This window comes from Leptodactylus fuscus, chromosome 2 (assembly GCF_031893055.1).
Source record: "Leptodactylus fuscus isolate aLepFus1 chromosome 2, aLepFus1.hap2, whole genome shotgun sequence".
Classification (NCBI taxonomy): domain Eukaryota; kingdom Metazoa; phylum Chordata; class Amphibia; order Anura; family Leptodactylidae; genus Leptodactylus; species Leptodactylus fuscus.
This window is the reverse complement of record NC_134266.1, coordinates 70,318,882-70,463,060: the sequence shown is the minus strand read 5'-3', so window position 1 is coordinate 70,463,060 and position 144,179 is coordinate 70,318,882. Positions and strand designations below refer to the sequence as shown.

The following is a 144,179-nucleotide window of genomic DNA, read 5'->3' as shown; positions in this document are numbered from 1 at the left end:
CCAGAGCATTGATTTTGTCTAATATGTTCCTCCATATGTCCTTTCAACGTGTTCTGCTGTATCTCCTGCAGATTGCCCAAATAGCTCAACTTCATGAGCTGTAACCTCATCCACGCAGATCAGCATTTTCCCTCCAGAGAATATGTCTCTTTTTCCTTTTCTCTGTTCTATTGAGCAATGTTACAACGTAGTGAAATATTGCAGCAAGAGAAAACTTGCATTTCAGAGGAAACACATTCACACAAAGGAATTAAAGGGGTCCCTGGGTCATATTCAATTATAATCGAAATACTGGTATGTTCCGAATATAAACATCTAACATCTGTAAGATCTTATTAAAATAGTAAAGGGAGTTTATTTTGCATCATTAGGCCGAGGCCCACGTGGCGTAAATCCCACGGAAAAAATCGCAGCGTTTTACAGTAACAACAGTGAGGATGGGATTGGATGGGATGGAGGGATGGGTGCAGCATGTATGCTGTGATTTCCAAAACCGTTGCCATTTTGAAGATTACAGTATGTCAATTTTACATACAGAAACAATGGCGGTTTCCATATAGGTACTACTGAAGCGGAAAGTCCACAGAGGAAACCTAAGGGAAACATTAGGAGAAAAATGCGTGGGACCTTAGTCGTATACTGCTAACATATTCCGCAGCGCTTCACAGACCTTGTCGGACACCGTGCCATATAGGGTTTACAATCTAAGTTCCCTATCAATATGCCTTTGGAGTTTCAGAGGAACCCCACCTAAATATATGGAGAACACACAAACTCCCTGCGGATGTTGCCCTTGACATCCATCAACTTCATTACCTAGGATAATATGAGAAATTGAAGTATGGTTACAGTGTTGCATTGCACAAATTTTTTCATATCAAGTCACCCGACCCTTGCAAAGTAATATTTTTAATACAGACTGCAATTGGTTGTGATAGTGGCAAGTGAAGCAGTTGTACGTGGAGCTTGACTAGAGTAGCCTGCCAGAATCAATACATACTTAAAGGGGTTGCACCACAAAGGCACCTATCCCCTGTCCAAAGGATAGTCAATAAGTGTCAGAGTGTAGGAGTCTGACCCCTGGACCCCTAGTCTAAAAGAGAACAGGGAATGAAACATCATCTTTATGCTACATGTGTTGGAAGCTCTGGTGTGTTTGCATGGCCAGTACTTCACTTACCTCTATATGCCATGATGGGATGGTAAACTCATGCATCTCTATAGAACTGAATGTAAAACTAGTCATGTGAGCGAACCAGTGCTTCCCATGGAGCATACAGGGAAACATTCATCCCCCTATTATCCTGATCAATGCAGAATGGGTCCACTTTAACCAGGGGCACTGAGCCAATGGATCTGCTTGGATAGGGAACTAATCCACTAGATCCCATTTACTAACCTAAAAGGGATCACAATAAATCTTTCCAGTGAAAACAGTCCTTAATTTCTGTTAAAATAAATTGTTTCATTATAAATATTACATACCACAGACAAAAGATAATAATTTAAATCACTGTAAAAGACTTTGCCTGTGCATAGATATTGATTTTACATACTTGTTATGGTGCCCCCTTGTGTTAGCTAATTGTCTCTCAGAATGTCCACCTGATATGTCTGTTGCCAGTGGACACACATGCTCAGAAGCTCAGATTCTCAATATTGTGAAGGACAGGCAATAAGAATTTGTGAACTAGAAGTGATTTCCTCTCACTACCAGAGAGCACATAAAATAGCAACCATAGTCAAGACTGGCATATTGCATTAGACCAAATGCAGGCATAAATTAATTATCTTATCATCAAGTACAAAGATGAATTTCTAAAATGTACTCCTTTTACTGTACAGTATGCTGAAATATTACCACTTTTAACCATGGATGTACAAGGGTTTTCCCACAAAAGCAAGTCATCCACTATCTGGTCATAGATACTGTAGTGTTAGATAGTGCTCCTACGTAAAGAGCTGCATGACTATAAAAGACTCTGCCACACAAATAATAATATAATAAGCTATGAGAACTAGATTAAAGGACACAGAATGTTCAAACAGGGATTTTGTTAGGGAAGTGCGGACAGCAGTTCCCCAGTGCGTAGATGAACCCTGGGGAGAAGGGGGCACAAGAGACAGTGAGCCCTAAGCTGAAGCCCCCCACTTTCCCTTCCTCTTGCCTGGCCCTATCCTACGCAATAGGCTTCAACTTGGAGACGGTCCCTACCTATATACGTGGCACGCAAAATGCAGACAAGACAATAACAACAAAGGGAGGTCAGCTAGCCAGGGGTCAGTAACAGTCGAGCAATAAAGTGTCAAAATCGGAATCCAAAAGAATAGTCAATAGGGAAAGCCAGAGGTCAAGAATCAGAATATAAGTAATAACAACGAGAGAAAAAGCAAGTACGCACAAGGCAATAGCAAGTACCAGTGTGAATGTGAGCCAAGACTAAATAGGGAGGAAGAACCTGCCCTGGACCTGACAGGAAGGCAGCTTGTCAATCACAGACCAAGAATAAGTTTAACTAATAGAGGAGCAGAGAAAAATGAAAGTGAAGGAGACGGGTGTGGTGGGAAATCAATTAACAAGGTGAAGGAATAGGACAGTGTTCAGACAATACAAAACAAACCCAAAAGAAGAAATCACAGCCGAATGCATCTCCTGCGCCGCAGCACCGGATGATGACGCCAAAGTCTGGACAGGCAAAGATGTTACAGATTTATTCCATTTGGAGTCTTTATCCCACTAATATTGAGCATCTCTCATCTAGATAATGGGGTTTTTTTTATGCCTTCCTCTGGATCCACACAGAAGAAATATAGGTTGGACTTCATAGACTTGTGTCTTTTTTCAACCTTATTAACTACATTGATAGGATGTGTTTTGCACTAATATCTGTAGACCTAGTGTGTTAGTTTTGTTGGAGTAAGGGCTGGTTCACACTAACGTTCAGGGACTCCACAAGCACAACTTTTCTCTCCAATGGTTTAAGGCGGAAAACATCCGGAAACCCAGTGGACATCATTATAGTCTATAGGGTCCATGGGTAACCACTTTTTAACTGGATAGGATTTCCGTTATTCATGTCCCCAAATGGAACAGAAGAACGGAAACCCAAATGTTAGTATGAACCTAGTATAAGTCAATGGATGCTACACACTGCTTTAATTCTGAATAAAGTCATTAAGCCGCTAAATAAAGTGCAGTGGAACCGATTAAATAAAGAATCTTAAAAAACAGAATAAGTAACATTTAAGTAGCACAACATAAACAGAGCAAAAAAAGATTTAAAAATCGGATCCATTTTAAGACATATGAATTAGCACGTACCTAATATCCATTTTATTTGCTTAGTAAGAATTAATATTTTGGTACAGCTCTGCGCAGTGACCGTCTCATGATAGAAAAAAGACTAAATATACGGTAACATTTTTATGAGGGGATCCGGGCTCTAACAGCTCTTCATTACTCCACACACTCACTTAAAATTCAGTCCTTTTGCAAATGAGTCTATGAAAACTAATAAATATTTTATATACATGATGCAGAATTTTTAAGCCACGTATGTAGAATTGGTCCACTCCTGTCTACTTACATAATATTAACTATGACAACATAAAAGATACAATATAATCACAGTATCAGCACAAACCGCAGATTCTAAACCTTTTAAAAATGAAATTCTAGGACTAAACATCAATTTACATAACAGGAGCACGCGTAATGTTGTTATCTGAGCTTTAAAGGGAGCCTGTCAGCATATTTTAACCTACCTGCTCACAATGCTAGATAGTTACAGAGTTCGGCCGGGGCCCCATGTGGAGTAAATGTCGTGGTTTGGCGTTCTTTCTGTAGGAAAAAATGTGATGCACTTCCATTGCCCGTTTTTCCCACAGTGTTTTTTTGCGGCGGCCCGCTACGTGGGACCTTAGCTTTAAAGGGGTTTTCCAAGCAAATTGGGTAAAAATGAGGGTGGGCAAAAAGAAAAAAGAAGCAATACTAACCACTAGAGATGAGCGAGTAGTATTCGATCGAGTAGGTATTCGATCGAATACTACGGTATTCTAAACACTCGTACTCGATCGAATACCACTCACTATTCGAATGGAAAAATTTGATGCAGAGTCAGCGTTGATTGGCCGAATGCTATACAGTCGGCCAATCAACGCTGGTTCTTCTCCTACCTTTAGAAGTCTTCTCCGTGCTGCGTCCCTGCGGCGTCTTCCGGCTCTGAATTCACTCTGCCAGGCATCGGGCCTGGGCAGAGCCAACTGCGCATGCCCGCGCTACAAGAAAATGGCCGCTTTGACTGTAAGCGGCCATTTCCTTGTAGTTTGGGCATGCGCAGTCGTCTATGCCCAGGCCCGATGCCTAGCAGAGTGAATTCATTGCCAGATGACGACGCGGGGACGCTGCACGGATAAGACTTCTCGGAGTAAGGGGGGCGGAGCCTGACCGCTGAACGAGACGGCCGCTTGAGAGAGGAGCTCCCGTCACACCGCCTGAATATAGGTACTCACAGCCTTCACTGAAGCCGCAATGGTCAAGCCGCAGAGGGACAAAGCTGGGGAGCGTCCGGAGACCCCAAAAAGTAAGAAACACTTAGGGGATTTGGAGAGATTTATCCGAAAAAAGACTCTGGCATCTCCCGTGCGCCTCCTCAATATGGCGCCGACGACTTCCGCCCCTGCTCAAGCAGATTCAGATGGGCCCGATGGCTCTGACGGAGAAACCGCCTATGGAGGTATGGATTTATCCGACTCTTCTGATACAGCACCTATATCTCGCACCTATTTTAAAAAGATTTTGGCCCAAACTTTATCTCAGGCCCTTACCCCTGTGATGAAGGAGCTAGGGGAAATCAAAGCGGAGATGGGACACATGGGGGGGCGCCTTGAAACAGTGGAATCTACACAAGCCGCCATTTTGACTTTTTGCAATGCAACCGAAACCTGCTGCAGGCAACAGTTAAATGCACTTAATATTGCTCTGGAGCGCATTGAGGATCAAGAAAATAGGGGGAGGCATAAGAACATTAGATTTAAAGGCATTCCTGAATCTGTGCTACACCAAGACCTACCCGCTGCAGCTATGAAAGTTTTTACTACTTTATTAGGAGAAGAACAGGCATCCTCCATTTCAATAGAAAGGATTCATAGGGCCCTGCGTTCTGCCCCCTCTTCTGCTGACCCCCCCAGAGATGTTATATGTGCCTTACTTTGTTATACTGATACCGCTGCGATACTTAGAGTGGCAAGATCACATAAGGACTTAACCCTTGATGGTGAATCCATCTCACTCTTCCAGGACTTGGCCCCCTCCACCTTATACAAAAGGCGCCTTCTCAAACCTCTAACCACCTATTTGCGGGACAAAAAGATCTTATTCCGCTGACTTTTCCCATTTGGATTACAATTTCAACATGCTGGCAAACGCTGCACAATAAGGGTACCAGATGATCTACCAGCTGCATGGGCAGTACTTGAAATAGATCCTATACAGATCTCATCCTGGCTCTCGGTCACAGACCAGCACCTGGACTTTCCGAAACTTCCTGCACCGGATAGCTGGACAAAGATATCCAGAGGAAAACCAGCTAAGACCAAGAAACTCCCTCCGTGAATTTTCTTTCGTTCCACGACATAACATGTTTGGTTTGATTAGTCATTTTCCACTCTATGTGGTTCTCAATTTATCTATTTTGGTTGCTATCTAGACGTGGCTTGACATGTTACTATGCTTAAGTTCTATGTTAGATATCTTATCTTCAGTGATTTTTATGCATCTTTCATCTGAATGTTAAATTTGTACCTTCAGGCGGTACCGACGATCAGGTTGATCATGCAAAAGACGTGGTCTACGTGTTTCTCCGTTTCCCATTTCCCCCTCCTGAGCTCTATACTGAGCTTGTTTGTTCGCCAAGTTTTCTTGTGGTATAAAGTTACAGATTGTTTACCCTTGTGTTTTAGGTCCTATAGTCCTGGGTCTCACTCTTCGACACTAGCTGGTGCTCTCACGAATAATTTGCCTCCTATTATATTTTACAAATATGGCTTTGGTTAAAATTACTTCGTGGAATGTTTGTGGCCTGAACACTCCACAGAAACGGTCTCAGCTATTAGCTTTACTGAAAAAATATAAAACAGATATCTGTTTTATTCAGGAAACCCACTTCAAATCTAGTTCTGTGCCTAAATTACCCATCAAGCATTTTAAGCACTGGTTCCATAGCTAAGGCGTCTAGGGGAGTCTCTATTGTCATCTCTCACGCAATCCCTTTTGAACCTATAGTTGTTTGTGCAGACCCAGAAGGGCGTTTTTTGTTTGTAAAAGGCAAAGTGGGCAACCAGCTAGTATCGCTTGGAAACCTCTATGCCCCGAATGTTAAACAATCCTACTGGATGGTCCAGACGCTTTCTAAATTTAAAGATTTTGCGGAGGGCATTAGCATTATTGGAGGCGACTTCAATGTTGCACTGTCTCCCACACTTGACTCCTCCACTCTCTCTTCAGTGCATTCACAGAAATCCTTAGCAAGAATACATAGGGCTCTAGGTGACATCGAGGTTGTAGACTCTTGGAGAATTTTCCACCCATCCTCTAGAGATTATACTTATGTTTCATCAGTTCACTCTTCCTCACACCGCTTAGATTATTTATTTGTCTCCAAGTCATGTTTATCTATTTTAACTGCTGTGGACATAGGCTCTTTCACCATTTCAGACCATACCCCCGTTTCTTTATCCATGACCTTGAAGGACCTACCAGTCAAAGCATGGGCTTGGAGACTTAATGAGACGCTCCTGGATGATCCTCGCCATGTAGAAGCCTTGTCCCTCAAATTGCAGCGATTTTTTAACGAAAATCCTGCATCTGATACTTCCCATGCTATTACATGGGAAACGCATAAAGCTTACATTCGTGGGGAGCTGATCGCTCTGGGGGCGAGGGTCAAGAGAGTGAAAATGGCTCGTCTAAATGAGCTATTAGCAAAAATTTACACGCTAGAATGCTTACAAAAGCGCTCCAGAGTCTTGTCCACACAGCCTGAGTTGGTTGACTTACGGAACCAGCTACGTGACCACCTCAACGTCCGGCATGCCAGACATTACCAGTACTCCAAATTTAGATACTATGCCCACGGAGATAGAGGTAATAAAATTATGTCACAACTTGTTAAAAAACGAAAGGATTCAGCTTTCATTAATAAAATAACTACAGACCGAGGTCAGACTGTCTCTTCCACGGAAGATATAACTTCACAATTTCAGGAGTTCTATCAATCCCTGTACAACCTATCCCCTGCACTAGACCCAGAAAACCCGGAGACAGTTCATAAGATAGATAGTTTCCTGAAGAAACTGCATCTGCCTTCACTATCTGAGGATCAGAAGTCTGCGCTGTCGCAACCCATCTCCCAACAAGAAGTCCAAAAAACCTTAGCTTCCTTACCGCTAGGTAAATCCCCAGGCCCAGACGGACTCCCAGTAGGGTACTATAAAAAATTTGACTGTATTTTGTTACCCTATCTGTCTCTTTGGTGTGAAGAGATTAGACAGGGGGGTAGGTTACCACCCCAAGCACTAATGGCAACCATTACGATTTTACCCAAGGAAGGTAGAGACTCTACGAAGTGCGGAAACTATCGCCCTATCTCTTTGTTAAATGTAGATGTGAAACTTTGGGCAAAAATTTTGTCCTCCCGTTTGCAGTCTCTTCTTCCAAAACTTATAAATCCCGAACAGTGTGGGTTCATACCTGGCAGAGAGGGTAACCATAACTCTTGTAGGGTAATACAAATTGTCCAATGTGCTCAACGTGACAAACTGCCATTAGTCCTTCTCGGCACGGATGCCGAGAAGGCATTTGATAGAATTAACTGGCTCTTCCTGCGCCAAGTATTAGCTAGATTTGACATACCCCAGGATTTTATTACAGCTGTGTTTTCTTTATATTCTACCCCTAGCGCTAGGATTAGAATCAATGGCACTCTGTCGGACCCGTTCACTATCAAAAACGGCACAAGGCAGGGTTGCCCTTTATCTCCTACCCTTTTTATATTAATTATGGAAACCTTGTTACAAGCCATTAGAGACCATCCAGATATCAGAGGCTACACAGTTGGTGCCGAAACCCACTATAGTGCGGCGTTTGCTGACGATCTCTTGCTTTTTGTATCAGATCCTGTTCGCTCTTTCCCGCACATAATAGAATTGTTAGATACTTTTGGACAATTATCCAACTTTAAGATTAACTACTCAAAATCCGAAGCAATGAATATTTCATTATCTATTTCAGAACTTAGAGTAATTCAACGACAGTCGCCATTTACCTGGCAACCATCTAAACTAAAATATCTAGGTGTCTATATCACTAAGGATCCCAACTCTTTGTATCAGGCTAACTATGTTATGTTATTGAAATCTGTACAAAATTACCTTTCAGCCCTTTCAACCCCGTACATATCTTGGATGGGGCGGAAGAATCTGCTTCGCACCTATGTCCTCCCTAAATTCATTTACCTTATGAATATGATACCCATTCACGTCCCACGCTCATACTTCAGGAAAATTAGATCCTTGTTTTCCTCCTTCCTCTGGGGTTCTAAACCGGTTAGGCTATCTTACAATCGACTCATTCGTCCGAAAAAATTTGGTGGGTTTGGCATGCCGGACGTATTGACCTACTATAGGGCGATTCTGCTAAAAAGATGGATCCGCTTACACTCCATCGGTGTTAACGCGCTAGATGTCTCCCTAGAACTCAGCTCTCTTGGCCCTCGCCTCAGGGCTAGTTTATGGGGTCTTACCCCTTGTAATGAAATTCCTTTTAAAATATCTGCTGCTGTGGCAAAGATTTTTAAGGAAACCCATGCAGACGTCCCCCTTATTGGCCACCCACCTCTCTCTGTACCGGGTGATTTAACTCCCTTCCTACTTCGCCCGAAAGCAACAGACATTTCAGAGGCTTGGAAACTCCTGAGTGTATACAAACTCAAAGACCTGTTAGAATGGGATGTATTGCCTAGTCCACTTCTGGAGAGAGCTCACACTTTCCTCCAATTATCCGACCTCCAGAATACACATGCTCTCCTTAAAAAATCCTTTCCCCCCACACGCCGTGGTTTGAATCCTTACTTTCTCGTTCTGACACTTCTAAGGGTATGATCTCTTTGCTCTATACCTACCTGTTAACGCATCCCCACTCTCCGAAACCAGCCTATATTAGTAAGTGGGAAAAAGATCTTGGTCGCACATTTTCAGAGCCAGAAATTTCTCATATTCACAGTAAATCCCATGGGTTTTCCCCATGTATTAGGATCCAAGAGAATTCCTTTAAGATCCTTACAAGATGGTATAAGGCACCCGCTGACCTACAACTTATGAAGTTGAGACAGGATGACACCTGTTGGAGATGTGGGGAGCGAGGTGGATCGTTAGCCCATATGTTTTGGTTTTGTAATAAAATCCAGCCTTTCTGGTTACAAGTCGAATCTATTATACATCAAATAACAAAATGTAGGATCAAGCTCTCACCAGTTTCGGTTTTACTTTGGTTACCGGCCAACTCTTGGTCACCTTCCAAGAATGATTTAGCCACAATCTTAGTTCAGTCGGCCAAAATACTAATTCCATTACATTGGTTGGAAAAAGAGTCACCTCAAGTGTCTGAATGGTTGAGTAGAATAGATGAAGTAGCTAGGCTAGAAGAACTGTATAGCTGGGAGTTGAGGAAACACCAGTCCTTTGTCAACCTTTGGAAACCATGGTTCAAGTACCGAAACTGTACCAGGCCACATACTTCTGTTAGCATCAGCTGATATTTGATATTTGATATTACCCAACCGTTTCTATCCAGTAGCTACATGTGCATCCAGCCTTGTCTCTCATGCTCTTTTTTGTTTTTAGCACTGACTTAGTCGCTATGGACATATCCCTCCCTTACCACCTCTATCCTTCCGCTCCGACCCCCTTCCCCCCCCCTTCCCTTCCCTCCCCCCCCCCCTCCAACCCAACTCACTATATGGTTAACTTATTTTATTGTTTTTGTTCTATGCTCATATTTATGTGCAATGTGCTGATTCATGATTCTGCTTGTATTTTTGTGCATTTGTTCACCTGTACAAACCTTCAATAAAATAAGAATTTGAAAGAAAGACTTCTCGGAGTATCCAGCCTGACCCTCACTCGTGGACTTGGTAAGTTCAGTTTGATCGAATGTTGCCTACCCCTGAAACGAGCATTTTCCCCCCATACACTATAATAGGATTCGATATTCGATTCGAGTAGTCGAATATTGAGGGGCTACTCGAAACAAATATCGAATATCGAGTATTTAACTCGCCCATCTCTACTAACCACCTCAGTCCTCCTGTTCTGGCATCCAGTCCCCAGTTCCATCTCATGTTGTTACTGACTGAACTAGAAGTGAAGCAACTCAGGTAACTGCTGCAGCAAATCACTGGCCTCGGAGCTTTAAAGGGAGCCTGTCAGCATATTTTGGGTACATGTTGGGTACTAGTAACATATTAGGAGTGACATATTAGGAACAGCAGATCGGACATTAGAACGAAGGACTGGGTAGGGTGAGTTATGCTTATTTATTTTTTGTTTATTCCACTGCGTCTTTTATGCACCGTTTTTCACTGCGGCTTGCTATGAGGGCCTTAGCCTTACTCTGATTTTTTTTTTTGAGGGTTTGGTGGTGCATGTGCAGAAAGCAGGGCCATTTACATGCATTAGGGAGCCCTGTGCAATCTTTGAAAGTGGGGTCCCCCACAAAAAACAAACCTAAAAAAAAAAAACAATATTAGAATATTCACCAAACCTCACTCCTACAAACCCACAGGCTCTTTCTGTAATGTCTGCGGCTTTGGTGCTTATTGTGTTTCTTTTCCGCAGACATCACGAGCTGTAGGACAGCACTTGGACAGCGTGTGGGACACCACTCGAAATGCGGGACTGTCTCGCTTGATCTGGGGCGGCTGAGGGAGCCCCTGCAGCTATAAGCCCATTGGCCCTATGGTTTAAGTGTCCCTGGCAGTATGTCACTGAAGCCATACACAAAAGATAAGCCATTGTGCAAGCTCTGGCTCCCAACTTGGAAAACAGAAAAGCAGGAAGAACTTATTGTCTAAAATGTGCTATTGCTCAGTAGACACTTTCCAAGACGGAATAAGACGTAATTTTCTCAATTATTCTACTGCTATAAATAGCAACATAGATAAGTTGTTAGGTGTATTTGAGATACTAAACCACTACGGATCAGTGATTTAGTGTCCCAAAGATGTCCATAAGTATGGCTATACATGCCCAGGGTACTTTAAGAAAGCCTATACTTAGAAAGTGATGACTGCTTTCAGGTAGACGTCAGGCACATGGACAGTAAAGACGAGCTGTACTGTTCCTGGAGCAGAAGACATGAGTCTGAAGAGAACATGAGACTCTTCTCTGGTGAGTATTAGGGAATGGACAGGCTTCTTATAGGGATTTGTGAGACACTAAAGTACATCCATATGAACATATCCAGTGGTAGGAGCGGGATGGTAAATAGTAAATTATACTAAAAGAAAGGTAAGGATGTTTTTATTGCTATAAAGGACCTAACTCTTTTATGAGTCATTAAAGGGGTATTCATGTCTCAGACATTTATGGCAAATCTACAGGATATTCGATAAATGTCATATAGATGCAGGTAGCATCTCAGGGACTTGCACCTGTCTCCAGAATGGAGGTCCCTTATTCCCGTCCCATCTGGTAATGCAGCTGCTATGAATAGAGACATCCCCCATACAAGTGCGGCTCTCTCCATTTATTTCTAGGGGCGTTCTAAAGAAGCAGAGCATATACTCAGCTGTTTTCAGAAATCCCTTACAGGTGAATGGAGGAAGCTATGCATGCATGGCCGCCTCTCCATTCACAACAGCCGTGCCACCATATGGGACAGGACTTAGGAAACCCTGTTTTAGACATTGGTGCTGATTCCAAAGGTAGGAAGGGCAGATGTCAGACATTTATAGCATATTGTGCGAATATGCCATAGATGTCTAAGATGGGAATACCGTTTCTTTATATACAGTATTATTACTGTCCAGTGACTGACGTAAAAATTAACAAAGCACTGGTGACTGTAAACTGGAACACGGCTGATTTTACCAGTAGAAGCCACGGCAAGTCCTGGCATTTGCCCGGCAGCAGTCTCTGCACAGATAATATAGTATTACACGGTGGTCATTTTCATGATAACACATACAGTAATGATAATAGTGATGGCCTGGATCTGCCAGCATGAGGCTAATAGCGGCACTCTGCTCTGCCTCGTAGACCCTCCTCTATAATGTTCATATACTCTAATAAGGCTTGGTCCTCATAATAAGACAATCCTTTCAATATATTCTGGACAAGAATCACAGCCACATATACTGTAAACATAAAGGACTATAAAATATATATTGTATACTCCTTTAGTGTTGGTGTGCAGTTTTCTGCATGTGTATATTAGCAATAAACTCCTACCTACAAATATGTGTTTTCTAATTTATCTTGGGCAAAGATAATAAGAGCCGATGCACTAATGACGGCTTTGTTTCACCAGCGATAGACATATAAGATGGACGTTCTGATGAAGGATAAAAAGAACAGCAGGGGGCCCTATAACAAGCATGTAACAGAGATATTTACACGTAGGAGAATTTCATTTAAAGGGGATGTCCGATTATTTTATTTTTAAGAATTAATAGTGTTTTTGATGTGGCCAATAAACTAAAAAATCATTACTCACATCTCCCCTGTCCTCCATTTCTACCAGCAGCAGGTTGGCTTCTGTTTACAGACTCAAAATAAATCTTACAACTCTAGCATTGATGCACAAAATGATAAAACATGTTTATTTGGAATAATCTTAAAATGTCCTGAATAGGTCTTCCAGGATACCTAAAAAGTTACACACACCACCACATATAAAAATATAAACACCTATTCAAAAGCACCATATATAGGTATATCTGGAGCTCTATATCTCAGGTCCACACGCTGGTTTATGCTTGCAATCACAGTATATCTCAATGCAAGCCACATAACATGTTACAATAATAGTTAGATCTTACCCACAGTTTGGAGTCACACATGTTTAGGCAATATTCCGGAGCCAGGACACACAGCCATCCCTATCAGACCCTGGGACCCTGTCCCCCAAATTTGTCCCCGCCTTAACAAGGGCAGTCCCAAGCTGACTTTAGCAAAATGTCCCTACCAGACCCTATGCGTTTCAGGGTGAATGGACACCCCTCTACAGGGGACCTCACTACTTCAATTACTATTGCGTAATACTCAGAAGGGTGCAGCTTAACGCATGCATCCACTAATCCAGAACAGTGGTGCAAATGGATCACACAACAGCATATACCCAATTCCTATGCTAGGCTACATACATGTTTGGCAGTGGCAACCGTGTTCACCAAAGGCGAATCCTTAAATAGCCCAAGATTCATTTCATAAGAGGGAACATTACGCTCACCTGATCCTCCAAGCGCATCCACGCATGTAACCAACGCAGAGCCATGTTTGGTGTCCGCTGATGATGTCATCTGTGCACACATACTCCCTTCCCCACCTATTGATCCTCGCGAGACCCAGTCTCTGGTCCTGTGCATGCGCAGGCACTTAGGCCTCCAGATCTCTGGCTACAATCGCTGTTTCGCATCATGCATGCATAGAGGCACATCCCTCTGCTCCATCTTCTCTCAGCAGTGCGACACCTGCAGTCATTAAGGTAGACCAGGTAGGGACAGGATGACCATACCTCCCTCTGTGTGCCGCCCAACCACTCCCACAGCTGACTAAATAGCAAAGCCCAGGAGATCCTCAATATAAACAGAGAATAATATGGAGCATATAACGTTTTAACTCCATCCATCTCTGGCTCCAAGATATTAAGCTGGACCACATATAGGACAATATCAGACATAGACAAGAACACAATCCATAATACAGTACTCCACTAGAGTTAAATAAAAGCAGCAAAAATTCAGCTGTTCATTCAAACCGTTTGGGGATGGAGTCACCAAATGGAAGATCCACTCAGTCTCTCTTTGGAGGGTCAACCGTTCCTAGTTACCCCCCCAAGTGGTCGTTTCACGATGTCAATCCCCGTGAATGTTATGCAGTTAATATCTCCTCCATGACAGGCATTAATATGCCTGGCTATGGGGGTGTCACATTCATTGCAGATGTCTCCCAAATGCTCTCCAATTCTCCTTCTCAACTCTCTATTTGTCTTCCCAACATATTCCATCTTACATGAACATGTCCCTTTGTGAATCACCCCTTGTGACCTAGAGGATATAAAGTCTTTAATTTGGTAGGAGGTGCCCATCTTTCGGACACAAATGTCCATCCGGTCTTGACAAGTGGGCACCCTACACTGCCACTGCATTGGAAACATCCATTTGGAGGTTTAAGCCACATGGATGAGTTTCTTGGAGGGCCGAAGTGACTTCTAACCAGGCGGTCCTTTAGGGACCTACCCTTCCTGAAAGTGATTTGTGTTTTCTCCCCTATAACCTCCCTCAGGTCAGGGTCCATACATAGGTTCCCCCAATGCTGCTGAAGGACCCCCCTGGCTTCTGAAGCCTCATTATGAAATGTTGCAATGAGTCTGATTTTTCTATCTGACACTTCCTCCCTCTTCCGATGCATAAGTAGTTGGGTTCTATCCAATGTATAAGATTTCTGGTACACGTGCCTAAGAATATGGTCAGGAAACCCCCGAGTATGAAACCGCCCTTGTAGATCTTTAGCCTGGTCCACAAAGACCTGCCCCCTCGAGCAGTTCCTCTTCAGTTGTAAATACTGTCCCCTACAGATGTCCCTTTTAAGGTGACCGCTTTCCCACTGAAGGAGCGAATATGTTGCAGTGGGTTTTCTATACACCCTTAGTAGACCATCTTCCCCTCTACTAATGTACATGTCTAGGAAGGGCAACTCCTATTGGGCAACTCAAGTGGTCTAAATAGGGATCCCACCTAATTGTAATGGAGAATCAATAATCTCCTATAGCATATAAATATGTACACTACCTAGATTGGCAGTCTTACATCCTTTTTCTTATACACCCCCAGTGGAGAATGAACACCATTGTAGAAGTGCAAGACAATGCCAAAACATAAGTGTGCATCCCTTTAATTGTGTAGCTCAACGTATTTCACCTAGATAGGATTATCAAGAGCGATGTGTATCCACATTGAATAGAGTTTTATGTATCCACATAAAAAACACCTCAGCTGCTGCAGAACTGCTTTGTGACAGATAATCTGTAGCTGTGTACACTATATTTGATGAATTAATAAGAGACTGCAGCAGTAGCAAAATTGCATGCTATGATGTTCTGTGACTCAGTACTATATACCATGTTTCTCCAAAAATAAGACAGGGTCTTAATTTTAATTTTTTAATTTTTTTTTTTTGCTTATTTTCAGGAGATGTCTTATTTTTTTCCCAATCCACTCACCAGACCCTTTTAGACCCAAAACAATTAGAGTTTGCAAGTGTAAATGGTGGCTGGGCTCTCACACAGATCTACGTCACTACTGTCAAAGGCATGTTACTGTCAGGTCCCTTGCCATTGCAGAAGCAGGTGACCAGAAGCAGGCACAACGCTAGGGTTCAGGAGTGGAGTAATGTCAGCAGGACTACTCGATCTGTGTGTGAGAATTTGGCACTACCGGTAGTCAAACCTACTATCTTACTAGTGCCATCTTGTACAGATAGCTCCCTTAAAGTCAATGTCTGAATCTTTTGGGGATTTCTACTTTCTTTTGGTGCTCTGATTCTTTTGGGGGTGTATACTATCTGTGAGAGAGTGAAGGGTGTGGTCTGGGAAGACCGGTATGTCCAAGCCAGGCAGCTAAAGGGTGTTTGGTAAAGATTCACACCAGGGAGGTCAGCTGACTAATCAGGCCCTAATAACAGTCTGTGTGTGAAGACTAGCAGGGTGGCACCACACAGACAGAGTTGAACTGTCCAGACCGGACCTCCAAAGCATGTACTGTGCCACCCGTTGTTGTTGCCAAGGTGGGAGACTGGTAGCCAGTCTCCTGTATAGTCAGAGAAAAGTTTCCTTACGTTAAAGTTAGTTTCTCAGCTGAGAAGGGTTTCTTTTTGTGATATTTTGTGCCTCTGCAAAGACAGTGAATGCACTACAAGTGAATAAAGCCTGAACCTTTGTGCAATCCAGTGTCTGTGTCCCCATTTCCTGCACTGCTACAAGCATCTACCTGAGCGATTCCCCACATATCTTTGGGGGGTGTTTTTTGGGAGTGCCTGATTTCCTTGATGAAGGGTCTACTGTATATTTTCTACTGTATTCTATTTACTACTTTACATGTATTGCTGTCTGGACACTTTTTTTATGAACTGTAACTAGGGCTTCTTTTCGGCGTAGGATTTATATTTCAAGCATACTCCAACAACCCTGAAAAATCATGCTACGGTTTATTTTCGGGGCGGTTCTTTTTTCCGGGGAAACATGGTAAGTCACGCTGCAGCTGCTGCAGAATCATCTCTGAAGAACCCTACATGTCAGTCAATGGTTGTCATTAGGAAAAATCTACGTACTATAAGTAATCTGTGATGGATTGCTTCTGCAGGAAGAGATAAGTAGTATCTATATAACAATACTGATCATATTATAAGGTTCAGGGGAATGTATACGTGGAATTATAACCCATCGTGATTCAACAGAATACACAGTAGGACGATTGCTGAAATTGCTGATTGTAAAATGGAAATCTATAGGTAACACAATGGCAATTCTAGTCTGCTGATTTTCTAAATGTTTCAGGATGACATATCAGCAAGCCTTTGTGATCTCAAATTTAATGCAACTGCCACGTATATTAAACCTACGGAACCTGCCAGTTGTTGATCTTCAAACCACAGCCAAGAAACCAACCAGCCGCCAGCCTTGGCTAATTAAATATCCGTGACTGACTGCCCACTGAACAGTCTGGCTCTGTTTAATTATATGTTCCCCTGCTGTGCCTGAACTTTGCAGTCTGCGCTGGGAAAAGCAGGCTTTCAGCACACCAGCACGACACGCTGCCACATGCACGTGCTGCCTAGCATTGGCTGTGCTGAGGACAATAGGGAATAGGCTAATGGCATACTGTACTAGTCAGGGGCTGAAAGGAGGCCTGAAAACAGAATTGAATCTAAGAATCTTTAAAAAAAGACCTTGATGCTGAGGGTCTTGGAATTGAACCAAAAGGAGTGATTGAATCCCTAGACAGGTATACAAAAGAGAATGCAAGCCATCTGACATAGGGTGCAAAAGATAGAGGATCTTCTATACAGGGGAGAAAATCTTAAAAAATACATTACATATTACAGGGCACGTATATAGATACCGTAGCACATTTAGGGTTTTATTGTCTTGCATTCCTATATACCATCACTAACGCTTTGCCTTCTATGATTATTTTGGGCTAAGTCAGGAATAGAAGAATTACATTTAGAAGACGTAGAGCTTCTCCTGTCATTGCTTTCTTTGACATTGATTAGGAAAATAATAGAAATAATACCAAAATACCAGGAAGCGCCTGCTGGGCCTAATTGTACAACCTGCTTGAGCTGATTCATTTTCTAATGGATAATTGCACAAAGAAGAATGAAATGCATTGTAATTATATCATTGTCCATGGAACAGCTAACAGGGTCTGTGGACAACACAACGTCATAATAGTAGAAATACTATCATAATACCTTAACATAGTCAAGCTCACAAACCAGTCTCGCCTCTCCCTCAAATAAAATCGGATTATGTAGTTAAGTATCGGTCATCAAAATCCAGAAAAATGCAAACATTAATAAGTTATGAACCACCATCAGGGAACAGCTAAAAGGGGTTGTCCAGTTTCTACTATTGATGTCCTATCCTTATGACAAGCCTCAATATTCAATCTGCAGGGCTCCATTTAATGTTTACATGCCCTCTTGCTCACTCACTGTAAAAACTGTAGCAGCAGCTTTTGCTACTGTCTCAGTGAAGTCAATGGGGCAGCGCTGCAGTATCTACACCTGCCGCTACAGTTCACAGTAAACATTACTAAGAACCACGCTATCTCAGTACAGCTGATCTGCGGGGGAAAAACCAGTTTTTCCCAAACTTTTCAGACTCAAGGCAGCCCTGCAGAAAAGAAATTCCTTGGGGCACTTCTACCAAATTATTTTTACCAAAAGACAAAAAAATTCCTATGGACGCAGATATTATTACGTGAAGGCATGAGTCATCTATTCAACCAAAGTGTTGCAGCCCCCAGGCAGGTTTCCAAGACATCACTGGGAGCATGGTCCTGATATTGCAGGTATGACTGGCTTACAAGGACATTTTAGCAATACACAACTTTTAAAGATGGAAAAACCATCTCAATCAAGATACAAATGTACAAATAGTACAGTAGAAACCTGAACAAAAGAGAAATACACACAAGACGCCATACAGTACATAGGCAAAGTGCAGGGACAAAGCCCAAACACTCAGAAAAACAGGAGAAAAGAGTGTTCAGTGAGATCTTGAGGATTTCACGAATAAAGCAGTCCATAAGACCAGGACAGATCGATGTGAAGGAATTCCAAAGTTGTCTAGAATGGTTGCTCTCTGCAGTCCATATATGTAAGGTAGTTGATAAGGTTGGGTAAAGACATCAAGTCCAACCTATAATCTTACCCCTCGTTCACATCTGCATTGGTATTCCATCCAGGGGAGTCTGCATGGGAACCCCCTGAACGGAAAACTTAATTGCAAGCACTGTGCAGTAAAAGCACATGGACGCCATAGACTATAATGGGGTCCATGTGCTTGCCGCGTGTTGCCCGCACAAATCATGCAGACAGGAAAGTAGATTGTGTAGATCCTGTCTGTAGATCATGTTCTATGCGGAGATCTGGCGGCAAGCACATGGACCCCATTATAGTCTATGGGGTCCGTCTGCTTTCACTGGTACACTGCTTGCAGTTGCATTCAATATTCCGTTCGGGGGTGTCATCATGCAGACTCCCCCGGATGGAATACCAACGCAGATGTGAACGAGCCTTACCTTGTTCATCCAGAGGAAGACAAAGAAAATGCCATGAGGAGGATACCAGTTACCCTATATTAGGGGAGAGATTCCTTCCCAACTCCTGATATGGCCATCAGACTAAATCCATAACACAACATCCATAACTTTTCATATTAATCTGTGATATTTTTCATTTCAATAAAGGCATTCAGACCCCTCTTAAATTTTTAGGTGAGTGCAGTAATACTCTGAGCACTACTTAGAACAAAGTATAGACACAAGTAGGAAGAAAAAGCAAAAGGAGTAGAGCAGATTGATATACAGTTTTATGAGAAAAGATTCAATATAATGCATATACTATAATGAATATCATTAACTCATTTAATGCTCTGCTCTGTCTATTCCAAGAAGTCACGGAGAGAGCCCTATCAGTGATTGACAGCTATCTCTGAATATTGTCAATCACTGATAGGACCACCCCCTTGACTTCTTTGGCAGAGATTGAAATGCATAAATTTCAAGTTATACTGATTCTTTCCGATTAAAATAATATATTTGCTCCCACTCTATAACATGCATCCTGCAAACTAGACCATATTTTCCATGTGACATATTTTCTTTAAATAATAATACTTTCTTTACCCATAGGCACCACTAGGTGGCAGCTTACTGCATATAGAATTAGACAAACCTCGGTTTGTTGTATACAAACTGTAAGTTCTTCTTAGTGGCTGATGCAGGCAGAGACTATATCTGCCTGTAAATGTGGCTGTTTACGTGAAAAGGCCCAGATCGTCGATACTAATTATAGAGAAAATAGTCCAAAACATATTTGGGTAAAAAAATCACAATTTTGTTTTATGCAAAAATTTTATTTAAAAATATGTCAATTGTGCTTTCAATAAAAAAATTTTTGCTGTTTCGGACAATGTTACACCATAACCGTTACAATGATACCAAGAACTCCATATCGACAATGTGGGCCCTTTTCACATAAACAGCCACAAATAGTCAGTTGGTAGACAGGTATTGTATCTATATGGACAGATTTTGGCTAGCTTTACAAGGTGCTTTATAAATGCTATGTGCTTGGTAGTTAGGTCTTACTGTAACCCTTTAACGGCTGCCATCACCTGCCCAAGTTAACCAGCGATTACATGGGGTGAGAACAGTGGACTTGTTCTGGACATGGATGACTTCACCTGTTGTCTACTATTACAATGATCAGCGATCTCTCTATGACATCTACATCATTCAGGCAGTTCACAATCAGTGTATTCCTAGGAAATGTCTTAAGCCATTCAGGATATAGGATCTAAGTTAGTAGCTAAGATGTTTCGCTTTGTTACCAACTGCACGTAAGGTCAAGTCATCAATGATTTCTCATGAAAAGTTACCCAAAAGGTATAAAGGATATTGTTCATGTTAGAACTAAACTGTATTAATATCCTATTTTTCTTGAAGCTGGATCTAACACATCTATTTTCCTGTTGTGTAGTAAAAGATACAGGATGGACTGATTCTATTATTTCCAGGATTTGCATTTCTGTTATGGAAAAGTAAGTAAACCGCTGACAGGTCTCGTGCACATACCCTGTTTCCCCGAAAATAAGACACCCCCCCCCCTTCACCTTCTGGATCACATACAACTGGCAGTCATGCCGGCACTCCGCTAATTGTTCCCCGCTTTGTTTGCCGATTGTTCCCCGCTCCAGCCGCTGCATAAAACATCCCCCGAAAATAAGAAAGGTCATATATTCCGTTAGATAATTAATTATAAGAACATGCCTTATTTTCGGGGAAACAGGGTAGTGGTATTAGAGGCCTGTGTTGCACTGATCCGTAATATGGCACACAAGGAAATATATGGGTCTCCAATTTTACACAAAAGTATTCTTAGATGTTTTTTCGTATTAATGCATAAAAAAAAGAAAATTTGGCATGTTCCACTGCATGCCTTATTAAACAGGTTTTTCTCTACTAGAAGCTGCCCCCATACTGATGCAGTATGGGGGAAGCATATGGCAGTACATTTAGAACTTACAACTACAGAACCATAGAGGCTTGAAGTGTCATCATATATCAGTCATTCTGATCATAGTATCAGAGTAAATACAGGAATTGTTAAAGGGATCCTATCATTGGAAACCCTTTTTTTTCTGGCTAACAAATAGGAATAGCCTTAAGAAAGGCTAGTCTTCTCCTACCTGTAGATGTCTTCTCCGCGCTGCCGTTGGGTAGAAATCGGGGTTTTCTTCAGTATGCAAATGAGTTCTCTCGCAGCACTGGGGGCGGTCCCCAGCGCTCAAACAGCACTGGGGGCGTCCCCAATGCTGTGAGAGAAATCTCCAGCGACACCTCTATCTTCTTCTGGAATGCCTTCTCCCTGTGTCTTCTTCCATCCTGGGTTTCAATCTTCTAGGCCTCGGGCAAAGCGGCCACAAGAAAATAGCCACTTACTCAGTAAGCTGTGTAAGTAGCCATTTTCTTGTGGCCGCTGGCATGCACAGTGGGCTCTGCCTGAGGAAAGAACACAGACCCCATTATAGTCTATGGGCTCTGTGTGCTTTCATAATGCCAATGCATTCAGTAGTCTGTTCGCGGGGGGGGGGGGGGGGGTCCCCATGTGGACTCCCCGAATGGATTACTGAATGCAGATGTGAACCAGGTCTAAGCCTTAGCAATCTTGTTAGTAGTTCAAGTTGTGCAATAAAGAACCAAAACACAGTAAATAATACAAAATACTTCAAAAACGTAACATACATTAAACACAAGCATATAAACTGTATTATGTTTGGCTCTGACTAAAATGTGGACTGGACAGGCCTTTGACCTGTTATCTGCTCCTGAGACTCAAAGGTTTTACAAGACCTGGCAGAAGGAAACTGTGAGTGTAAGAACAAGCCAGATTGGGGGGAACTGTGGGGTCACTTCTGACAGGGATTGGATTCCATACTAGCGACAAATCCCTGAATGTATTTCCACTAGCAAGACCAATACATGAGTATCTGACCATGTAGGCGTGCTTGGCTAGTAAATGTTGCGCATGAGAGAATGGCAGTATGACAGAGATGGTACATGAGGTTGTACTTTGTGACATGTGCCATTATCTGTGTGCGCAGTGCGTTGTAATGAATTGGCATTGGCACCCTGATAGATAAGGTAAATGCCATGCAGTTTACAAATGGGATAAACTTGTGTTTGTTAGGGCCAAATCTAGCCAGTCATGTTTTAGGTGGCCCGGGTCCACGAGACAGATTACAGAAGCCTGAACAACAGCTGACTGGTAGAGTAGTGACGAGTGACATGTGTAGTGCCAGTGTCATGATGTTAGTACTGACTGAGGGAAGATGCCAGTGCCACATCTCTGCCAGCTTCTATGTTAACTGCAGCCAAAGTAGGAGCGGGTCAAACACAAGCCAGGTTCCAAGGTAGCAAATATGAAGTAGTTAACTATTTAGTAGGTCTGTATAAGCCATATCAGGATGACTGAGGTAGTCAGTAGTAGCAAAGTCTCCTGAAGCTCCAAGCATTCATGTGTAGCTGGACATGTGACTATAGGTTGAAGCAAGAAGTGACCCCCATATCCAGTTGTAATTCACATCAGCAACCCAAGTCTGAGGAGCACCAATCTCTGTGCAGGGGTTAAAGGGATGAAAATTGGCAATCCTTTAGACCCTGTTTACCGGAGAGACGGAAGCAAAGCCCAACTGTCATACATGCTGTTCAAGACAGATAACTTCCACCATGACAGACATATGTTCTTGGAACAGTTAGCTATTTGGTAACAATCTAAATGAAGTATCACATCAGCTATAAGCTCTGATGTCATCATGTAACATTGTAATGTCACAGTGCAGCCTACACCTATGGGACTTGGACACTCAGATATAAAACTTTAAAGTAACGTATTGAGGATCAAGAGCCAATAATCGTTTGAGGGCATTTTCCATTTTGCTTTTATGAGTATTGCCCCCTGGTGAAAAGTCCTCTTTAAGAACACAAGGATCTCTCTGTACGAAACACCTAAACATCTTGGCACCTTAATAAAAAGAGATTAGTAAGAAATCTTTCAAATCTGCCATAACACCACTCCTTTTTCTGAACATTGACTCAGTCTTTTTTGCCTTTGAAATTTCTTTGGCGAGTCTATAACCAGATCCTAAATATAATTGGAGGGTGGAGCGGAGCATCATGCTGACTCAATTAACTCCCTGTCCATCTGTGTTGTGTGATTCAGCTTAGCACAGCCCTGGAAGGATTGCATGTCTCTGAATTTGCTCTTACATTTCATATTCACACATTATTGCTACTAACTGATTTGGAACAAATGATAAAATGTGTTGAAAATGTATTTGTTACGCATGCTTTCTCTTTAAGGTATAGTAGTACCGCTAAATAAAACAGCAATAGGAGAATAACACAGCATTGCACCATGGATGAAGCATTCATTCCACCATACATTGAATATCCTATATCAGAAATTACCCTGACAAAATTTACATACAAGAGCTGGCGTACATTTCCCCTGTTATTTACACCAGATTTCTTCACCATGCCCCCTTTTTGATGGATTAATGAGCTTTACTATTTACACATAAAGAGCACATTGAAGTGAAGGACGTGGAAGAGACAGATATTTTTTATGTTTATCATGGGTATTGTCCAATGTGGATTGTTTTTTAGTTCCTAAAAATATTATTGGTAAGTCGCACATGACAGACAGCAAATCTTTTTTGACAGTACAGGCTAGAGACATAACTTGAAGCTCCTGGACCCCAATGCAAGAGATGTAATGAGTAGAGATGAGCGAACAGTGAAATATTCGATATTCGATATTCGTTTCGAGTAGCCCCTCAATATTCGACTACTCGAATTGAATATCGAATCCTACTCTATGGGGGAAAAATGCTCGTTTCAGGGGTAGGCAACATTCAATCAAATGGAACTTACCAAGTCCACGAGTGAGGGTCGGGCTGGATTCTCTGAGAAGTCTTCTCCGTGTCGCGTCCCCACAGTGTCTTCCGGCTCTGAATTCACTCTGCCAGGCATCGGGCCTGGGCAGAGCCAACTGCGCATGCCCGCACTACAAGAAAATATCCGCTTAGATCAAAGCGGCCATTTTCTTGTAGCGCAGGCATGCGCACTCAGCTCTGCCCAGGCCCGATGCCTGGCAGAGTGAATTCAGAGCCGGAAGACACCGCGGGGAAGCTGCGCGAAGAAGACTTCTAAAGGTAGGAGAAGAACCAGCGTTGATTGGCTGACTGTAAAGCATTCGGCCAATCAACGCTGGTTCTGCATCAAATTTTTCCATTCGAATAGCGAGTGGTACTCGATCGAGTACGAGTATTTCGAATACTGTAGTATTCGATCGAATACCTACTCGATCAAGTACTACTTGCTCATCTCTAGTAATGAGGCCCCCATTTACCATGTGTTATCTATAATACTAGAGTCAACTTATGTTGTTGAGTCTTCGGGTCCCCCTTAGTCTTCTGGGCCCACTAGTTACCTCTGCACCCCTATAACTACAGGCCATACATTTCAGAAACCTACAGGCACCGGTCCCTTGCTCTCTGTCACATCTTAAATCCTACAGACATCTTTGAGATTTATTCATATCCTTAGTGGTTAACCGCAATTAAAAAAAAGTTACACTAAGTTTTAGTCTACAATCTCTATTCCTTCATTTGTTTTGAAACCCCATGATACACAGTTTGCAATCTGCTCTTAGTTTCAGGCTTTTCCCATGTGGGTATATCTCTCCGATGAATACATGTGGATGTAAAATCTGCTTGTTCAGGATTTTGCTGTCTTCACTAACTCTTATTATCAGCGCAGGTTCATGACTTCAGTGATTTCTCTATCTACAGCCTATAAGAGACCTTGTGTTGTGGTAGAGATATACCGAGGAGTACAGAGACTGCTGTACACTGATACATAGCCTGTGTGATAACATGCATTATAGAAACGCCTGTTGTCCCTACCATGTTCTTAATAGGCAGCCTCAAAAGATGAAATTGAAATTTATAGTCATTATGTCTGTACATTGACAATTAAGAGTACCAACAATAACAAAGTCAACCAAGCTCCATTGGTTATTAAGATTCACTGGAATAGGAACAGGATAGGATACTTTATTGGTAAATTAATTATCCATCAGCTTAGCATTTTGTAATTGGTATACAAGATACAATACATTGTGGCACACAGGGTATACAGTTATAGCTTGTTCCTAATCAGTGGTGTAAATAAGAATGACGGGGCCCCGTGGCGAACTTTTTAGATGGCCCCACCCAACCGACGCTGAAGACCCCGACCGACCGACCCCCCACACACACACACACACATTCCTGTGCGCTCTATGCCCCATAGTGAGCACACAGTATTAGTCACCATAATAGCCCCAGTACACAGTATTATACCCCATAGTGGCCCCTGCACACAGTATTATGCCCACTGGACACCCATGAACAATTATTATACTATGAGGTCTTTTCAGACCAGAGTATAATAATCAAAGACCCAAGGGGGGTATACAAACATAAAAAACTGTTATGTCAGTCCAGGTAGCTGCAACGGGGCTAAGGAATAGCAGTAGGGAATCTCGCCCTGCACTACTCCCACTAGCTAACCCGGTCCCTGCCTCACGGGTGTGGGTCGGCTGTACTCAGGCTAAGCCTGACCCCGACAGCTCCTCTCTCACTGATACCGTAGGCCTAGAGGGAAGTGGGAGAAGGAATGCCCTATAAGATCTCTAGGGACTGGAGACTAAAGGGGGTCACCCCTAACGAACAAGTGAAGCTGCTACTGACAGGGACTGACAAGGGTGTGCGCTGACTAACAACACAAGCAGCACACAGGAAAAATGTGGGAAAGGATTCCCCCAAACCAATATGGGAAGGAACCTTACACTAGGAAACAAACACAGGGAAACTGAGTAGAAATCAAAGGATAAGGCAATTCACTCACACAGTCAATTATACACAGAGGGAGGATTGGTGAACACAGAAGGGAAAACACACAAACCAACTCGTTCACCCAAACCTCCCAAAAACCAACCACGGAACTTCCTCTATCCAAGATAACCACCTACTCCTCCTGCTAAGGCCTAGCTCTGTAAAAGTGACACTCAGCACAGAACCATGGGAGACATGGGTTTAAATACAGAGTAGAGACCACTCCTCCCAGGTGCAAATGGGAGGACAGACTAATCAACCAGGAGATAAAGCTGCCTACCAGCAGTGCGCACGTGCAAGTCAGAAGGTGTGCACCAATACTCACGACAGGACAACCCCGCAGCGCCAGGATGCCACCCCAGACACTGCGCAGCCAAAAACTCCCCAGGTAAGAAAAATAGAAAGTAATGAACCTAAATACTCCTAACAAAAAACACTGTCACTTCCCTATCCCCAGCTCTGCTACAGTCCTCAGTGGTGTCGGCCATCTTCCTTGACATTCGAATGTCACATGACCCAGGACGCAGGCCCAAAGCCTGCCAGGAGCGTGGAAAGGTAAGTAACACAGTTTTTTATGTTCGCTCACCTCTCCCTGGCCTCCGATTATTATACTCAGCGGTCTGAAAAGACCCCCGAGTATAATAATAGTGTTTGTAGGGCCCATGGCATCACTTACTGATCCTGGCCCCTGCCAGGGTTGAAAGTAAATAGGGCCTGTTACCGGCTGGAGTAACTACAGCCGGTAACGGCCTATTAAGTTAAAAAAAACGCAGCGGTAGTGGCTGTCGTCGGGCCCCTAATGTCCCGGGCCCTGTGGCAGCTGCTACCCCTGCTACTCCAGTAGTTACGCCACTGTTCCTAATGGGATTTGGTCCACTATCCCATCAGAATCCATAGTGATGGCTCACAGGTCCATTGAAACATGCTATAGCAGTGAGGATGAGTGACCTCCTGAGTCTTTCACAGCGACAACATAGCTGGGCAGACCACTCACTGAAGATACTCTGTGGATGGATAACCGAGTAATGGAGGGGGTGCAGTGGGTCCCCTAAGATTGAGTGGAGTTTTTTAGGAGCCCTACACTTAAGGACCACATCCCAGCCCTCCAGCTGGGTCCCAGTAACAAAATGGCCTTTCTTATTAGTTTGTTTATTCTTCTGAAATCAGATATACCCCCATGTCATCACAAACAAAGAGAGCTCCTGCTATTAAACAGTGGTTGAAGGCCTTGAGGAGCCAATTGCAGACTTCAATCAACCGTAGTTGACACAGGAAGAACAGTCTACTGGCGCCTTTCCTATACACTTTCTCAGCATTAAGCCAATCCAGTTTATTGTTGAGTAAGATCTCCAGGTGATTATGGTATGAGAACCTCTGAACCACTTGTTCCTCGATGACATTTCTTGCTAAAGTCGATCATCCTCTATTTGATCTTGTTAACATTCAATACAAGACTGTTCACACCACCCCACATAGAAAATTGTTCCACCATGATCCTATACTCTTTATTTTACCTATCAGTGATGAGGCCCACAACAACAGTGAACTTGAAGGAAACAGGATCTCAAGTCATATTGAAAGTCTGTGGTGTACAAAGTTAACAGAAATGGCAGTAAAACAGAGCCTAGTGGTGCCCGAATACCGCTATCTTAGCAGTCAAAGAAGTATCTTCCCGATCTGATTAGCTGTGGTCTGTTCACAAGTCAGTTATCCAACTGTTCTTAGGTTTTTAGACAAGAAGATTTGGCCTGATGGTGTTGCATACACTGCTGAAGTCATAGATGTACCTCTTTCATCAAGGTTAGTGTATATTCCTTGAAATAGGATGACGAATAGCATCAACTCCCATCCTTATGCAAATTGATTAATTGATTAATTGTCGAGAGAGCTGCAACATAGACCCTTGCTAACTTACTCTCAATTTTGCATTTGGAAGCAATTTTACTTTCCCTCAGCTTACGTCTGAGATCTTTCTGAATGGCCTCAACTGCATTCCTGTCCAGGCTGGCAAATGCAAGTGTTTTCCACTTTAGCAAGTCTCTAGTAACCCATGGTATTTTGTTTGGGTAACACTTTACCATCTTTAGAGAACTATAGCTTCAGTGCAGAAATTAATGTAATAAGGTGATATTGTCACTCCTTAGGGAGAGACCACCATTTAGGTGTGTGAAGTCTTATTAAGCCATAGACGCTCCACTGTGAAGAGGATCATGGGAAGAATATGCAAAACTGTCTTCCATGATGTAAATAGGAAGACAGTGCCTCAGTCATGCAGCCCAATAGAGGGCGCTCCCTTTAACATCATACATCATGGAAGACAGATTTGCATATTTTTCCCATGATCCTCTTCACAGTGGAGCGTCTATGGCTTAATAAGACTCCACACACCTAAATGGTGGTCTCTCCCTAAGAAGTGACGATATCCCCTTAACCCTGTCTAGAAGCTTCTCACCTCTGCCAAGTCAGTCTTCTCTGCGCCGCGCTGAAGAGATCCAATCAGATCAAAACAGCTGTCCTCGGCTGAAAAGACTGGCTTGGTAAAATCCCACATCATTTGCAACAAAGGACTCTGGGAAGGTCGGGCATGATGTTAAAGGGAGTGCCCTCTGTTGGGCTGCATGACTGAGGCACTGTCTTCCTATTTACATCATGGAAGACAGATTTGCATATTCTTCCCATGAAATTAATGTAGTCATTGATAACCCTAACCGCCTGATCAATAACATCACTGGTATGATCAAATAGCACATCGCACAGAATACTGTCAAAGTACTATGGCAGCTCATCAGTAACCTTGTTGGGACATATCCTAATAAGTCTTCTTTCATTCAGATGACATTGTGCTACTATAAGGAGGCATTAGGAAAATCACGTTGTGTTCAGATACACTCAGTGGAGGCAGAGACATAGACCTATAGGCGTTCTTTACATTGGTGAACATCAGATCCAGAATTTTCCTCAACATATTGATAGAATTTGGGTAGAAAGCCCAAGAAATGAGTGCGAGTGAAGTCACTGGACATGATCAGCAGAGTGTTTGGGTATGTCGTTGTAGCCCAGAGATTACACTAGCCAGGGTATTGCTGGCATTGTCCAGAACAGCAAAGGGGGAAACACACTTGTACACTGCAACAATGGCTACTACTGAGAACTCTCTTGGGAGGAAGGATGGACACATGGCCACTTCAAGGATCTCTACAACAATCAGGGACCCAGTAGATTTTTAAGGCTCACCAGCAATGGCCACCCTGCAGTCTTTAGGATTGCCGCATCTCATACACAGTCTTGGTGTCACAGACCCCAGTGGTACTCACTAGGAGCCAGGTAGTATAGGTTCATTGTCAAAGGCAGACTCAGGATCCGCCATGCCAGAAGGCAGTATGGAGCACAGCGGAGCTGTGGCTCAATCAATCCCTGGCTATATCTGCAGCCAGTCTCCCGTTCACTTGTAAGTGAAATACTGATTAATTCCAGGTTATTTCTCATTACTGACTGTTAAGTTTTACTTTTAATGAAGTCAGCAGTGAAAAATAGCCTGCAATTCATTTGTTTCACTTACTTACAAATGAAAGCACCTGCGGCCGAGAGACTAGATGCAGCTATGGCCTCATCTAGGTACATAGTGTGGGACTCAATGTAATAATTCCATACGAGGAAGAGAACAACAAGCCCTGCTGAATCTACATACGCCATGTCTTAAGCTAGGGCTACACTGACACTTTTGTCGCACTATTGATTGATTTTAACCATTAAGCTGCATCTGCGGTCTAACACAATACATTGAGTCCTAAGCGATCTTGTAGACTGCAGCTGTCACTCGCTAGCTAAATTCAGACAGTAGCGCTAAAAAAACTCTTAGCACAGCCCTAGCCATAAAGAAACCGGTGCAATTTTTTGGCAGATCTGCTTCAAATTTCCCTAAGATTATTAACCTTCCAGTTCTAGCGCCAGACTGTTCTCCAAGTTTGTGAAATATAGGACACCTGTTTCCAGTTGTCTGAAAGGATACACTTTTATCTGAAGACAACTAAACAGACTGAACCATGTAATTAGCTTCCAGACGAGCTTAGCATGCATTGCGTCCTAGTATTTCTTAGAACGAGCTCAGGGATATCTTTGAAGCGGCTACATTACAGAATTTGATGCCCATCCCCTGTGCTGAGCACAAATTTATGAATTACCGCTGCTCTCAAGAGCGAGCATTCAGGCAGAGAGCATATTGTGATTAATCCTTCAGCTGTAAGAGTGGCCAACAAGGCAATGTGCTGCTTAGCCTTAGAGGAGCGATGATGCTAAAAAGCGGTTAAGTAGTGTCAGCGAGACAGATTTAAATATCTAGATGGGACACCAGTGGTATGCTGTAGAAGAGCTGTGGTCTAATCCAAGATCATCAGATCTGTCACATTAATTGCCACCTCAACATGCCGTATCTACTACTGATCATTCACACGCTCAGAATATCAAAGGATCTGCGAGACTCCGTGACAATACAGCGAAGCCGCTCCTCTGACTATACTTAACGCTTTCAGTACCTGAACAAAATGCCATAAAATTGGAGACGCAACATTTTTATGCTCGTTCTTTCTAAAAATATGAATTGCTTTCGGCACTTGCATTTGGAGTTTAGTAGGCAGCTGTCTGATCTGTATGAAGGGTTTACATAGATGCATTCAGTGTTTTCATAGATTTATTACTATGCATTAGCCACATTACTCATGTTCAAGGATGTTATTACGAGTCTAATATGCTATATGTGTATCAATTAGGCAAATGCGTCAGTTTAGAAGGATATTCAGGTTTTACATGACCATAATATGGCTACATTTTAATGTCCAAGTTATGACATGCAGATTCAGATCTCCCTTGTTCTGGTAAATGGAAATGTGTCGGCTATAAATCCCTATAGTGATAAATGCTCAGTGGAACCAAAAGACGTACAGGTATATTGACACTACAATAAGTGTATGATGATAGAAGGCAGCAAGTCTAGGTGAGAAGGTATGAATTGCGGTCGGCATCTTTGGCCATCGAAATGTTCTTGTTTTTATTAAAGGGGTGTTCCACCTTACATAGTGATTGAATATGGCAATGTTATTCCATCACTGCACTGTCAAGTAGAGTCCACTCTCTGGGACCACCTACCAATCCTGAGAATTAAGTGGCCAGCTGTAGTTCACCACTGACTCTGGTAGCTAGGAACAGGGCTGTGCCCGGAAAACCTAAAAGGAGAGGCAGCACTTTATTAATACTGCAGCCGCTTCCTTACAAATCATAAAGCAATGACCTATCCTAGCTAGAAGCCATCACTTTATAAAATGGGAATAACTCTTTAATCAAATGCCAAGGTTGCGTGTCAAGATTGTATCAGTATTCCAGGGGCCAGTTTGCAGTTTAAAAAAAGAAGCATCAGTGGATTAATGGTGTATGGTTGTATTTCTTCGTCAAAAGCAGTTATAGGCTAAGGCCCCACAGGCCGCAAACACCGCGCTAAAGCGCTGTGGAAACAACCGCGGTGGGAATGCATCTCTTACAGCTATTATTAAGAGAAATCTTCATGAACACTTCCATTTTGCATGTTGACCTTATTGAGCTCAATGTGGTAAACAAATCCCATAAACAATAGGTGTAGGACATTAAGCAGCTTTAAAGGGAGTCTGTCGCCAGTACCCAGTATAAAAACCCAGCCCCACAGATAGATAGGTTATGTTCACCTGAATCAAATAAGGCGTGATTTGATGGCTCCATTTCCTGGATATTGCATTTTTTTCTCAGTTTTTGGAGCACCAAGAGCATTTCCATTGTTCCAAAGAGGTCGGCAGCAAGGCTCATTTGCATATTAACATAACTGCGATACCTCAGCATTAGATGCACTGATTCACAAGGGGTATACACTGGTATATACTGGGATGTGGTGGCAGACTCTGCGTAAGGCTAAGACATCACGTGGTGTCCCGTCGCAAAAAAGCACTGCGGGACAAATCATGGGGCAACGCATCGCGGTTCTTCCTGCAGGGCTTTTGACACAAAGTTTGCAGAGGTTTCCTCTGTGGACTTTCTGCTTCAAATATACCTATAGGGAAACCTCCAGCATTTCCATGGGTATAATTGACATGCTGCGATTTTCAAAACCGCCGCTTGTCTGCAGCATGTATTTTAACGCAAGTGGGGATGGGATTCAATATATTTTCCTCTACATTTCTGAAATCTCTGCAGTCAGTGCTTACATTTAATGGATCCCGGACATGTGATGGACATACAAGTGCAGCGCCGTTCTCATATACCTGGGTGTCTACCACATCACATGATCAGGACAAATTTTTTTTCAACTGGAAGTAGCGAAGCTTTCTATTGAATAATAGCAAGCAGAGATCCTGAAAATCTTGAAGAACTGACACATAAAGTATACCGGAAGCCTGCACCTTTTCGTTTCACAAAGAATAGCATTTCTTGCCAAGTCTAGACGGCCCCTTTAAGAACCACAGAATGTCCTAGAAAGCATAGCGCTCTGGCCAGCAGTCGAAGATTTTTAAGAGTCATGTTCACATATAACCTATGACCACGGTGGTAAAATACGACCACAGCCAGATTGTGGAAAACCACAGACATTGAACTTGGCCTAATTCCTGACCTCTAATTGCAATCTCAATGTTTTGCTCGTCTCCTCTCCATTGTCACACAAGAGGTGGTTTCGCAGCCAGAACAATTTATAAAAATATTGATGTGCTCTCATGAATAACGACATAACAGAAATTGTTGGGTATCAGCAAATTAAAAATTCTAATTCAAAAACTGGTCAGGAGCATTAAATTTAGATTTAATAGAGAGCGGCGTGCGTCACGTCCCTTATTCCTTATGACACAGTGCCCCCCAGAGGTCAAGGATATTCTCTCAACATGAGCCTTCCGTTGAAAATACAAGATCTCCTCTCAGATCAATTTGACACATTCTATCATTTCCCACTTGCTAACTAGAAGGATTAATGACTGCGTTCCAATTTCATCTTCCCCGACTAAACACACATTCCATGCACGACTTATTTTGATGTGATGACTTGTGTGGCAGCACCATCTAGTGGAAATCTGGAAGACGAAATAGCATTCCCCTTCCCACGAATTGCCTACAATCACATCCATTACCTACTATCATTTTCATGCCTACGGGAACTGTGTAGGATTTACAGCCCTGGCCAAATATACAGCAGGGATTTTACTTTTAAAGAGACAGTACCCGGAATAATATCCGAATGTCGAGCAGGTTTATACAGCTTACATTAAGCAATAAAGTACTGCTATACTCCGTCTTAGAATATCCTGCGCTCATCTTATGAGAATATTAGTAATGATACAGGTATAGATAGCATACTGTATAATACTGCACATACATATTTTACCACTGCCTGGATATTTAATCCTTACATTTCTCATATGCCAAGGGCTCATTTCGGAGTCAGTCTGTTCTTTGAAATCTGTCTTTCCCTCTAACACCAAGGCATAAAAGAGCTAAATAGCTAATTTTATTATTTTACTACAAAAAAGTTGATCGTATTTTACAATCTTCAATGAACTTCGTACTTGGCAACTTTTTGGAAAAGGACATCATGGGGCACCCTACAAAGTGGTGTCCAAGGTGGAACTCTGCATGTACTAGTTAGCCTTATGCCCCATGCTTTTGCATAAAACATGCCTCCGATTAGACCTCCTAGAGACCTAGAGGAATACAGGCCATAGACAAAATGCAAATCACATACCCTAAACAAATATAGATCACATATCAAACCCACTAATTAAATATAGAGTTCATAAATTACACCCTTAAAAAATACAGACCCCTAAATACAAACTTTTAAAAACAGACTCCCAGGCTCTTATACAGACCCTAGACTAGACTCTCTATATATAATGACCCCAGACCAGACTCACTCAAAATCTATATATAACTACAGCTGCCTAAAGGTTGATCCAGACCACCTAAGTGAAGACCCTTCTAAATACAGACCCCAGAACAGACCCTGTTAATTAAAGGGGTATTACTAACTGGCTTGTTCAGCAACCTGCATGCTGTGTGCTCTGTGCACTTCCTGGTTTTCTCGGTACATTGGTCGGCGGAGTTTCACTTGCTGTCTCCCAGACAAAGCCAGCTCTGCTATCTCTCCTCATAGCAGTACATGTTTGCAGTCAGTAATGAGGGATGGTTGTACATAAATTACCACAGTATCACCGGAAGATGCACAATATGAAGCTGATGCAGCAGAGCTGGATTTGATGAGAATCCCAAATTTACATGCTACAGGAACAAGAGTCAGCTTGCAGTAAACTCCGTTTTAGGTCTGAGCTTGCATACAGAAGTAACAGACTCCCTGTCTCAGCCCTTATCGGCAAAATTCAATTAGCAGTCTTTTCTGAATAAGTCCTGTTTTATTCATATACTAATTAGCTTCCAGCCAGCACAGGAAGTTCCCAGCAGCACTCGTCTCTGCTATTATCTCCGATGTGTGTGTGTGCAAACAGGAAGCTGAGTCATCAGCAGCAGCAGTAGCCTGTGCATAGGAAACAATAGCAAAGGAGGTGCATGATGCATCGTGCACCAGTCTAATTAGCATATGAATAAAAATGGACTTATTCAGAAACCACTGAGGCAATTTACATACTAAAGGTAGGTGTGGAATAGACTTTCTAAAGGCTATGCAAGGATGTGATTAGTTACAAATGACTTTTCCCAATGATAGAGCCACTTTAAGGCTCAAAATCAGAGCTTCTGCAATACAGATTCCAATCCGCATAACTCCTTTATATAGAAAATGACTAGCTCTCAACTTTAAACAGATTTCAGACCACACCTTGCCTTTATACGGGCCCCCAAACCAGACCTCAGACTAACCCCTTCCATTATACAGACCCCAAACCAGAATAAGCCCCTATTATATACAGACACAAAGACCAGGCCCTTCTTTTCTATAGACCACAGTCAATGCCTCTCCTTTACACAGTCCTCAGATCAGACATACACCCCTATCCCCATGTCTACACTCCATTTCACTGTCTTCAATGGCTGTCTGCACACAGAGTTCTCTTGGAACCAGGTTATGCTGTGTGGTCACATCCTTCTGGCTTAGTTTGTCAGAGCAGCTGACAGTATACTTCCATCAAGTGAATCCCAGAGAACTGAGTATTTGTAAAGGTGCCGCTACTGCTACTGGCAGTGCTTGTCACCTGTCTAACAGTGACAGAGGCAGCATAGTAAGAATGTAATGGGAAGTAACCTCATCATCCAAGAAATCCTTAGGTTGTCTGGATCCCTAGTGGTTATGGAGCAATTCTACTAGCTTTCTGCAGCCACCTGATAGTGTGAGAGTTGGGCCTTCCTATTCCTGGATTACATTCCCCCTTTTTGCAGTTTTAACAAGAGTAAAAGTAGTGGCTCAGTAGTCATCCATGCCTTTGATGGCTTCAATTTGCTTATCACTTCCTAACAGACTGCTAGAGGACATAGCATCACTGTGCGTTACTCACTATTTTTCTTCTTTATTTTCTGTTGTTTCGATCAGAACTGACATTTCTGGTAGCAGTGGGGGGAAATGGCATATGGCTAGCTAAGATTCTGGGATTTCTGGTGCTTTCAGTGCTAGTGAGACCACAATAGCAGGCAGAAAATCCAGACTAAAAATCAAAGCAAACTACCATGAAATATTACTAACTGTGGCATACCAGCACTGGCAGAGGTCCTCCCATAATAAAAAGAGTTTAGGAATATTAAAGAAATATTCCAGTAAAAATAAAAAATGTCTGATCCCTCTTTGAAAATGTATGTAAGACTATGTATAGTGTAATTGTAACGTCTCTGCCTGTTCGGGTCACTGCGCCACCCTCTGTTCGCATGCTGCGGTGCAGGCGGCGTGTGCAGTTTCATTCCTTGCTTAGAGTTTTTGGTTGCACTGTGTGAACATGGCTCTATTTCTGTAATTGATTTTCCACCACACCCGTCTGCCGTCACCTTCATTTCCCTCTGTTTCTCTTATAATTAAGTTTAGCCTTGCCCTGTGATTGACAGCCTATCCGCCTATCAACTCCAGGGCGGGTTCTTCCTCCCTATTTATTCTTGGCTCTCATTCACATTGGAGCTTGCTATTGCCTTGTGCGTTCTGGCTTTTCTCTTGCTGTTTATTCTTGTTTTCTGATTCTTGACCTCTGACTTTCCCTATTGACTACTCTTTTGGTTATCGATTTTGACACTGCATTGCTCGATTGTTACTGACCCCTGGCTGGCTGACCTCCCTTGTTGTTGTTTGTCTTGTCCGTGTTTTGTGTGTCACATATTTAGGAAGGGTCTGTCGTCGAGTTGTCGCCTATTACATAGGATAGGACCGGCAAGTGGGAAAGGACAGTGGGGGGTTTCAGACCAGGGCTCACTGTCTCTTATGCCCCTTCCTCCAGGGTTCATCTACAGCACTGGGGAACTGCTGTCTGGCACTTCCCTAACAGTAATGATACTATATACCTTACTGGCAGCTTTATTGTGAAGTTATATGTTCCACTGCAAAGCACTGACCTCCTCTCTGCTCCTCTATTGCACACAATGTTTCCTGTATGAACAGGAGTTGAAACTCGCAATGAAAGTCTATTAGAGTCTTGATCTTGCTCCAATAGACTTACATTGTGAGTTCTGTCTCTTATTCATACTGGAAATGCTTTGGGCATCATTGGAGCAAAGAGATTGTCAATGCTCTGGAGGGGAGCATATAACTTCACACTAAAGCTACACAACTAGAAATCGATAAGCTAATAAAGTGCTTTTTATTTTATCAGTTGTATGCAGCATCAACATTAAAGTGTATATATAGAATATTTGTAGATATGTTATTTAGTATGTTTCAGCTATATGCTATTTCCAGGTTATATCTGGGGTATAATGAAAAAGGATCATAAATGTCACATGGATACAGACATATTTATGTCTATTGTATAAATAATGTAAAGCATGGATAATATTTAGCAATTACTCAAGTAATAAAGTCATCAACAGTGTACATAAATAGCAACAACAAAAGGTGATGCAGTTCTATATTCAAGTAAGTTAGAGCTCGTTCACATCTGTGCCCGGGAGTCCGTTTGCAGAGTTCCGTTTCCTGCACAAAACAGAGTAGGAGACAGAAAGCTGCAGGACTCTTTCAAACCCATTCATTTGATTGGGCTTGAAAGGTGTCCGGCTGTGAGCGCCAGTGAGCATTTTATGCTCTCCGTGGCGAAACCAGGTTTTTTTTTTTTAACAGACACAGAGTTGGACATGCAGTACTCTGTGTCTGGTTTAAAAAAAAAAACGGTTTCGCCGTGGAGAGCATAAAATGCTCACCGGCGCTCACAGCCAGACTCGGCATGACAGGTTTCCGTCTTCTGCATGCAGAAATCTGTCACGGACATTAGGAGTGGACACTAGCTGTGTCCGTGACACCTGTCATTCATTTCAATGGGCATCGGGTGCGTTCTTTTGCACTCCGTGCCCGTCCTTCCCTGTCCGCAAGTGAAGATGCCCGACTTCTCAAGCAGACAGAAAAACCCTGCATGCATGGTTCTTCTCTGCATGCAGGGTTCTTCTGTCCGCTTGAGAAGTTGGACATCTTCACTTGCGGACAGAGAAGGACGGGCATGGAATGCAAAAGAACGCACCCGATGCCCATTGAAATGAATGACAGGTGTCACGGACACAGCTAGTGTCCGCTCCTAATGTCCGTGACAGATTTTGAGCAGACACTAGGAGCGGACACTACCTGTCGGACACCGATGGTAGTGTGAATGCTCCCTAAGTTATTTAGTAACATTACAATACACACGAGATCATTTTTAAACAGAAAGAACAATAACACATTTTACTAATATATTTATTTAATATTGATTATCTATCCTATTTACACTGAAGAGCAAAAGTTAACAATATTTAGAACTTTTGACTTTCAGGCGCCATATCTCACCATCCACTACAGTTTTGAATGTGAGGCCAGTGGCGAACCGAGTCTCTCTATAGAAAGAGAGATAAGAAAGAAATATATTTTGTGACTGACAGGAGACGCCTCTGACTCGTCGCTCACATTTCCCATCTCTTCCCTTTGGACCACAATGATCACTTCTTCCAGCACTTCTTCCCACATATATCTCTTCTCTCTCTCTCTCTCTCTATATATATATATATATAGAGAGAGAGAGAGAGAGAGAGAGAGAGAGAGAGAGAGAGAGAGAGAGAGAGGTTGCAGGGGCCACTGTGGGAACATAATAGAGGTTGCAGGGGCCGCTGTGAGGCATAATAGAGGTTGCAGAGGCCACTGTGGGGCATATTAGAGGTTGCAGGGGCCACTGTGGGGCATATTAGAGCTTGCATGGGCCGCTGTGGGGCATAATAGAGGTTGAAGGGGCCTCAGTGGTTCCTGCAACCTCTATTATGCCCCACAGTGGCCCACCCAATCTGTACTATGCCCCATAGTGGCCTACCCATGAACTATTAATATACTCTGGGGTCTTTTCAAAACCCAGAGTTTAATAATTGGAGACTCAGGAGTTGAATAAACATAAAAAAACACTTTTACTAGCTCACCTCTCCTGGATCCAGTGTTACTCCTAGCACAGGCTTTGGGCCTTTATGGTAATATCCCAAACGTCATGTGGACAGTCCACGTGAAGTCTGGGACATTACCATAATGGTCCGAAGCCTGCTATGAGTAACACTGGATCCAGGAGAAGTGATTAATAATGTTTTTTATGTTTCTTCACCTTCCCTGGGGCTGCAATTATTATACTCAGGGGTCTGTCCCTCAAGCCAGCCCACTCACTCACAGCGCAACTCAGAGCCTGGGAAAGGGCTCTTATATCCAGAGCTGTTCCTACACAGATAACATGGCCAATGCCTGACATAATTCAGTCACACCTCACAACTTCTCCCATGGTGCAACTCACAGGTGCAACCTCATTCCATTTTTGAAGGGGTTTTCAAGAGTCAAATGGGGTTTTTTGTACCGATGACCTATAGGTCATCAGTATTTTATTTTATTTTTTATTTTTTTTATGTAGATTGTGAGCCCCACATAGAGCTCACAATGTACATTTTTCCCTATCAGTATGTCTTTTTGGAATATGAGATGGAAATCCATGCAAGATGTTTTTTTGCCCTTGGCGGGATTTGAACACCAGGACTCCAGTGCTGCAAGGCTGCAGTGCTAACCACTGAGCCACCATGTGGCCCCCATCAGTATTTGATCTGTGAGCGTTCTCCTGTTACTGTAAACTGCTACAGTGGATGGAGAACATATACATTCTGCTCCAATTCAAGTAGTAGGAAAGGTGCTGCAACCCTGTCCCCTGTATAGCGGTGGTTCCAGGGAATTGTAACATCACTCCTACTACTTCACTATCCAACCTAGAGGCTGCAAGAAAAGCAGATCTGTGCAGGGTCCCTACAGATCAGATACTGGAAAATCCATTTGGTATTAGAAAACCCATTTAGGCTCATGACCCACGTTGCAAGGTGCAGCCAAAAAGCTCTGTGGGAAAAACTGCATCGGCAATGCATCAAGGTATGTTGGTACGTTTTCCCCACAGTGCTTTTCACAGAAAGTCCTCAGAGTTTTTCTCTGTGGACTTTCTGTTGCAATTATTCCTATATGGAAAACACCAGCACTTCCGTAGGTATAATTGACACGCTGTGATTTACAAAAGCGCAATGGTTTTTTAAATCCCAGCATGTCCACTGATAATTTTCTGCAATGTGTATCCCATCCACTTTGCAGGTACTGTAATTTTCGCTGCATTTACGCTGCATGAAGCCCCGGCCTTAGGTTAAGGACCCACATTGCGAAAAAGTTTTTTTTTCTTTTTTGCAGATTTTACTTTCGATTTAGATTTTTCAAGACTAGTTTGAAAAACAATTGAATATTTAAAGGAAGAACTTGTGATTCTCACTTTTGTTAAATCCAAATCCACTGGCTATGTCTCAGTAAAATGCAGCTACACTTTAAACAAATAAAAGATTTTTTTCCGCAATGTGGAGCCTTAGTCTTAAGTAATACAAGTTCCAGAAAACACTAACACTTTGACTGTACTATGACCTGCACCATTTAAAGGGGTTTTCCCTCAAACATAAGCATATTTAAAGAGGACCTTTCACCACTTTTGGGCACAGGCAGTGTTATATACTGCTGGAAAGCTGACAGTGCGCTGAATTCAGCGCACTGTCGGCTTTCCCGATCCGTGCCCGATGTACAGAGCTTACGGTGCCGGTACCGTAGTGCTCTATGGTCAGAAGGGCGTTTCTGACCATTAGCCAAGAACGTCCTTCTGCCTCGCGGCGCCTATCGCGCTGTACTGTGGAGCGGGGAGGAACTCCCCCCTCCCGCTCCTGATAATGCTCGTCTATGGACGAGCTGTGTGAGCAGAGGAAGGGGGCGTTCCTCCCCGCTCACACTCTACAGCGCGATAGGCGCCGCGAGGCAGAAGGACGTTCTTGGCTAATGGTCAGAAACGCCCTTCTGACCATAGAGCACTACGGTACCGGCACCGTAAGCTCTGTACACCGGGCACGGATCGGGAAAGCCGACAGTGCGCTGAATTCAGCGCACTGTCAGCTTTCCAGCAGTATATAACACTGCCTGTGCCCAAAAGTGGTGAAAGGTCCTCTTTAAATTGTAGACTAATACTTTGGAAAGTTTAAAAATTTTTGGTATTTGAAAAAATAGTTTAACAATTTAAATATTGTAGAATATTTCCCTAAAGATTTCCCTAAGCATGTTAGTAGCGACCAGGGCTGGACAATCAATTGAAAAGTAACCAAAACAGAACATCAACCTGGACAACCGATGTGATTTTGTTAATGTCATTTGTTCGGGTCACAACTGCTATTATTATACTGTGGGGTCTCTTTAGGCCCCAAAGCATAATAAGCGGAGGCTAAGGGGAGGTGAGGAAACAAGAAACAGTATTACTTACCTCTCCTGCATTCAAGTGAGTCTCCCTGCTGTCTTCCAAGCTTATTGCTGACGTTACATGGTGTCTCAACGCTTGCATCTGTACATCACAACACCACTTGACATTGAAGTGCATTCAGAGATACCTAACATCAGGGAGTCACGCCAGAGCCCTGGAGAGCTGAGTAACGCTATTTTTTACATTTCTTCACCTCCCCTGGCTTTCCGCTTATTATACTATGAGGTTTAAAGAAACCCCACAGTATAATAGGAGTTTTTGGTTTGGGTGTGTTTGGTCATCAGGATACGAATCTCACAGGTTTCCCTCAACATTTAATCATACTGTAAAGAAAGCATGGCTTAAAAGGGGCATGGCCTAAACAATCGCCATTAATCACAATTGAGGTAAGATGCCTGATTAATCGTGATTTTTATTTAGGTCATAATCGCCCAGCGCAAATAGCGACAGTCTTTTGTTTTGATTGGTTGCCAACAGATGTATCCATGAATGCAGAAGCTTTCGATTGTCTGCCACTTGTCAGAAACAAGATGCTGCGTCCCTGCCTGCTTTTGTGTTCCTGCAAGAGAAGATAACCAAGCGACAATAAGGAAATCAATGTTGCCTCGAAATCATTATTTATATACAGATGTATCCAACCTTAACCCTTCACAACATCCACTCAGCAACCGTCATAGCCACCGGGTCTCCTTTGTATTAGGGTCCATTCACACAGAGTTTACTGGCATGGATTCTGACGCGCAATTTGCATCAGAATCCATGCGGCTTTTTCCCCGCGCGGATTCTGACGCAAATTCTGCTTCAGAATCCACACCAGGAAACTCTATGTGAATGGACCCTTACACAGAAAAAAAAAAAAGTTATGGGGTTTGAAAGGCGGGTAGTCAAAAATGAAGATTGAAAAATACCTGCGGCAGTAAGGGATTAAAGGGGCTCTATCACTGTGAAAAGTCATTTTTAACTAATCACATCCTTGCATAGTCTTTAGAAAGTCTATTCCACACTTACCTTTAGTATGTAGATTGCCTCAGTGGGTTTTGAATAAGTCCGTTTTTATTCATATGCTAATGAGATTCCAGCCAGCACAGGAAGTTCCCAGCAGCCTCCTAGTCTAATTAGCATATGAATAATAACAGACTTATTCAGAAACCACTGAGGCAATCTACATACTAAAGGTAAGTGTGGAATAGACTTTCTAAAGCCTATGCAAGGATGTGATTAGTTAAAAATGACTTTTCACAGTGATAGAGCCCCTTTAAAGAGGACCTGTCACCAAGTACAAAATGCTAAATGACATGCTGTGCAAGGCACACATCAATGTGCAATAAAAACAGCTGTCCAGTCCTGTAACAATGTCCTGTTAAAACAGCTAATTATGGGGTACTGGAGATCAGATCCCCACCAATCTGATATTGATGACGTATCATAAGAATAGGTCATCAGTATTATTGTCTTATAAAATCTCTTTAAAGAGGACCTTTCATGTCCTCATCAATGTGCAGTTTTATATACAATGCGCTTTGTACTGTCAGGGAGAATGGCTATGCGCGTTTCGTCGTAGAGGCTTCGTCAGGGGACGTCATTGGTCCCCTGACGAAGCCTCTACGGCGAAACGCGCGTCGGGGCGCGTTCTTATCGTGGTATGTACTATCCCTCATAATCTGACTTTATTTACTTCACTATTTTCCAGCATCCACAGTATTTTTTACACTTGTCCTTATGCAGAGCTAACTATATCCACTCCAATATGAAAGCTGTCACTATCACTTCACTACATATAAACACTCACTTATGTTGATTTCTCTGATAAAGGCTATTGTTTATCACCATACTTTTTTGCTGGACTACATTTTTGTTATATATTTACACATTTTTTCAACTACCGCATATGTTCTTTGACAGGTAGCATTGGTCCCCTTATCTGCATAATTGCAAGCAGGTAAAAAAGCTGAAAAAAAACAGAGCAAAATTCAATGAAAAATCCTGTGGAAAAAAAACAACGCGTTTTAACAGCATTTTTTTTCCACAGTGCTTTTTAGCTGCGCTTTGCTACGCAGGGCTTTAGCCAAACTGTAATTTATCATCATCTCCCTATAGAAATAATTCACATGTCCCATTCCAAAGTGAAGGTTTATTGTGGAGTCAGGGGTGATAATTCTTGGCTGGATAACCAGCTCTCCTATGTGAATGTACATCTTTACTGTGCGGCGTTATCTGCATTTATCTAGCACAGGACCGCTCCTGCCAGCTAACGTGACTAAATGTAAGACAAGGGCAGCTTAAAGTACAATCCAAGTTTACTGCAGTTACTTCATTGTGAATTGTTTGCCTTGACAGGTCAGGATTGGGATGTCATGGTCAGGATCTATAAACACTACCTATTGCTAAAATACAATGACCTCGTCCCTGTCAAGCATTTCCGTAACTCTCTGATGATTGTCAGAAATTTCTGTGGAAAATCAAAAACAGCTCAGCTAAAAATAACACTAAAACACAAATTGTAGTTTATCTAGATTTAACATCCAATTTTCTTTGAATTGGGCAAAATAACACATAATATATAGCTGGACTAAGACTGAATGGCACTGAGTGACCTTTTATGCCTTTATATATTTTTTTCCTTATAGATTACATTGGAAGAATAGAGATGGGACCACAATGGATCAAGAAAGAAACTGGTCCTCTTTCATGGCTCAGAAAGCCATAGTTCCCATTAGGGCTAGTTCATACGGGGCACGGAATAGGGTATTTTGGCCCTGATTCTGATGCAGGAAGCTGCATCATAATTGGACCGAAATGTGCCTGCCGTGACTGTTGCGGCTTCTGCCTGAAGAAAGGGCAGCTCGTTTCTTTTATCCGTGAGCCAGAACTTACCGCTACATAGACCTCTATTGTGAGGGGGCGGATTCTGAGGTGGATTCGGTGTCAGAATCTGCCCCCTCTTGCCCTGTGTGAACGAGTCCTTACTCCTATTCATGCTGGGCAAATATAATTTGCCCTTTGAAAAAATAGTGTACCATCACCAAAAGTGCCCCAAAAATCTAATAAAATATGGGCACTTTGTTCTCCTCAAATGAGACAATTGGCCTCCCAATCGATATTTTATACTGTTTTACTTAATTTTAGAGGCTCCTTGATAATAATAATGGTCCCTTTAGGCTCACAGTATTAGTGCTATTTTTAGTTCTCTACACAGTCCCACCTTTAGGCTCCAAAGTAAAAGCGCCCCCCACAAAAGCTGCAGTTTCGGTGCAAATATAGCCATGCCCATCATAATGTCCCCATTTGTGTTCCCATATAATACTAGTAATGTGAAAATAATCAAGTTGATACTATTACAAGACTCCAACTGTTACTACTAAGGCAGTCTGTAGCTTAAAAGAGTAAACTGTGATGCAGTGAGCCAAAGGTTCTGTGCAGTGCCATGGTTTCTCAACTGTGCTCACTTCTAGAGTTGAAAGTGGAGCTTGCCCGGGGATCCAATGCATCTAGCCATAAATTCAGGGCATATGCCTCGTGTTAGTGGTGCCGCTGTGTGTTGAAACCAGGGACTTTAGTGTCCCAGGCTGCAGCTTTTCCTGCAGCGCTTCCTGGACAGCTCCTGTGCTGATCTGAAGCCTAGTTCCTGGGACCTCTAGTTTCAGTTCCCGCCTCTCTGGTTTGCTCCACCCTGTTCTCTGATTAAACTTCCTATTTATACCCAGCCTTGCAATTCCTGCCTTGTGAGATTATTGTGCTCTGCCTTTAATTTAGCATCTCTCTCCTGCTCTGCTGCAAACACTGATGCTTATCTTGTGCATCGACCACTGGCTTCCTCCTGACTACATTATCAGCCTTGCAAGTAAATCACCCCACAAGTAGTAGCAACTAGAGATGAGTGAATACCATTCGATCGAGTAGGCATTTGATCGAATATCAGGCTATTCGACATATTCGATTTCGAATGAATACCACTTGGTAAACGCAGTAAAAATTCGTATCCCCTCCCACCTTCCCTGGTGCTTTTTTTGCACCAATAACTGTGCAGGGAAGGTGGCACAGGAAGCAGGAAAATGTAGGCATTGAAAAAAAAATAGGAAAAAGTCATTGGCTGGCTAAATCAGGTGACCTCGGATTTATAAGAATAGTGGCAGCCATATTTGTGTCAGATGTGGTTTAGTGAGATAGGGACAGACATTGTTTTGAGGGTGAGAGAGTTTAGCTATTGCTAGGCAGAAAAACTTCTTAATCAACAGCTCTTTTCAGAGCTACACTGCAGTATATACACTGAACCTGCCAAAGTTTCGTACTGTCACCTGTACACATCTGACAAAGCATCAGGGTAGCATAAAGGGACGAGGACGGGGATGTGGAAATCCAGCTGGGGATCCAGGCCACAGTCCAGCTACTGGAGAGGGGCAGCCAGCAGTGCCCTTCGTCATTAGCACAAAGGTACGGGGACGAGGACGAGGATGTGGAAATCCAGCTGGGGATCCAGGCCGCGGTAACTCGACTGCGGATCCAATTAGCTACTGGAGAGGGGCAGCAGCAGTGCCAAAACGTCAAGCAGGGTACCCCACTGACGAGGCCCGAGCACCAGGAACCTATGTTAGAGTGGATAGCAGATATTGTGGACCCGCAACCAGCATGTTCCGTCAACAGTACTGACGAGACACAGTTCCACGTGTCTGTGCCAGCTCACAAGTTCCTTGTCCTCCTCCAACACCACCACCATCACCGTTGAAAAAAAAACCATTAATGTTTTAGGGCTCACCCCAAGGGCCTGAAAAATAATGTTTTAGGGCTCACCCTAAGGGACTGACAAATAATGTTTTAGGGCTCACCCCAAGGGCCTGAAAAATTATTTTTTAGGGCTCACCCCAAGGGCAAAAAATTAAAACTCTGCTGGTTAAAGGCTCAATTCACCCAAAGGGCCTAAAACATTGCTGGTTAAAGGCTCAACTCACCGCAAGGGCCAAAAACATTGCTGGTACAAGGCTCAACTCACCCCAAGGGCCAAAAACTAAAACACTGCTGGTGCAAGGTTCAACTCACCCCAAGAGCTAAAAACATTGCTGGTAAAAGGCTCAATTCACCCCAAGGGCCAAAAACTAAAACTCTGTTGCTACAAGGCTCAGTTCACCCAAAGGGCCAAAAACTAAAACACTGCCGGTGCAAGGCTCAACTCATCCCAAGGGCCAAAAACATTGCTGGTACTAGGCTCAACTGACTCCAAGGGCCAACAACTAAAACACTGCTGGTGCAAGGCTCAACTCACCCAAAGGGCCTAACATTCTGCTGGTTAGAGGCTCAACTCACTCAAAGGGACAAAAACTACGCTAGTTAGAGGTTCAATCCACCCAAAGAGCCAAAAACTATGCTGGTTAAAGGCTCAACTCACCCAAAGGGCCAAAAACAATGCTGGTTAGAGGCTCAGTCCACCCAAAGGGCCAAAAACTAAGATGTTTAGAGGGTCAACTCACCCAAAGGGCCAAAAACAATGCTGGTTAGAGGCTCAATCCACCCAACGGGCCAAAAACTATGCTGGTTAGAGGGTCAACTCACCCAAAGGGCCTAACATTCTGCTGGTTAAAGACTCAACTCATCCAAAGGGCCTAACATTCTGCTGGTTAAAGGCTCAACTCACCCAAAGGGCCTAACATTCTGCTGGTGCAATGCTCAACTCAATTAAAGGTGCAACGTCTAGATGGCTTCTTTCCAAACCGAGGGTGATTCCTTTTGTTAAGATCTGATGGCTGTTTCCAGCCCTGATTATCCTGGTTGATCTTGTTCAGTAATGAGGCCAGCTCAGCATGAGGATCTTCTACGTTAGGTTGTCCATGCCCACTAATGTGCATGAAGACTCGATCACAGTAAATGTTCTTATTTTTCTCCCATTCAATCTCTGAATGAACTGCTCTGAAAGATGGCCTAGGCACTGCTGCAATGGCAATCACTGGCTTTTACTGTTCTGGTTCCAAAGAATCTTGTGTCTTACTTGAAGAAGAGACAATCTTAGTTTGACTGCTGGTTGCTTATGCTGCAGCATTTGGAGTTGGGTCTGTCAGCCTTGTGATGAACTCCTCATTCTGGATCCCATTACTTTCAACAGTCTCTAAAGTCTTTTGACACTTTGAATTTTTTTCAGTTCCAATGTATTTAGATTTGGCTCAGTCGCAGCTACAGAACATGCCTTGGAAGGCAAGGTTTTCTTTAGTGGCTCCATCTCAGCATGATGATGGTGAAGCTTGGTTAAATCTGGTGTCGGAAGGGAAAGTGGTTTCTGATCTACATCTAAAGTATTGGAGCATGTTGTTTGGACTATTAACACCTGATCAGAACCCTGTAGAGGTAATGTAGAGTCTGATATTAGAGGACCATTACCAGTAGTAGTAGTAGTAGTTGCAGCCAATTCTCCACCTTTGCGGTCCTCTAAATAAGTTACCAACAGGACTTGATGCCAAAATGTTATCAATTTCACAATCAAAATCAAGGTCAACATCTTGGTCCTCACTCCAATCCACTGCATCAATCCCACACAATGAGAGTGATGGTTTTGTAACCATCGTTTTAGGGGCTAACAATTTTAAAAGGGCTAACACTCTGCCGGTGCAAGGCTCAACTCACCCAAAGGGCAAAAAACTCTGCTTGTGCAAGGCTGAACTAACTTAAAGGGCCTAAGACTATGCTAGTAAAAGGCTCAAGTCACCTCAAGGGCCTCAATCTCTGCTGGTAGCTTAGCTTAAGGGACCCTAACTTAATTTGGAAGGGCTCACGTTAAGGGCCAGAAAAGTGAATTTTTGAAGGTCTTACCACATCACACACTCACATACACAATGACAGTTAAAGGTGGGGGCTGTTGAATTTCCCATTGCCTATGCCATCTGTGATTGTTTCTTTAGCTTTAAATTTGTGTTTCTGTCCATACTATTGTGGAGGAAAGAAGGTTTCAAAGTATTTTTCAGCTGTCATAGAGGTTCTATTGAGTGTGGAAAGTGTCTAGTTCATAGGCTGTGATAGTGGGGTAATCCTGGGACTTGGGCGTGTTAGATGCCCCAAGACATGCTTCCTCTGCTGTCCATTTGCATTCCAGAGGTGTTGGTATCATTTCCTGGGGTGTCATTGTGGACTTGGTGACTGGTGATTTTTTTCCCCATAGACTATAATAGGATTCGATATTTGGTCGAATAGTCGAATATTGACGGGCTAATTGAAACAAATTAATGTAAGACTCCTAACCAGACCTGGACGTTACAAAGACATGCACACACTATGTAGATAGTGCCAGGCCACACTTTAGATATAGGAACTCCTCAACATTGAAATTGCAACATCAAGAAGGTAAAATTTTAAAGTTGTGTAAATTGAGGAAGAAGCAGGACATAGTCACCAAGATCTGCAAATGATCAAATTTTCCAGTACCTAGCTCCAACACATGGCATTTGGGAGGTAATATTGAAACCAAAAAATGTTATCCATATTAAACCTCAAAAATTGGATCAAGTGGTGTAGGATGATTTTGCATTGCCTCCTGTTTGTGTTGAACAGGAGTGAATGGCTATCATGGTGTGTAGCAAGATGGCAAGGGAAGCTGGAATGAAGGTCTGTCCTTTTCGGCATTGAGTCATGCTATTATTTCAAGTACAATGATAGCCAGAGATTGGTCTGCAGACCATGTGGGCAAGGCTATGAAGAGGTCTTCCCAAGGGAAAAATCAGCCCTGCTCCTGGGATTATGTGGGCTTTTCCAGTCCGAATTTCTTCATGTTTATAGGGCTTTAGTGTTGAAAAGTGTATAATAAAGACAAGACGTTACAGATGTAGCAAAGTTTAACATTACATATAATGCATACTTTTACAGTGTTACAACATGACTTTTTCAGTAGACTTCAATGGCTCTTGTTTTCTGTGACAAAATATCATGGTGAAGCTGTTGTTAGTGTAATGTTAAACTTAGCTGGAGCTGGCAATGTATGATTGGTAATGGTGGGGTGTTTACATGGTTAAAACCCCCGCGTTGCAGCCTCTACTGGAGGTTTTTTTAACGCTTGGTAGGCCCAACAGACCAGATAGGCTAGATCAACCTTCCCCTTCCTACTAGTTTCATTGTTCTGGGACTGGGTGACAAAATATCTCCAAACTTTACCTGTCCTTTGTGCTTTAGAGCCATACTTGCTCTATTAGTGCCCTCTCACAGAATATAATACTCCAAGTGCCCACCCACAGAGTATAATGCCTCTTTAGCACCACACACACACACACAGTATAGTGCCCCCTTAGTGTCTTCATGCAGTATAATGCCCCAAACAATACAATGGCTCCCATAGTGCCGCACAGAGTATAATGTCCCCAAAGTGACCCCAAACAGTATAATATCCCTTAGGGATCCCACATAGTATAATGTCTCCTTAGTGGCCTCCACATTGTCAAACTCTCATATAATATCCCCTTTATTCCTTTGACAAAATAAAAAACAACTAATACTCACCTCGCCCCATTCCCACACAGTAAGGGTGCATTCACACTGAGTAAACGCTAGCTTATTTTGTAGAGTAAAATTACACTTGTAAATTTTGCTATCCCATTGACTTCAATGACATTTTACATGCGTATTTTTACAGGCGTATTTTTTACAGGCGTATTTTTTACAGGCGTATTTTTACACTTGTAAAAAAATATCATTGAAGTCAATGGGATAGCAAAATTTACAAGTGTAATTTTACTCTACAAAATAAGCTAGCGTTTACTCAGTGTGAATGCACCCTAAGTCTGTTATTAACGGCTTGGAACTGCTAGCATGAAGTATTGATGTCATTGCACCGGCATATAAGTCTCTGACAGCAGTGGCACAAGGTGAATGGAGAAGCAGAGTGTTACGAAAGCCTTTCCATTGTGTTCAACTCTATCTGCATCATGAAATCTGGGGCAGATCTGCCATTGACTGTAGCATCTAAAGAATTAAAGGTCTAAATTGGATGTTTATTCCTGGCTTAGACTCTGAGGGGCCCCAAAGGTCCCTCGGATACTTAAATGAATGGGCCTAGTCGGGAGGCAGGTGTTGCGAGGCGGACGTCAGGAATCTGCCTGAAGAAAGGGCATGTCGCTTCTTTTTTTCCATGAGTGGGAAAAAAACGCTTGCGGAAAAAGGAGTCTTTTGTGGATTCCGCATCAAAATCCTGACCAAAAAACTCTTGTGTGAACTTAGCCACAGCAATTCCTCTTTAAATCAGCAAATCGGCAGATAAACAGTTTCCAGAAATGTTTGACATTCTAAGGCCGAGGACATGGAAAATGGTAAATTTAATGTTGATTGGCCGAATGCTATAGCCACCGCTGGTTCTGAATTGAATCTTTACTGCAAATAGGTAGTAGTATTTGATAGAGTACGAGTATTTCGAATACCGTAGTATTCGTTCGAATACCTACTCGATTGAATACTACTTGCTCATCTCTATTACTGAGTTATTGGAGTGGAGAACAAGGCATCCCTCATCCCCAAGCTTTAGTGAACCCAACTACTACCCCTTTAAGGAATCTGCACATGTTCACAGTTATACAGTTTGCCACAGTACAATTTGATATGTTTCAACTGCACTACTGCCTCCTGAGTTGTTGCTACATTCAACATCAGGGCCTTTCACCATCACACAGCTCAGGGTAAGAGAAGACCCCTATCCAACTGGAAGTACCCCAGGAAACTACTATCATCACCATCCGGTCGCATGCAGGCCCCCCTCGTCAATGTCTGGCCTAGGAGGTGTGCTGGAGGAGTTCGGTTGAGGGCACTTCGCTTATCCAGTGACATAGCTGTTGCTACTACTACTCACGTCCTCCACTTCCCTCCATAGCTTTGTGGCATTGACAAGATCTCTAAAGCACTGTGGCATATGATGGTACTATATAAGTAAGCAAAATAAATCAAGAAATAAATACAGTTCCAGTCCATAAAAGTCCAGGCTGTTTGTCAAGGGCAGGACAAATAATAGGTGCCTTCACATCAAATTTCCTTCTGCTAAGTTTCTGGAAATGGTCTTGGTAGAGATGGGAAGGGAATGAGTGTGTGCCTGTGCCTCAAAGGTGGACAAGGTAACTGCAAGGGTAAGTTCACACTGGGTTTTTTGGACCGGAACCTGAGGCGGAGGCCGCCTCAGGTTTTGGTCCAAAACACAGGTGGCTGTGACTGGATGCCAGTGCAGTACACCATCATCCAGTCACGTACTCCACTCCGGATTAGGCCTAAATGAATGGGCCCAGTTGGGGGGAGTGTATGCAGGCAGATCTCGCGAGGCGTCACTTCTTTTTCCGGGAGCCGGAACAAAGCGCTCCCAGAAAAAAGGACTGACCGTCTCCCATTGATTTCAATGGGAGACGTTTTTTTGGTCAGGATTTTGAGTCGGATACGGCCTCAAAATCCTGACCAAAAAACCCCGGGTGAACTTACCCTCAGAGCTGTTTGTGTATGTTGGATCAAACAATCCTCTCTAGTGGTGGTTTCTCTGAGCCATCCAGGCTTTGTTCACTTTGTGTTTGCCCTCACGTCACCATTTCTCGCAACACCTCTTAACAGCTACTGTAGGTCAGAATGGCCTAGATGACAGGCTTTTTGTCAAAATAACGATCCTATTTCTCTTAGTCCAATGACGTGCCCCCTCTCAAAGTGTCAACTGGGAAAAATGTCCTCAAGTGCACTGCAGAGCACCAGGCACTACATTACTCAAAAGTAGCCTCTGGGTCCATTCACAAGGAGGAAAATGGCGCTTTATTTGGTGCTGAATTTTCAGCGCTGAAAAAATAAGCCTCCCATTGACTTCAATCGGTGCCACTAGCTTTTTTTTTTCCACTAGCGGAAAATTCCCAATCAATCAATAGGAGGCTTTTTTTTCAGCGTGGAAAATTCTGCTAGCAGAAAATTCCATGAGTGGAAAAAAAAGCTGTCAGAACCCATTAAAATCAATAGGAGGCTTTTTTTCAGTGGGGAAAATTCTGCGCCAAATAAAGCGCCATTTTCCTCCGTGTGAATGGACCCTCTGAAAGTCTTTTTATAGGGCACCAGGGAAGTACTTATATGCCCTCTTGTGGCAAGATTCATTGTCTAATCAGACCACACCTGTAATCATTTACATACCTGTATGAGGCATAACTGCATGTCTAGGTTCATTATATTTTGTCAATGAGTCAGCGCCGCACCTCCCATGAGGCGACCTGAAGCGAGCGCTTCAGGCGGCGCTATGCCAGGGCCTCAGGGAGGGTGGCATTTTTGCTAAAGTAAGCACAGAGCGGTGGTTTGGGGAGGCCACTGGAGCAGTGCTGCTCCAGCAGCCTCCCCGCACGCTCAGGCAGAGCGCAGGCAGTCTCCGGGCCTGCTCTCTGCCGGCGAACGGCGCTAAGCCCCGCCCCCTCCGCTAAGCCCTGCCCCTCCGCTAAGCCCCGCCCCCGGGGGCGGCTTTTTTTTTTTTTTTCCTTTATTAAAATGTAGATTGTGAGCCCCACATAGAGCTCACAATGTATGTTTTTCCCTATCAGTATGTCTTTTTTTTGGAATATGGGATGGAAATCCATTCAAACACGGGGAGAACATACAAACTCCTTGCAGATGGTTTTTTGCCCATGGCGGGATTTGAACACCAAGACTCAAGCGCTGCAAGGCTGCAGTGCTAACCACTGAGCCACCGTGCGGCCCCCGGGGGGCGGTTTTCTGCACTTCGCCTCGGGCGGCGAAAGGGGCAGGTTCACCCCTGCAATGAGTATATGTACTATATGTATTAGAAATATATATAAACAGAGGAGGTAGTAAAGTGTCAGCTCATACTGTATATGAATGCATGCAACTCTAATTCAAAATTCATATATGATGGCGCTATACAAGTAAGCTAAATAAATAAATAATATCCTTAAAATATATGTCAATTAGCTATATGTGTAGTATCCAAATGAACCACAAGATGGCAGCAAATAATAATTCTCTAAATAAGATTCACTACAGTATAACTGCACTATAAATGAGAGTACAGTCACATACCTTTTTATGGCATAGAGCAATGGTTCTCAAAGTGCGATACCCCTTTCTCCCCAGCCCTAATAGTAGTTTTTGGGGTTCACCACCCACAACTTACTATTATACACTGTGGTCTCTTCGGACCCTTATGCTAGGTTAACACCTGCGTTTGGGTTTCCGTTGGTGGGGACCAGGCGGTGCAGGTATGTTAAGAGATGAAAGCATGCGCCGCCTGTATGTGCCCCCATCACGTGACTGGTGTGTCCCACATTACTATAGGCAAATTCCACTGCGAGGTCACCTGTCAAAGTTTTTTCCAGTTTTTCACACATGGCTTCTTGAATAAATAATGATATGGTGTATCGTCTTGTTGTTCACCTGACATTGAATTTACCTAATTTTAAGAGCTTTTAAGGACCAAACTTTGTTTTTATGTCCTGACATGTAAAAGCAAAGAATTCAAACAGGCTGTACATTATTTTTCTCATGACTGTAGACTGACCATGTATACAGACCATGTTCCCAATATATTTCTATTCTAATCACAAGTAGTGCATAATGTGACTCCTTTATTTACCCCAGACTACTACTGTATACATACTGATGTATAATAAATGTTTTATTCGAAATTTACATGTCAATAACAAATGTTTGTACTATTTCTGTTACTGCAGTCCTTTAGGCCCTGTTCACACGGGACAAGAGGGGGCGGATTATGGCGCTGAATCCACGTCATAATCCGCCCCCTCACAATGGAGGTCTATGTAGACCGCCAATTTACTTTTTTTCCATGAGCGGCATGTTGCTGCTCACAGAAAAAAGAAACAAGCTGCCCTTTCTTCAGGCGGACTCCGCGGCTGATTCAGCCCTGGAGTCCACCTTGTGGCAGCACCCTCCGGACTAAGCCCATTCATTTGAGCCTACTTTGGATGGGGAAGCCGCGACTGTCGGAGGCCACGACAGTTTTGGCAGGCGCATTTTGGCCCTATTGTGACACGGCTTCCCACGTCACTCTTGGGACCAAAATCCACTCCCTGTGTGAACGGGGCCTTATGGCCTTATGTTATATTCTGCCATGTTTGTTATTCTTTGAAAAACTCAATAAAAACCATTGAAAAGAATATAATATACTGAGGTGCGGGGAGGTGACTAAACATAATAAATAGTGTAATCCACATTCCCTGGGCTTCAGTGTGGGTCTTCCAGACTCTTCTGGTCTTAGAGATGTCATCAATGATGTCAGAGACTGCTAAAGCTTGTGAGGTCACATAATATCTCATCATTTATGATGAGGGAGACATTAAACTGTGGGTTTACTAGGAGAGAAACTTTATACTTTTATACAATTTCAGGAGAGCATTATGATGTGGGTGTATATAATATTAGGGTGACTGTGGGAGCATTATACTATGTGGGGAGCACAAAGAGAAATGAATGGGAATGGGGGAGTCAATTTAGACATGGGTGGAGCTATATTTGATAAATTTTGTCCCTCTTCCTGTCCTCTGAAAGTTGAGAGGTATGCTGTTTTTTTATGTTAAATCAGCTTCCCTTGTCCTCAGCTCATCTGAAAAGACCCGAGAGCTTAATAATGGTTCATGAGTGGTGAACTGTATACATCAGCACTGATGACATGTAGTATTTTCTGACATCATCACTGCTGACATGTAAACAAAAACTGGAACGTGAATTGAACTGAAATCAGCACAAGAGTCACAGGGGTTTAACCTCTTTCCAATATGTGATATACATCTTTGCCACATGGAACATGAAAGTATACAGAATGGGCTCAGGACCTGAGCCCAATCCATATAAGATAAGATAAGATAATCCTTGAATAGTCCCACATTGGGGAAATTTCAGAATATATATACAGCAACTTCCAGCTATGTTCTATAATTTAAACCACCCTGTAGCACCTGAGATTGAAATTTACTCTTAGGCTAAGAAAATGCAGCTTTTTTTAACTGCAGATTTTGGGTTTTTTTTAGCTAAAGCCAGTAGTGGATTGAGCAGAAGGTAGAAGTATAACAACTTCCCATATATTTTCCATTCCTTTCGAAGCCATTCTTGGCTTTGGCTCAAAAAACCGCAACAAAATCTGCAACAAAAAAAAGCTGTGTTTCTACAATGTGGGGCCTCAGCCTTGAGGTACGTTCACACAGAGGAATCTGCCACAGATTTTGGAGCAGATCCTATCCCCAAATCCATGGCAGATTCGGTCCTGAATTTGCCTCCTGTTCTGTTCAATGTGAGACAGAGAGCATAGCAGGACGCTGAAAAAAAAAGCATCCTGGTCAATTTTGCCATGGATTCAGTGGCTTGGGAGTCTCTACTGATTAGGTCCATTCATCTGGAAAGCCTTGGCGGAATACCAAAGTGGAATTTCTCTTTATTTTCTGCTGTGTGAACCTAGCCAACGTCAACATTTAAGCATTTAGATGCAGTCAATAACGATGGGGACATTTCAGCAAATAATATGCAGAGGCTACGATGCCACCCCTCCCTTATCACTGCAAAAGGATCTTATCTTAGGCCTGCCATCATTATTTGCATTTCCATTATACTCTGCAGGGTGTAATATAAACCTCCCAACCGTCCCGGATTCAGCGGTACAGTCCTGGATTGTGGGGAGTGTCCTGCAGTCCTGGTCGGCTGGAAGTATGCCCCGCATTCAACTCATCCACGTCCGAGGGTGATTAAGAGGAACATTAAACTGGGGACAGCTGGAGGTGGACATTAAAAAATGGGGTCACTAGACGGAGACATTAAGCTGGGGGCAATTAGGAAGGGACATTAAACTGGGGACAACATGTCCACCTCTATTTGCCCCCAGTTTAATGTCGCCCTTCAGCTACCCCTAATAATAATAATAATAATAAATTTTATTTATATAGCGCCAACATATTCCGCAGAGCTGTACAATTTGTAGGGTTCAAATACAGACAGAAAGATACATTACAAAGAAAGTCATTTCACACAATGGGACTGAGGGCCCTGCTCGCAAGAGCTTACAATCTATGAGGTAGAGGGGGTGACACAAGAGGTAGCAGGGGCTGCATTGCTTATACAGAGGTCAGACACTTTTGTAATAGAGGTTACTGTCATTACACAAACATAAAACTTTATGAGCCATCACTACCACATCATCCTTTAACATGTGGATGCAGCTTGGACCTATAAAGTTAGCCTGAGATGGCATCATATCATGTGGGGAAATGTGGGAGCGGGGACAGAGGAGGGTTAAATTTTGGGGATTCTAATTATAGTACGGAAGGGTTTACGTTAGAAATTGTGATAGGCTTGTCTGAAAAGATGAGTCTTTAGTTTGCGTTTGAAACTGTAGAAATTGGGAGTTATTCTGATTGAGCATTCCAGAGAAGTGGTGCAGCTCAGGAGAAGTCTTGTATACGAGCGTGGGAGGTTCTGACAATAGAGGATGTAAGTGTTAGGTCATTGAGTGAATGGAGAGCACGGGTTGGGCGGTAGACAGAGATGAGGGAGGAAATGCAGGGAAGTGCGGCATTATGGAGAGTCTTGTAGATGAGAGTGATACCCCTACAGCTTAATGTCCCCTTCCAGCTACCACAGTTTACCCGAGGCCCACTCTCCACTAATACATCACACCCTGCAGTACATCAGAATACGGTGTCATTATACAGTAAAAGCAGAATATTGCATGCACATCCCCACTATAGTCAGCAGGGCAACCTGTATACATGTTGCTAAACACACAAAATAAAACTTACTTGTAACGTTTGGTTTTACACAGTGTTTCGCTTTAAAGGGATCCTATCATTAGAATCCCGTTTTTAGTTAAACCCACATCGGAGTAGTCTTAAGAAAGGCTATTTTTCCCCTACCTTTAGAAGTCTTCTCCATGCCTCTGTTCGGTATATATTCAGAACAGGAAAGGCCACAGAAAAATGGCCAACAGACATGCGCAGTGGGCGCAGTCGGCCATTTTCCTGTGGCTAAACAGGAGAGAAGAGGCAGAGAACAAGAAGAAGACGGCGCTGGAGAGTTTTCTCGCAGCATAGGGAATGCCCCCAGTGCTGCAAGAAAACTCATTACCATAAGGAAGAAACTGGAAATATATACTGCACGGCAGCACGGAGAAAACTTCTAAAGGTAGGGGAAGAATAGCCTTTCTTACGACTATTCCGACCTGGGTTTAGCTAAAAACAGGATTGTAATGATAGAATCCCTTTAAAAATGAAAACTTTCTGATATAAGTGAGCAGTTCACATAATAACCACTAGATGTCACTAGCGCTCTCTTTTACCACAGTAACAGCTTGTTCTTGTAGCTCTACTGATGGAGAATTTAAAGGGTTTTTCAAGGTGAGGAATATGCAAATAAGATCTCCTTGGTGAAAAAGAAAAACTTGCTCTAGTGCTATCTTTTGGAACATAGCTCTTTACAGAATAATGTATGGTTTTCAAAAGCACATAACAAAATAACCTGGGAGCAATAGCTAAGGCAGAATAATTCTTCCAAAAGGAAGAGGGACCCATCCGCAGACAGCTTTCTGATTGAAGATTCATTTATTAACAATCAGTCATCTAACACAAGCATACAATGTACTGTCATGCAGCGCAGACCAAGTAGCAGCACACAATAAATTATAATTATCAGCATACATAACACAACAGCATGACCTACAGTACGAGTAACTATTATTTTACTGACTTGTCTCAAAAGTTTGAATGAAAAGCGATCATAACAGAAGACACCATGACACCTATTATGCTGTTATAACCTATGTTTTGGGTTGCTTTGAATTTGTAATTTCTTGTTATCTGTAAAATTTTATAAAAATTACACGGGACGGCTTAAAAAAGCTGACTTATTTAATTGACTGACGCTGGGTTCACACCAGCATTCGGTCTCCATACTTAGGTTTCCATCTTCTGCCAGCAGAAGACGGAAACCTGTCAGACCGGGTCCGGCCGTGAGCACTTTATGCTCTCCGCGGCTAAACCGTTTTTTTTTAAACCGGACAAAAAGTCCTGCATGTCCGACTTTGTGTCCGGTTAAAAAAAAAAAAATGGTTTTGCTGCGGAGAGCATAAAATGCTCACCGGCGCTCACGGACGGACACTTTTCAAACCCATTCAAATGAATGGGTTTGAAAAATACCTGCAGATTTCCATTCCTGGCCAGTTTCGGGCAGGAAACGGAAACCTGTATAAACAGAGACCAGGCGCAGATGGGAGCGAGTCCTAATACTGATAGTCCAAAGAAGTCCTTGGCTATCTCAGAAATTCTATAGTGATGTTTCTGAAAACCTTAGCACTAGAGCTAAACTAGAGCTAAGTTCAGTTGGCAGAAGATCTAGAGAAATTTGAGGGGGACATCAAACTCAGATTCTTCTTCATTTTCTAATCCCCCCCCCCCCCAACTCCCTGTTACGGATCCCTGACACAGCCCAACTAGTCTAGGCTTCAGCAGTTTTGCATGGCTGAAAACGTGAAAGGACACTCAAATTATGATTTTTTTTCTACACTAGATAATAGTTATCCCAGTCCACCCATTAATTATATATTTCCATTCATAGTATACTATCTTCTATTCCTTTTACCTCCATTCATCCTGCTCCTTTAAAACTCTTCCCCATCCACCTATCCTCTGGGTTCTGTCCTCATAGTCACTCTAGGCTACAGTGCTATGTATGAGTTTGTTTACCACAGTGGAAATAAAACAGGAAAAGACTATGGCTGGACCAGGTAACTCAGTCAGGCTAAGGGCTCGTTCACATCTGCACCCGGCACTCCGTTCTGCAGGGCAGTAGACGGAAACCTGCTGGTATCTTTCCAACCCTATTCATTTGAATGGGTTTTAAAAGTGTCCGGCCATGAGCGCCGGTGAGCAGTTTATGCTCTCTGCGGCGAAACCATTTTTTTAAAACCAGACACAGAGTTGGACAGTAGTCGGACATGCAGTACTCTGTGTCCGGTTTAAAAAAACTGGTTTCGCCGCAGACAGCATAAAACGCTCACTGGCGCTCATGGCCGGACTCGGCATGACAGGTTTCCGTCTTCTGCATGGAGAAGACGGAAACCTGATAACGGAGTCCAGATGCTGGTGTGAACCTAGCGTAAAGCCCCACAGGGCATCCAGCGGCGCTTTTGACAGTAGGTTCATAGAGATTTCCTCTACGGACTTTTTGCGTGTCCGCAGGGCATTTTTTAAAGCAAAGTGGGGATGAGATTCACCAGAATCTCATTTACTTTGCTGTGACTGTAAAACGTCACATTTTTTCCGCTGCATTTCCGCCATAGGTGAACCACGGCATTTGCGCCTCATGGAGCCCCAGGCTTAGGATGGTCTTACACGACCGTAATGTAAGTCCGCAAATAGTCCGCAATTGAGGGTTTTCTATGGGCGAGTGCGGCAGGACACGGATGTCTGCAGAGTCTATATTGCCGATCAACATCTAGTGTTGCCGATCAGCAGCTTGTGGACCATACATTCAATATGGTCGTGTAAGACCAGCCTAACAGTGATACAGGTAAACAAATAGATTTGCCAAACAATATGTTAATTTAAAGGGGTTGTCCAGGAAATGGACAAACTACACAGGGGTCTGTGGCAGGTGTAACATTAAAAAAAATTAAACATATCCAACTGTTCCCATTGCCCCGTTGTCCACTGCTCATTTCTGAATGCCACGGTCCCTAGAATCCCTGAGACCAAAGACTGGCCTTAGTGGTCACTGGTGATGTATGTGAGTGCGGATTGAGGCGGTGGACAGAGTAGCGTCAGACATGTGATCATGTCTGTACTTTGTACAGTTCATGCGCAGCCCCTTTGTCGATTTCTCTGAAGGATCAGGACACACACAAGGATTGTCTGCAGTCCATAGCCATGAAGGCGCATAGATAAGCCGCATAAACAAAATGGTGGGATACTTTTTATGGAGACCATCTGCAAACTTTGTCCATTTTTTGTTTGCATTTCAACTAAACAGAAGTCAAGGAGCACCTTGTATCTAATACAATTTGTGCTTTTATTGAATCCATTGGTGAATCCAAGCCTATTGCTATTAAAAATAAAAAAGCTTCTTCTTCAAGAAAAGTCTAAAATATTTCTGAAATCCCTTCCTTTTTATTACATTAAAGCATATCTGTCGTTGTCAGTTCCCATTTCTGCCTTGCCTGATTGGTTTTATTTCTATGCAATGAAAATTCATTGAAACAGAAAATCTGACCATAGGTTTTACTTCTTGTGTCATTTTTCATTGTAATGACTATTTGTGCTGTCACTGGACTGCTGCTGTGCACATTAAATACAATGGAATGTGGATTAATCTATTGCAGTCTGCTGACTCATCGCAATCTATCGGTTTTAGGATGCGTTACGATGTCAATGTGTTCGGTTGGAGATTTTACAATATACAATTAATTATCAATTCCTACTGATATTCACATCCCAAGAGCAAAAAAATGAAATAACATGTGCAATAAAACTCAAGACTAAGACCTGGAAAAAAAACATTTCAAAGTCATAAAAAGAGTTCATTTTATCCCTTAGAACATGTATCCTACTGTTTCAATTATATTTGCCACTTATTGTGCTTGCAGAAAGTTTCCTGTTTATTGAATCTGCAGAAGAAAAAATATGTAAAAATGCTCATTAAAAAGATGGTAAGTGAAAAAACCCTAATGTAAAACCCCTGCCGAGTAAAGTATGGACACAGGTATTATTCCACATATTCTGCTACGCTAACTGCATGAACTCAGTCACTATGTATCTATGATCAGAAGAAGGGTCATGGTGAAAGCTCCAGCACAAATCTGTCTATATTTCTGCAAAGATTCTATTCATCTGTCTATCATCAGAACTCAGATATCACCATATATATCAATATGCAAATAAGCTCCTTGGAGCAATAAAGACATTGCCACTTAGCTCTTTGGAGCCAGGACAACACCTATGATGCTCCAAAGAGCTCATTTTTATATTGATAAAAATACAATATCTCAGCAATGGAGGCACCAAATCACAAAGGGAAAAAAACTGACCCTCATCTATCTCAGTTGATATGTTGGTTTCTGGTGACAGACTCCGTTTAAATCCCCTTGCAGACGACCTTCGCCGTGGTCAGTATGCTATCTGTGTATTTCACGGATAGCACACTGAACCATTGTTTTCTATGGGCCTGTGCATACGACCGTAAACTTCAAAGTCCCGTGTGTGGGCTGACAATCTGGGCCACTAAATATAGAACAGATCCTATTGCTGTCCTATTTTTCTGCCCTTTTTCCGTGGCTCCTATTCATTTAATGAAAGGAGCCATGAAGGCACAGCCCGTGCACGGGTGGCACATCGGAGACATCCCCATGTGCCACCTGTGCTTTTAATTCACGGCAGGCCAGATGCAGCATGGTCATCTGCAACTGGCCTAAGGGTCCATTCACACGGAGGAAAATGGTGAGGAATTTGGTGTGGAATTTAAGAGCTGAAAAAAAAGCCACCCATTGACTTCAATGGGTTCCTTTTTCTGCTATTCTTCCACCCAGTGTTACAGTAACTATACTATGTCATAATCCTTAGGGCTAGTTCACACGGGCACAGAGGGGCCGGGTTATGGAGCGGAATCCACGTCATAATCTGCCCCATCACAATGGTGGTCTATGGAGACCGCTAGCATGTTGCCGCTAACGAAAAAAAGAAGCGAGCTGCCCTTTCTTCAGGCGGAATCCGCGGCTGATTCAGCCATGGCGTCCGTCTCACGGCATCCCGCTCTGGACTAGGCCCATTCATTTGAGCCTAATCCGGAGCGGAATGCCGCGACGGGATGCCGTGCACTGCACCAGCATCCCGTTGCAGCAGCTGTGACGGAATATGCACACGAGGATTTGCGTGTTAACTAACCCTTATAGTGACTGTGATTGTCAAGCTTGTAGGGAAAATAAATATTTTTGTTTTGGACCATAAAGTGTCTGCAACATTCTACTGCTGTGTAGCTGCTTAACAAATTTCCTGCAAGAATAATAGAGATCAGAGACACCTATAGGCTTTGCCATGGAACCCCTTGTATGGTATGACAAAACTTTATTGTAGCATGTAGGGGAAACAGCAAAGCAGAAGAGCACTGTTTGTCTACAACCTATACTTTATATTAAAGTCCATTAAAGGGATTCTACCATTAAAATCGATTTTTTTCTCATTGACACATAGGAATACAATTAAGAAAGGCTATTCTTCTCCGACCTTTAGATGTCTTCTCTGTGACGCCATTCGGTATAAATCCCGGTTTTCGTCGGAATGCAAATGAGTTCTCTCGCAGCACTGAGAGTGGGCCCCAGCATTCAAACAGCGCTGGGGGCGTCCCCAATGCTGTGAGAGAACTCTCCAGCGTGGCCTCCATCTTCTTCAGTAACAGCCTCTTCACGCGTCTTCTTCTGGTGTGGGCGGTCAAACTTCTAGGCCTCGGGCAGAGCCGATTGCGCATGCCCGCAGCCACAAGAAAAATGGCCGCTCACACAGTAAGTAGGCGGTCATTTTCTTGTGGCCTTTGGGCATACGCAGTCGGCTCTGCCCTAGGCCCGAAGCCTAGAAGTTTGACCGCCCGTGCCAGAAGAAGACGCATGAAGAGGCCGCTCCTGACCAAGATGGAGGCCACGCTGGAGAGTTCTATCGCAGCATTGGGGACACCCCCGTTGCTGTTTGAATGCTGGGGCGCACTCTCAGTGCTGCGAGAGAACTCATATTTGCATTCCGACGAAAACCGGGATTTATACCGAACAGCGGCGCAGAGAAGACATCTAAAGGTACGAGAAGAATAACTTTTCTTAAAGCTATTCCTACGTGTCAACGAGAAAAAATTTGATTGTAGTGGTAGAATCCCTTTAAGAAATGAACATTATCCTAATGTTATTAGGACACAGGTTAATGTACTAGCATATCTGTAAGTGTCTTTTGACCTATATAACTACACTATTTTGTTAGTATTAGTATTTATAGAGATGGGCAAAAGCTCATGAGATTTATTTCATATTCATTTCAGGCCAGACTTGTTTAGTACAAACTAGAAGGGCTATTATTATACTCTGTGATCTCTTCAGACCGCGTATAATGAGAGGAGGCCCAGGGGAGGGGCAGCAAACTAATAAACCGTTATACTCACCTTGCTTCACTTTCCTGCACTACCCTGCAGTATTTAGCCGTATCCTCTTCTGCCTTCCTGAATGATGTCACCCACCCTGAGAAACGTGAGAGAATCCAAAGTCAAGACGCAATTGTACATCCTGTGCCATAGATGAGTTTGTATATTTTTTAATCTTTTCAATCTCAAGGTTACAAGTCCATCTCCAGAGATCTTGATGTTCCTTTGTCCATGGTGTGCAACATAATCAAGAAGTTTACAACCCATAGCGCTGTAGCTAATCTCCCTGGACATGCATGGAAGAGAAAAATTGATGAAAACTGCAACTCCAGATAGTTGGATGGTGGATAAGCAGACCCAATCAAGATCCAAAGAAATTCAAGCTGTCCTGTAGGCTTAGGTACATCAGTGTCAGCGCAAACTGACACAAAAAAAGCTAGATTTCAGTTTGTCAAAATGTACGTAAGTCAAAATCCTTCTGGGAAAATGTCTTGTGGACAGATGAGACAAAGATACAAAGCCATCCACAACCTGTTCCCTCCATATATCTCCAACCTAATATCCCGCTACCTGCCCATACATAACCTCTAGAGATGAGCGAACAGTGTTCTATCGAACACATGTTCGATCGGATATCAGGGTGTTCGCCATGTTCGAATCGAATCGAACACCACGTGGTAAAGTGCGCCAAAATTCGATTCCCCTCCCACCTTCCCTGGCGCCTTTTTTGCACCAATAACAGCGCAGGGGAGGTGGGACAGGAACTACGACACTGGGGGCATTGAAAAAAATTGGAAAAAGTCATTGGCTGCCGAAATCAGGTGACCTCCATTTTAGACGAATAGTGGATTTCAAATCCGGGTCATATGAGAATGTGAACTTTGTGACTATGAGACAGGGATAGCTGTACAGGCAGGGATAGCTAGGGATAACCTTTATTTAGGGGGGAATGTTATTAAAAATAACTTTTTGGGGCTCTATCGGGTGTGTAATTGTGATTTTTGTGAGATAAACTTTTTCCCATAGGGATGCATTGGCCAGCGCTGATTGGCCGAATTCCGTACTCTGGCCAATCAGTGCTGGCCAATGCATTCTATTAGCTTGATGAAGCAGAGTGTGCACAAGGGTTCAAGCGCACCCTCGGCTCTGATGTAGCAGAGCCGAGGCTGCACAAGGGTTCAAGCGCACCCTCGGCTCTGATGTAGGAGAGCCGAGGGTGCACTTGAACCCTTGTGCACCCTCAGCTCTGCTACATCAGAGCCGAGGGTGCGCTTGAACCCTTGTGCACACTCTGCTTCATCAAGCTAATAGAATGCATTGGCCAGCGCTGATTGGCCAATGTATTCTATTAGCCTGATGAAGTAGAGCTGAATGTGTGTGCTAAGCACACACATTCGGCTCTACTTCATCGGGCTAATAGAATGCATTGGCCAGCGCTGATTGGCCAGAGTACGGAACTCGACCAATCAGCGCTGGCTCTGCTGGAGGAGGCGGAGTCTAAGATAGCTCCACACCAGTCTCCATTCAGGTCCGACCTTAGACTCCGCCTCCTCCGGCAGAGCCAGCGCTGATTGGCCGAATTCCGTACTCTGGCCAATCAGCACTGGCTAATGCATTGTATTGGCTTGATGAAGCAGTGCTGAATGTGTGTGCTTAGCACACACATTCAGCTCTACTTCATCGGGCTAATAGAATGCATTGGCCAGCGCTGATTGGCCGAATTCCGTACTCTGGCCAATCAGCACTGGCTAATGCATTGTATTGGCTTGATGAAGCAGTGCTGAATGTGTGTGCTTAGCACACACATTCAGCTCTACTTCATCGGGCTAATAGAATGCATTGGCCAATCAGCGCTGGCCAATGCATTCTATTAGCGTGAACTGAGTTTGCACAGGGGTTCTAGTGCACCCTCGGCTCTGCTACATCAGATTGCTACATCTGATGTAGCAGTGCCGAGTGTGCATCAGATGTGTAGTTGAGCAAAACTGACTCAGCACTGCTAAGTCTGCATTCGCATAGGAATGCATTGGCCAGCCTTCGGCCAATCAGCGCTGGCTCTGCCGGAGGAGGCGGAGTCTAAGGTCGGACCTGAATGGAGACTGGTGTGGAGCTATCTTAGACTCCGCCTCCTCCAGCAGAGCCAGCGCTGATTGGTCGAGTTCCGTACTCTGGCCAATCAGCACTGGCCAATGCATTTCTATGGGGAAAAGTTAGCTTGCGAAAATCGCAAACTGACAGGGATTTCCATGAAATAAAGTGACTTTTATGCCCCCAGACATGCTTCCCCTGCTGTCCCAGTGTCATTCCAGGGTGTTGGTATCATTTCCTGGGGTGTCATAGTGGACTTGGTGACCCTCCAGACACGAATTTGGGTTTCCCCCTTAACGAGTTTATGTTCCCCATAGACTATAATGGGGTTCGAAACCCATTCGAACACTCGAACAGTGAGCGGCTGTTCGAATCGAATTTCGAACCTCGAACATTTTAGTGTTCGCTCATCTCTAATAACCTCAGATCCTCCAATGACCTCCTACTCCACTCTTCTCTCATCCGCTCCTCACACAACCGTCTCCAAGATTGTGTAGGAAGCTACAGAGGTGCCCTATTCAATTGAATGGAGTCAACTACAGTTTCCTTGCATATATAAGAGGCCATGAGCGCCATTGTGCAGGGAACATTAAAAAGGGACACAGCACTAAACCATCAATCACTTACCTTAGAAATGAACCTAAGTAGACATGGTGGTTGGGAGAAGCTTCAGCCTAGTCATGTCATCATCTTTACTAATCACACATCCAGAGCTTAATAGACATCTTGCTTAAAGAGGTTGTCCAGAATAAAAATTATTTTTAAATTAGTCCAGAGAAGGTGAAAATTATTTAAAAAAACAAAACAAAACATACTTACCTATCTCAGTGCTCCGATGTCCTCTCATTGTGGTCCTGACTTGCAGTTCTTCTCCTTTTTTTGCCAGAAGTCCTAGCTGGCAGTGATATTTTGTGTAACTTTCCTTAGGCCGCTGATTGGCCTCAGCAGTCATGTGACGTTAAATTCAATGCCACTGAATAGGGGCTATTCACATGACCGTTATTTTGATGGTCGGTTGTAGCGGACTGTCAAAATATAGGTCATGTCCAATTTTTTTCACAGCCATTTTACACCTCGGTGGTCTGATTGTGGCCTTACAGTCCACTAACATCCTCACATATAGATACATCATTTTAGACTTCATTGTTGACGGACCAATTGTATATACAGTCCTATGAAAAAGTTTGGGCACCCCTATTAATCTTAATCATTTTTTGTTCTAAATATTTTGGTGTTTGCAACAGCCATTTCAGTTTGATATATCTAATAACTGATGGACACAGTAATATTTCAGGATTGAAATGAGGTTTATTGTACTAACAGAAAATGTGCAATATGCATTAAACCAAAATTTGACTGGTGCAAAAGTATGGGCACCCTTATCATTTTATTGATTTGAATTCCCCTAACTACTTTTTACTGACTTACTGAAGCACAAAATTGGTTTTGTAACCTCAGTGAGCTTTGAACTTCATAGCCAGATGTATCCAATCATAAGAAAAGGTATTTAAGGTGGCCAATTGCAAGTTGATCTCCTATTTGAATCTCCTCTGAAGAGTGGCATCATGGGCTACTCAAAACAACTCTCAAATGATCTGAAAACAAAGATTGTTCAACATAGTTGTTCAGGGGAAGGATACAAAAAGTTGTCTCAGAGATTTAACCTGTCAGTTTCCACTGTGAGGAACATAGTAAGGAAATGGAAGACCACAGGGACAGTTCTTGTTAAGCCCAGAAGTGACAGGCCAAGAAAAATATCAGAAAGGCAGAGAAGAAGAATGGTGAGAACAGTCAAGGACAATCCACAGACCACCTCCAAAGAGCTGCAGCATCATCTTGCTGCAGATGGTGTCACTGTGCATCGGTCAACTATACAGCTCACTTTGCACAAATAGAAGCTGTATGGGAGAGTGATGAGAAAGAAGCCGTTTCTGCACGTACGCCACAAATAGAGTTGCCTGAGGTATGAAAAAGCACATTTGGACAAGGCAGCTTCATTTTGGAAACAAAAATTGAGTTGTTTGGTTATAAAAAAAGGCGTTATGCATGGCGTCCAAAAAGAAACAGCATTCCAAGAAAAACACTTGCTACCCACTGTAAAATTTGGTGGAGGTTCCATCATGCTTTGGGGCTGTGTGGCCAATGCCGGCATCGGGAATCTTGTTAAAGTTGAGGGTCGCATGGATTCCACTCAGTATCAGCAGATTCTTGAGAATAATGTTCAAGAATCAGTGACGAAGTTGAAGTTACGCCGGGGATGGATATTTCAGCAAGACAATGATCCAAAACACCGCTCCAAATCCTCAGGCATTCATGCAGAGGAACAATTACAATGTTCTGGAATGGCCATCCCAGTCCCCAGACCTGATATCATTGAACATCTGTGGGATGATTTGAAGCGGGCTGTCCATGCTCGGCGACCATCTAACTTAACTGAACTTGAATTGTTTGTCCAAAATACCTTTATCCAGGAACTGATTAAAAGCTACAGGAAGCGACTAGAGGCTGTTATCTTTGCAAAAGGAGGATCTACTAAATATTAATGTCACTTTTCTGTTGAGGTGCCCATACTTTTGCACCGGTCAAATTTTGGTTTAATGCATATTGCACATTTTCTGTTAGTACAATAAACCTCATTTCAATGCTGAAATATTACTGTGTCCATCAGTTATTAGATACACTCACCGGCCACTTTATTAGGTACACCATGCTAGTAACGGGTTGGACCCCCTTTTGCCTTCAGAACTGCCTCAATTCTTCGTGGCATAGATTCAACAAGGTGCTGGAAGCATTCCTCAGAGATTTTGGTCCATATTGACATGATGGCATCACACAGTTGCCGCAGATTTGTCGGCTGCACATCCATGATGTGAATCTCCCGTTCCACCACATCCCAAAGATGCTCTATTGGATTGAGATCTGGTGACTGTGGAGGCCATTGGAGTACAGTGAACTCATTGTCATGTTCAAGAAACCAGTCTGAGATGATTCCAGCTTTATGACATGGCGCATTATCCTGCTGAAAGTAGCCATCAGATGTTGGGTACATTGTGGTGATAAAGGGATGGACATGGTCAGCAACAATACTCAGGTAGGCTTTGGCGTTGCAACGATGCTCAATTGGTACCAAGGGGCCCAAAGAGTGCCAAGAAAATATTCCCCACACCATGACACCACCACCACCAGCCTGAACCGTTGATACAAGGCAGGACGGATCCATGCTTTCATGTTGTTGACGCCAAATTCTGACCCTACCATCCGAATGTCGCAGCAGAAATCGAGACTCATCAGACCAGACAACGTTTTTCCAATCTTCAATTGTCCAATTTTGATGAGCTTGTGCAAATTGTAGCCTCAGTTTCCTGTTCTTAGCTGAAAGGAGTGGCACCCGGTGTGGTCTTCTGCTGCTGTAGCCCATCTGCCTCAAAGTTCGACGTACTGTGCGTTCAGAGATGCTCTTCTGCCTACCTTGGTTGTAACGGGTGGCTATTTGAGTCACTGTTGCCTTTCTATCAGCTCGAACCAGTCTGGCCATTCTCCTCTGACCTCTGGCATCAACAACGCATTTCCGCCCACAGAACTGCCGCTCACTGGATGTTTTTTCTTTTTCGGACCATTCTCTGTAAACCCTAGAGATGGTTGTGCGTGAAAATCCCAGTAGATCAGCAGTTTCTGAAATACTCAGACCAGCCCTTCTGGCACCAACAACCATGCCACGTTCAAAGGCACTCAAATCACCTTTCTTCCCCATACTGATGCTCGGTTTGAACTGCAGGAGATTGTCTTGACCATGTCTACATGCCTAAATGCACTGAGTTGCCGCCATGTGATTGGCTGATTAGAAATTAAGTGTTCACGAGCAGTTGGACAGGTGTACCTAATAAAGTGGCCGGTGAGTGTATATCAAACTGAAATGGCTGTTATAAACACCAAAATATTTAGAACTAAAAATGATTAAGATTAATAGGGGTGCCCAAACCTTTTCATAGGACTGTACACAATGGGGGTCGACAAATGGTTAAAGGACCAGAATGAACTGTGAGGCATGCGCAGTAGAGAAGGATTGCCATCTCTATTGCATGTGCTGGAAGAGAAGAGGAGGTCCTGTTCCAGACACAGGAAGACACGGGAATAGGGATGGGAGGGGGAGGGGGGGGAATACTGGTGACGTTCCGTTTTGGAAGCGGTAAAATGGACCATCACCAGATTATCAGAAAGTGTCCCTGGGGCGGTCACATGACTGCCCCAGGGATATAGGTAATTAAACATTTTTTTAATTGATGTGTATTAGAAGTTAGGTGGGGGAGGAAATTTAGTTTAAAGGACAACCCCTTTAAACAGGATATATCTTACAAAGTGTTATTTGGTCTATATCTTGTAAAAACTGGATAACCCTTTTAAAAATACTTTATTATGTAATATAAACCAGGGGTTTACAACCTGCAGTATAAAAAAGCAGTTATCTGCAGACCCCATAATGGGGTTCATGTGGTTTCTGCACAAAACATGTAGAGAGAAAAGTGCTGCTTGCCCAAGTAACCACTTTTATGCATATAGGTTTGCGTTCGGGGGTCCCCAAGCGAATGGAAACGCAAATGCAGATGTGAATCAGGCCTTAGTGTTTTCGATCCCCTTAGGTAGGCCATAAGTAAATTAAAAAAAATCCTGGACAAGCGGATTAATAGAGGTTGATTTATAAATTATATGTACCCCACAATTGTGGTATTGAAAACAATTTCTCTAAAACTTCGGATAAGACAATATCAACACAAGAATGGTAAAGTTATAGTTTATGGAAAGTTACAGTAAAAAAAACCTAAGACAAGGTCTGGGTCCTGAAGACACATCTTTAGATGTCAGGATATCTGCGCCAGTGCGCAATACTTCCGGAATAACAGAGTAATCCCTGTCCGACCTCCGCAGGTCGCCCCGCCCACTGACCTCCAGGTTAGTTTGTACACTGCGATGCCTGAGTGGACGGTGTGGACGTCAACCATACTTAGTTACCGCCCTGATTGCGTACGGTCACATGATAGAGCTGGGCGCGGTCACACACCAGGCTGTGTCCTGATTGGCTGCTGTGTTGTCGGTCACTGTCTCACCAGGAAGACGTCCTTAGTCCCGTTCAGTCGGCTTCATTCTCGGGATGCGGATGTGAGAGGTCGGGTCTTCGGCTTGTCGTGTATTATTTGTGACTATGGCTCGTCCAGCGGTTCTCACTGTCCTCGCTGCGCTTATTGCTGGTGAGTAGTGACTCGAGGGTCCTCCCATTCATCTGCCTGCGTGTGTCAGCAGACCCCAGCCCCATCTAGTGTTATCATGGGGTGGGGGTGCTGTGTGATATGCAGTAGACGCGTATGGCATGTCCATTATTACCGGGAATATGTAGCACTAGACTGAAGGGAAGTGTCATGGCAGGCAGCTGTGTGCAGTGGGGGAGATGACGGCCTGGCTCTAACGGGTTAACTTGTATGTGTATATATATATATATATATATATATATATATATATATATATGATCACACTGTAGGCCTAGGAGCTGCTGGACTATTAGGGTAGTAAATGGACACCCCACACACCTCTATGGTCTAGTCATCACAAGGACATGAGGTCTGGGCCATGGCAGCCCTGCAGATGTCTGATCTCATCCTGTATACTATATACACAGCAGTATTGATGATCTGGGCAATTCACACCATCCAGTGACTGACATCCATTATATAATGATCTATATGTACTATTGCTTTGCGGTTGCTGACAGGAAGCTGATATGGTCATGTGACTACTCTTCCATAGCCATCACATGATGTATAGCGTGCTCTATACTGCTCTCCTTTCAGAATGTTAACTGTTGCTTCACAGGCTTTGTGTATAAAGGGATCTCAGTTTCCAGCACTTCAGTGTACGAGATGCCTCTACCACTTCCCCTCCCCTTGATGAAGTTCCCTATTCTTTGGACCAACATGGATTTGGCAATAATTTCCTTAATTATACTTCCTATTTCTAAGAAGAGTAGTATACATGGAGATCCTGCATACTGCTGTATACCCATAACCTATTATTATGGGAGCTCCGAGTGTCTACAGAAGGGTCGGAGTCAGTAAGGCCTTATTCACACATCCGTGCATAATAGTGAGCCAAGGCCAGGAGTGGAGACTGCACAAATTGAAGGGTTTTGCTATGAGAAGTGTTTATCCTGTATTAATAAATACCTGATCACTTCTGAGACCCCGCCAATCCTGAGGACAGGAGGTGTGTGTGTAATATATATATATATATATATATATAATCTCGTTATAGGAGGAGATATATAATCTCACTATTAGCAATCCCAGTCCTTACACTGTTCTACTTCACTTGTTCACTACTGGACATTACATTAATGGAAGGAAACAAAGAACAATTCCTGCCCTGGAAAATCTGAGCACAAGACACATCACGAGCTACAATTAGAGGTGACTTGTGACTGTATGTGCAAGTAGCAGAAGATGAGTGTGTGCCCTCAGAAGACTCAGTATAACTTGTAAGTCATAGAAGTCCTGGTCGGTCTCAGCCTAGGAGTCTGACGCTACAGAATAGTGTTGGTTAGTCAAGGTTATATGCACAGAACGGGTGGCATCACATGTTCCACAGACCCATACGTTTCAATGAATGATCTCAGTCCATATGGCCAGTATTCAGATCTGTCTTGAGGTTTGCATCCAGCTCAAAGCGCCCCCCCCCCCCCCAAAAGAAAAATATATATGGTCCGTTGTGTTAGGCTATAGAAGCCAGTGGGTCAGTGTGCTATATGTTACATGGATAGTGCACTGCTGAGAACTACAGTCATGTATGTGGCCTTGTACAACATTTTTAGTGACTGAAGGTTTTGAGCAAGTTGTTATCAGACTTATCAAGTATCTCATATGAAGGATGGATATACTAACATACTAGGGAATTGCTCTTCATGCTGTCTACTTATTAGAAGAAGGAGTAGTTGTAAAGATGGACAAGAATGCTGGCGATTAAAAGTGAGATAAGGCGGCATTGGTTTTCTTTAAGGATTTGAGCTGTTGTATCCGTTGTTGACTGTAAACTGGTGTGTATATTTACAGTCAGCATATGGTCAGAGCTGTGTGTATGGTAGCAGCTATGTGTCAGCACAGGGAGAGGCGGTCTATACGTGTGTACAGTAAACAATGATGGGATATAGCTAGGAGTTACCAGAATATTCTGTCCCAAACCACCTCTGTGTGTAGGAGAAAGTCATCCTATAAACCTGGAGAAAGCAGGTCATTTCATGTAGGTTTATGATATTGCTGATCTATCAGTTGGGGGATCCTACACCTAGCACCTCCACTGATCAGCTGTTAAGAAACTGCAGCATTTAGACTAGCACTGCTGCCTCTTCACTGCCTACAAAGTACAGAACAGTAGATTACATAGTGGCTGTGCTTAGTGGTCATACTCAGCTGCAGTCCATTGTAGTATCAGAGCTGCTAATGTCATGTGACCGCTGGTCATATAATAAAAGTGATGTCATTTTCCTTGTACTACGTTCGGCGATTCTGTTCCCCTCTGCATGAAAAACTGAGCGGAAACCACACGGACCCCATTATAGTCTAAGGTGACCGCTTTTTTTATGTGGATTAGCTTTCCATTGGCGGGGTCCCCAAGTGGTCCCCCAAATGGAAACCCGATCGCAGATGTGAACCTAGCTTCCAACTTATATTTCAAGACGTTTGGATCAGGTTTGTCAGTTTTTTTTTTTTTTTTTTCTTCTAAGTTTCCATTTTAGCTATATCATATATAATGTCCTAAAATCCTACCTTTACAACACTGTCTGTCCACTAGGCCAAATAATATGTTGAGGCTTCCTGATTTCTGTAGATTTGTTTGCAGTAGTCCCTCATCTATCAGTACACTCATGACAGCTATTATGTATATGTAAATAAGACAGAATCCTCCATTCACAACAGAGGCTTTCACAGTTTATCTACTCCCCAGTCTGTGCAGTGACCTTTGCAGAGGTCACAGAGCATGCCTAAAAAACTTTCCCATAGAAGTCTATAGGGTCTGCTACAGATTATTGTGTCTATTGTCCATGGTCCATCTCCAGGAAATAGGAAGTTACAAACTATTTCAGGTTTAGTGGCAAGAGTTGGAATTCTAAGATTTAGATTTTTTTTTTTAATGTAGGTAATAATATGGAAATTTAAAAACCTCACCAAATTTTTTTTTAAAATATTTAGTATAAAAAAATGTGAACAAAAGATCATATCCCTTTTAAGGCTGGTCTTACATGACCGTATTGAATGTGCGGCCCGCAGGTTGCTGATCAGCAACACTAGATGCTGATTGGCAACATAGACTCTGCAGACGTCCGTGTCCTGCCGCACTCGCCCATAGAGTTCTATGGGCGAGTCCGTGCCGTGCCACAATTCACGGCCATTACGGACATGTCCTATAAATTGCGGACCACGGTTGCGGCCCCGCCACACCACGGATAAAATATTCGGTGGTGTAAGAGGCCGCATTGAATGTAATGTGTCCGCAATTGAAAACCCTCAATTACGGATCATTTGCGGACTTGCATTACGGTCGTGTAAGACCAGCCTAAGTCATATAAATCCTTTTTAGGCTAAGGCCCCATGCTTCAAATAAGCTTTTTTTTCTTTTTTTTTTTTTTTTAATTGCAGATTTTGCTGCTGCTTACTGAGTCAGTCAGGAGTGGTTTTAGCGGAAGGGAGAAGTATACGTAACTTTACACTTCACATTCCTTTTTGAAGCCGTTACCAGCTTAAAAACTGTAAAAATTTGCAACCAAAAAAAGACTTTTTCTGAAATGTGTGGCCTCAGTTTTGAAGGGAAATTTCAACTCTAGATTTTCTTATCACTGTATATATGTCTGCCTATAAAGTACGTTTACATGGCTCCATTAGAATCAAGTCCCTAGGAATGGTCATTCCCAAAAATTGCACATGTAAATGTTCAAAGGATCATCTGACAATTGAGCAAATATGAGCTCATTGGGATTGTTGGTGATCACATCTTGTATGCAATGTACAAGGTTTCTGAGAAGTCAGATCTGTATGGAGATTGATGACTTTCTTATTTCTGTACAGTAGGGTTGATCCTTTGCATTGAAATGCTGCAAACTAATGGTCAGTGATCTGGACCACTCCATGGAATGTCTTTTCTTGATCAATGCCTGCCTGGTGGCTCCTGTAAAAGGGCCTTTAAGGGATTTTTCGGACTAAATAAATAAATAATAATAATAATAATAATAAAAAAAAGTTCTATTATCCTACAACTACCTTGATGCATTGCTGTTCACTCAGAGCTGACTTATACTACCGCCTCTTATCACTCCCTCTCTCCTTCACACCCCCTCCCTGTTTCCCTAACCCGCCCACTATTATCCCTTCCTAGCTAATCAATTCAGCCCCCCACTCCATTATACTTACCTGTCTTCCTGTCCGGATCTTCTGGGCAAGGAAGATCACTTCTTTCTGCAGAGCTGGCTCCTCCAATTCTTGACATCTGCCGACTTCACACACCTGTGCAATAGAGGAGGAGCCGGCCACACAGACGGAAGTGATCTCCCATGTCAAGAAGATCTGGACAGGAAGACAGGTAAGTATGATGGGAAATGGGACGTCACCAGAAATCTGAAAATGTGCTTGGCGGTCACATGACCGCCCTGGTGATCTGGGTAAATATACATTTTATGTAAAGTAAGTAAGTCGGAAGTCAGACGGGCTGGGGGGGATGTTTAACTTAGTGTAGAAGATGTTGTTTATGAATGATATTGACCACTATGTTTGCTACCTGCATACTTTGGGTAAAGTTATTGTTTCTGTTCATCTCTAAGGTCATGTTCAGATAGCTAATCCTTGTTATAGAGGTTGTTTCATGAAGACAACCCATCCTGATTTGAAGTCAGTTGACTGTCAAGGACCCCAGTTGCTATTGGCAGAAGTTGCAGTCAGGCCGTGGTATTATATGGTGACCCTTCAAATAATGGTCATATATCACCTGGTTGTCTTAGTAAGACTACAATATGCTGTGGTGACAGATAACAGAGTACTTCTGCTAATATACTCTTATTTTTTTTCAGTGATATTATTACTATAGAGTAAGGATATTAAAGACATTTTTTTAGTCAATAGGTCCTTCAGATTGGCCAGTAAAAGTACTCGCCTCTCTCCAGTCCTCCGTTTCCAGCAACGACTGATGTCCCTTTTTTGAGAGGTGACCACTGCAGCCAAGGACAGGCCTCATTGGTAACCTGCAGGGGCATGTCCTTCACACAAATGGGACATCAATGCTTATGTCAGCAGAGGAACCTGTACATAACAGCCACCTCAGGAACTGAGGACTGGAGAGAGGCCAGGACTTTCATTGCCTCATCTGCCGGACTTATTGATGCTAAAAGTCTGGAACTGCCCCTTTAATTTTTATTCTGTCTTTTAGTTGCAGCTGCTGACTTTAGTGTCTTGAAGTCCCCCCAAAACCAGGTCTTCAGACAGGGAAACTGGCCAATCTGCGGAGATCGGATTCCAGATTTGATTGCCTTGGCTATGGGTTTTTCTGTAGAAGAGGTAGGTCTGCACTTTCAAAGCTACATTGACACTGTTTGTGTTTTCAGACCACCCTTTTAGTCCTAAACATGTAAATGACTGGTACTAACATTGTATATGTGCTTTCTTTTTGTATCTTTCAGGATTTGTCTTTTCCAGGGCTTGGAGTTGGCAATATCTTTAAGCGTCCACGTGCCACTGTTTTGGTAACTGTAACGGGTGTCGACAAACTTCCTCTATCTGGCAATGAGATTTCTTACCCAGTAGAGAATGTAAGTACAATATAAGATAAGATAATCCTTTAATAGTCCCACATTGGGGAAATTTCAGAATATATATTTATATTTATTTTTTTAGTTATTGTGATCTATTATTGTATTCTAATGCTAAGAAATTTCTTTTAGTATAAATATGACTTGGAGTCCCCAAGTGCTACTTGAGGCAATTCTCTTAAGTTTCCAGAGCACTTGACTCTAAGGATACACTCCTAGTAACACTTATATACCTATAAAAAGCTGAATATCAGAGCAATGAAGTTTTGGATCCAATAAAAAGGTGCCATTGGAATCTGTGCGAGCTGCTCTACAGTACAATGGGGTTGATTTATCATGGCTTGTGCACCAGACAACTGGCAATACCAACCATGAAAAAAGTTGCAAATTTTTTGGGGAAGTGAGAATTTTTTAATTTTGTCCTCCACATACCACTTTTCGCACTTTTGGCAACTTGCCATAAATTAGGTGCAAACTCCAGTAGGACAAAGTTTATTAAGACTGAAGTGGAAAATGTCTTGATTATGTGTTTATAACGTTCATGCTGACGAGACTCGCCGGAATAAGTTATGCAAAAAAATCTGTATTTAGCTGGTATCTATTACAAACCTGTATATAATAGGTTATCCGGCAGACATAGGGCAGTACATAAGACATACATGTAAAGTAAAAAACTATTTAAAAAAAAAAAAAAAAAAGGCCAAAATACAATGGTAGCACCGAGTCTGCTGAAGGTTTGACCAGAAGAATTTCTTGGTACTTGCTGTTCAATCTTCTCTTTCAGGGCTTGTGAAATTCCACAATATATTGCCGTTCAGTACTGTAACGCATGCTGAATTGTGAGTTGCTGAATGATCAGATGCTGGCTTTCCAATGTATAGCAGGGGAGAAGAATATTCTGAATTTTTGTCTTTTGAGTTGGATTTCAAAAAAAGTCATTTTTCTTCAGATTTTTCATTAAGGACTATAGGAAATCTTGGAGAGGGCCCGTATAGCTTTATCCGATATCACTCAACTTTTTCAGAATCCGGTATAAATGGCTACCACCTTTTATCATACAAATAAAGGCAGTGCTATCACTTATACTTTGCATTTGGAACTAATAAGAAACAGATGGCTTCATATTACATTGGTATGAGTATGTGATGATGATTTTATTTAGGGTGACAGACTCTTTACCTTAAAAGCTCTGCTGTCACATCTGATATAACTATATTTCTCCATAGGCTGTTCCCTATAGTATTGACAGTGTTGTGAACTCCATCCACTCCCTGTTCTCTGAAGAGATGCCACTAGTCTTACAGCTCGCTCCTATCGAAGAAGTAAGTGTGTATATAAAAGTGTGATGGTGTTATGTCATATTCCTACAGTGTTTTGTGATATTTATTGTCCATGTATCTTATCTCTTGTGTTATTTGTATACATGTCCATTTCTTCTTATGTGTATTGTCCCATGTCCTGTCTGCCACACCAGGAATTGAGCACAGAGGGAGGAAATAACCGAATCCGTATTGTTTAGTTTTAGCTGAATGGTACCTGGTCTCCTTGTGAGGACCACCAGTGGAGATCCACTTTTTTGTGCCAGGATTGGTGAAGACGTCCCCTGCAGGACTCGCTTCCTTATCTGGTCAGGAACCTTGCCTGTTTAAGCTTGTGGAGTAGTTGTTGTGGCCTACACCCCTGAGAGAGTGGCCTGGAGAGTCTCTGGACTGCTGTTTGTATCCAAAAGCAGACGCCCCCTAGTGGGACACACAGGAAATAGACTGGGCCTTGGTATTGACTATGTTCATTAATGACTCTCTGACAATATATATTTTCTTTATGCCATTCGTAGTGTCAATCTGAGTGAGCATGAAATCTGATTCTGTCATTGTTAGGGAATACTGGCCATATACTTGGCTGGCTACAGTATCTCTGGCAATCCCATTGGAGAGATTGGAGAGGCAGTGTGCTTCTTTCCCATGATCTGTTATGTGGATAAGATGTCTGGCAGGAAAACCCCTTTAAATTTAAACCGCTTATAAAAGCAAAGCTGAATGGAAAATGATAATCCACATGAGTAATGGTAGACATATACATCATTAAATAATAATAATAATAATAATTTTAGATAAAAGAAAACTGAAAACTTTAACCATCATGAGCATCTTTTGGGTGAATTTTTAACAATCAACAATCGTTTTAGCTGATCAATGGCAGACAGTTATTGGAAAGAAGTGTTCAAAATTTTTGACTTGTAGACTAAGGAATCTTTTGTCCATAGGTAATCTTATGATCGATCCCACTTGACTTGGTTCATTTAACACCCAGTGTCACTGAACATGTGTTGCTAGCTTGACTGTATTGGACAATAGGGACTAAAATGTGTATGGCTGCATCTGCAGAACAGTTTAAGCATTAACCTACAGTTTTTCGGTTTAATATGTATATGGCTATATGTGAGGTAAATATGAATATAGAATTTAGTTTTTCTGTCAGTCCTCTTTCCAGGGTCACCTTCTCTGTTTTATTGGTTGTCCTTTCTCGGACAATACTGGGATGTGCTGGTTTGCCGCACTCCAAACACCTTTTTACATGGTGTACATATGTGGCCAGTGTTTAGTCAATAAACATGTATGCGCTATATAATTCTCAGGTGTTGTCCTCTCATATTCTTAGTGTCCTTTTACATTACTTAGAGCCTTGTTTTTAAGAAACTTAGTCTTGGGGCCTAATAGTTGAAGGAAAGACCAGCACAGTAAAACAACCTATAATTTCAAAGCTATTTCTTTCACAATATCATTTTTATATAGTGCCACGTAGTCTCCTAAATTGTTTTCTGTTCCCCTTTGGCTCGAAAACCAATTTTTCCAAACACGTTTCTTATAAAGGAAGTTGACTTACTAATATCATTGTGGTAGGAAGCCCAGTAACATATTCATGGAGAACTTGTGTGACACATCTAGTCAAATGGGCAGACTTCATGTTCCAAAAACACACATTATGATATATTCTTACAGAGTGAGAAGGGAAACTGACAGTGGTACGCTACGTATAGTTCATATCTTCAAAAATAGCAGATACTAATGGAAGAAAAGTGACCCCATTGTCTATAATGGGTCATTGAAATTGCAGAACCAAGAAGGCCCCGTTTACACGGGGCAAGAGGGGGCGGATTTTTGCTCTGAATCCATGTCATAATCCGCTCCCTCACAATAGTGGTCTATGTAGACCGCTAGCTTACTTTTTTTCCCATGAGCAGCAACATGCTGCTCATGGAAAAAAGAAGAGAGCTTCCTTTTTTTTAGGTGGATTTCGCGGCTGATAAACACAGGGAGAACATACAAACTCCTTGCAGATGTTGTCCTTTCTAAGAAATTGCTACAGGATTGTTATTTTATGGAAAATCCAAGTATTGACTAAATAGGCGTCAGTAGAGGTCCCCTTAACATTCAAAGATGTTTCTGGCAGTGAATTGATCTTGAAATGTTTTTTTTCTCTTCAGAGAGTGTACATGGTTGGAAAGGCCAATACAGTGTTTGAAGACCTCGCAGTCACTTTACGACAGCTGAGAAGCCGCTTGGAGCAGGAAAACTCCATTCTTGCCTCTGTGTCTTTAGGATCTTTATACAAAAATGATGAAGTAAGTTCATGTATGACATTACCTTTATTGGGTTTACAGATTGTTAGCTATTTCACTATATCATCTAGTCCATGTGAGAACTGCAAAAATTCAGGATGTCATACGGAAGCGAAATACAATCATAATGTGAGAGTTGGAAAACTTTTCAATGCCCCCTTTTTTTTCTCTTCCTGAGGTTTTTTTTTTTTTTTGTTTCAAGAAAATAAGCAACATGACTGTGCACTGAATACAGACTTATTGTAACAAGAAATTCATTAAATAGCTGATGATCGAATTATATGAAAGTAAATCTGCAACAAATTATGCATCTAGTTATATAGTATTGATTGTATACTATCATTAATAATAGTTAATCAAGTTATTTTGAAGCCAGAGTCTGTAATATTCTCCTGTATGGTACTGTAAATTTTCATTAGGTTGGCATCTGTGGAATTTGGAGGAGGTACATTGTCTCTTCTTAAAATGGACCTCTTGTCACCTCCACCAACTCTTTGTATCCTTCAATAGCAACTTCTCCACTGATTCTGGCACAGATTAAAATTTTTCTTTGGCCCCCACCATTCCTGAGCAATAGAGATGAGCGAACACCGTTCGGAACAGGCGTTCCGAACAGCACGCTCCCATAGAAATGAATGGACGTAGCCGGCAAGTGGGGGGTTAAGCGACCGGCCGCCGGCAAAGTGTACGTGCCAGCTGCTTTCATTCACTTCTATGGGAGCGTGCTGTTCGGAACGGCTGATCCGAACAGTGTTCGCTTATCTCTACTGAGCAATCATCTTACACCCGTAATTTTGCGGCCGCAAAATAACGCGCGTTATATGATCGTAATACCCATTGAAATCAATGGGATCTTTTTTGAGCGCGCAAACTGTGACAGATACGTGCCAGATTGCGCGCCAGTTTACTCCGTGTGAACTGCCCCTAAGGGTATGGGTTTTTTTTGCCTATTTTGAAGCCGAATGGGCATCAAAAAACACTTGTCAATGCTCCCGTTAATTTTAATGGGAGATTATTTTTTTTCCTCTTGCTGACTTTTTTTCTGCTTGAGGGAAGAAAAAAAGCATCATGACCAATCCTCAGGCAGATTCCTCCTTGCAACCTTTTTGAAATAATTGGAAGGCAGAAAAACAGTGGGTTTTTGGAGTGTTTTTTGCAACATCTGTTGCAAAAAATGGGCTTTGCAAAGCGAAATCTGCCTGAAGATGGGTCATGATAGTCATTTTAATGTGGTGTTCCTGTGGTATCCAAAATATTCTGGTCCATAGGCCCCAAATATCATGGACGGTGCATGGATGTCATTCATGTGCTGTCTGATTTATTTATTTATTTATTTTTTTATAGGCCCTGAAGTTTTGGAAAGAATTTTAAAAAGTGCATTTAACAAGGATCATGTGCAATCTATGGTTAACATCGAAATCACACATTCATGAGAATGAGGGCTTAGGATAGATTGTCAGTATCGGATTGGTAGGGGTTAATGCCCAGTATCCGAACTATTATGAGCAGCCATGGCTCTGTATCTACACAGTGTACAGAACTGAAGCGGGCAGCTCCATTCACTATATAGTGACTATTTTTGATTAGTGCAGCTCATCTCCCATTCACTTGAGACCTGAGCGCAATAACAAATAAGGTATTGATCTCTAAACATGTATACATCCATCTAAAATTCCCATTCCTATTATTTCAGATTGACAGGCTATTCCTCTCTGAAATGCAAAGTCTTCAAGACATTCCAAGTTTGGTAAGTGTCTCTCAATCTGATATTTTGCATCAATAATATCCAATATTTTGCAAGTGTGTGTAGGGGGAGAGTTTTAACAAATGTGTTACACATTCTGACCTAAATGCTGGAAATATTTAGTGGAACATGTATGTGGTCTGTAATTTTTGGTAAAGTGACACTCCATGACTTGCAAATTCGGTGGATGCCATGACTGAAAACTTGGTGGACCCCATGATAAGTCAGTCCAGTCCATCTGGTGAAGTTGGAGTGTGTCATGTAAAAATTCTGCCACTATCATTTGTAGTTTTCTATCCCTGTGATGAAGCAGAGAACGTAGCTACAAAAGGGTCTGTGTTGTAAGTTTGTATATGTGATCATTTCATATATTAGGAAGTCTTTAATATTGAAAATCATACAAAAAGTTAATTATATTTAACTATCAAAAACCTGTGCAGGCACTCACAATAGACCCTCAGAAATGACTTGTGATCAGGCTGGGTTCTGTTCTATTATTCTATATTTAATAATGCTTTAATAACTTTTATTTTCTCTTTAAAACAGCTTTCTCGGCATAAGCACCTTGCGAAAGATAATGTTCCAGATATTTATTCCTTGGAGTTTACTGGGCTGGAGGAGATCAAGAAACGGTATGGAGAGGACTCTGACAAGTTTAGGGATGCCACCAGAATCCTGTCAGAATGTCTACAGAAAGTAAGTAGGTTGGAGGGAATTCACCAATACCAGTTTTGATGATTCCTACAACGCAAACGATTGACAGGATTTAGGCCTTTTCATGACTTTGGCGTTTCCTGTACTGTGGGGTGCACTACAGCAGAAACCTATGGCACCTCATAGCTGCATAGATTTCTGTTGTCTTTGGTTTGGCTGCGCCCCACCTAATTTGAGAAAAGTGTTGTAGACACTATAAAAAGCCCTAAACTTTTTTTTTTTCTTTTTTTAACTCTCTTGTAGCACAAAATTGTCTGGGGCGTATTGAATTTGCCCCATTATATTTTTCCATTTTAGCATGCAACTAAGAATTAAAATTGTGTGTGGTGAGTAGAGGGGGGTCTGAAAAGGGGCCATTATGCTGTGGGGGGGGGGGGGGGACAGCATAAGGGGGGTTATCATACTGCTATGCTGAAAACTTGCCAGCTGCTAACCTGCTGGTATTGATGGTAGGAGCGCTGTAGAGAAGACTTACAAGCTTCATCCACAGAGCGCACTTACATAACAGATCATTTATCATTTTTTAAATTATATATTTTTTTTTTTAAATATTATACTTGTCTTTTCCAAATGCTGAGCTTATTCCATGGTTTATAGTTTGCAGATGACATGTACAGTATTTATGGGGGAAATGCAATTGTGGAGGTAGTTGCAGTAGAAACATTTGAGACTCCTCTGACAAGGAAGAGCCGTTCTATCCTGGAAACTGCAGCTGCTGTAAGTACTCAAGTGTCGTGTGTGGTTTATGTTAATATATTTGAAAGAGTCCGGCCTAAAGCAGTACATACAGATGCAACACTGATGCAAAAAATTCTAAAACATAACATTTATTATTACCCCTAGAACACTCCTGAGCAGTTGTCTCAGGAATTATAAAACGAATGTCACACTACCATATGACCATTTAACACCAATGCAACAGTAGTAACATAGTATCTCAGGACCCATATACAATTTCAATAGGTCCACAAAGTCAGGCTTTCACTCGGGATCTTAATACATATGCATATAACTGACAGTATCCGTTGGATCTTACCCATGAGTTGCGATCATCAGTTGTAATGCAGTATTACGGACAATGGTATGCCCTGACTCCCTATCAGGCCCTGGGGTGCTTGCCCTGTGCCCCATAATTTGCTCCCGCCCTAACAAGGGCAGTCCCAAGCTAGCTTTAATTTGTTGTCCCTATCAGTCCCCTAAAGCAGTAAACCAGTGTGTGCCTCGGTGGTTGTATGAAAGGTTTTCAGCTGGCCACCACTGGATTTTCACCATTAGTATGTTCTTTACTCTAACAAATCTTCTTGTCCATTTTAGGCTACGTCTGACAATCCATACAACTTGGCCTATGAATATAACTTTAACTATGCAGTTGTCTTCAACATCATCTTGTGGATGATGATTGGTCTTGCCCTTGCTGTTATTGCAATCTCGTACAACCTCTGGAACATGGATCCGGGCTACGACAGTATCATCTATAGAATGACCAACCAGAAGATCAGGATGGATTAATGTTGATCTAGTAAATTATTTAACATAACTCCTTCTATTGTTGTTTTTTCCCCCAGAAGTGAACCTGCTGTATGCAAGAAAGTGAGAAAATCTAGGTGCCGCATATAGTAGCCTAAATATAACAAAAAAAGTCATTGGAATATGTGTATATATAGGATAAATAGTAGATCATATGTGGCCCTTCAGCTGTTCTCTGATTCACAGGATTTGATCTTTGTGGTGTGTATTTTGTTTTTTAATTAAAAATGATCAGAGACCAAACTTCCCCCTCCCACTAGGAACAATTGAGCCCCCCGTGTCTACTCCTCTGTTATTAGTTTTTAATTTTTGACCTGAGGATGGATTGAACGGACAGATGGGAGATTTATTAGAGGTTACAGTTTATGGTAACCAGGATAAAAGGTAAACTCTGCCTGGAATATAGTAGACAGACCTCGCATATATTGTAAAATAGTGGCCTTGTTGCACAGCCATGCTATTTTCAGGGCAGTACATGGAATTTAAAGGGATTTTCCAATTTCAGATATTTTATGGCAAGCATGCATAGAGCACTACATACACTTATGTGACAGGTTCAGCTGAACACACTTTTTTGTAATTCCAGTAGGACTAGATGTTAAAACCACATGCGTGTCCTCTTCTCCATTCACGTTGACTACACAATGGGTCCTGCATTGGTGGGACCCACATCTATAAGACATTTACGGCCCCTGCTATAAATGTCTTGAGATAAGAGAACCCCATTTAGCTTGGCTGTTTTTGGTAACACACTCTTGCACAAGGCCCAGATATATTGTTTCTGGTATATACTGCTGATATCGATCATTTCATTGCATCTGCAATGTAACTTAATCAAACAGTTTGGCCTACCAAGTTGCTCCCACATTAACACTCTCCTGAACAAACCAAACATCTAGCTAATATGCAAGGTGTACGTGACATTGTTACGCAAACATTTTGTGCCCCCTTATGTAGCAGTCTGAGTAATTGATGGTTAGCAATGCAGCCACATGATAATGTATAACAACTGCCCTATAGATTTTCATTATAAATTGTAGTAATTGAATACATTGTGTATGTATATATTCTCCTGTGCCAAGTCTGATTTGTGATTTCATGTTGGCACATCACCAATTATTTCCAGGCATAATGGACCCTAATATGCATATTCATATTCCGTTTTCCTTCTGACTCAATGAATAAATGTGAGCGTATGTGTTGATTTTATCTTTGTGTAGAATGAACCTTGTGCCTCTGATAAATGTCTATATATTGGGAATACTGATGGCACCCGTCACATTCTTGTGGACATGGTTGTAAATGTTTTATTCTAGATGTAAATATATATTTAAAAAAAAAAAACAGTAAAATCTTTGTCTACATTTATTCCCAAAATTTACTCACAGGTCTCGCTGCATGCTATTCTCCAGTTTCTAAATGTTTTCAGAGACCAGTTACAGATGCCCCTCCTACCCTAAGGTACTCGCTGCCACCATTGCCCATGCTGTCCGGGGGACACATGCTTTCAATTTGTATGTGAGAAGCCAGTTAGGCAAAAAACAAATTGCGTGTTTTATCTTGCAATAATGAGCCATATGTTACATTATCATTACCATACAGCATGAGGCAATGCACCAGAGACTTATGAGGCTCCTAGGCACCAATGCAAAACTTGTACAAGGGTCACCAATTGGAATGTAATGTACTGCCTATAGTACCAGTCTCCACATGTTGGGAAGAGACACCTTAAGAGTCTCCTAAGGCAAGTGGGCTTCTGTGAAACCATACCCTCTGCACCCCATTAAGTTATGACCCTGGGATGCACCCTAATCTTAGTCCTATTATATTGTCATATAATCCAACAAAACTGATGCCGGTATCTTTATGTAAAATGGTGACATAATAGAATCCATTACAGTATTTACAGCAACTATGTGGTTGAAAATCGAGTAACATTAAGAGCTCTTATGTTCACAACATGCCCACAAAGGTTGTAGGAACTGAGACATGTTGGTTATTACAATACAAAGTTTTTTCCACTCAGTCACAGAATTTTTGCATCCTTGACAACATTATTGCAGTCCTGTGTGTTCATGTGGACATTATACCAACACAAGATACTGCTTGGGGCCATTGTAATGTTATTTATTGGCAGTCACTTATACAAAATCTTACTGAATGTAAGTGTTAAGTTATTGAATATTCAATATTTTTCCTGTTCTGTTTTCGGAATCCTGGTGATAAGTGAAGATTTCTGTTAAAATAAACTGCCCAGATTGGATTACATCTGTGTATTGTATATGTACTGTAATTGTTAAAGAATCACTGGTGATAGAGGGGAGTGTGATAGATATATATAAAACGCGTAAAACACGTTCAGAATAAGCGGCGTATAAAGCAGCTCCATTCATTTCTATGGGAGCCGGCATACGAGCGCTCCCCATAGAAATGAATGGGCTGCTTCTTTCACTGCGAGCAGTCCCATTGAAGTGAATGGGAAGTGCCGGCGTGTACGGCTCGGCATGAGCAGAGCTTGCCGTATACGCCGGCACTTCCCATTCACTTCAATGGGACTGCTCTCAGTGAAAGAAGCAGCCCATTCATTTCTATGGGGAGCGCTCGCATGCTGGCTCCCATAGAAATGAATGGGAAGTGTTCGGCAGCCCTGCTGTAACGCCGGCGTGTACGGCTGTGATACATGCTGGCGTTATGTAGTGTGAATGCACCCTTAAAAGAAGATAAAAAGGAGAGAAGGTGACTCAGTTTTTCCATTTTGTGTCTGTGTGCGCTACATTAAGCATGGAGAACAGAAAGAGGAGAAGAGAACTGTCTGAGGACTTGTTCACCAAAACTGTGGAAAAATATCAACGATCTCGAGGTCTTTTCCAGAGATCTTGATGCTCCTTGGTCCGCAACGTAATCAAGAAGTTTATAACCTATGAAACTGTAGCTAATTTCCTTGGAAGTGGGTGGAAAAGAGAAAAATTGATGTAAAGTTGCAATGCAGGACAGTCTGGGTGGTGGATAGGCAGCCCCAATCTAGTTATTCAAGCGATAGCGGGCTCAGGGTGTGTAAGTGATAATTCTGTCAACATTTGAATGAAATTAAATGCTATGGCAGGACACCCAGGAGCTTCACACTGCTGACACAGAGACTGTAAAAATGCCAGAGTGCTGTTGCCAAAATCCTTCTGGGAAAACATCTTGTGGACAGATGAGACCAAGAGAGAGCTTTTTAGTAAACCACATTATTTTACTGAAAACGGAATGAGGCCTACAAAATAAAGAACACAGTACCAACAGTCAAATATGGTGGCGGTTCAGATATGTTTTGGTGCCTTGACTGTGTACAAGGCATCATGAAATCTGAAGATCACCAAAGGATTTTGGGTCTCTAGGCCTAAAGAGACCCAAAATCCTTTGGTCATCTTCAGTTTTCATGATACTGTGCACACAGTCAGTGTCAAAAAGCTAGGTTTGCGTCCTAGGTCACGGATCTTCCAGCAGGACATTGACCACAAACTTACTTCAAAAAGACGTGGATGGAAACAAAGTGCTGGAGAGTTCTGAAGTGACCAGCAATGAGTCTGGATCTAAATCCCATTGAAAACCTTTGGAGAGATCTTAAAATTGTTGTTGGGAGAAGGAACCCTTCAAATATGAGAGACCTGGAGCAGTTTGCAAAAGAAGAGTGATCCAAAATTCCAGTTGAGAAGTGTAAGAAGCTTGTTGATGGTTGTAGAAACTGATTGATTTCAGTTGTATTTTTTTTTTTAGTTGAAGGTGCCAGTAATTTTGTCCGACATATTTTTGGAGTTTTGCATGAAATTATATAATATTTGACTTTTTCTTTTTTTTTGTGTTGTTCCACTACACAAAAAGGAAATAAAGGTGTATAAGAAAACATGTAATTGCAATAATTTACTGGGAGAAATACGTAATTTTCTGACCAAATTTCAGGGGTGCCAACACTTACGGCCATGATTGTATGGCCTAACTTTACTTGGAAGAGGGACCAAAGTTTCTACTTTTGAAATACAGAAAAAAAAAAATTTTTTTTAAATCCATTGCTGATAACCACTGGAGATACTACTTCTCCTAAACAAGCTGTACAGTATTTTACAGTATCCATCACCGCATAATATAACATTGTACTATATAGATCAGTACATAGTAAAACATCAATCCGGACAAAGGAGGCCAAATGGTAGAAGAAATGGTCATTTTATTAAACAAACATTATTTAGGTTTGTATGACAAAATATTTAATAAAACACAGAAAAACCAAATTTTGTTTTGGTACATTTTATGCATTCAGTAAAATGTAGGAGCAGTAACTGTGTGACATGAAAAGTCTGTAAGTGTCTCGAGGTAGTAAAAATGGAAATGTATACGCAGGAGTAAACTGTTTCTTTCTACTTAATATGACCACATTTTAACAACCTTTGCAGGCACAAGATTTGCCATTCTACTGAATCTAACCTGGTCCAAATTTAACCAAATGCGGTGGGTTAGATGGCTGGCTAACTAGCAGGTTGTGTCACAAGATGTTCCTAATTCATGACAGTGGCGAACAGGGGGGATAGACTTGGCACATATTGCTAAAAATTAAATACCCTTCTCTTATTACCTTGGCATCAGAAAACCCCAACCTAAAGTAATATTCAGATGACTGAGTATGGGGGAAGCGTGAAAACAGCTGCAAGAAAGCTATGAAAAACAGATGTTTTGCACGGATACACCGTATATTAGAGTCTATGGAGGGATCTGTGAAAATGGACAAAAATTCGACATGACGGTCTATGACAATGGACCGTCAAAGTAACAGTCATGTGAATAGCCCCCATGCACTGATATTGAATGTGATGCTTCCCGTGTCATGTATATTGAAAAACTGATGCCACATGACCATTGATTATGGTTGTGTGAATGGGGACTAACACTTTTTAAAAGTGTTGCACTTGTTTTTAGTGCAAATCAACGATGACCTGGTCTAAACTGATTTGTGCCACAAAATAGGTGAAACCAATACCAGACTTTTAGTGCAAGGGCCGTAGTGAACATGGGATATATTTGGGGTAAATCTATTATCACTGGCGTATTATACGTCAGTCTTAATAGACAGTCCGACTGGGGGCAGGGACTGGGAGACTTATGAAGAAGCTGCAGACATCCCCAAGTGAAAATGAAAATCTATGTCGGTAAGTGTGTTATAATAAATCTGTTATCTATGGAACTGACATGTAGGCTCCACCCATCATCCTAATCCCTGTATCGATGTTTTGTACAACATGCTTGGGTTGCACATTTGGCGCCCTATCCGTGTTTCACCTGTGAAAACCAGGACTGTAGATTCAGTAGGCCAAAGTACCAACTCTGGCCAAAGTAAGGCTTGGTTCATACACAGTCCAGTCATATTAATGTGACCGCCGCCTACTTTTGACGTCAACAGTAACAAATTGCAGAAGGCACGTGTTATTAGCCATCTGGGTACACTCATCATTGTGGAAGGCATGATGGATCAACACAAGTATGCATCTATCCTTGCGGACCATGTTCACCCCTACATGCGAATTGTTTTTCCTCAGGATGATGGCATCTACCAGCAGGACAATGTGACGTGTCATAAAGCTCACAGTGTACATGCGTGGTTCAAGGAACACCAGGATGAGTTTACCGTACTCCCTTGGCCAGCAAATTCCCTGGACTTGAACCTAATTGAGAATCTGTAGGACCACCTCGATCGGGTTGTTCGCGCCATGGATGCTCAAAAGTGTAACGGCCACAGCACTGGAGTTGGCATGGCTCAACATCCCAGTGAACATCATCACAACATCCCCTCTTCTCCTGCATGTCTCGCAGCGGTCCGCTCCATGAAAGGTGGTTATTCTGGGTTTTGACAGGTGGTCACATTTATGTGACTGGACTGTGTATCTGCATTAGAGACTCTGTAGGAGACTCTGCCATAAATTCCTTCTACAATCAGCAGAGAGAAAAGTCCTGCATCGGCAGAAACCCGACGGACACCCAACAGACTCCATTACGGTCAACTACAATTACGGTGAAATTTTTTCCACTGCAGTTTTAACAGCACCCAATTGCAATGTCTGAATACACACTAATACAAATGTTAAAATGTGGCCATATCATAGTTGTATAAAAATGTTAACGTAGCCAGAAAGCTGACAATAAGAAAATAATGTAGAAATGAAAAAAAAAAAAAAAAATCATTATTCATCTGATATATTTGTGTGCTCTGGCGCCAATACTGTGGTGATCCCCATTAATCTTTCAATCATTGTCATACATACATGTACATACTGAATTATCTTATGTGACTGCTGCAGGCAATCATTGCTCTCAGTGATATTAGCACATATGGCAAGTGACCACTAAGGCCGGTGAATGTACGTCACAAGACTGCTCCTGGAAAACATCAATGACCAGAGCCCTGGCATTGAACTGGCACAGAGAACTTCACTGGAGGGTATTGTTCATCGTTTTGATTTTATAATATTTTCTACAACTGCTTTAATTTCTTACACTCTCGGACAACCCCTATAACGGCAGGGATAACAGCGAAAGACAACAAGATTAGTGAGAAGGAATCTGTTGTGTGTGAATATCCCTCTATAAATGTAGCACAGTAGCAGCATCAGTATAACTCACAACGGTTATCCATCCTGTCCACTGGGCAATGTAAAGTGCAACATTGGTATTAACTGTGAGAATCAACAACTATGTAAGAAACCGTGAGCCTTCACCCTTTAGCACCAAAATACAACGGAAACAAAACATTTATGAGGAAAATACGTGGTAGAAAATCCATCCTGCAGATTCCCGCATACGTAAAGTACAGTATATAATGTTTACTAGAGTAGACAGCTCCTTGTAAGCCTAATGTCAAGATCATAAATAATGTCTTTATCTTAACATGTCAGTCATAACTCTCACACAAACACATGAGAATTGCACACATCACTACTGATCAGACTTTCTTAAAGGGAATGTATCATCATCAATATTTGTCTACTAATTAAAACCAGATATTGGTATTTTTTCTGTAAATGTGTTTTTTACTTCCTAATTGTACATTTTCATGATACTTTCACTGCATAATTATTGGGGTTGCCATCTTGCTTGAACTGTTTACAGCATTTAGTGATGTACTTTACAGCAGTGATATCGGCCATTTTGTAAACCAGTGTTAATCAAGTACTTGTCTGGTTCAAAATGTTTAGAAGCTCTGGTCTTCATAATTTAGGTGCATTTGAAGAATAAAAACTTAAAGAGGACTTTTCACCTCCTGGGGCGCATGCGGTTTTATATACCGCTAGAAATCAGACAGTGCCCTGAATTCAGCATGCTATCAGCTTTCACGTTCTGTGCCCTTGATGAAGAGCTATCAGTGCTGGTACCATAGCTCTTCACTGTCAGAAGGGAGTTTCTGACAGTCAGTTAGGAACGCCCTTCTTCACAGCAGCGTCTATAGTGCTGTACGGTGAAAGCTGTCCTCACCGCTCATCGTCATGGCTGGATGGTAAGCAATGCAAGCTCAGCGGTGTATTAAACCACATGTGCCCCAGGAGGTGAAAGGTCCTCTTTAATCTATTCTGACCTCTGTCTTGCTCTGGGAAGCAAGACACAGAAGGAACTATGTGTAACATCTTTGGTACAAGAGAGGGTATGCACCATAATGTGGCACATTTATATTGATTTATACCAGAAAACTGGTGTGTATAGGTTAGTAAATTCCGCCAATAGTCTCGAGATGACTGACTTTTATGGAGGAGTTTTGTTGGCATGCTCTGTGACCTTTGCAAAGGTCATTGTGCAGGACAAGTAAGTATATAAGCTATGACCATGATGCTTTAAGAATGGTGGATAATAATGAGATGACTGCTGAAAAGGGAACAGAATAGGAAATGTCAGCATATTAATAGGTTATAATTAATAAAATATTGCAGATCATTATATTAAGTTAAATAAACCACCAAAAAGGATAAAAATGATCTAACATGTAAAAGGTGTATTTGATCATACATGCCCTTTAAGATTGTATAAACCATTCTTCTGTTGTAGGGAACTACCTTAAGCTGGCCATACACATTAGATTTCAGATTACCATCACTCGTCTGAAGAGAACTGTTGTTGGTTGGACACATGAACAACCATAAATCTTTCAACAAGTGTTCGACTATCACAGACACTTGGAAAATTAACAGATGAAAGTCTTTCGATACTAATAAAGTGCTGAGAGCAGCAAATGGCGGACCCTTTGTGGTTGTGCTAGTCGTACAAAGACATGCCCACAATACAAAAATCTCCCACAGGACTGTCAGTCTATCCACATCAGATCACAGAGGTAAAAATCCAACACAACAGATTTTTGTTCTGACCAACTTTAGTTGATGGTTGGCTGTATGGGATGAAATATTACAGGTTTATGCACAACCAACCAACAGCTGACAATCTAAAACCTGCCACTTCCGCAGTCTAAAAGAGCCTTCACACGGAGTATCACCGGGCTCAATGTGTGCTTATTTTTCCTGCCATAGAAAACGCCGCGTATATGCTCATAGTAAAAAAAATGCCACGTAAACGCTACCCTCGCAATTCTACGGCAGTAAAAATAAGCACACATTGAGCCCGGCGTTACTCCGTGTGAAGGCTCCCTAAAATGTGTACAGCCAGCTTGAGGCCTCCTTCACACACGCTATATTTTAACTTTTAAAGCACTTGTTATAAAGCACCATGAGTTTTAAGCTTTATTCACAGTGATAAATAATAAAAAAAATTGGGTTTTCAAGTCCTATGGAGAAGCCTGCAGTGAAAAGCACCATAGCCGGAGAATGCTGTCAACAGTATAAAAACAAAACAATTGGGAGCCAAAACTCATTCATTGAGTCACATTGAAGAAATTGTCTAAAAAATATTTTAAAAAATTGTCTTTGTAACCCACAGCAACCCTGCAGGGCACAGCTTTCATTCTGTGTTCGCTGCCCAAAAATAAACGCTGTGCTGCCACCGGCTGCTGTGGGCAACAAAGTCAGGGATTCTCAGGCAGATTCCTAATTTGTCCCCAAAAGTCTGTACATGCTACAGACTATAAAGTAACATCTAGTCTAAGTTTTTATGTAAAAACAAACGTGGTTAAAATTGCCAACGACAGCACCACGACAAATGCAGCAAGATGTTTTTTGTGAATCCAGCCTAATGAAAAGAAAGAAAAAAAATATTAAGCGTATGTCAAATTTTAGTAAGTTTCAGTTTACTGCTTTATTGTAGCAATATAAAGATTACTGTGTAGAGGTCAAGCCTTTATTGTATAGACTGTGGCCCTCAAACATGGACTATGACTCTCAAACATAAAAGCACATCATTACGGCAGCCAAGCAAGCAAAGCAAGCACAGAAGACTGGAGAGGAAGTAGTAGACGCTGTAAGGAATTAAACTACCAAGTATAGCCTCATATAGTATTTTATCAGGATTTTTACAAGCGGGTAAATTTTTGGAAACCTCAAATTGAAAATATATTAAAAATTTATCAGCACAGAGGGCTAAACCTATTTAGAGGAAAAAAACTTTATTCAATGGCAGACATTCCCTGTAAGCAGTATCTTTTTTTTTACCTGCAATTCTATATTTGTTAGCAAAAACTAACCTTCTGACTGCAGTACATCATGATTCTTCAGTAAGATGTCAAACTGCACTAGGTCTTCTTGGAAATCATATTTAAGATCTTCATTTTGGGATAGGAAGAGCTTCAATTGGCTGACCTTGTCTCCGTCCTAGAGAAAACAAACATACTGATACAGTCACTTCTCTTCATGCCGTAAGCTTTAAGGAGAATCTATCACCAGGAAACTTGATATCAAACCCAGCATTGTAGGAGACATTGTGCTAAACACTGTAATACTATATCATCAGTGTCAAACTCATTTTCTCCGAGACGCCACATAAGAATTATGGTTGTCTTTAAAAGGCCATTTATAACTGTAAGACGGTATACATGTAACTACTCCTTAACACATACTGTATACTGATGTATATTGTACTCCTTTACCACTGACTAGGGTTGAGCCGATCTTGAGATTTCAAGATCGATTTTAAAATCCGATTTCCGACGATCGTGAAATTTGCTCGATCGCCGATCGGAATCCGATCTTTTCCGATCCCGATCCTCAACCCTAGTCAATGCTTTTCTATTGGAAAAGTCACTTTTGGGGTTGAGCCGATCTTGAGATAATCTCCGATCTCGATCCCGCTGGAAAAGATCGGGTCAGAATTCCGATCGCGAAATTTACTCGATCGCCGATCGGAATCCAATCTTTTCCGATCCCGATCGCTCAATCCTACCACTGACACGTAACACAATGCATAACACATAATGTTTTTTTTTTCCTTGAAGCACAAACATGTATTTGCTTTCTCATCTTTCATTAAACATCAATTTTTCTGTTGTAGCACATTGTGGGATTATTTCTCAATTCCATGTGTTGGAAAACCGCCCTACACTGATGTAGAAATACTGTAATCTGTGTCTTTCTGTACACCAAGATGTCCAAGATGACAAGTTAGGAATCCTCCTGGGAAAGTGAGAGACCTCACGGCTGATGTGGAAACACTGCAATCTGAGACCCCTTCTGGTTGGCAAGATGACCCCCGCTCCCCACACAGGCACTGTCCCCTTGCCATACACTGCATTATTCTGGAAAAACAAGTTTTTTCCTGGGAAAAGTGAGAGGCCTAAAGTGAGAGACCTAATGATGAGGGATTCCGTGCCAGAATCAGCGCCAAATTCCTCAGTGTAAATAGACCCTAAATGTGCTGGATGATTTTTGGCTGGAAACCTTGGAGGTTCTACTTGACTATATAAAGGTATGACGGTGCTCAGCATAATGCCTCCGACAACGCACTGTAGCTGGTTTGATATTTCTTTTTCCAATGACAGACTCTATTTAAAGGGAGTCTGTCACCAGACTGTCAAACAGACTATAATGTGCCCTCATTCCCCCAACTCTGGCCCTGTGTGCCCATGTTTCCGCCAGCATATTTGAGTCTTTATTAATGTAAATGACAGTTTTTTTTTCACATTTCAGGAAACATTGATAGATGATAGAATACATATACAGCTCAACTAAAAGCACATTACACATAACTATGATAGGAGCAAACCACACAAATAGCAGTGAGACCCATAAAAAGCATAGTCCTATTCTCCTCTGCCATCAGAACTGGTTGCATGAAAGCTTCTCCTGCTTTGGCACCTCGATGATCATGAGGTCAAAGGTTTACCAACTAGCTATGTAGGAGCATAGTATAATACTCCAGCATAGGAGCACGCAAGGGTTGGGTGGAAATATTAAAATGACTCTAGAATTTTAATATTTGTGAAATGCAAAAAAATTACATAAATAAAAATGTAAAAAATTCCTAAACTTAAACATTGACTTAACATTTAATTTCTTTTTATGGTGAGGCAATCCCTTCAAGGCAGTCATTGTCATTGCTGTTCCTCACTCACCTCTTTAGTCACTGACCCTTGTTCTTCTATCTTTAGATACAGTTCTTGAATCATCTGCTCTATCAGTAGTCTCTCAGCTTCATATGGCGATAAAGTTTTTTCCAAAATCTCTGAATACCCCTTCAGTGTATGTATATTTTGATTTTGAAGTTTTACGGGACCATCAACCTCATATACGCCTAAATCTCCAACATTCCAATTTGACAAGAGGACCTGAAATGACAAAAGGACCTGCTGGTACCATCTTCCCAATATGTGATTAAAGCTCTTGTGTAAAGCAATTCTCTTTCATCCTCATCTTCAGAGACTTTATAGACTTTGGACACAGATTTTTGTCTTTCTGAGCCCTATTACACCTCTTAAGACACTCAATTTTAATTTGTTAGTATCCAGTTGATATGGCAGGTACAGTATGGTTTGGTGATATAGTCTTTCACAAAAAATATGTCATGACAAAAACATACACTAAAATCAATGTAATAAATTACTAATAAAGGGGAGATTTATTTTACTTGTACTCTCCAGGGTTTTAGTGATGCCATATCCAGGGTTCCCATATTGGTTCCAACCCCAGGTCACTCCGCCTACTTCCTCTTCTCCAGTTTTCACAGGTAGTTACCTGTGCTATGGGGGCTGGTAGATTAAAGTAAAGCCAGACCCCATAGAACAGAAAACTGGAGAGGAGGAAGTAGGCAGAATAATCAGGGGGCTGGTTTTGATCCCGTAAACTGGGGTCATAACCAGCCTGGAACCTTCTGGTCCAGAATCAAAAATCCCTGGCACATGTAAGGGTCAAACACGTATTCTCAAAAATAATAATCAGGCTTCTAGAGGAGCCAAATGGATGGGACCTGCAAAGGCAAACTTTGCTGAAATTATATTACCATGCTGCCACAACCACTATAGCAGAGAAAGCTCAGTCCCAACCTAGATTAATACCTATAAAGCTGTATACTCCGCATATACCTTTTTCAAGGGACTGCTCCTTTAAGAAAAAAGGCAGTGAGTACAAATCATATAGCAGACTATTACCTCCTGCATCTTGTCCCCTTCTTTTACAAGGTCAGGCACATGTGTGAATTCAGCAATTAGATCATACATCTTTTGCCCAAAGGACGACAGCCAAGAAGATGAGACCTTCATATTACAAGAGTGCATCAACTCATTTCGACACTTTATTATCTGCAACCAGAAATAATGAATGCAAAATGAATTCTGTTCATATTAATGTTGTCAAAATAAATGCTGCTCATATTGTTAAAAGCAACTCTAATGTGAAATAAATTGTAAACCCACTGTATACTACTGAGTAAGAGTAATGCCCGTACAGTCTCTGCAGCTCAATAGTACGGAGCTGTAAGCACTGTATGCCTCTATGGGCACCTAATATAGTGCATTGTTAAGTACAATGGCAATATTCTCCTCTACAAGCAAATCTTTTAACCACAATCTTTTGTATTAACATTTTTCCTATTGCAGACACTTAATGAATGCGATTGTCCCTGGCATATGTGTATATATATATATATATATATATATATATATATATATATATATATATATATATATATACACTCACCGGCCACTTTATTAGGTACACCTGTCCAACTGCTCGTTAACACTTAATTTCTAATCAGCCAATCACATGGCGGCAACTCAGTGCATTTAGGCATGTAGACATGGTCAAGACAATCTCCTGCAGTTCAAACCGAGCATCAGTATGGGGAAGAAAGGTGATTTGAGTGCCTTTGAACGTGGCATGGTTGTTGGTGCCAGAAGGGCTGGTCTGAGTATTTCAGAAACTGCTGATCTACTGGGATTTTCACGCACAACCATCTCTAGGGTTTACAGAGAATGGTCCGAAAAAGAAAAAACATCCAGTGAGCGGCAGTTCTGTGGGCGGAAATGCGTTGTTGATGCCAGAGGTCAGAGGAGAATGGCCAGACTGGTTTGAGCTGATAGAAAGGCAACAGTGACTCAAATAGCCACCCGTTACAACCAAGGTAGCCAGAAGAGCATCTCTGAACGCACAGTACGTCGAACTTTGAGGCAGATGGGCTACAGCAGCAGAAGACCACACCGGGTGCCACTCCTTTCAGCTAAGAACAGGAAACTGAGGCTACAATTTGCACAAGCTCATCGAAATTGGACAATTGAAGATTGGAAAAACGTTGCCTGGTCTGATGAGTCTCGATTTCTGCTGCGACATTCGGATGGTAGGGTCAGAATTTGGCGTCAACAACATGAAAGCATGGATCCATCCTGCCTTGTATCAACGGTTCAGGCTGGTGGTGGTGGTGTCATGGTGTGGGGAATATTTTCTTGGCACTCTTTGGGCCCCTTGGTACCAATTGAGCATTGTTGCAACGCCAAAGCCTACCTGAGTATTGTTGCTGACCATGTCCATCCCTTTATGACCACAATGTACCCAACATCTGATGGCTACTTTCAGCAGGATAATGCGCCATGTCATAAAGCTGAAATCATCTCAGACTGGTTTCTTGAACATGACAATGAGTTCACTGTACTCCAATGGCCTCCACAGTCACCAGATCTCAATCCAATAGAGCATCTTTGGGATGTGGTGGAACGGGAGATTCGCATCATGGATGTGCAGCCGACAAATCTGCGGCAACTGTGTGATGCCATCATGTCAATATGGACCAAAATCTCTGAGGAATGCTTCCAGCACCTTGTTGAATCTATGCCACGAAGAATTGAGGCAGTTCTGAAGGCAAAAGGGGGTCCAACCCGTTACTAGCATGGTGTACCTAATAAAGTGGCCGGTGAGTGTATATATATATATATATATATATATATATATATATATATATATATATATATTAGCAGTTACCCGCGACTTCATCTGCGGTTTGGCGGTGGCGCCGAGCCGCTTATATTTCTTGTCCCCCTATCTGTGCCCCCAGTATTTTGTACCCCCTTCTCTGCCCCCAGTCCACTCTCTATGGTTGCTATGATGCCAGGCCTGCTCTGCTACATATACGCCACAGGCAGCAGAACGAGAAGTGTGTGCACTCATCCAGCACAGACAGCAGCGGAGGACAAAGACAAAGGTTAGTCGTACTACACAGGAGGCCGATGTGGGGGGGGGGGGGGGACATGAAGCTGGGGCAGAGATGAGGGGACATGAGACTGGGGGGCAGAGATGGGGGGGAAGAAACTGGGGGCAGAGATAGGGGTGAAAGAAACTGGGGGCAGATGAAGTGAACTGGGGGCAGAGAAGGGGAGACATGAAGCTGGGGGCAGGGAGATGGAGGGAGAAGAAACTGAGAGCAGAGATGGGGGGGACAAGAAACTGGGGGCAGAGATGGGGGGGACAAGATAATGGGGGCAGAGATGGGGGGGGAGAAACTGGGGGACGGAGAGGGGAGGACATGAGACTGGGGGGCAGAGATGGGGGGGGGAGAAACTGGGGCCAGATGAAGTGGACTGAGGGCAGAGAATCTTATAATGTTCTTGGCTAATACATAAATAATTATACCGATTTGCATCAACCTATTACACAGGTAGATGAAGAGAATCGGCAGGAGGAAGGATTGCTAAAGCAAGCACTCCCCTGGCATTTGCTTTCATTGTTTGCTGGCAGTACAGCACTTATTTCACAGGACAATGTGCTGCCAGCAAGCAATGATTTTTTGCCTGGCTGAAAGCAAGAGATCACTTGATGATTGAGCAAACACTTGTTCATCTGGCGATCGGAGGCTCTATTAGACATGCTGTTTATCAGGAACAAGCATTCCTACAAGTGTTCGTTACTGATACTTGCTTATAAAATCGAATAGAGCTGTAAAGGGGTTTACTGGGCAATTTTTTTTTAAAGTCTGTTAGTGCTATTAATGAGTTAAAAGTACACTTTTTACCCAAATATACTTTTAGCAGTGTTTTGAGTTATTTCTGGGTGTCTGTGGGAGCTTCTGGCATCTTCTGCATTTGTTTACTTGGTGTTAGCGTTCTGCTACTAAGTTTCTACTACCTCCAGACTGTGCACCTCTAATGAGCTGAGGTGAGGGGGCCGCTCTGAAAACAAACCGAGTGGTCGTATCCTGCACTAGTTGGACCTCTGCGTCTGAGCGCAGGCGGTGTCAACACACTGCCTGCGCTCAGACGCAAACAACTTTTGCCGGGTGAAGAGGAGGCGGCGCCGGAGCAGCAGTGGCAAGGGATCACAAGGTAGGTAAGTAAATACTTTTGTTTTTTGTTTTTTTTTTATAAATTCTTTATTTATGAAAACAAGGTCACAGAGGAGAGAAAATAAAAGATATATGAATCAAAAACAATCACATAACAAAACACGGGGGACCCAACCGAAACGAGGGTCGCCCGACAAATTCAAAGGCCGGACCTCACCACAACCAACTATACGGGGGAGGAGCGGCCGACACTGCGTCACTACATAAAATGAAAAAGGACGAAGGGGGAACGGAATAAAACAGGAGAAAACCATCGGGGGGGGGGGGGGGGGGACAAGAGGTAAACTAGGGAGGGGGGGGGGAGGGGAAAGAGAAACGGGGGGAAGCCAACAGGGAGGAAAAAGGAATAGGGAAAAAGGAGAAAAAAAAAAAAGGGGGGGAAGGGGGGGAGTCCCGGGACAAACCCACTCCAAGACCTCAGCCACAGCCCACAATGGACCTGTATTGGTCGGAGCCCTGAAAGAGGATCCAAGGGGTCCAGGCCCCAAGGAAGACATCATAGGCATCTCGTAAGGACGCCGTGAGATCCTCCATAGCTTGGAGGTCCTCCACCTTGCGAACCCAGTGGCAAAGAGACGGGGGATTAGGGGATTTCCACAAGGCCGGGACACAGGCCCTAGCTGCGTTAATCAAGTGTCGAACTGCAGACTTCCGGTAGGCCTTGCGGGAGACCCCAGACAGATGAAGGAGGAAGCAGGCCGGGGAATTCGGCAGATCAGTCTGAAAAATTTGGGACGTTAAACGATGGACGCCATCCCAGAACTCTCTCAATACTTTTGTTTTTTATTTACTAGGCAGCTACCTGCTGGAGTATCCCTACTTTCCCTACTTCCCCGGGCCTGCTCATGGCCGTCCCCCGCTTCCCCCCCCCGATAGATATATATATATATATATATATATATATATATATATATATATATGGGTGTTGGGTACGTGGAGAAGTGAGGAGTCAATAATGTCTGTGTCAGAAATTACTTTACAGAGTCAAGTCACAGCTGGAAGAAGTGGTCATGGTGGTCCATAGGGAAGATGTGTGGAAGTGAGGGAGCCTGGTAATGTGGGAAGACATCTCCTGTAAGTAACAAAATATTATTGCACTGTATTCACTTTAATGTTACCGCTAGTACCCCCCGCTGCCTGATGCGAACGATCCAAAGAAAGATCATATCTCGCAGACCCCCTTCCCTCAGTCTTCAGTGTGTGGGGTGTTGGTGGGGGGGGCTTCTTTTGATCGTCGTCTTCAGGCAGCAGAGGAGCTAGGTTCACCACTGGTGGAAAGAATTTAAGAGAGGAAGAGAGGAGGAGCTGTTCACAAAGGGAAATAAAGTGTGAATAGCAGGGAATAGGTTTTCTCTTTTTTTTTCCAATCCATTTCTAGTTTTGGTTTCAAAAACAAAAAGAAAAAAAAAACAAAAAAAAAAACCTGAACATGGAAAGCCAGTTGTAAATAGCCTAGGTTTACCATCATAGATTTCTGTCCAATCAAATAATCTTACTGCCCTATTAGATGATAGGATATTGTGGTGCAATTATTGGGAATAAAGACTCATACGAACCCTTGTTCCCTATAATCAGCCTGTGTAATAGGGCTACCCATCACCCAGTGAATGAGTGTTTGCCCATTTCTTAAGTGTTTGAACAGAAGTGGAAGCACATCACCCTGTGTAATAAGGGCTGCGCTGCAAGCAAGCAATGAAAGTAGATGCCAGGTAAATTATTGCTTCAACGATCCTTCCTCATGCATGTCCTCTGTCCTAACCTGTGTATGAGGCCATGGTAGGAACAAGTAGTGCTGATCCTTTTGTATTGCACTAATCTGCACTTGCTAAAAATAAATCTTCTTATGTAATAGGACCCTTAAGGATAATGAAAATGATGAGAGTCAGCCATTTACGCACACATTTTTTGCTAGGATAGAACCAATTCTCATTGTGCTTTTATACATACAGATATCTGACAAAGTTCTGACATAGAATGGTTGTTAGCCTATGCATGTGCATAGTTTAATTTTTTTTAATTTTTGAATATTTCCAATTTTTTTGGCAAATTTCAGATTTTCATACATGCTAATTAGGCTCCAGCGAGCATCAGAAATCTCAGCGAGCCCCCTCTGTTATATTCTGCTATGTGTGTGTGTGAGAGCAGGGAGATGAGTCGTCATCATCAGCAGCAGCCTCTTTGCTCTCACACACATAGCAGACAGTGCTCGCTGAGACTTCCGGGTGCACACTGCAGCCTAATTAGCATATGAATGAAAACAGGCTCATTCAAAAACTACTAAGGTGATTAACATACAAAAGGTATGTGTGGAATAACCTTTCTAAAGGCTATGCAAGTATGTGCTTAGTTAAAAATGACTTTTCCCAATGATAGAGCACCTTTAAAAGGAGTCTCAATTTTTATCTTGTTTTGCATTTTTTAGAAACCACCAGAGCCTACCCCCCGGACAAGTTCCTGTAAGTGTTACCTCTTTAACCCTCGTGTTTGATACTTTGAAATGATCACAATTATTAATCAGGTTGAGAAGAGCTGCTGGATCACAATTCTTGGATCCTTTCAACTTGGCTTGTCCATGTGGCATATACACCTAGAATGCAAACAACAATAAAGTGGACTGATTCACAAATCACTAAAGTAGGATTTTTAAGCAGGCAGACGCATATTGCAGCAATTACAATACGTTCACACATAATAGGATTTCTTTGGATTTTCATTTTACATCATGCATGAGAATACAATCTCAAAAACACCCATTCAAGTCATGCCATAGATTTTCACATGCCCTTTCTGTAGCAGAATCGTTCCAGATTTTGTTAACAATTTTATCCATTCCTATTTCAGGATAATTTTGTAAGGGGTTTCTGCACTCTACTGAAACAGCGCTCACACAAGTCTCCAATGATCTGCTGATGGGTAACTCTAATGGTGAGTATTCTCTTCTTATTCTTCTGGATTTCTCAGCACCATTTGACACCTTGATTCGCTCTCACTTTGACTACTGTAACTCCCTTCTAATCAATCGTCCCCTTACTAAACTCTCCCTTCTAGAATATATTCTGAATGCAGCGGCCTGGTTCATCTATCAGTCCAGACCAGGGGTAGGGAACGTACGGTTCTCCAGCTGTTGCAAAACTACAACTCCCAGCATGCATACTTGCTCTGCTGTTCTTGGAACTCCCATGGAAGTGAATGGAGCATGATGGGAGTTGTAGTTTCACAGCAGCTGGAGAGCCTAAGGTTCCCTATTCCTGGTCTAGACGCTACAGACAGGGCCGGCGCTGGGAGTGGGCAAACTGAGCAATTGTCCAGGGCCCCCACACCTTTAGGGGCCCTATACTTTGCCTACTATGAGGACTGATACTCCGGAGTAGATAAAAGCATCTGCACATGCAAAGTGGGCTGATAACTACTTCTACAGCTTACCGGCATGTAGCAGCATCCCGTGCCGCCCCTCCCCCTCCTCACATGCAGTGTGCCTCATCTTGCACATCGTGATGTGAAGGAGGAAGTCTGCTTGATGTAAGAGCCAGACTGCCAGACTGAACTGCACATGAGCATCTCCAATGATCTCAGCAATTCAGCCAAATTTGAGTATATTTTAGGGATAAAATATGTATATTTATTATGTGTAGATGTATTATGTATAGATGTATATGTATATTTGTTTACAGTGTCATACTGTGTGAGTCCTGTATGTTTGTAGACATGTGTATCTATATATTGTATATGTTTGTGTGTGAATAGATGGGTGTATGTGTGAGTATGTACAGAATATGTCTGTCTATCTATCTCATGTCTGTCTATCATTCTATCTATCTATTTGTGTTCTCTTCTGTTTGTCGACCATTATACATACTAGAATTGTATTGTATTATGCGATGCTCAGTATATGGAGATGTTAAAAGGGTTATCCAAGAATTTCTGCAAGGAGGTTGGGGAATGTGAAAAATAAGAAAAAAAGAAAACCCATACTTGCTTGTCCCTGGTACTCCAGTGTCTCCCACAGCTGTCCAGTCCGGCGTGCCTGAAGGCTTATTTTGGCATTTGTCATCGCCACACGTGACTGCTGAGGTCAATCAGTACCCTTAGGAAAGGACACGGGAAATCACGGGTGACGTATGTGAGTGACATCACAGGTGACGTATGCGAGCGACTTCCCGGTTCCTTTTCTTAGGCTGCTGAGGTGGATGATTGGCCTCAGTGGTTACGTGTGGCGAGGACAGCTGCTAGAATAAGCCCCCAGGGGTGGGAGGATCAGGGACAGGTGAGTGTGGATTTCATTTTTCACCTTCTCCGTCCTCCTTGCAGAACCCTGTAATTCCTGGACAACTCCTTTAAAGGATTAGACCCAACAAAGTGAAACGCAGCTAAAAAATACTGAGGGGAAAAAAGCAGCAAAAACAGTTTTTTCCACTGCGTTTTTCATTGAGCTTTTGATGCATTTTCTTCCCCTATTAAATATATGTGGAAATTCTGCAGCTAAAATAAATCCACTGTGGATAAGATTAAATAATTACATTTTATTCACTTTGCTTTCACATTTCTGTAGCCACCATAAATACTGTGTTTCATGTTAAAGAAAAGCAGATTTTTTTGTTGCTGCAGATTTTGTTGCTGTTTTTTTTGAGCCAAAGCCAGAAGTTGATTGAGCAGAATTCCTATATATTTCACAATGCTTTTGTAGCCATTCTTGGCTTTGGCTCAAAAAAGTGGTTGACGTGTCAGTATTTAGTCCTGGTATAGCGGTCAGTGGGTGACGTGACAGTATTTAGACCTGGTATAGCGGTCAGTGGGTGACGTGACAGTATTTAGTCCTGGTATAGCGGTCAGTGGCAGATGTGACAGAATTTATTCCTGGTATAGCGATCAGCAGGTGACGTGACAGTATTTAGTCCTGGTATAGCGGTCAGCAGGTGATGTGACAGTATTTAGTCCTAGTATAGTGGCTAGTTGCTGATGTGACAGTATTTAGTCCTGTTATAGCGGTCAGTGGGTGAAGTGACAGTATTTAGTCCTGGTATAGAGGTCACCAGGTGACGTGACAGTATTTAGTCCTAGTATAGCGGTCAAAGTGGCTGATGTGACAGTATTTAGTCCTGGTATAGCGGTCAGTGGGTGAAGTGACAGTATTTAGTCCTGGTATAGTGGTCACCAGGTGACGTGACAGTATTTAGTCCTAGTATAGCGGTCAAAGTGGCTGATGTGACAGTATTTAGTCCTGGTATAGTGGCCAGCGGGTGACGCGACAGTATTTAGTCCTGGTGTAGCAGGCAGCGGGTGACATGACAATATTTAGTCCTGGTGTAGCGGTCTTCAGGTGATGTGACAGTATTTAGTCCAGGTATAGCGGTCAGTGGGTGACGTGACAGTATGTAGTCCTGGTAAAGTGGTCAGTGGCTGATGTGACAGTATTTAGTCCTGGTAAAGCGGGCAGCGGGTGACGTGACAGTATTTAGTCCTGGTGTAGCGGGCAGCGGGTGATATGACAGTATTTAGTCCTCGTATAGCGGTCTTCAGGTGACATGACAGTATTTAGTCCTGGTATAGCAGTCAGCGGGTGACGTGACAGTATTTAGTCCTCGTATAGCGGTCTTCAGGTGACATGACAGTATTTAGTCCTGGTAAAGTGGTCAGTGGCTGATGTGACAGTATTTAGTCCTGGTAAAGCGGGCAGCGTCTGACGTGACAGTATTTAGTCCTGGTAAAGTGGTCAGTGGCTGATGTGACAGTATTTAGTCCTGGTAAAGCGGGCAGCGGGTGATGTGACAGTATTTAGTCCTGGTGTAGCGGGCAGCGGGTGACGTGACAGTATTTAGTCCTGGTGTAGCGGGCAGCGGGTGATGTGACAGTATTTAGTCCTGGTATAGTGGTCAGCGGATGACGTGACAGTATTTAGTCCTGGTATAGCGGACCTATTTGATAATTCTGTATGTATATAAGTATTTTATTGTTTAGACGTGTAGATATAGGTCTTGTGCACTTGATTTATAAAGGATCACAAGCAACTAGTTTGGCCCCATGCTGCCGAACAGACTGTGGCAGAAACGCATTGCATTTTTTTCTGCAGCTTTTTTCATTGCGATCTCAAGTTCTCCTCTGCAGACTTACTGCACCTATAATACCTTTACAGAAAACACCATTTCTGAAGGTATATTTGACATGCTGTGAAAATGCAGCTTTTCCACTGCAGATTTTTTTTTCTGCAATGTGTGTATGGGATTAACCTGCTACCTCTTGTGTCACCCCCTCTACCTCATAGATTGTAAGCTCTTGAGAGCAGGGCCCTCAGTCCCATTGTGTGATTTGACTATTTCATTGTAATGTATCTTTTCGTTTGTACTTGAACCCTATAAATTGTAACGTGCTGTGGAATATGTTAGCGCTACGTAAATATAATGTATTATTCAGGAGCATGAAAGTATTTCTTCACTCGGGTTAAGGCCCCACATAGCCAACCATAGCTTAGAAAGGCAATTTAAAAAAACACATTGGAAACACATATCACCAAAAATGCTGCGTGTCTGCAACGTGGGGTCTTAGCCAAAGGGCGGAATTCAAGGAAAATGTAGAGCTAGTCAAGCACTTTCCCTGTCACTGTATCACAGTGCATTTTTGATGTGGTTTTCAGCCATCTCTCTGCCGCATTATTACTCTCCCTTATGATTTCAGATAATTCTTCTATACGCTTATCCAGAATGAAACACCTTCTACACTTGTATCACAGTGTGAACTGAAAGGTAAGAATAAAGTATAGGAATTACTATTATATAGAATCAGTATGTCAACAATTGTTTCTTGGTGACGGCGAGCACATTACCTTAGCTACTTCCCAGTAATGCGTGGGCCACAATGATGGATCACTGTTTCCCCAGTGTATTTCTCCTTTTCTGTTGTTATGGTGAGATAGAATCAGTTCTTTCCATTGCGCACATACAGGACACGCCGGCTCAAACTTGTAAGGAAAAAAAACATAAATGTAGTAAATCTGCAGATACAAAATGATAGCGAGGCAAAGGCCCCAAGTAACAGGCCTCAGCCAAAAAGTGCTGAAGGAAAAACCATGGTGGAAATCCATCATGGTTCTTCCAGCAGCGATCTTCACATGAAGTTTGCAGAGATTTTCTCTGCATTTTCCATCAGTCTGTCTTTTTTTGACCCAAAACACTGATTTATTTTTTTTAATGACAAAGAAGAATATACGTTTCCGAAAATCAGATGTTAAAAATTGACCCATGGATTATCAGCTTTCGTTGCGGTTTTTTGAGCCAAAGTCAGAAGTGGATTGAGAAGAAGGTAGAAGTGTAACAGCTTTCTGTTTGTTTCCCATTCCTTTTGTGGTCACTCCTGACTTCGGCTCAAAAAAATGCAGCAAAATCTGCAACAAAAGAAGCTGTGTTTCTGGAACGTGGGGCCTCAGCCTAATAGTGCGCTCATTGGCGGCCACATGCAAGTGGAGTTTCGGCCACATGTAGCTGGCACACCGTGCATTCAAGGGCATCTCTCACCATAACCCAACGTATCAACCCAGCCCTGCAGATAGATAGTTTAGGGTCACCTGAATCAAACAGGGTTTTCCCCTTGTGAATCAGTTTCTCCACTGCCAAGACATTCTCATTTTTGTCAATATGCAAATGAGCTCTTTGAAACAATGACAACAGTGCCGCTTACCTCTTTGGAGCAATAGCAAAACCCTCATTGCTCTAAAGAGATCGTATGCAGAAAAATGACCGCCCCAGGCACATTTTCCAATTTTTCAGTGACATTCTCTTTCCTCATTTCTGGAAATGGAACGTGCGCAGTAGACGTCAAAAAGAGGAGGTGCCGACTGCCCAGAAGAAGTAACATCCCATGTCCAGAAGGCAGGTCAATAGGATGAGATGGGGGGGTTGAGTTAATTAGGAAGGGCTAGTAGTGGGCGGGCTAGCTAGGGAGACAAGGAAGGGGTGTGAGTGAGAAAGGGAGAGGGAGGGAGTGAGAGAGAGAGAGAGAGGTGTGGTGAGAGTCAGTTCTGAGTGTCCCAAGGCATCATGGTAGTTGTAGGAAAACAAAACAAAACACGTAAATTATACTGTGTAAGGGGAAAGAGGGGCCATTATACTGTATGGGGGGGGGGGGTTACATGGAGACAATATATTGTGTGTGGGGCTGTATGTGTGTGTGTGAGGAGGGACCATTATACTGTATGTGGAGGGGGTTACGGGGAGACAATATATTGTGTGTGGGGCTGTATGTGTGTGTGTGAGGAGGGACCATTATACTGTATATGGGGGGCTTACGTGGAGACAATATATTGTGTGGGGGGCTGTATGTGTGTGTGTGTGAGGAGGGACCATTATACTGTATATGGGGGGGTTACGTGGAGACAATATATTGTATGTGGGGCTGTATGTGTGTGTGTGAGGAGGGACCATTATACTGTATGTGGAGGGGGTTACGGGGAGACAATATATTGTGTGTGGGGCTGTATGTGTGTGTGTGAGGAGGGACCATTATACTGTATATGGGGGGCTTACGTGGAGACAATATATTGTGTGGGGGGCTGTATGTGTGTGTGTGAGGAGGGACCATTATACTGTATGTGGAGGGGGTAACGTGGAGACAATATATTGTGTGTGGGGCTGTATGTATGTGTGTGAGGAGGGACCATTATACTGTATGTGGATGGGGTTACGTGGAGACAATATATTGTGTGTGGGGCTGTATGTGTGTGTGTGAGGAGGGACCATTATACTGTATATGGGGGGCTTACGTGGAGACAATATATTGTGTGTGGGGCTGTATGTGTGTGTGTGAGGAGGGACCATTATACTGTATGTGGAGGGGGTTACGTGGAGACAATATATTGTGTGTGGGGCTGTATGTGTGTGTGTGAGGAGGGACCATTATACTGTATGTGGATGGGGTTACGTGGAGACAATATATTGTGTGTGGGGCTGTATATGTGTGTGTGTGTGAGGAGGGACCATTATACTGTATATGGGGGGGTTACGTGGAGACAATATATTGTGTGGGGGGCTGTATGTGTGTGTGTGAGGAGGGACCATTATACTGTATGTGGAGGGGGTTATGGGGAGACAATATATTGTGTGTGGGGCTGTATGTGTGTGTGTGAGGAGGGACCATTATACTGTATGTGGAGGGGGTTACGGGGAGACAATATATTGTGTGTGGGGCTGTATATGTGTGTGTGTGAGGAGGGACCATTATACTGTATGTGGAGGGGGTTATGGGGAGACAATATATTGTGTGTGGGGCTGTATGTGTATGTGTGTGAGGAGGGACCATTATACTGTATATGGGGGGCTTACGTGGAGACAATATATTGTGTGTGGGGCTGTATGTGTGTGTGTGAGGAGGGACCATTATACTGTATGTGGAGGGGGTTACGGGGAGACAATATATTGTGTGTGGGGCTGTATGTGTGTGTGTGAGGAGGGACCATTATACTGTATGTGGAGGGGGTTATGGGGAGACAATATATTGTGTGTGGGGCTGTATGTGTGTGTGTGAGGAGGGACCATTATACTGTATGTGGAGGGGGTTATGGGGAGACAATATATTGTGTGTGGGGCTGTATGTGTGTGTGTGAGGAGGGACCATTATACTGTATGTGGAGGGGGTTACGTGGAGACAATATATTGTGTGTGGGGCTGTATATGTGTGTGTGTGAGGAGGGACCATTATACTTTATGTGGAGGGGGTTACGTGGAGACAATATATTGTGTGTGGGGCTGTATATGTGTGTGTGTGAGGAGGGACCATTATACTTTATGTGGTGGCAGAGAGGCCAATATACTGTGTGGGAGAAGTAAGGGCCATTACACAGTGTGTGTGTGTGTGTGTGGGGGGGGGTGCAATTAAAAGGGGTAAAGGAGAGACAATATATTGTGGGGGAAGGGACCATTATACTGTGGACAAGAGTTCTATAAATATAATCCATATTCTGCAACTACAACCCACAACATGACAATTCTACAGATCTCACCAGGGGATTACAACAGGTCTGCCGCAGCAAAACGGAGGAACTGGAAGTGACTGCGGTGGTGTGATTTACACCATAAAGGCTCCACAATGCTGCAGCTGGTCCTGGCTACTTACCTTCTTCCCTATGGCCCGGCACTGACATCTCTTCCTATGTCGCGGCGCCTTGATCTTGCCGGCCAGTTGCCGGTGAAAGCTCTGCATCTCCCGGTCTATGTAGCCCTGCAGGGGGCTCTGCAGCATCTGGAGGCACATGCCGGCCTTCATCCAGTTCTTGTACTCCTTGCATTGCAGCCTGGCCAGCAGAGCGGGCAGTGCCATGTCCTGTGTGTGGCTGCGGCTCTCACACTCTCCTCACTTTCGTTTCTATACAAATGTTTCCTTATGTAGCCGAGACAGATGTCATGAAGCCGTCTGAGCAGCAGGTGGCAGCAGCAGCAGTAGCAGAGGTCCGCCCTGTAATATTTCTATCATGTCTGTGCGGCTCCTCCTCCATACAATGACAGCAGGACAATAATACAGGAAGCCGGGGCGGGACAGCACAAGCCGGAGACTCCGCCAGAGCCAGTGTGGGATGTAGAGCCGTCTGTGTACACAGCAGAGGCAGCTGAGGACAGGAGACACTGAGCTATAGACACCTGGACAACATGGAAGAGCAGCAGCACAAGGCAGAGGTAATGTACACGGGCTGCCTGGCACAATGGGGGCACTGTCATGGCATCAGTGCAGCTGGAGACATCACATGAGTCCTTCATATGGGAGATCAGTGCTGGCTGTATCAGGCTGTATAGTAGATGCTACAGTCTCCTATAGAGATACTCTATAATGTCCACTCTATGGCTGTGTAGAAGTCAGGCACACTTCTCATGGTAGATCTGGAGACTTTCCTCATCAGACCTCTGAGAATCCTGCAGTAGAAAAGCTTCTCACAATGTCTGATGTCTTGTATATACATAGGAATAGACATTGTATCAGAAAGTAGCAGCAATCATGTAAATACATACAGTGTATAGAAAGTCTATAGGGAGAGCCTGTACATATAGGATCAGGTGAGATAGGATTCAGTGCTGCGATGGGTGGCCGTCTGCAATAATTTGGGAGGGTCATAAGAAGGGGGGGGGGGGGGTAAGTTATCAGGATTGTTACCAGGGTATTAAAAGGCAATGGGAGTATTTATCAAGACTGGTTTTTCATATGTCAGTCTTTATAGAAAGTACACCAAAGTAGGATGCCCAAATTTATGAAGGGCCCCAGATCCTGGCACATCTTCTGGTAGTAGGTGCCAGCCAAATCTCCAGTATGCCATCTACTAGTGGGTATAGATTTGTATTGTATTTTACTCCAAATTACGGCATGAATTATACTAAATCTGAGACGCCCCCTTCACCTCCCATGAAGCACCACATACTTTTATTTTGGCGATTGCTTCTTCTTCTTCTTCCCCATAGTTACGCCTCGAACTCTCTACAACTAATGAATCCAGTGACATCATTTTGGACTGCACATGATTTCTTTCCTTACGTTCTCCATTCAGCCCAGATCTCTGTGAATATGATGTCCACTGCCCCCAATTGTGGGGCTGCAGATATATTAGTGACAGAATTATAGTCACCCCAAAATAAATACAACCAAATAGCATAGAGCAGGTGTGGTCCTGTGCCCCTTTTCAGGCTGAGGCCCAAAGTTGTGGAAATGCAGCTTTTTTTGTTGCAGATTTTGATACAGTTTTTTGAGCCAAAGCAAGGAGTGGCTACAAAAGGATTGGAAATATATAGATATACTTATACTTCTACCTTCTGCTCATACTTTTTATACTTCTACTCCTAGATTTTATGTCAAAAAAGCAAAGCAAAATCTGCAGCAAAGAAGCTGCACAATGTGGAGTCTCTGCCTTAAAGGGATTCTACCCTTAAAACCTCTTTTTTTTCTGGATAAGATATCGGAATAGCCTTTAGAAAGGCTATTCATCTCTTACCTTTAGATGTGATCTCCACCACGCCGTTCCTTAGAAATACCGGTTTTTACCAGTATGCAAATTAGTTCTCTCACAGCGATGGGGGCGGGCCCCAGCACTGAAAATGCGATGAGGGCGTCCCCACTGCAGCTCGAGAACACGATCCTGCGAGGCCTCTATCTTCGGCTGGATCCTCCCCTTCTCTGTCGTCTTCCTCCTGCGTCACCTCTGACGCCTGCGCAGTTGGCTCTGCCAGTGAGACACCAGCAGAGCCGAGTGCAATGGCTGCCAGCCGGCATGCGCAGTCGGCTCTACTAGTGTCTCACTGGCAGAGCCAACTGCGCAGGCGTCGGAGGAAGACGACAGAGAAGGGGAGGATCCAGCCGAAGATAGAGGCGTCACAGAATGGTGTTCTGGAGCAACAGTGGGGACGCCCCCATCGCATTTTCAGCACTGGAGACTGCACCCCATCGCTGCCAGAGAACTAATTTACATAACGGTGAAAAAACCGGTATTTCTAAGGAACGGCGTGGCGGAGATCACATCTAAAGGTAAGAGACGAATAGCCTTTCTAAAGGCTATTCCGACGTCTTATCCACAAAAAAGAGGTTTTAATGGTAGAATCCCTTTAAGGGGATTATCCAGTTTCTAACATCTTATCCTATCCACAGGTCACCGCGGTATTCTTTACTTACCATGAGCCGTGCAGCTGATTGCTTAACAAACTGTAGCGGCGATTGCTGTCCCATTGAAATCTATGCAGCAAATTATATCGTGAACCTGGGTGTTGGACCTCTGCCCTCCTAAGTATAGGTCATCAATGTTAGAAACCGGATAACCCCTTTAATGTTTCCCTGCACAGCAGCGCCTCCCTCTGTGCCCCATTCTCTTGGAATGAAATGCAGGAAAGTTACTCATAGCAACCAATTGGTTGGTTTACATGTCGCTCATGTGAACAGAGCCTAGATGCTCAGACAATGATTTTACTATGTCCAATTGATTGTATAATCCTTACCCAGTGCTCTGCCTCAGATTAGATCCATCACTGTTTATTTTACTCCAAATCTAAGAAATGAGTCAAACTCTCCACAGATATTTTTATGAGGACAATTTTGTTATGTAATTTGGCGTGATGTCTCCGGACAAACAAGTTCACAAGCCCTATTGTAGGAGAAGCCATTCCTTGTGATTCAGAGATGGTTATTAACAAGCTAAAATTTCTTTTTTTTTCCATTAATTATTATTCAGCTAAGCACAGCATAACGTTGTCATTTATATGTACTGTATGGCAGTATCTGTACAAATACGGTAATCTACATAACCACTTTACGGTAATATTGTAAGGCTAAAGCCTGTTGTTGCAGATTTTGCTGCGGTGTTTTTGAGCCGAAGCCAGGAGTGGATTGAAGAAAAGATAGAAATATAAGAGATTCCTATATATTTGGTTTTTGAAATTGCAACATGTCAATTATACATATGGAAACGCTCACGGTTTAACCATACAGTACATATAAATTGTACATATAATTGTAACAGAAAATCAGCAGAGGAAAACTCAGGGAACTTTCTGTCTAAAGTGCTGCGGGAAGAACTGCAATGCGTTGCATCGGGGGGTTTTCCGCAGCTCTTTTTTGCTGCGGAACATCTGGGGGGGCCTTAGCCTAAGGAGGTAAAGACACGAACCTTAACCCTTTAGTGACTGGCCTTAATGACCATTTATTGTGTTTTCTGTCATCACGTGCCAGGACCTATAACTTTTTAATTTTTCTATCAATGTAACTGTATTTTTGCGGGACAGGTTCTAGTCTTTAATAGCCCTATTTCGGGGTAGAGATAGCTCATTGATTAACTTTTATCAACTTTATTAGAAATATAAAAAATCCAGCAATTTTACATTTATTCACTGGGTCGATATGATTAAATTGTTACTAAATTTGTATAGTTATTTTTTAAGCTTTTGCAAAGTAAAAACACTTTTTGTAAAAGTTACATTTTTTTGTATATTTACGCCATGTGTGGCCCGGGCTAAAGGGAGCTTCAGTGAGGAGCGAATGTCCACGTGTGACTTTCATTTCTAGTGGGAAGCTTCAGGGGACTCGCAGTCCTTGGAGCCTGGGCATTAGCAAAGGAAAAGACAGAGGTGTTTTGGTGGTGGAAGAGTGTGGAGGAGCCATATTGTCACCAGTCGTGCACTTGCGATTGCTTTTCTGTACCTGCTACATGATCTTTTATGATTTTCTATTTATGGCGCTGACTGTCCACTAAGTAATTGTATGTGCTGGTACTTCATTATTCATCATTACTATATTACGGTCCAGCTAATGATACTGTAGCCACATAATCTTATAATAAACCTCTTGTCTGCTCCAGGGCTCCAGCGTGACCGTCATATGAACAAGCTTACACATGATAGCTGCCACAGTCTTTTTATTTGAAAGATGCCAAATACATCTGAATACTTACCCAGACCCGCCACAGTACTGTTTCTCATTATATTGGCACATTTTACGTTCTTGCTTTATGATTGCCGAGCCTATTATGCTAGACTCAGCAATACGCACATTTATTTGCTTTCAATACAGGAAACGTATGTGGAATACTTAGCTTTTTTAATTTTCTGTTTAACATATTGAAGTTATTGTGGAGACTAAAAAAATATAAAACATCTTTATTTTATTGTCAAACATTATTCAAAAAGAACTTTAAGGCCGGGGCACTACTTGGCGTAAAAAGCCTCCCAATTGGGAGGCTTTTTTTGGAGGCTGATTTTGAGTCGGATTCAGCGTCAAAATCAGCGCTGTGAGAGAGTGAAGGGTGTAGTCTGGGAAGACAAGTATATTCCAGCCAGGCAGCTAAAGGGTGTTTGGTAAAAACTCACACCAGGGAGGTCAGCTGACTAATCAGGCTCTAATAACAGTCTGAGTGTGAAGACTAGCAGTGTGGCACCACAATGACAGAGTTGAACTGTCCAGACCGGACCTCCAAAGCAGGTACTGTGCCACCCATTGTTGTTATTGCCAAGGTGGGAGTCTAGTAGCCAGTCTCCTGTATAGTCAGGGAAAAGTTTTCTTACGTTTAAGTTAGTTTCTCAGCCAAGAAGGATTTTGTTTTGTTTATCCTGTGGCTTTGTAAAAGCAGTGTATGTGTTACATGTGAATAAAGCCTGAACCTGTGTGCAATCCAGTGTCTGTGTCCCTGTTTCCTGCACTGCATTTACGTGAGCGATTCCCCACAGCGCCAAAATCTCTGTGTGCACTGACCCTTAGCCAGACTACTCTGTGTTAAAGGGGTATTCTAATGACGCTTGTTCACTAACCTGCAGGCTGTTGTGCTCTCTTCACTTCCTGATTTTTTCGGCACATAGATGGGTGGGGTTTCACTTGCACGGGATTGGCTGTAAATGAATTACCACAGTGTGAAGCTGATGTAGCAGTCAGTTTGCATTACATACAGAGGTAATGGACTCCCTATCTCAGCTATTATCAGCCAAATTCAATTAAACCGACTGATAAGAGCTCAGAAATCCCGGAGCTCTCACCTCCCCTATCTGAGAAGCTCCGCTACTTAAAAGACACAAATAGCTCATAGCTGCTCCCAGCCCCTCCCTCCCCCTCTGAGAGAAGGCAGGTACATCACTTGACAAGTGAGCAGATAATCCCAAGGGCCATAGAAACGGAGTGTCAACAATGAAGTGAATAAATTGAGATAGCAGCCAAATAAAGCAGTTTTGATAAAGGAATGCATTTAGGAAAAGTCTTAAATCCACATAAACTAGCAGTATAGATAGGATCCTTGTGATGGGACAACCCCTTTAAGCCCAACCGGTCGAAACAGTTCTGTCTCTGATTCACAAACACAGTTTATTTAGTAACTCTATTGTGATTTGTTTTTCACCCAATATCCTATTTACCTGGACCCTGAAATGCCAGTCACTTTCCTGTAAAAGGGATGCTAGGAAATCCTGGACAATCATTTTCTGTAATATGATAGATAGATAGATAGATAGATAGATAGATAGATAGATAGATAGATAGAGAGATAGATAGTAAATTCTCCTGCTGTTGAATAATTTCTCAGCTAGGAAACTTTAGAGGGGTTTTCCTATCTCAAGGAACATATTCAGACTTGTAGCCTAAGCTTACTGAAGTGTTTTACCCAATACATTGATTTATCTACGGCTGAATTTCTCTCCTGCTGGTTGCCTATGTTACAGTCCTGCTCACAGGTCGAGATGGTGATTCCTGGTTGTCTATATTCTCTGGCTGGGGTCACACAGCGTGCACACAGGGATATTCAGTCACGTTTCCCTGAAAGCTGCCATGGCAATAACCACCTGAAATTGGTTGGTTCTTGCTGTGAAACACTTGCAGGAATTCTTGCAGGTCTCATGAAGCTTTCCACCTTTACATTCCCTCAGTGTGCTCCTATCAATTCATAGTGGGGGCCTTTCTGGGTTGTATTATTTTGATTTTGTCAGGCTTTTCTTGACATCAATTGTGACAGAATTGCCATCAGAGGCTCCGAATAAGAGTAAGTTCACACAGAGTTTTTTGGACTGGAACCTGAGGTGGAGGCATCCAGTGTACCGGCATCCAGTCACACACTCCGCTCCCCTAAATGAATGGGCCTAGTCAGGAGCGAGTGTCTTCAGGCGGAATCGAGAGGCGAATCCACCTGGAAGAATGAGCATCTCGCTTCTTTTTCTGGGAGTCAGAACAAACCGCTCCAGGAAAAAAGAACTGACCGGCTCCCATTGATTTCAATGGGAACCGTCTTTTTGGTCAGGATATTGAGGCAGATACGGCCTCAACATCTTGACCAAAAAAACCAGTGTGAACTTACCCGAACAGTGTGAACACAGCCTGATATTGTTTTTGTGTATTCACATTCTAAGCCCCGATCCACATCTGCGTTCGGGGTTCTGTTTGGGGAGCCCATTTGGGGACCTCCCGAACGGAAAACTATCCGCATAAAAAAGCGGTTACCTAAGGAAACCCAAGCACTTCATAGATTATAATGGGATCCGTGTGGTTTCTGCTCGGTTTCCGCACAAAAAATGCAGAGAGAATAGTGCTTTTCGCATATTTCATTCCGATAGGGGAATGGAATGGCTCGAACGCAGATGTGAACCAGGCCTATATAAGTTGGTCTGTGCATGAGAAACTCTCCACAACATGACAGCTCATTTTTTTGACAAATGAAATAAGCATTTACTTTTTTTTTTTTTTTTTTATTACAGAGCCATTTCAGTGGAGATGAAGCCAGCTGCATTGTAAAAGAGGTAAATCTGTTATGCATGCGTTGCGGATGGATCACTACAATTTGTAAGCATTTTATTTGCCCACCCATACACTAATATACACGCCTTACCATATTATGTTTTCTCTTAAGGTGGTGTGATTATTCATTACATGGGGGCCCACTTCACATGTGGTTTTGCTATTGTACAGGGAGGGGATTGCTGCACATTTTTGTCGTAAACTTTATTAACCTATTGTACTTTCTTTGTTCAGAAAACAAGTTCTAAAATTCTCTCTAGCAACACTCTCAGGCTGAGGCCCCACGTTGCGGAAACACAGCTTTTTTGTTGCAGATTTTGCTGCATTTTTTTGAGCCAAAGCCAAGAATAGATGCAAAAGGATTGGGAATTATATAGGAAGTTCCTATACTTATACCTTCTACTTAATCCACTTCTGACTTTGCCTCAAAAAAACGCAGCAAAATCTGCAACCAAAAAAGCGGCTTTTCCGCAACGTGGGGCTTTAGCCTTATTAAGCATTGCTAGGAAAACCTGTCCCGTATTCACTCCCTCTTTTGTAAGTATATACAGATATAGCAAATGCCAAAGGCAGTGGTATATAGTAGGTAGTATTACAAGGAAATTCTCCATGGGTAAAGGTATACAGATTAGTGCTCCTCCAGAAGGAAGAAAACTGTCTCAAAAAATGTCTCAAATAGAGATGAGCGAGTACTGTTTGGATCAGCCGATCCGAACAGCACGCTCCATAGAAATGAATGGATGCACCTGGTACTTCCGCTTGGACGTAGCCGGCGCGCTTAACCCTCCACGTGCCGGCTACGTCCATTCATTTCTATGCGTGCGTGCTGTTCGGATCGGCTGATCCGAACAGTACTCGCTCATCTCTAGTCCCAAATGTGAAGACTGGGGATAAGGGGAGCAAGGAGTGAATACTATCCTGGGTAGAAGTCTAGCAGATATTTAATCTGTGTTCTCTACTGAGCAGCCTCTTCCTTTTATCTCATCAGTTATACCAGCTGTAAAGGATCCAGAACTACTGTACGTTTTACTTCATGCATAATAGCTTTATCATAGCGTCTGTGTTAATCGTTGCCGTGGATTTCTTTGCACAATATAAGATATTTAATGTTCTTTGTGATCATTACAATTTATACAGCATGTGCATAGTAATAAGCCTAGATCTAGATTTCAGTTCACATGGAAATGTTCTGTATCACAAGGCCGGTGTAGAAATGTACGGTAAGCACAAATTATTTTTGGCTACTAAGCCCTGGGAGGGGGGAAGTATTAACTGTCCAATTGTTTCCTGACCTCTAGGTATTATTTCAATGTCATTGAATTTGTACGTAGAAATGGTCCGGCTCAGACATGATCTGATAGTAGGTGACACAGGAAATCCGTAATCACTGTCATTTATATATATTTACTAGAGATGAGCGAACACTAAAATGTTCGAGGTTCGAAATTCGATTCGAACAGCCGCTCAATGTTCGTGTGTTCGAATGGGTTTCGAACCCCATTATAGTCTATGGGGAACAGATACTCGTTAAGGGGGAAACCCAAATCCGTGTCTGGAGGGTCACCAAGTCCACTATGACACCCCAGGAAATGATGCCAACACCTCTGGAATGACACTGGGACAGCAGGGGAAGCATGTCTGGGGGCATCTAACACACCAAAGACCCTCTATTACCCCAACATCACAGCCTAACAACTACACACTTTACACACTCAATACCACATCTCTGACAGTAGGAAAACACCTTGAAACATGTGTATTTGGCACTTGCAGTGAGGAGAGCTTGTCACCAGCAGTGAATTTGGCCCTTGTAGTAAGTTGAGGTTGGCACCAACATTTGTTTTGAAAATCAGGGTGGATTGAGCCTCTAACCAGCAGAGTTTGGGCAAATTCATGGTGGAGGGAGCCTCTAAACACCCCAGTTTGGGCAAATTCATGGTGGAGGGAGCCTCTAAAAACCCCAGTTTGGACCAATTCATGGTGGAGGGAGCCTCTAACCAGCCCAGTGTGGGCAAATTCATGGTGGAGGGAGCCTCTAAAAAACCCAGTTTGGACCAATTCATGGTGGAGGGAGCCTCTAACCAGCCCAGTTTGGGCAAATTCATGGTGGAGGGAGCCTCTAAAAAACCCAGTTTGGACCAATTCATGGTGGAGGGAGCCTCTAACCAGCCCAGTTTGGGCAAATTCATGGTGGAGGGAGCCTCTAACCAGCCCAGTTTGGACCAATTAATGGTGGAGGGAGCCTCTAACCAGCCCAGTTTGGACCAATTAATGGTGGAGGGAGCCTCTAACCAGCCCAGTTTGGACCAATTAATGGTGGAGGGAGCCTCTAACCAGCCCAGTTTGGACCAATTAATGGTGGAGGGAGCCTCTAACCACCCCAGTTTGGACCAATTCATGGTGGAGGGAGCCTCTAAACAGCCAAGTTTGGACCAATTCATGGTGGAGGGAGCCTCTAAAAACCCCAGTTTGGACCAATTCATGGTGGAGGGAGCCTCTAACCAGCCCAGTTTGGGCAAATTCATGGTGGAGGGAGCCTCTAAACAGCCCAGTTTGGGCAAATTCATGGTGGAGGGAGCCTCTAACCAGCCCAGTTTGGACCAATTAATGGTGGAGGGAGCCGCTAAACAGCCCAGTTTGGGCAAATTCATGGTGGAGGGAGCCTCTAAACAGCCCAGTTTGGACCAATTCATGGTGGAGGGAGCCTCTAAAAAACCCAGTTTGGACCAATTCATGGTGGAGGGAGCCTCTAAACAGCCCAGTTTGGGCAAATTCATGGTGGAGGGAGCCTCTAACCAGCCCAGTTTGGACCAATTAATGGTGGAGGGAGCCTCTAACCAGCCCAGTTTGGACCAATTAATGGTGGAGGGAGCCTCTAACCACCCCAGTTTGGACCAATTCATGGTGGAGGGAGCCTCTAAACAGCCAAGTTTGGACCAATTCATGGTGGAGGGAGACTCTAAAAACCCCAGTTTGGACCAATTCATGGTGGAGGGAGCCTCTAACCAGCCCAGTTTGGACCAATTAATGGTGGAGGGAGCCTCTAACCAGCCCAGTTTGGACCAATTAATGGTGGAGGGAGCCTCTAACCAGCCCAGTTTGGACCAATTAATGGTGGAGGGAGCCTCTAACCACCCCAGTTTGGACCAATTCATGGTGGAGGGAGCCTCTAAACAGCCAAGTTTGGACCAATTCATGGTGGAGGGAGCCTCTAAAAACCCCAGTTTGGACCAATTCATGGTGGAGGGAGCCTCTAACCAGCCCAGTTTGGGCAAATTCATGGTGGAGGGAGCCTCTAAACAGCCCAGTTTGGGCAAATTCATGGTGGAGGGAGCCTCTAACCAGCCCAGTTTGGACCAATTAATGGTGGAGGGAGCCGCTAAACAGCCCAGTTTGGGCAAATTCATGGTGGAGGGAGCCTCTAACCAGCCCAGTTTGGACCAATTCATGGTGGAGGGAGCCTCTAAAAAACCCAGTTTGGACCAATTCATGGTGGAGGGAGCCTCTAAACAGCCCAGTTTGGGCAAATTCATGGTGGAGGGAGCCTCTAACCAGCCCAGTTTGGACCAATTAATGGTGGAGGGAGCCTCTAACCAGCCCAGTTTGGACCAATTAATGGTGGAGGGAGCCTCTAAACAGCCAAGTTTTGGGAAATTCATGGTGGAGGGAGCCTCTAACCAGCCCAGTTTGGACCAATTAATGGTGGAGGGAGCCTCTAAACAGCCCAGTTTGGACCAATTCATGGTGGAGGGAGCCTCTAAACAGCCCAGTTTGGGCAAATTCATGGTGGAGGGAGCCTCTAAAAAACCCAGTTTGGACCAATTCATGGTGTAGGGAGCCTCTAACCAGCCCAGTTTGGGCAAATTCATGGTGGAGGGAGCCTCTAAACAGCCCAGTTTGGGCAAATTCATGGTGGAGGGAGCCTCTAACCAGCCCAGTTTGGACCAATTAATGGTGGAGGGAGCCGCTAAACAGCCCAGTTTGGGCAAATTCATGGTGGAGGGAGCCTCTAAACAGCCCAGTTTGGACCAATTCATGGTGGAGGGAGCCTCTAAAAAACCCAGTTTGGACCAATTCATGGTGGAGGGAGCCTCTAAACAGCCCAGTTTGGGCAAATTCATGGTGGAGGGAGCCTCTAACCAGCCCAGTTTGGACCAATTAATGGTGGAGGGAGCCTCTAAACAGCCAAGTTTTGGGAAATTCATGGTGGAGGGAGCCTCTAACCAGCCCAGTTTGGACCAATTAATGGTGGAGGGAGCCTCTAAACAGCCCAGTTTGGACCAATTCATGGTGGAGGGAGCCTCTAACCAGCCCAGTTTGGGCAAATTCATGGTGGAGGGAGCCTCTAAACAGCCCAGTTTGGGCAAATTCATGGTGGAGGGAGCCTCTAACCAGCCCAGTTTGGACCAATTAATGGTGGAGGGAGCCGCTAAACAGCCCAGTTTGGACCAATTCATGGTGGAGGGAGCCTCTAAAAACCCCAGTTTGGACCAATTCATGGTGGAGGGAGCCTCTAAAAAACCCAGTTTGGACCAATTCATGGTGGAGGGAGCCTCTAACCAGCCCAGTTTGGGCAAATTCATGGTGGAGGGAGCCTCTAACCAGCAGAGTTGTGGGAAAGCAGGGTGGAGGGAGCCTCTAACCAGCAGAGTTGGTGGAAATCAGGGTGGAGGGAGCCTCTAACCAGCAGAGTTGGGGGAAATCATGTTGGAGGGAGCCTAGTATTAGCAGAATTGTGCAACGCTTATGGTGGATGAGTATGAGGATGCGGAGGAATTGGAGAGGTTGAGTACAGACATGGAGTTTCATGTTGGGGTGCTTTACACAGGTGGGCACAAAAATGAAGGCTCTATCCAGTGGTGGTTCATTTTTATCAAAGTGAGCCGGTCGGCACTCTCAGCTGACAGACGGGTGCGCTTGTCAGTGATGATGCCACCGGCTGCACTGAACACCCTCTCAGATAGGACGCTGGCGGCAGGACAGGACAGCACCTCCAAGGCATATAGGGCAAGTTCAAGCCACAGGTCCAACTTCGACACCCAATACGTGTAGGGCGCAGAGGGGTCGGAGAGGACAGGGCTGTGGTCGGAAAGGTATTCCCGCAACATGCGCCTATACTTCTCACGCCTGGTGACACTAGGACCCTCCGTGGCGGCACTTTGGCGAGGGGGTGCCATCAAGGTGTCCCAGACCTTAGACAGTGTGCCCCTCGTTTGTGTGGACCGGTGAGAACTTGGTTGCCTACTGGAAGAACTGCCCTCCCTGCCGCCAACGTCACATGCTGGAAACATCTCCATCATATTCTGCACCAATTGCCTGTGGCAAGCATTGATGCGATTGGCCCTCCCCTCTACCGGAATAAAAGACGAGATGTTGTTTTTATACCGGGGGTCAAGGATAGCAAAGATCCAGTACTGGTTGTCCTCCATGATTTTGACAATACGCTTGTCGGTTGTAAAGCACCCCAACATGAACTCAGCCATGTCTGCCACAGTGTTAGTTGGCATGACTCCTCTGGCCCCACCGGAAAGTTCAATCTCCATTTCCTCCTCATCCTCCATGTCTACCCATCCGCGCTGCAACAATGGGACGATTCGAAGTTGCCCGGAAGCCTCCTGTATCACCATCACATCATCGGACAACTCTTCTTCCTCCTCCTCCTCCTCCTCCTCCTCCATTAAACGCAGTGAAGCGGACAGATGTGTGGACCTACTCTCCAGCTGTGACGGATCGGATGCTATCCCTAACTCCTCTGTGTGATCTGAGTTATCCCTGATGTCAATCAGGGATTCTCTCAGAACACACAAGAGCGGGATTGTAAGGCTCACCATCGCATCCTCAGAGCTCACCCTCCTTGTGGACTCCTCAAAGACCCGTAGGATGTCACAAAGGTCTCTCATCCATGGCCACTCATGGATGTGAAACTGAGGCAGCTGACTTTGTGGCACCCTAGGGTTTTGTAGCTGGTATTCCATCAAAGGTCTCTGCTGCTCAACCACTCTATTCAACATCTGAAACGTTGAGTTCCAGCGTGTGGGGACGTCGCACAAAAGCCGGTGTTGTGGCACATGCAGGCGTTGCTGGAGAGATTTTAAGCTAGCAGCGGCTACTGTCGACTTGCGAAAGTGGGCGCACATGCGCCGCACTTTCACCAGTAGCTCTGGAACATTGGGGTAGCTCTTTAGGAAACGTTGCACCACTAGGTTGAAGACGTGGGCCAGGCATGGAACATGTTGGAGTCCGGCAAGCTCCAGAGCTGCTACCAGGTTCCGGCCGTTATCACAAACGACCATGCCTGGGCCCAGGTGCAGCGGCTCAAACCATATTGCCGTCTCATCGAGGAGGGCATCCCTCACCTCGGAGGCAGTGTGCTGTCTGTCCCCCAAGCTGATCAGCTTCAGCACAGCCTGCTGACGTCTACCAACGCCAGTGCTGCAACGTTTCCAACTCGTAGCTGGGGTCAATCTAACAGCGGAGGAGGAGGCGGTGGCGGAGGAGGAGGCGGTGGCGGAGGAGGAGGCGGTAGAGGAGGAGGAGGAGGGGGGTGTTCTTCTCGTGTCCCTGCCAGGAATGTTAGGCGGGGAGACGAGGTACACCGGGCCAGTTTGGGAAGCAGTCCCAGCCTCAACTACATTCACCCAGTGTGCCGTCAGTGAAATGTAGCGTCCCTGTCCGCATGCACTTGTCCACGCGTCGGTGGTCAAGTGGACCTTTGTGCAAAGCGCGGAACTAAGGGCCCGCCTGATGTTGAGTGACACGTGCTGGTGCAAGGCGGGGACGGCACACCGGGAGAAGTAGTGACGGCTAGGGACGGCATAGCGAGGTGCCGCAGTTGCCATCAGGTCCAGGAAGGCGGGAGTTTCAACAAGCCGGAACGCCAACATCTCCTGGGCCAGCAGTTTAGCGATGTTGGCGTTCAAGGCTTGCGCGTGTGGGTGGTTAGCAGTGTATTTCTGCCGCCGCTCCAATGTCTGAGAGATGGTGGGTTGTTGTAAAGAAACGCCTGATGGTGCCTTTGATGGTGCAGGAGAAGGAGATAAGACAGGACCAGGGGAGGATGAGGTAGAAGTCAACAAAGTGGCGGAGGCAGATGAAGTGGTGTCCTGGCTCGTCCTCTGGAGTGCATCGCCAGCACAGTCAGCAGTGGCAGTGGCAGAGGCAGTGGCAGAGGCAGTGGCAGTGGCGTGAACGGCAGGCGGCCTTTGTCCTGCCGTTGCTGCCTGCCACTGATTCCAGTGCTTGGATTCCAAATGACGGCGCATTGAAGTGGTGGACAGGTTGCTCTTCTCAGAGCCCCTAATCAATTTCGAGAGGCAAATTGTGCAGACAACACTATATCTGTCCTCGGCGCATTCCTTGAAAAAACTCCACACCTTCGAGAAACGTGCCCTCGAGGTGGGAGTTTTTCGGGGCTGGGTACGAACTGGAACATCTTGGGAGATTCCGGGTGTGGCCTGGCTTCGCCTAAGCTGCTGACCTCTGCCTCTGCCTCTAGCTACCCTTTTTGGTGCTGCACCTGCCTCAACATCCACACTACTTTCCCCGCTTGACATCCCCCCTGTCCAGGTCGGGTCAGTGTCCTCATCATCCACCACTTCCTCTTCCAACTCCTGTCTCATCGCCTCCTCCCGCACAATGCGCCGGTCAACTGGATGCCCTGACGGCAACTGCGTCACATCATCGTCGATGAGGGTGGGTTGCTGGTCATCCACCACCAAATCGAACGGAGATGGAGGAGACTCTAGTGTTTGAGCATCTGGACACAGATGCTCCTCTGTTAGGTTCGTGGAATCGTGACGTGGAGAGGCAGGTTGAGGGACAATGAAAGGAGCGGAGAACAGCTCTGGGGAGCAGGGACAGTTTGGGTTATTGTTCTGTAAAGCTTCGGAATTTTGGGAGGAAGGAAGACAAGACTGTTGGGTAATAGGAGGAGAGGAGGCAGAGTCTGACTGGCTGCTGGACAATGTGCTGTAAGCGTTCTCTGACAGCCATTGCAAGACCTGTTCCTGGTTCTCGGGCCTACTAAGGTTTGTACCCTGCAGTTTAGTTAATGTGGCAAGCAACCCTGGCACTGTGGAGTGGCGCAATGCTTGCTGCCCCACAGGAGTAGGCACGGGACGCCCTGTGGCTTCACTGCTACCTTGCTCCCCAGAACCATTCCCCCGACCTCGCCCACGGCCTCGTCCACGTCCCTTTCCGGGAGCCTTGCGCATTTTGAATTCCTAGTTAGAAATTGGCACTGTATACCAGTAGTAAAAATTGTGGGTGCACGTAACCACAATATATTCTTTGAATTCCCAGTCAGACACTGGCACTATATGGCAGTAGCAAGAAATGAGGGTATTTGTATTCCCAATATATTCTTTGAATTCCCAGTCAGACAATGGCACTGTATACCAGTAGTAAAAATTGTGGGTGCACGTAACCACAATATATTCTTTGAATTACCAGTCAGAAACTGGCACTATATGGCAGTAGCAAGAAATGAGGGTATTTATAACCCCAATATATTCTTTGAATTCCCAGTCAGACAATGGCACTGTATACCAGTAGTAAAAATTGTGGGTGCACGTAACCACAATATATTCTTTGAATTACCAGTCAGAAACTGGCACTATATGGCAGTAGCAAGAAATGAGGGTATTTGTATTCCCAATATATTCTTTGAATTCCCAGTCAGACAATGGCACTGTATACCAGTAGTAAAAATTGTGGGTGCACGTAACCCCAATATATTCTTTGAATTCCCAGTCAGACACTGGCACTATATGGCAGTAGCAAGAAATGAGGGTATTTGTATTCCCAATATATTCTTTGAATTCCCAGTCAGACAATGGCACTGTATACCAGTAGTAAAAATTGTGGGTGCACGTAACCCCAATATATTCTTTGAATTCCCAGTCAGACACTGGCACTATATGGCAGTAGCAAGAAATGAGGGTATTTGTATTCCCAATATATTCTTTGAATTCCCAGTCAGACAATGGCACTGTATACCAGTAGTAAAAATTGTGGGTGCACGTAACCCCAATATATTCTTTGAATTCCCAGTCAGACACTGGCACTATATGGCAGTAGCAAGAAATGAGGGTATTTGTATTCCCAATATATTCTTTGAATTCCCAGTCAGACAATGGCACTGTATACCAGTAGTAAAAATTGTGGGTGCACGTAACCCCAATATATTCTTTGAATTACCAGTCAGAAACTGGCACTATATGGCAGTAGCAAGAAATGAGGGTATTTATAACCCCAATATATTCTTTGAATTCCCAGTCAGACAATGGCACTGTATACCAGTAGTAAAAATTGTGGGTGCACGTAACCCCAATATATTCTTTGAATTCCCAGTCAGACACTGGCACTGTATACCAGTAGTAAAAATTGTGGGTGCACGTAACCCCAATATATTCTTTGAATTCCCAGTCAGACAATGGCACTGTATACCAGTAGTAAAAATTGTGGGTGCACGTAACCCCAATATATTCTTTGAATTACCAGTCAGAAACTGGCACTATATGGCAGTAGCAAGAAATGAGGGTATTTGTATTCCCAATATATTCTTTGAATTCCCAGTCAGACAATGGCACTGTATACCAGTAGTAAAAATTGTGGGTGCACGTAACCCCAATATATTCTTTGAATTACCAGTCAGAAACTGGCACTATATGGCAGTAGCAAGAAATGAGGGTATTTATAACCCCAATATATTCTTTGAATTCCCAGTCAGACAATGGCACTGTATACCAGTAGTAAAAATTGTGGGTGCACGTAACCCCAATATATTCTTTGAATTCCCAGTCAGACACTGGCACTATATGGCAGTAGCAAGAAATGAGGGTATTTGTATTCCCAATATACTCTTTGAATTCCCAGTCAGACAATGGCACTGTATACCAGTAGTAAAAATTGTGGGTGCACGTAACCCCAATATATTCTTTGAATTCCCAGTCAGACACTGGCACTATATGGCAGTAGCAAGAAATGAGGGTATTTGTATTCCCAATATATTCTTTGAATTCCCAGTCAGACAATGGCACTGTATACCAGTAGTAAAAATTGTGGGTGTATATAGCCCCAATTCTATTGCTAGGGGACTTGCAGGGTATTTCTGGGGTGAAGGTGGGGGGGCACACCGTTGGAACGGGTATCGGGGTATATATCGGGTATACGGGAATACACTGACAGTGTATTCCATTCAGGATCCTGGGAAAGCTGGGTTGCGGCGATTGAGCCCGTCAGTGCCACGTTACACTGACAAGCTTCTCCCTGGAATTTAGCTCTTACAAGAGCTGTTGTGGTTGTCTTCTCCTTCCTATCCCAGCCTGTCCCTGCCTACCCAGAATCTAAGCCCTAGCTAGCTGGACGGAAACCTCCGTCCTCGGTGAATTGCAAGCTCAGAATGACGCGAACCTGGGCGGCGCTGTTCTTTTAAATTAGAGGTCACATGTTTTCGGCAGCCAATGGGTTTTGCCTACTTTTCTCAACGTCACCGGTGTCGTAGTTCCTGTCCCACCTACCCTGCGCTGTTATTGGAGCAAAAAAGGCGCCAGGGAAGGTGGGAGGGGAATCGAGTAATGGCGCACTTTACCACGCGGTGTTCGATTCGATTCGAACATGCCGAACAGCCTAATATCCGATCGAACATGAGTTCGATAGAACACTGTTCGCTCATCTCTAATATTTACTACTGAGATTGGTGTAACTTGGACACAAGGTGAAAAACCTTCAAGTTAAATCCAGATGACTTCTTACTATTTTACTCATTGATAAATTACTTTTTTACAATGTGGTGTTTTTTTTAATATTTTTGATGAAACACAAGATTTTATATTATAGGCTAAGGCCCCACGTTGCAGATTTTGTTGCGGTTTTTTGAGTCAAAGCCAAGAATGGCTACAAGAGGAATGGGAAATATATATAAATTACTTATACTTCTCCCTTCTGCTCAATCCACTCTTGGCTTTGGCTCAAAAAACTGCAACAAAATCTGTAACAAAAAAAGCTTTGTTTCCGCAACGTGGGGCCTTAGCCATACACTGCACTTACGTTAATAGAATGTGCAGGGGGTATCCTAATTCTTCCCTGGTGAGGAAAAAAATGTGTTCTGCATAGTGGCCAGGTACTGCAACTCAGCTCCCATTGAAGTCAACGGGAGCTAAACTGCAGTACTGGTTAGGGCTTGTTCACATCTGCGCCTGGTCTCCGTTCATGCAGGTTTCCGTTTCCTGCACAAAACAGAGGCAGGAGACAGAAACCTGCAGGAGTCTTTCTCACCCATTCATTTGAATAGGTTTGAACGTTATCCGGCCGTGAGCGCCGGTGAATGTTTTATGCTCTCCACCACAAAACTGTTTTTTTTAAAAATTGGACACAAAGTTGGACATGCAGTACTCTGGTTTAAAAAAAAAAAAACGTTTGAAGGGGGAGAGCATAAAACGCTCACTGGCGCTCACAGCCGGATCCGGTCTGACAGCTTTCCGTCTTCTGCATGCAGAAGACGGAAAGCTCAGAACGGACTCCGGGCGCTAGTGTGAACCTAGCGTTACCGGCAACTATACAGATATCAGGGCTTTATGCTTCTGGCCCTGTGTTGTGCATAGTACATGTACACTCACCGGCCACTTTATTAGGTACACCATGCTAGTAACGGGTTGGACCCCCTTTTGCCTTCAGAACTGCCTCAATTCTTCGTGGCATAGATTCAACAAGGTGCTGGAAGCATTCCTCAGAGATTTTGGTCCATATTGACATGATGGCATCACACAGTTGCCGCAGATTTGTCGGCTGCACATCCATGATGCGAATCTCCCGTTCCACCACATCCCAAAGATGCTCTATTGGATTGAGATCTGGTGACTGTGGAGGCCATTGGAGTACAGTGAACTCATTGTCATGTTCAAGAAACCAGTCTGAGATGATTCCAGCTTTATGACATGGCGCATTATCCTGCTGAAAGTAGCCATCAGATGTTGGGTACATTGTGGTCATAAAGGGATGGACATGGTCAGCAACAATACTCAGGTAGGCTTTGGCGTTGCAACGATGCTCAATTGGTACCAAGGGGCCCAAAGAGTGCCAAGAAAATATTCCCCACACCATGACACCACCACCACCAGCCTGAACCGTTGATACAAGGCAGGATGGATCCATGCTTTCATGTTGTTGACGCCAAATTCTGACCCTACCATCCGAATGTCGCAGCAGAAATCGAGACTCATCAGACCAGGCAACGTTTTTCCAATCTTCAATTGTCCAATTTCGATGAGCTTGTGCAAATTGTAGCCTCAGTTTCCTGTTCTTAGCTGAAAGGAGTGGCACCCGGTGTGGTCTTCTGCTGCTGTAGCCCATCTGCCTCAAAGTTCGACGTACTGTGCGTTCAGAGATGCTCTTCTGGCTACCTTGGTTGTAACGGGTGGCTATTTGAGTCACTGTTGCCTTTCTATCAGCTCGAACCAGTCTGGCCATTCTCCTCTGACCTCTGGCATCAACAACGCATTTCCGCCCACAGAACTGCCGCTCACTGGATGTTTTTTCTTTTTCGGACCATTCTCTGTAAACCCTAGAGATGGTTGTGCGTGAAAATCCCAGTAGATCAGCAGTTTCTGAAATACTCAGCCCAGCCCTTCTGGCACCAACAACCATGCCACGTTCAAAGGCACTCAAATCACCTTTCTTCCCCATACTGATGCTCGGTTTGAACTGCAGGAGATTGTCTTGACTATGTCTATATGCCTAAATGCACTGAGTTGCCGCCATGTGATTGGCTGATTAGAAATTAAGTGTTAACGAGCAGTTGGACAGGTGTACCTAATAAAGTGGCCGGTGAGTGTATATGGTGCAGGAACTGGCCATCTTAAATTCTGAAAAACCCTTTTAAACCTCAGCTGACCATCGGAGACTTCCAAATTCTTCTCCCAACATTTTCTGGATTTCAGTTCTTTTGCTGCCTGCTGACATGTCAGATAGCATGTCATGTCTCCCAGTTTAGGACATATACACTTCTCAGCCATGTGGGTATGCGTGTCTATAGATCAGTTGGCTGATTGCTATCTTAGGTATACAGGCAGCTTTATTACAATAACATCTGCTGTTAATCTTGTATGTTTGACCATTACACATGCAAAATTTTATATAGCTTCCCACATTTAGCTGTAGTCTGCTGGTAGTAGATGGATATATTATGTGTATGTGCGAACCTGTCAAGCAAATTTGGGACTGTAAACCACCAACAACCAATGTTCTAAGTACGCCTATAGTGTCCTGTCTTCCCCAAAAATAGTTTCAATATAAATCCTAATACTTACTCAGAGACAACTGCTATGTTCTCAGGGTCTCGTCTCTGGTGCTCTTAGTACATATGCATTTCTTAAAAGAAGCCATAACATTGCATCTCAGCTTCACCGTGCTTGTACCAGATGTGAATTGTAGTTCCCCAGCTTCATTGAAGAACTGAGCACATCAGTATAACACATCAATAAGTATTAGGGATTTTTTTAACTCCCTTGGGTGGACTGACAATCTATAGGTATATTCAAAGCACGTCTTCTTCCGGAGCTGGGTTTGAATCTCCTAGGCCTTGAGCAGAGCAGACTGCGCATGCCCGCGGCCACAAGAAAAATGACAGTAAACGTAAGCGGCCATTTTCTTGTGGCCGTGAGCATGTGCAGTCTGCTCTGCCCCAGGCCTAGAAGATTGAAACCCAGCTCCAGAAGAAGAGGCGTATAGAGACCGTTCCTGAAGAAGATGGAGGTGGCGCTGGAGAGTTCTCTCACAGCATTGGGGACGCCCCCAGTGCTGTTTGAGAACTCATTTGCATACCAAAGAAAACCAGGATTTCAACCGAACAGCGGCGCGGAGAAGACATCTAAAGGTAGGAGAAGAATAGTCTTTCTTAAGGCTATTCCTACAAATTATCGAGAAAAAAAAGCATCTTAATGGTAAAATCCCTTTAAGACCCTAAACCACTTATCCTTAAGGACATGCTGGTGGTTTAGTGTCCCAGATTTGCCTGACATGTTCTCCTTAATAGTTTTGGCTCATCTCTCACAGCCAGTTGCTGCCAGTGGCTTTTATCTCTAAACTAGGATGGCAAGAGTGTGCATTTGGGCACAGAACATGAAAGCAGGGATAATGTATGACAGAGCTTATATTGCTATTCAGGTTTGGAAGTATGGTGTATGTGATGTACATAAAATGTGTGTGTTTTGGGGGGTTTACTTTTAGTAAAAGGGGCATGAATAAGAGTGACAAAAGGTGCTACATTTATTAGCACATGTGCACCATTTTCTATGAAAGATTAGACATAGTGCAAGAAAAAGTAAAGTGTCAAAAACAACTGGAGTGTAGCACCAAATCTATCATACCGACTTTAATAATAATAATAATAATAATAATGATAAAATTTATATAGCGCCTACATATTCCGTAGCACTGAATAATTTGTAGGGTTCAAATACAGGCAAAAAGAAATAGTCACTTCTTACAATGGAACAGAGGGCCCTGCTCAAAAGAGCTTACAATCTATCAATCTATGAGGTAGAGGGGGTGACACAAGAGGTAGCAGGGGCGGCATCGGAGGTAGCATTGCTTATACAATGGTTAGACAATTTTGTAATAGAGTCTACTGTCATTACACAAACATAAAACTTTATGAGCCGTCATCAGTTGTGTCCTTTAATGTGCAGAGGGTGCCTGGACATACAAAATTAGTCTGAAACGGCATCATATGTGGGGTAATGTGGAAGCGGGAACAGAGAAGGGTTCATTTTAGGGATTCTAATTACAGTACGGAAGGGTTTACATTAGGAATTGTAATAGGCATGTCTGAAAAGATGTGTCTTTAGTTTGCACTTGAACCTGTAGAAATTGGGAGTTAATCTGATTGTCCGGGATATAGCATTCCAGAGAAGTGGTGCAACTTGGGAAAAGTCTTGTATACGTTAATGTAAATGTTAGGTCATTGAGTGAATGGACAACACGGGTTGGGCGGTAGACAGAGATGAGGGAGGAGATGTAGGGAGGTGCGGCATTATGGAGAGCCATGTGGATGAGGTTGAGATTTTGCATTGTGATAAATCTGATGTAATTTCTGTCTAGTGTAGTTTTATTTAGCTTATATGGCTAACGGTATTATGTTATACTGTAGTAACATAAGAAAGCAGTCATAGGTAGCAATGAGTGTCACAAAAACTGTAGTTTGAATGGTAATTTTACAGTGAATGCACATTAACATATTATACGAGAAGTTACAACATATTGACCTCACATGTCAGTTACATTACATTACATACTGTTGTGCACCATTCATTTAGTGATATGTATGCTATGGAAGTGTATATTGGAAATACTAATACTAGAAGGCTAGTAGTAATGGAACTTGTACAAAAAGCTGTCCATTAGAATGTACATTGTCTCCTGGGACAGAAAATGTACAGTTTGCATTAGACTACAACTGTCTATTTATGTACTGCTCATCCTGGAGATATTCTTCTGGGAAATAAAACATAAATGAGGTTAAAGTGACTTACACTGCTCTTATACCTTAAAATAGGAGATCTTCATGGAAAGAGGTTTTAGCACTCATAGCTTCTATATGTTTAGCCTGGGCACTCTTACTTGCCATCCCCTGGAGTTCAGGGAACATCTCCACAGCTCACAAGTCTGACAGCACTACGCCTACTGAGGCGTCCATGTCCCTACTGCCAATAGTAATAATAGATTTACTTTCTACAGGCTGTGTGCAAAGTATAGATAGGACTAGAGAGAACTGTAGGCTTAAAGGGATCCTATCATTAGGTATCATTTTTTCTGACTAACATGTAGGAATAACCTTAAGAAAGACTATTCTTCTCCTACCTTTAGATGTCTTCTCCCCGCTGCTGTTCGGTAGAAATCCGGGTTTTCTTCGGTATGCAAATTAGTTCTCTCACAGCACTGTGGGCGTCCCCAATGCTGCATGAGAAATCTCCAATGACATCTAACAGTAGGAGACTGTTCTGGTTCTCCACAGCAAAACTCCAACTCTTTCTTAAATGGCTTACAGCCATGGTCAGAAAGACACAGTAAGACTCTTCTAATTCATGAAAGGGCTAGAGATTGATTTCCTATAAAAGTAAATATGCAACAAACTCTAATCTAATTAATTATACAATATTAATAATTGTATTATATATTTAAAAATCACCACTTTATATTGAAACTGGAATTAGAGTTAGTAACTCATTTCATTGATTCCGACCATCCAAAATAGGTTCGGGCACTGACTCTCCAACTCCGACCCCACAGTCCCGTGGATAGAAAGAGAAAAAAGACGATGGTGATGATGAAAATGATGATAGATAGAGCTGTGTAGCTGGAACATGGATTAGTCATTTTACTGTGTCAAACTGTGAAACAAATTGTCATGATTCAGAAAACACAGTCACCACATAGGAATGTGTGACCATGGATTTGACCTTAAAAAGGAGTCCACTTCCACACTCAACTTTCACGCTAGACTACATAGGCGTTAAGAAATCCCAACATCCACACAAATAGCTTCCTCCACCCGCTACTTACAGTAGATGAGACACCGATATACCCAGATAAGTCACATCTGCACGCTCTGTCACTACACAGTGAATCTCTACCAAACACTGGCCAACAAAAAGGTTTCAAATCTGTGCAGTATTTTCACTCTTCAGGATTGTGGGGACAATTTAATATATACGAAAAAGTGGCTACAAAAAAAAAAAGATGTAACAAAAGACATATATACAAGCAAACCATATTCTAAATACAAAAGAAATAAAATCAAGAGCAAATCTCTCACAATCCTAGTAGTAAAGATCAGCAGAAGAAATAGCCAGACCTAGAGGTTTGGCCCATCTCTATAAATATATGACCAAGGGATCCCTTGTTGAATGACACCTAGCCCAGCCCTCTTTTTGAAGCCCACCTGTGACTAGGACTAGATATTTACATGCACCACATTGAGAGAGAACTGATACATTTTAGGAATACGGCATACCTCCAGATGGGTACCTATTATAGGTATGTTATGTCTGGTAAGTGATACTAAATGTTTTTTAAAGTCTATATATACCAAATATGGAAATAACATAATCTTCCCTTCCATGGATACATAGTTTGAGGTGGTTATTAACCTTAAAGGTCTAGATGCTTGACACCACTGACTGCACTAGGTTCCCCGGCCATATTTTGGTAGATAGTTAGTTATGAAACATGAATTATGACCCACATGCCTTTGAAGTTTTTTCTTCATTTGATTCCCCAGGTATCCAGCTCAGAGACATAGTTGTTAAATTAACATATACATTACACCCACAAGAAGATATAGGCGCCACAATAAATGAAAACCGTAACCAGGCACAACACTGAACAAAATTCCTAACTATTCACACTATGATTTATACACAATTCATCACACATATGATAAAAGTCAGGTCAGTTATATATATGGCCATAGAACAAAGAGGAAGATAAAGCTGATAGGGTTACCTTCCAGGCTCTGTGTGCATGGTATGACAGAGAAGCAGGAATGAGATTGCTATGAGGATGACAAGCGGGTAGACAGAGTTAAAAAGCCGGGATAGAGTTGAGTGATTTTGGGGTATGCAGAGACCCATCCCACTTTCTGTAAATTGTGTTAGCTTCTCTTGTGGAATCTCGTGACATCATGATAGCAGAATAAAAGGGAACAAGGCCCTTAGTGCCTAACACTTTGGGGGCGATTTTTCAACATTTATCATGGCACATATTTAGCCTTTTTCCTAAAATTTCATTAATACTTGTCATTTGCTTTTCTTCAACGAGCAACCTGCCAACCATATTGCCTGCTAGTCTCCTGAATTGGAAATTTTATATGTATTGTTACATTCATTACATGAAATCTACTTATACAACTATTAAGTCACCCTTCATAAGTCTTAAGAAAACAGGTGACTAGGTGGCTTTCTCCCAGCTTTCCTATATAGATCGTATAGGTTTATTTCTCGCTACAGGGTAAATATAAAACAAAAATATGTGTCTAGTATGCAGAGAGTTAAAAAATATGTAACCACTTCCTTGTTCCTTATTGATACATGAATATTTCTGTGTGGGAGTTCACAACTTGATGTGCTATCAACATTGACCTCATGCTGTGGTGTATACAAAGTATCTGTGATAGAATCCTTGCATAATTCCAGCTCAAAACAACGCCGCTATTCATCTTCTGCCTCCTAGAAGGCGGTTCATGACAGCTGGAAGGACTGAGCACTAGAATATGGAATGATTTCTTCTATGCTGACAGTACTATGGATTTATTTTAGAACAGATATAGATTTACTCATTTAGATTCATATAATAGTTTATGATCTGTACTTTGAGATACTTACAGAGCACTGACCTCTAAGACACATCCCACTGTCTTATAATGTGATTGGTCAGATTTTTGTGAGGATTCTGATACTTGACTACAAGAATAGTTCAGCAGGCTATATTGTTTATGACTTAAAGAAGCTATGGAAAGCCCAGGGGAATGAGAAAACACCTCTAGCAACTTAGCCATATCTAATCACGACATCCGTTTTCCATCATGGGCAGTTTTGCTTATTTTTATTTCTTAGTCTTTTTTCCATCCCCATTTTCTCAGAGCCATCATTTTTTAATTTTCGGTTGACTTAGCCAAGGTTGACTTCTAGTTTGTGGAGTATGGGGAAAGTAGCTTTTTAATTTTTTTTTATGAAAGCATTTAATGTACCATACAATATTACTTTATTATGTGGGTCTGTGCATTCAGAAATACCAAATTAATATAGTTTTTGTTATTTAGAACTTTTTAAAAAAAAAAGTTTTTGAAAAAAAAACTTTAGCTTTATATCATCAGTACCTGCAAAGGGAATGGGATTCTGGCTAATCCCTCTGCACACATTGCAGAAATAAAACACCACGGAAAAGCTGCGTTTTCAAAAATGCCAGCGGCTATTCAAAAATCGCAGCATGCGGAAATGCTGATGTTTTGCCTATAGGTTTAATAAGGGTTGAACATGCAATAAAAAACGCTGTAGAAAAACAGTGATGCGTTTCCGCTGCGTTTTTTCCTGCAACGTTTTGCTCTGTGGGGCCATAGCCTTAAACTTAGTGACCCCTTTGTGATGTGAACATGTGGTCACATAATCAATTGTATACTACTCAAAACCTCTGTATTTGTATTATGTCTGCATCATCTTTCAATTGCTTCCTGCCCGTGTTTCAGTAAAAACCGTTGACTGCGGCATCTGAGAGGTTAAATATCTGGGCACAAAATTAACTTTAATCCCAGGAGCTGCAGGTAGGTGTCACAGCCAGCATCTTCCTTTTATGGAGCAGGCTAAGAAGCTCCATGTGTGATATACATGTATGTCGCCTATTGGGAAGAAAATAATCGGCTTTTTATATTTTTCTTTAATACAGACCATTATATTTTCACATTAATTTTAATGAAAAATTCATTTATATATGATTGTCTCTGCTTACACTTTAGTGTTTGGGGGTTTTTTTGTTTTTTTTTACTGAAAAACTGAAGTTGTATGTGTTTTTGTATTACAGTGTGTAGACGTCATCCTAGGCGGAGTAGATTATGATGAAAGTAGAGTCAATGAGTGGATGTCTGCCGTGGTGGAGCAATCTTTAACCCATTTAGTAAAGATGGAAAAAGCCTTTAAATATATTGGTAAGTTAAATTCTGTTACAGTAAGCACTGACAATATTACTTACACATAGTGCTTGCTCTGCACAAAGCCTGCATACTTCACTAGCTTTAGTATGTGCCATCTACACGGCTTGTTTTATGGATGGAGTACTGTACATGAACCCCATGCAATAATATTTGTATGAGACCTCCTTAGATCAGAGCCACACATTCTCCATACACTGCCATATGGGCTCCATCAGATTTTCTCTGTCTCCGTTGCTTGTAGAGGAAAATGAATTCCATCTTTTAGTTATGAGATGACGGATTATTAGTTGTGTACTTTGAGCCTTTAATCTCCTTTATTTTCATTAACCTTTTTATACTTTGTTCAATGAATGTTATTACAATTGCATCTGTATTACCTGTCCGAACGAACAATTTTCTAAAGGTAATGGCACACACAATGACCATGGAGCGGCTAAATGCACTCATTCAAAACTCTGCCCACATGTGGTAGGAAATGGCTACAAAGTCTTGTAAAAAATACCTCCATTTATGCCACAACCTTTTCCTGAACAATTATCTGATCACCTTAGTTGGGGCCAGCAGCTGAAACCCCCATTGATCAGCTGGCATCAAAGGAGGAAGCTATGGGTAGTGTTTTCTATGCAGCAGCCATGGTGCCCATTCAAATGACTCAGGACAATGGGATAAACCCTTTATTATTCTCAATATATTTAAAGAGAACATTTCACCACCTCTGCCAAGTCCAATGGTGTACATCGTTTAATAAGTGCTGCTCCACTGATACGGACACAGTAGGAATTTTTCTCCAGTCCCCACCACTTCTGAGCAATAACTGCTGTTAATTGTCTGATATGTCCCTGATATGACTGTACTGTCAAGTTGGTGGTGTCAGGCAGGGGGTGTGATTCAGGGCTCCAGTCAGAGGCAGCCATTGTCCAAGCTCAGAATCACATTCCTGTCTGCTCCTGCCTGACACCACCCGGCTGACATTACACCTGAAACTGGCTGCATTTGGAAAGGTGGGACTAAAGAAAAAATTCCAGCTGCGTCAGAATCAGTGAATTATTAGTGGAGTTTTAAATGATGCTAAGTTGAACTTGTCAGAGGTGTTGGAAGTCCTCTTTAAAAGCAGTGTGTATTAAGAGTCTGTTATTCGGCTGATCCTATCACTCTGGGGCTTGAAAAAAAAGTCATACGCTGCCCCCTACTGACCAGGATAATTAATAAAAGGAACCTAATGAGTGTTTTTTCCACCATAAATTGGCCCCATGATGTGCATGAAGTGCTTACTTTTCCTTTGCTGCCTCTCCATAATCTTTCTGTTGCAAAACAACAATTGTTTCGAATGTTACTCAAAATTACACCACACAGATTATGGAAAAATATAAAAATATTTTATTAACTTCAATAAAAAGAATAACATGAGACAAAAACAGTGCAAACACAAAAGTTCAGATTCTAGTAAGTACCAGGAGGCGGGTTACAAGCTCTTGACCCGTTGGTATCATGTTTCTTCCAAACTGCATAAATTTTACCCATCCTCCTCCCCTACCTGCTGGCACTGTGGCTCAGAGGTGGGGACCCTCCTATATGTGTTTTGGGAGTGCGCTGATCTAAGGGATTTCTGCGACGGGGTTCATAGGGTACTGTCAGGTTTTCCAATCTCCCCTCCTTTCCTCTCCGGCCTTTTTCCTACTTCACATCTCAGACTTTCCTCTCCGCACATATCGTAGGTCCTCCTTGCGCCATACGCACAGTGCTGCCAGGGCCTGTATTCCCGGCACTGTGGAAATCTTCCAACCCCCTTTCCCTCTGTCATTGGATCCGTAAGGTGGAGGATATCAGGGTTGTGGAAGATCTCACCGCCTCTCTTCGAGATGCTCATGCAGCCTATATGGATGCTTGGATGCCTTGGCTTCTCTTCCAGGGCACCCAGACATACAGGGACTTGATTGGCTGAGGTTCCATGGCTTGTGATAGATTGACTGCGGATGCCCCCCTTCCTCCCCCCTTTTTTTCTTCTCCTTTCCCCCTCCTTCCTTCTTCTCTGCTCCCCTTTCCCTTTCTGTGCCCGTCTTTCCTATTATTGCTATATACGGTTATGATGCTGTTCGTTATGTTTCTTTCTGTCCTTGCGAATGTGTACTTTTTTTCTGTTTTGGGCATACTGGTCCAGGTTTCCTGGTCCGGTCCCGCTCTTGTTTTGTATTCTTTGTTTTTGTGTTTCATTTTGTGTTTATAAAGAATTTATTTTTTAAAAAAACAGTACAAACAGAAGTGTCAACAGGCTGCTCCCACTTAAAATTGCAGTCCTAGTGGGGTGAGGCATGGAACAACATATATCTGTAAAGTATACAGGAACATAGAACAATGCAAATCATAAACACATACCCATGTTTGAAGCTCAATACAGAGCAGCCCTAAAGAGGTGGGGCAGGGGACAACATATATCTCTAAAGAAAGTATACAGGAACAACAATGCAAAACATAAACACATAGCCATGTTTAAAGCTCGATAAAGAGTCTAGTAAAAAGACAAAGTCCACCGCCTGCTGACACTGTTGCAAGCTTCAGCCTCGTCATACTGTCCCCTTGCTAAACACACCTCCTGGCCATGATTGACATCTCCTTCATGATGTCAGGAGTGAGGGGACTGTCAGTGATGAGCAAACGTCAAACATTTATAACTTCACTTTGTAGCAACAGAAGGATTACAGAGGGGCAGCAATGGAAAGGTAAGTCCTTCACCCTGCACATGATGGGGCCAGTTTATGGCGGAAATATCACCTGAAAGGTTTCCCTTTCCATTTTTAAAGGCTGTGATATTTTTAAAAGGGTTGTACCAGGTGTTAAAGTAAGTATGGATCCAACTACTGGGACCATGTTGAGATGGAAGAACAGAGAATGGTGGAGAACCAGGGAAGTGTCAGCAGACTGATAATGTTTTGTTACTTGTGTTATTTTACACCATTGTAAGTTGATTGTTTTTTTGTTTGTTTTTTTAAATCATGGGGATAAAGAATTTATTTAAAAAGGGTTGTCCAGGATCTGAAGATATTTGATACTGATGACCTTTCCACAGGAGGTCATCCGTATCAGATCGGTTGAGGTTCAACACCGTAGATTAAAGAGGCCATCATACACTGTAATGGTGTCAGACCTCCGACTGATCTGATACTGATGAGCTACCCTGTGACTAGGTTATCAGTGTCAAATATATTCAGATCCTGTACACCCCCTTTAAAAATGTAAGTATAGAGAAATATTAGGAATAAGAGGAACTGTTCAAGCAGAATACATTCACAGTTAGCCGGGGTTACAGCAAGTGACTTATGCTAATGTTACAGAATATTCAGCAGGCAGAGAAAGGGAATGAAGTAGAACAACACATCATGTGAGCTTACAGCACCTTCAGGTGTTATTAGAGTTCCCTACATACGCACATTACATATAAAATCACTGGGTGTGTCTCAAGTACAAGCAGCTTGTACACAGTCATGGGAGCCATTTACTCATCGTAATTGTTGGCCAGTGTTTACTGGTTTGGCAGCTTGGCTTTCCATGCTTTTTATGTGGAAACTAAAGCTAGCATAATGATCTGAATTATATTATATGCCTGAAATCTGCAGCAGCGAGATACCAAGTGCTCTTCCCCAACCATCCAAAATATAGAAAAATATATAGAGTACCGTGCAGAAGTATTTGGCAGGTGCCCCAAAGTAAGAATACTCTCAAAAATAGAAGTTAGTTTTGTCAATTAACAAAGTAAATGTACAGAAGAGAAATATAAACCACAGTAATATTTGGTGTGACCACTCTTTGGAGGGGGAGTCCTGGAAGTGATGATATGGCCCCCACAGATCCTTGATCTCAACATCTTCCAGTTTGTATGGGATTACATGAAGAGAAAGAAGAATCTGAGTGAGCCTGCGTTCACAGAACATCTCTAGTTAGTTCACCAAGATGTTCGGTACAACGTCTCTGCCGGGTTCCATGAAAATCTCTGTATAAGTATACTGGGAAGAAGTGAAGCTGTGTTGAAGGCAAACGGCGGTCACACCAAATATTGATATGATTTAGATTTCTCTTTTGTTTATTCACTTAATCTTGTTCATTGACAAACTATTCGCACTTTTGTTTTTGAAAGCATTCTTATGCGCTTTGACCTGTCTGCTGTGATTCCGCCTAAATCCTTCGGAAAAACTTCTTGAAGACGGCTTGCCGGCGGTCAGTTTAAAAACCCATTCATTTCAATGGGTTTATAAAGCAAACTTCCGGTGTCCGTATGCAGCCTCTCCTCTATGAAACCATTTTTCTTGCACGGGCACAAAGTTGTGCATATCCGATTTTTTTCAAACCAGCCTAAAATGTGTACACATTACTGCATGTGTATAAAAGCTTACATGCTGAAATATTTTTGTTAGGCGCTGTTAGGTAATTTGTCAATTTCTGTGCTTTTGTTTGATTTTACATTATATATATATATATATATATATATATATATATATATATATAATTATTATTTATTTATTTTTAATTTTTTGCTGATTGATTGGATTTCTGGTTGCTGTAACCTCCATTGATCAGCTTCAGTATCGGTGTTAGACTGCCAGAACATGTGTAATGCTTGGTGTTATATGGTTTGGGTTTGTGCCATGTCCACTGTCTATATATAATGTTTTTTTCTGTTAAGTTTTAGACTATATGTGCATATCCATAGTTTTTTTCAGTGTACTATCTGTTCTTTTTAACACATTGATCCATCCATTTCTATGGCTCCATATACACAACCCTATACACACAGGTAACGAAACTCAGGGCAGATTCTATTACTGTCCATTTTGTGGTCTGGGCTTCCATTCAAGTGTATGTATCAGTGGGAAGCATAGATGGCGCATGGATATATGGACCCATATATGTACACGATGTGCATTTAGCCTTAGTTTTATGTACTATAGATAGATAGATGAAAGTTTCCAGATCTTTTCTTGTTTGTTTGGATACAGTGGGTATTCTTCTGTACGTTGCGTGATCCTGGAAAACATATACATACATCTCACATTTTATGCATCAGGTTTTCCTTTATTTGTCCGGATTGTGATTCATGCTAGCATGAGACTGATCATTGTTTGCTCTTTGGTTTTATATCTTTCAGTAACTTGTACTGTCATGCAGAAAAGAGGAGGAGGTCTCCACACCGCAAGTTCCTCATTTTGGGATAACTCCACTGATGGTAAATGAGGATACTAATCATTGAAAACTTACCTTTAGGCTGAGGCCCCATGTGTTGGGCTGGAACAAAAAAGTACTTTTTTCTCTGCAGACTTTCTGTTTCAGTTATAATTATAGGGAAACCGACGGGGATTCAGTAGGTATAATGAAAATGTTGCGATTTCCAAAACCGCAGTGGTCTTGTAAATCGGAACATATCAGCTGCGCGTATTTTCCCACAATGTGTTCTCTAGAATCCCATCCACTGAGCATGGACTGTGAAACGCTGCATTTTTTCCACGGAGTTTACCCCACATTGCAGAAATGCAGCTTTTCTGAAGCAGATTCTGATGGGATTTTTTGGGATCAAAGCCAAAAGTGGATTAAGCAGAAAGTATAAGTACTTCCTATAAGTACATTCCCATTCCTTTTGTAGGCATTTTTTGCTTTAGCTCAAAAAACTGCAACAAAAAAAAACTGCATTTTCACAATGTGGGGCCTCAGCCTTAGGCGGCTTTCGCATTGGAAAATGAGAGGTGACTTATTTGACTTACTATGCAGAAAGTTGTTCAGCTAAATACTATGTGGCTGAGTCTGTAGGGCTTTGTTGTCAGAGGCGCTCCCTGTACTGCTGGATGGCTCTCGCTGTGATGTAGCTATACATCATTATTAATATTTAGGAGCAATGCATCTGTATCCAGAATCCAACAGAAAAAAAAACACTCTCATTATAAAATTGAAGGTATATAGAGGTACAAAGGTTACTCTCAAATATTTCATAGGTACCCTAACATTGCTTTATGTAACACACTGGTTATATGGATCTGGAAAATGACCATAAGCCTAACCTTTTAACAAAGTATTGCATAAATCAGTACAGTATACATGAGAAATAACATTATTTTTGACAGTTATATAACTTTTATTTTGTATTTTTAACCAAGAAGAATTTCATTTATCTCTCTCATTGTACAGAGAAAGCAGAGGAGAATCTACTCATCTAAAGGGTACATTCACACAGAGGAAAATGGTGCTGAAATTGGTGTGGAATTCGCGTCAGATTCAAAAGCCTCCCATTGACTTCAATGGGTTTCTAGCAGAAAAAGGAACCCATTGAAGTTATTGGGAGGCTTTTTCCAGCGCTGAATCTGACGTTGATTCCACACCAAATTCAGCGCCATTTTTCTCCATGTGATAGCACCCTAACTATTTCACTCAACAGCATCAACAGGCTCATATAAGACTTATAAGAGAAGTACTAACCTGTATTGATGTGAATGAAGCACTTGGGGTGAGATAGAATCTTTCTATCCAGAAAGCCTGTGTCTGTGTTTTTCATTTCAGCGTGAAAAAGAGTCAGATAAGTAGATATAAAAGCATTTCTTCCTGATAAAATATATAAAAGTTTCTTATACCCCCTTATACTATTGATTTATGCAACATTTGTTGAAAATAAAGCGACCACGTAAAGCCTGGTGACAAGGTGTTGACTACTACTTCTTCACTGTTGTACCTTTGTACCCTGACCAATATATCAACTAGAAATGGGGAAGACAACTAAATATCTAGGTCAGATAACATGGAAGCCGGTAGATATTTCTTGAAGAATTTTGTTCCATAATGCTATCCATGTCACCACTGAAAATACAGTAACTAGTGTTTCATATGGACGGCTAGTGAACAACCAATGCCAGTAGTTGACTAGTAAAATATTATGGCTTTTCTCCTTACTAAAACCTGTTTTATTCCATCCAGGCAGCTGCACGGTGCGATGGGAAAACCGGACCATGTACTGCGTTGTCAATGTCTTTGCTGTGGCCATACACCTATAACTGAATGTCAGAGAAATGTTTGCCCTTTGCACGCTTAATGTTATAACAGGCAAGAAAAAAAGGACACTTGTGAGTAAATCTGATTATCTGTATTACCAAACTATAGCAGCTTAGCTGTCTGTTTTATAGGCAGGATAAAGCACAATTTATCTTGTGCCACTGACGTTCCTTCTTGGAATACCACGCTACTGCCATAGCCTACCACATGATATATTATTGATGTGTAACAGAGTATATCCTATAAAAATATATTCAACAATATGCAAACTCTCAGGAATAGAAACATAAATGGTTAGTAAAACAGAGCACCCTAAAACAGAATATTATAACTACCTTATATTTTCTTCATTCAGTAATATAAGTTATTGCTTCTCTAATTTGGAAATTGATAATTCATGTTTCCCCTACTCTCCTTACAGTGCTCATTGCATCTAGGCCTCTCTTAGCTTTCCATGTCAGGATGATAAGATTTTCCATTCCTTTTATATTGCTTTATATTGGTCATTTATTGCCTTGAACTACTTACGGCATGGTTGCATTTACTTGCTGCTGGACATTTGCACTGCTCTTTAACTTGAAGACATTACATATATTAATTCATTTACAATATAATTATATAATTTAAAAATTGTAAAACTATTTTACATTGACAGAAGGTGAATGTAAAATGTATCATACGGCAACATTTGTATGGAGCTTATGTTAAACCATTAAATGTATAACATAACATAGTCAGGAAGTCGGATTTTTTTTTCTACACACAAACAACTCTTATCTTTATTGTGATGTCATCTAGCAAAAAAATTATTACATAAGGGCTGTTCACGTGACTGTTTGTTTTCAGCTCGGTCATCTGAATAAAGCCTTGCCACATCTTCGAAGTGTTTATGTATAACATGCAGACTGGGAAAGCTTCTGATGCACACATTGAGGCTACA

The 144,179-nt window shown here is 42.8% G+C and overlaps 3 protein-coding genes across 3 annotated transcripts; 2 read left to right on the top strand and 1 right to left on the bottom strand.

Moving 5' to 3' along the window:
* The first annotated feature begins 70,215 nt into the window (after positions 1 to 70,215).
* Positions 70,216 to 85,846, top strand: ATP6AP2 (ATPase H+ transporting accessory protein 2). The gene is made up of 9 exons (XM_075263944.1): positions 70,216 to 70,385; positions 75,598 to 75,725; positions 75,848 to 75,976; positions 77,203 to 77,298; positions 79,461 to 79,598; positions 81,289 to 81,342; positions 81,886 to 82,035; positions 82,651 to 82,770; positions 83,368 to 85,846. Exons 1-9 carry the CDS (start codon positions 70,340 to 70,342, stop codon positions 83,560 to 83,562), a joined length of 1,056 nt encoding a protein of 351 aa, XP_075120045.1. The 5' UTR covers positions 70,216 to 70,339; the 3' UTR covers positions 83,563 to 85,846.
* A 4,813-nt stretch (positions 85,847 to 90,659) lies between these two features.
* On the bottom strand, positions 90,660 to 109,617 carry C2HXorf38 (chromosome 2 CXorf38 homolog). Its single transcript, XM_075263083.1, has 9 exons — positions 109,399 to 109,617; positions 106,118 to 106,252; positions 101,768 to 101,887; positions 96,122 to 96,271; positions 95,090 to 95,302; positions 93,227 to 93,353; positions 92,712 to 92,775; positions 91,653 to 91,851; positions 90,660 to 90,707 (listed from the first exon to the last, which is right to left on the bottom strand). The coding sequence occupies exons 1-9, from the start codon at positions 109,600 to 109,602 to the stop codon at positions 90,660 to 90,662; spliced, it is 1,260 nt and encodes a 419-aa protein (XP_075119184.1). The 5' UTR covers positions 109,603 to 109,617.
* A 173-nt stretch (positions 109,618 to 109,790) lies between these two features.
* Positions 109,791 to 143,949, top strand: DYNLT3 (dynein light chain Tctex-type 3). Its single transcript, XM_075262661.1, has 5 exons — positions 109,791 to 109,955; positions 116,475 to 116,516; positions 136,087 to 136,210; positions 141,354 to 141,431; positions 143,165 to 143,949. Exons 1-5 carry the CDS (start codon positions 109,929 to 109,931, stop codon positions 143,239 to 143,241), a joined length of 348 nt encoding a protein of 115 aa, XP_075118762.1. The 5' UTR covers positions 109,791 to 109,928; the 3' UTR covers positions 143,242 to 143,949.
* Positions 143,950 to 144,179: the final 230 nt, after the last annotated feature.

Bases quoted from the DNA above. Each gene is read 5' to 3' on its own strand.
- DYNLT3 (XM_075262661.1), top strand. From the start codon at position 109,929: ATGGAAGAGCAGCAGCACAAGGCAGAG. The intron at 116,517-136,086 runs GTAAATCTGTTA...TTTGTATTACAG, and splicing joins CCAGCTGCATTGTAAAAGAG to TGTGTAGACGTCATCCTAGG. The intron at 136,211-141,353 runs GTAAGTTAAATT...TATATCTTTCAG, and splicing joins AAAAGCCTTTAAATATATTG to TAACTTGTACTGTCATGCAG.
- C2HXorf38 (XM_075263083.1), bottom strand. From the start codon at position 109,602: ATGGCACTGCCCGCTCTGCTGGCCAGGCTGCAATGCAAGGAGTACAAG. The intron at 101,888-106,117 runs GTAATGTGCTCG...TTTGCATTCTAG, and splicing joins ATTACTGGGAAGTAGCTAAG to GTGTATATGCCACATGGACA. The intron at 95,303-96,121 runs GTAATAGTCTGC...TTGTCATTTCAG, and splicing joins AAGGGGACAAGATGCAGGAG to GTCCTCTTGTCAAATTGGAA.
- ATP6AP2 (XM_075263944.1), top strand. From the start codon at position 70,340: ATGGCTCGTCCAGCGGTTCTCACTGTCCTCGCTGCGCTTATTGCTG. The intron at 75,726-75,847 runs GTAGGTCTGCAC...TGTATCTTTCAG, and splicing joins TGGGTTTTTCTGTAGAAGAG to GATTTGTCTTTTCCAGGGCT. The intron at 79,599-81,288 runs GTAAGTTCATGT...CTATTATTTCAG, and splicing joins CTTTATACAAAAATGATGAA to ATTGACAGGCTATTCCTCTC.